Here is a 144,179-nt window from a genome sequence, read left to right on the forward strand (position 1 = left end):
TATTTGAACAGACCTTTCACCAAAGCAGACACAGAAATGGCCAGTGAGTACATAAAAAAACGCGTAATATTATTAGTGATAAGGTAAATTCAAACCAAACCATGAAATACATAGCTAGTAGAATGACCAAAATTAAAAAGACCGACTGCCAACCGAGTGTGTTGGCTATAATGTGGCAAAACCATTATGCAAAGCTGGTGGAAATGTATTACGGTACAGCCACCATGCAAAACAGTTTGGCAGAACCTTGAAAAGCAAAATAATATTTACCATACCACTCAGTAATTCTACTCCTAGGCATTTATTTGAGAGAAATGAATTCACACGTTCACATAAAATTCATATATAAATGTTCAGACATTTTATTCATAAAAGCCCCAAATTAGAAATAGCCCAGGTGTCCCCGAAAGCATGGGTAACAGATGGCAGTATACTCGTACAATGGAATTCTGCTCAGCAATAGAGAAGAACTGATTCAAGCAACAACAGTGATGCCTATTGCAGATCTGCTCAGCGAAACAGCCTCACACAAATGAAGTTCATTCACACTGAGTGTTTCCAGCTGCTCTCCAGCGAGACAAAGCAGGCCAATGGCTGCCCAGGGCTGAGGATGGCCGCCAGGGCGGGGGCGGGGTGGGTCTCACCAAGAGGGGGCTCTGGGTAATGTTGGAGGGTGACACAAACGTTCCCCAGCTAGGTCGTGGTGGGAGCTGCACCGGTGTCTGTGTGTCCAAGCTCACCAGGTGATCTCCTTGCGACAGATGTTTTTATTACATAGAAGTTAGAACTTATTCGAGTTACTTTTATTTTTTTAAAAGATTTATTTATTTATTTCTAGAGAAGGGAGGGAGGGAGGGGTAGAGAGAGAGAGAGACAGACAGACAGACAGACACATCAATGTGCGGTTGCTGGGGGCCATAGCCTGCAACCCAGGCATGTGCCCTGGCTGGGAATCGAACCTGCTGGTTCACAGCCTGAGCTCAATCTGCTGCGCTACGCCAGCCAGGGCCTCGAGTTACTTTTAAAAAGCTGTGAAGGAAACAGCACTCTCACTGAGGAAACAGGCCTCCAGAACCAAAGGCGAGTGCACAAGTCTCTGCCTGGCTGTCCCTGCTGCCACCCCGGCGTGTGCGGTACCTCCGTCCGTTCTCGCCTGCCCGGGACGCACGGACACACGCCCGTCCAATCGAGTGTTTCCCGGGGACTTGACGGATCTCACGCCTCGAAAAACCCCACACGGGTGCTCGTTCGGGCAGCAGGTTTCGCACGCCCATGCTGCTGTTCACACGGCGCCTGTGCCGCACACCCACCCCACTGCCCACGTTCGCTCGGAAAGTGGACCTGCGAGCTCCTTCCGGGCGGGAACTGTCTTCTCCCATGGGTGGGCATGCAGGGGCTCACCCAGCACCTTACGTCTGTTTAACACTCAACAAACTTGTGCAAAATCAACGAACCAACACTTCAAGTCACCCTGCGATCAAGTTCAAGTTAACTCCCACACCTCCTTGTTCAGGGCGAGTGCATGTTTGAAGATGAGCAACGCAACTCCCAGAATGAGACTCAGACGACAATCCCACCCAGCCCACACAGCCGCCCACGGTGTGTCGCCGGTGACCGATGGGAGAGCCACACGCAGGATGCTGTTTGGAGTGAACTCTGCGTGTCCTCATTCCGTGCGTTCTGGTGGGTTACGTCGGCGTGCCCAGTGACGACACTGGCAGCTGCCGCTCCAGGAGGGAGAAACGACGAGGATAAAACAAAGACATCATTGCTCAGCTTTGGGAAAGTCGAGTTTCTTAAAAGCAAAGCCAGCAGCAAGAGTTGGAAGGTCAAAGGGCTTTCTGCTTGGCAGAGCCACGTTCTGGAGGCAGAAAGGGTTCTTTTGTTTTCTTTTAAAGTAATCTACAAACTTAGCTGTGCACAGCAAGGACCTGGGCCTGGCCTCATCAGGCAGTCTCGAGTCTACGAACCAAACCGAAGAGCTGGGAGTGGTCTTCTCGTTCAAACAGAGCCAACGGTCCACCGAGCGGCGGAGAGAAGCAGAGAAGACGCAGCAAGAGCTAATCGCAGAGGTGTGAGACTTGGTTGGCACTCTCGCCCTCACGAGTGGGCTGTGAGAAAACCCGAGGTAAGGGTTGCACGCTGGCTATAGAACAGGATCACGCCAGAACAATGAACTCGGAATCTCTGGGGTAGGGGCAAGGCCTTGCCTGCCCGCCCGCCCGCCCGGAGCTGGTCTGATTTTAGCCAAGTGTTGAGAATCCCTGGCTCGGGAGGGTCCCCAAGCAGAAGACGGTGTGTCTTCCCCTGGGATAGTCCATCCTCGCAGACAAACCCCCCGGCAGCCCCACCCCCAGACTCGCCCCACAGGGCGTCTGGGCACAGAACTCCCACACCCACTAGGGAGCACATTCCGGGGGGCAGCTCGGGCTTGCCTGCCGGTGACTCTCAAGCTGGCTTTGCAGAGGCTCAGCTTTCGACTGGGGTCTGGCGGGCAAGGGCGGCAGCTTCAGCTTGAACGTGGTCAAGAGGCAGCTCCTGCTAGAAGGCCGGAAACTCATGGCACTGCCCCCGCAGAGCTCAACACGGGGACAGCTCAGAAGAGCTGTTCGTCAGCACTAGTCACAACCCCTGCTGGTCTCGACTGGAACCTCACAACCAGCTGACTCTTAACTGACCAGTTAGTTACTCAGCACCTGCACATTCCTCCCCCAAAACTGGGAAACACACCCAAAGCCAGTGGTATCTGTGAGAGTGCACAGAGAGGATTCACTAGACTAGCAGCCTTTTCGAGGTATTTCCAGCCCCTTTCACTGAAAAAATTAGGGACCAGCCTCGGTGTGGTAACAGCCCAGGGCCAGCTCTGCTCAGACACAATGGCTACAGTAACCTTGGGAGACACAGGCCTGCACGAAGTTGCAGTTGTGAGACCTTTCAAAACGTCCAGGTTGGGAGAGCCGGGAGTGGAAAGCCAGCCTCCCACAGCCATCATCGAGGCCTGCTGGTCACACACGGCTGCTGAGGGCTTACAACACGGCTAGTTCTGAACACAAATGTGCTGCAGAGATGAAACACGCCGAATTTCCAAGACTGGAACAAGAAAATGAATGTAAAACTATTCCCCTGCTGTAGCTGTTATACCGGTTGCATGCTACAATGGTGACAGTGTGGGTTTAAACACCCTGAGAAGGCCTGAGGCCCCCGCAGGGCCTGAGTCCCGACAGCGAAGAACTGTGAACAGTGAACCTTCTCTCCTGGGTGTCCTCTGACTGGCTGTGTGAGGAACGCCCCCAACGCTGGCAGAGTTAATACATTCCAATGGTTAAGGAGCTAGTTTGAAAGGTTCCTGACATACAGTGACTCGATGCTTTTCTGAAACAGGAATTTACCCTGTACACACTGCACCGTCTGCGTCAGTCACCCAGCGACTCACTAAAAGGTCGAGCCAATCAGCACGGAGGTCACAAACAGACTTTGTTGGGAAGGTATTTTTCGATTGTGTACTTTAAAAAAAAAACCTCACAAAGTAATGAATGCTGGATTTGCAAGCTCAGGGAAGAGAACCCCAGGAATACGGCACTGCGTGGTGGACCGAACAACTCTGTGCTGCAATTACAGCACCACTTGGTAATGCAGAACAATTATCTTTACTGTGTTTTAGTGGGAAATCGAATCTTAAATCATGCATATGTATGACTATAATGAGTTTTAAAAAGATTTTAGGGCCAGAAAAGCAATAAATAAAAAAACAAATAACAAAAAAAGAAAAAAAAAACTATCGGAGGGCCATTCCCTTCCTGCTGTTGAGTCTCTATTATTCTCACGGCCTCGCCTGGCAAGACTGCCCGGTCTACCAAGTTCCACATCGTCTCCAGGAGCACCTCCCAGCCGGTGTGGAGACACTGCTGAGAGCTGGAATGGCTGTTCCCGTGGACATGTTGTGTTCGACTGGGCAACCTGTGGGGACTTACCCTGGGCCTAAGCTAGTGTGAGGCCATCCCGAGGTTTCTGCTGCTTCTCCCGGGCAGGCCTACTGGTCCTCGTTTTCTGTCCTGGGCCAAAGGTGGTCCCGATGCAGCCAACAGCAGGCTGTAGTCTTGCGGGGACTGATGCGCCTTTCCCGGCCCTCCTCTCGCAAACCCAACCCACCCCTCCCAACAGCAGCACCCATGCAGAAGCAGGACTCACCCTGTCTCGCCTGTCTCCCCGCTGCTGCAGAGTCTCCGCTTCCAGCCCTAGCTGCCCCCTGCTGTGAATGTCTCAGCACACCGGTACAGAAGGGTGTGGGACCAAGGAACCAAGGAGAGACCCTGAGAACGCTTCAGAGTCCGTCTCAGCGTTTTGCTGCTCAAACCTGGGAACGCACAGCCCTGCTCCAACAGACACTGAGGTTAAGGGGGAGGGAGAGGTGCCAGGGAAGGTCCCACCAGGCAGCCTAGACCTGGAACCAGCTCAGTGTCCTTACCATGCACTCACCCGACTCGTCTGACAGCGTTGGCAACAACGGTGTCTCTATACTTCCCGAACCTGATTGTGTGTGTACACACACACACACACACACACGCTCTCTCACAACTTGCTCGGCATTCCTGTCTGGCCTCTCCCAAGGCTCTGCCTCCCACTAAAGACCCAACGCGCTCATGTCAGAGTTGGCGTCCTGCTCTCAGGGTGTCCAGCAGATGCTTCCGGCTAGTGAGCTTCCCTGGGGACAGAGAGTCTGTCCTTAAGACCTAACCCCTCAAGATGGGAAAGAAGTTCAGCCGGAGCTGTCCTGGTGTTGCCTCCCGCCCCTCACACCTGAGTGGCTACCAGGATGAGTTCACTCTACTCGAGAGCTTTAGGTTCCTCCCATCACTGTTCCTGGTGTGGTTGCTTCAGCTTTGCCCCTCATGATCGTGCCCGAATTACAAATTTCCTAACAGGGCATCTCTGCCTCTAGGCCCCCGCGCCCCTACTCTGAAGAGCTAATCTGATTTGTCTTTCTCCTGCTTAAGGTCATCGTTTGACCTCAGTCACAGTTTGGCACATACACCCGCTTACCTCTCTCCGTAGAGCCACTCTCCAAGCCCGTCGTGTGTGTCTGAGCTCTGCTTTCTGCCTTGGGAACACCCTCCCCAAGCTCCCCACTCCATACACCCATTTGTTCTCCATACCCCCCGGCGCCGTGATGTGCTTGTTCTTGGAGACTTAGTTTAGTCACACTCTTGCCCAGCCTGAGTCTAACGGCCCCCGTTCCTGCCTCCACAGCCCCCTGCGCATGTCTGTCACAGCGTTTACTGTCTTGATTACACGCTGGTCTACTTGTGGGTGTCACCCATTGAAGAGTTGCTCCCAGAGGCCAGCTGTCTTTGATGTCAATACTCTTGGTCCTTAACAGTCCGCAGAACCAAGCCGTGCTTCATATGTAATTGCCGAAATAGTAAATCTCTAGATTTTAGCAAGAGGGGAGATCAGAAGTCACAATGTCCTGTATTGCATTTAGGTTTCTTAAACAGCACTTAAGGTCTAAGGCATTACGTCTACACCTCATGGCTGGAGAGGGTAACAGGAAGTATTAATTCACGGATGGACACAAACACCTTTATTGTTTATAATAACCGCTGACATGATGAGGTGCTTACTAGGTGTCCGGCGCGTACGTGTACCTTGCCATTCAACCCTCGCGACAAGCTTGAGGGAGGCGGCAGCCTCATCTTTTTTTTACAGGTGGGGAGGCACAGGGAGGTTAGGCCATCTCGCCCAGGGTCACGGGAAGGGCGAACCCAGGCGGTCTGACTGCAGACGGAGCCCCGGTTCTGAGCCGCGGGCTGCAGACTCAGCACATCCCACACCACTAACACTGTGCTTCAGAAGATGAAGGGCTGAGCCCACTTTTTAAACCATAATGGAAGGTCAATAAATAAAATCTAAATTTTAAAAGTTATGATGATGTACTGACAGACCATCTCTCTGCAAAACTTAATGGTTCTCCAGTCATAGTTCAATGACAAAATTTACAAATAGTTTTACATGAGAAATTTCAAAGTAAAACTCTACATGTGGTTAATGTAATAAAGAAAGAGCTTTACCCATCACCACCACAAACAGTTGTTTCTTAAGCTACTGAAAGAGTAACTAATACTTTTGGATTCAATCTTGTGATAATGGTTATAACAAAAACAGATAACAAAACTGTGACATCAGTTAATTCATGGTCATCTTTCAGCATACAGGTAATTCTCAGTTTTATCGTAATGTACTGCCAACTTCTAGACGTAAGGGTAGAAGTGACAAATTTCCTTGAAAGCATTCTCTCATATTCTATTTCTAAATAACAGGATAATTTGGCAAGATCATTTGGAAGCCTTATTAAAAATATCAATAATGAATTGCTTCATTTTAATTAAGAACATACTAATACAAGTTGCTCCTAGTGCATTTTCTGTGTTTCTTGTGATTGATGCTTGTGATACCTCATGTAACAGAAGAACACTTTCTAATGGAGGAAATTAAGAGGTATTATTACAGGAGAGTTGTGAAGACCACGAACAAAGAGACAGAGGTAAGTATCTATCAGTACCTTGATTTTCAAACAATTTTCAAACATCTAGTCATAGCAAAGAAACGAAATGTAGTGGGCTACTGTAACAGTAAAGGCCAGTATATCCTCACAGAACCCCCAGGGTCTCGTGTGGCTCCCTATAGCGCCTGCTGGCTGTATTGCACCCCACTCAGTGCTCAAAATGTACTGATAGATAATGAAACCTTTCCAAGATGCGGGCGCCCGGTGTGCTGGTGACAGGGTGCCGGCAGAAACCTAAGTTTACAAACACGGATCATCAGTACCTACGAATCTCTGCGTGTCCCATCAAAAAGCAGGCATGCAAATCTGGCAATGGAAGAAATCAGTCACACTGAGTCGAAGACCTGGGGTCCTGAGAGGTGCCCCACCATCCAGGGCAGAGCTAAGTACAATGTTGGTTAATAGATAATACGATGCCATTTCTAAAAATATCATTTATTTCTGGGGCGTCAGTGTTTGACGCAACGCTCTTCGCCTCTCTGTAAATAAGCAACCAACAGTCTACCTTACTATTAGCTATTGTCCTACAACTAACGATGGCTTAAGTATCTGGAAACATACCGACTCCCCTAAGTATAGTATTGCTGCATTTTCATAAATACTAACATATCTGGTTTTCTTCGATGCCTTTTACTTTCCCCAGAGTAGTTCCCATGCAACACAGGAATCCTGTGGTTTAAAAAATAAAACAAGACATTCGGTTCCCTACCTAAAGCACAGCACTCACAGAACACGGTAGGTAGGTAGGTGCTCCCGGTATCATCTGGGTAAGTCATGCCCAGAGAAGTTCCACTGGCTATTCCTGCACGGGAATCCCGACCAGGAGCACAGCAAGGAGCAACTTCCCCTAAAGAAAACCAGTGGCAATTCGGTCTCAGAAGGAAAAGCTCCCAGTAGAGGTGACGAGTAGGCGGTAAAACAGACACCTACTGTTATTACAATGCAGCAAAGAAAGCAGCAGCAGTTACATAACTCAGAAGATAAGGGGCATGGGCCAAAGACAAAATAGTGGCTGGCCAGAATTTTTTTAAACTCACAGAATATGTACAAGAACAAGGGGCACTTCATATGTAACTGCCCACTGTTAACACGTACCACACTCAACTGAGGATGAACCAAATCGCAAGGAAACGGCCCAAGTGACCGAGAAGACTTCCCGCAACTAACAAACTGTCCTCATCCTTAAGAAGCGATATTTACCTCGTATGTAGTTTTATCAAGTTCCCGGTAACCGCATTTGTATGGAAACTTCCTCTGTGAGAGAGTGGGACGACTCTGATATTATCAGCACATAATGTGCATGTCAATCAGATGGCAAACTCAACTGTTCTTGAGTTTCAACAGAGAGGTTTCATGCTTTGTTAAAATGTAGCTTATTGTCAGGAAATCCCCCTTTCCACTCTCCTAGTAAAAAAACCCACAAAACTAGGTTATGTTTACATTGAATCTACAATCTTTTTCATTTAAAGGAACACCCCTAAATCTTGCTATAATTAGGTTAATGTAAATGGTTGCTCTTACTCATCACTATACTCAACTTCAGAAATTAAAATACGATTTGAAAAGGAATCTGCCATTTTCACTAACTCATTTGAACCGAAATCTTTTCCAAATACACACTGCAAATATGCTGAGGGTACCCCTCAGGCATTTTTGGGCTACGCTGCATTAATGTTTGGTGGGTAAAAATGGAAATAATTGTATAACTTATCAAATAAGTGTAAAACTTATACAGTATGCAACAGTTAACATGAATTTTTAAATGTCCTTTCAGCTACCACAAAAAGGCAGCTATAGAAACCATTATTTATATTTCAATCGTGAACACTGCTCTTAAAACACAATCTACATCTGATTTACAACTAGATCTGAAAAGCACAGATTAATGTGCTTCGTCTATTTCTCTAGGAAGGAGCCAAAGGACACACAATAATTTTGCTGGCTCTTACGCATTCTGGGGTGGGAGCGGGGTGGGGGAAGCCAGATCAGAGTAAGACGGAGTCAAAATTGGCAATAAATCCACCATGAAGAAAAGAGCGGCACTCAAGTGAAGTTTCAGAGACAGTGTTTTCTGTATTTGCAAGTGTGATCTTATCTGAAAACCAGTATTAACATTTACGAAGATGCTAGGAAGCTGTAACTAACTGGACGGCCTAGGCTTTCCGTCTTCCTGGTTTCCACAACGTTCAGCTGTCAGTACCTTCAGCTACGCACGTGCAACCCTAACACAGTTCCTTGTCCGACTCGCACTGTTTAGCGTCCGGACACACGACAAGGGACGTCGTGTAGAATGTCACTTACGGCAATTTCCAGAACAGCGACTTGGAGGAAAAACTGGAGCATCTGGGCTTGATGACCGTTTTCTTTTCGGTTTCTCAGTTCGGTTTAGGAAGTCATTCACTGATGGAGACCGAGTTTAAAGTGAGAAATGCTGACTTGTCAATTTCAATGAAAAAGGGGACGGCTATAAACACAGGTAAGTAAGTACTGTTCTAGACAAATGTAATAATGAAGTCGCACTTGACACCGACAGACACTGAACTTTCTTTGAAGCCACGGGAGCTTCCACTGTGGCAGCTGCAGCACGGACCTTGACGGACAGCGGCCGAGGCTGGAGAGGGCGGCGGAGGAGGAGGAGGGCGGAGAAGTGGACCTACTCAGGCTGTTACATTTTAAAGGTCGGCGAGTAATTCATATCAGAAGCTCAGCTCCCAGAAGAACATTAACAGTGAACTACCACAGCGGGAGTGCATCTTCTCCTTCGGAATGGAAGACGACAAAGCCACGCTACACAGGAAGTAGAAAAAAGGTGAACTGTTCACATTCTCAGAGGTTTTTTCTGGGTGGGGGGGGCTGTGTGTGTGTGTGTGTGTGTGTGTGTGTGTAAGCTTACAAACCTGAAAATGTGAAATAAAATGGATTTATATTAAGATCTCATGATTAATGGAAAAATTTTAAGAAAAGAATGTTTTCCTTGAGGGAAAAATATTTCCCAAAACTTGTTAAAAAGCACCTAAGAAACTGTGCTGTCAGCTGTCACACTGGAGGTTTGAGATTCTTTATATCAAATGCAGCATAACAAAAGGCATTTCACAGCGTAATTTTAGGGAAAATGTTATCTGCTCTGAATCACACAGAGAGCAATGAAAAACTCTTTTAATTGTTTATAATACACAAATGTTTCCGGGTAGCAGCAGTTGCTCCTGTACATGCCCTTAAAAAAATAAAACAGAGGCAACAGAGTAGAGAAAAATTTTGGGAGTAAAGAGTAGCAGCACTGAATAGAAAAGCAAATACTTAAACACATTAAAGAAGGCTTAAAACAAGAGAACAGTACTGAGCGACTTTCACTTATTCTGCGTAAAGTGCACCGCTTAAATGCTCACCGATAACATTTTCCCCTGTTGAACACAGAAATCTACTTATCGGTATTTCTGGTATTCAAAAAAAAGGACATTCATGGCTGTAACCCTAACAGCTCTCTTCCAGTATTCTTTAATCATTCAGATGTATTTTGTGGGAATATTTATTCACATAATTTTGCTTAATACATTTCTTTCTACACAAGACTGAAATTTAAAAGTTCTATAACATTTTCAATTACAGTAATAACACATTAATAAATTATAAGTTAACAAAATCTTCATATTTGCTTTAAAAATCATTTATCAAACACTAACCTCCAGATTATCTGGAAAACTAAAGATGCAAATTGCTATAAATCTGGCATCCTAATTAAATTCTGATTTTTAAAAGTATATAAAAGTCCCTCAAATTATTCCAAGTTCCACTCAAGAAAATTTTATTTTACCCTTTTCACAAGTTATTAAGCTTACAACCTGCTAAAGCATTTTACCCAAATGTGGGAAAACTGCCTGGAGATGCAAAGCACAATAAAATAATTACATGAAAAGAACAAACAAAAATACCCGTTAAAACAGAGTTATTGTAGCTGGCAGCACTCAAGACTCGTAACTGTGTTTTTTAAAAGTTGCATAGCTGCAGGACTTCGCCGATTAGCTGTCAGCAGTTTTGTTTAAGAAGAAACAATACACGTCATAAACTGTAATTCAGGAGACAATCTGAGATTTAATTAATTAAAAGTAATTATGTAACCTGATTACTCTTTGGACTGCATTCTGATAATGTTAAACTTTTAATTAATTTAACATGTTAAGGTATTTTTAGCTTTCCTATGTAGAAGTCTATTTTCCACCTTTGGGGAAAAATAATAGAACAACTTGAGATCATGGTCTACATTCAGAGAATGTTTTACTGCTTGATTACATTTCTTGGTTTCACATTTAAGACTTTAATTTATAGGAAATAAATTATGTGGTCTTCAATTTAAGAAGAGATGAATGCAGAAACATCATGTTGAGGAAAACAAAGAGACCCCCAAACTAAAAAACACAACAAATCAAAACACCAGTTGCGCAGCTCTAGAGAACTTAATAAAAAAAAAGTGAATCAACGTTTCAATCAGTTAACTTTGGCGTCTGAACACAAAACGTGTATCAGTGTTACCTACGCGGATGACTACTAAGGGGTGTGCAGCATTTGCAAAGTCCCTGGGAGTCCTCGGGTCATGTTTGGTACAGTGCGCCCTGTGGCCGATGTCCTCTCTCCGGCAGGACTCTTCCCTGTGCGATTGTCCAGCTCTGCACCCACCGAGTAGCACAGCGCTCCGATTTCTGGCTGAGTATGCCTGCGTTTCTTGTTTTTGCTTTTCCAGAGACAGATCCTCATATCCTCTTGGTCTTTCAAGCATCTTGAGAAAAGAAGAAAACCTGTGTAAAAGTAGATGCATCTTGGTTTAAGCTGTGGTCCACAACAGCAACAAAAATCAAAACACAGCATTCATTTTCCTGTGAATCTTGCTTTAGCCAACATAAATTTTCATACACTTAGCACTATGCTAAAAACTCATACAATCAGTGTTCTGCAAAAGCACAGATCAAGGACACAGAAGGATCAATTAAAGCTCAAAATATAACAAACAAACGAAAAAAAACCTCCCACTACTACATCAGTTATTCCCTTCTACAACAAAGGCTACACCAGAGTACAGAAAACATCCCCCCCCAGTGTACTAAATCTCTCCCTAAATAACCAGAAACCTCAAATTAAAAATAACAATTCCATAACTAATCAACACCTTCTAATCATGTAACTCTACTTTGGGCCATTACATTCTTACCCCGTAAGAAATGCTATCAGACGCTGCACCTGCTGCTACAAATTGCCTTAGAAACAACAAAACAAAAACCTTTTAACGTCATTGACTCCTCTTTCAACCCATAAACTATAGATCTGGGACAGCAAAGAGATAAGAAGAATTAGCATGACAAGCAAGGGCAGCCAGAACAGAAGCAAAATGTAAACAGTCAAGATATTTCACACCCATGTGTCTTCAAATGACACTTCCAGAACCACAGAGACGGACCCTACTGACCCGTACTTCTGAGGGCAGCAGCCACCGAACCTGTAACCTGATTACTCTTGGACTGCATTCTGATAATGTTAAACTTTTCATTAATTTAACATGTTAAGGTATTTTAGCTTTCCTATGTAGAAGTCTATTTTCCACCCTTGGGGAAAAATAATAGAACAACTTGAGATCATGGTCTATATTCAGAGAATGTTTCAGGCCCTATGTACAAAATACGGAAAAAGACGACACCGATACACGGGGCGAGGGAACCAAAATCCGTTCGAGACCAACAGACCCACGTGAGATGAGATGCGTGTGCGCCGTCCCGAGGCTCCCTGAGACATGGGAGGGAAGACTGAGCCCACCAGACCACGACATAAACAATTTCATTCCATCAAATTCCACTTCACACACAAAAGTTTGCTGACTCTAGAAGACAAATTTTACCTACAAGGTAAAAAGTCTTGATGTATTACTTTGGCATATAAAATACTAAGATAAAAATTTCATTTTATAAGCATTGGTTCTTAGCATCAATACTTCTCTTTAAAAATGCTTATATAGTTTTAGCCAGTTTTAACTTATTAGCCCAGACATAAGGTGACACTGAAGACATACCAGAGCATTCTCCTTTTCAAAACACCATTTCACAGTGACATAAAAACGCACGCACACCTGTACTCAAAGCACCCCCCGCCACGGCACTGCCCTTACACAGCAGCCTCACCCTAACGCACGCCCGTGCCTCCGTCTGATCCGACTCACCCCACAGAACAGGGTTCGAAAGCCTCGAGCCCCTCAGTACTGGCCAGTTTACCCAGGCGCTGGGACTGCACGTGCCTGACAGCTGCCTCACTGCAGGCCGCATTTCTTACTTCACTCGCTGCAGCTGCTATGAAGCTACAGGCACACCTCACTTGACTGTGCTTCCCTTTGGTCCACTCCAGGTAGCGTTTTTTTAGAAACCGAAGGTTGTGGCAACCCTGCATCAAGCAAAGTCTATTAACACCATTTTTCCAACAGCATTTGCTCACTTCGTGTCTCTGTCACATTTTGGTGATTCTTGCAATTATTTCGCACTTGTCGTTATTATCGCATTTGTTACGGTGATCTGAGATCAGTGACCTTTGCTGTTGCAGTGGCAGTTGTTTTGGGGCACCGCGCACCATGCCCATGTAGGACAGAGACCCTGACAGATGCTGCGTGTGTTCTGACTGCTCCAGCAGCTGCCCCTTCCCCAGTCTCCCTCCCTCTCCTCGGGCCTCCCTACTCCCCGAGACACAGCGATGTCGGAATCTGGCCCATCACTAACCCTCCAGAGGCCTCTCAGTGTTCAAGTGGAAGGAGGAGTCACACGTCTCTCACTTTAAATCAAAAGCTAGACATGAGGAAGCATAGGGAGGAAGACACGTTGAGAGCTGAGACAGGATGAAACCTAGCAAAACTGTGAATGCAACGGAAAAGTTCTTGAATGAAATGAAAAGTGCTACTCCAGTGAACGCACGGATGATGAGAAAGTGAAACAGCCTTATTGCTGACACGGGCAAAGTTCTGTTGGTCTGGGGAGAAGATCAAACCGGCCCAGTTCCCCGAAGCCAAAACCTAACACACAGCAAGGCCCCCACTCTCCTCAATTCTTAAAGGCTTAGAGAGTTGAGAGCGCTGCAGATGAAAAGTCTGAAGCTATCAAAGGTTGGTTCGTGAGGTTTAAGGAAAGAAGCCGCCTCCATCACATCCAAGCACCAGGCGAAGCAGCAAGTGCTGATGGAGGAGCTGCAGCAAGTTACCCAGAAGGTCCAGCTCAGAGGACTCCTGAAGGCGGCTACACTCGACCACAGTTTCCTTGTAGAAGGAACAGCCTCAGGTTTTAGACATCACCCAGGACTCTCCCAGAGGGGGAGGGGCCGTCAGCACCTGGCTTCAAAGCTGCAAAGGACAGGCTGACTCTCCCGTGAGGGGCTAATGCAGCTGGTCACTTTCGGTTGAAGCCACGCTCATCTACCATCCCGAAAATTCTACAATTTTCAGAATTACGTCTAAAGAATTCTGCTAAGTCTACTCTGTGCTCTGTAAAGAGAGAAACGAAGCCTGGACGACAGCACACCTGTCTGCAACACGGTTTACTGAGTAGTTTAAGGCCGCTGTTGAGACCAGCTGCTCAGAAAAGATTCCTTTTGAAATATTACAGCTCACTGACAACGGCCCCGGCCCCCCAAGAGCTCTGACGGACATGTGCAATGAGATGAATGTTGCTTTCATGCCTGTTAATGCAGCATCCGTTCTGCAGCCCAGGGATCAAGGAGTGACTTCAACTTCTAAGTCTTACTCAAGAAATACATTTCTGGGCTTTCTGGCCAATACAGAGGTTCCTGAAGGCTGGTGGAGGTGCTAGGGCACCAGGCAGAATTTCTTCCAGTCTTTAACATGCTTGTATGCATTAAGAATTTCCAATAAGGGGACATCCGCCCAAGATGGAGGTGTAGATATACACAGTGTGCCTCTTCACACAACCAAAATGACAACAAAAATTTAGAAACAAAAAACACAACCAGAACTGACAGAAAATTGAACTGTATGGAAGTCTGACAACCAAGGAGTTCAAGATGACATTCTCCAGACCGGGAGGAGGGGCAGAGTCGGGAAGCCGGGCAGAGAGGACTCAGCAAAGCTGCGGTAGGCGTACCCAGCGAGGTGGCGGATGGTGGAGGGGCGTGGCACACAAGGCAGCTGGCGGACCTGGTGGTCCCATGTTTGTATGCGGACAAACCAGGTGAAACTGGGGAGCGAGACAGACCCCACAACCCAACGTCCCAGCTCCGGGAAATAAAGCCTCAAAACACCAATTGAAAACACCTGTGGGGATTGAGGTGCAGGGAGAGACTCCCAGCCTCACAGGAGAGTTCGTTGGAGAGACCCACAGGGTCCTAGAACGTGCACAAACCTCTCTCTTAACCTCTCTGTACCTTAATTTCCTCATCTGCATAATGGAAATAGTAAGAGTACTGAGCTCTAAGATTTATTAAAGCAATTAGGTGAGTTACTAATAAATGCAAAATGCTTAGAACAATGCCTGGCATATCATAATGCAATATAAACACTAACTATTATGACCAGAATGATAACATTACATCGCATTACTTAAGAACATACTTGGGAAGAGTATGGAGTTTGATTCTGTTTGTTTGCTGCATGACCTTGGACTGCTGGTGCAACTTCCCAAGTCATGGAATTTAACGACTCTGACCCCCAGGTTTCTCACTGGTAAAATGGAGTCATGATATGTACTCCATGGTTTTTTTAGAAAGTATTAAACAAAAAATTAAATATGCCAATGTGTATTAAAGAACCAAGAATGTAGAAATTAACCAAGAAAGGTGTTTTTTATGTATCATTTAATGTCAGTTTTCTATACAGAAGCCTAACACAATGTCTAAACACACACACACCTGAGTGAATGAATGAACAAATGAATGGGAAGAAAGAAAATGGTGGCTGAAAATGTATAAATCAGATAACAATTTAAACAGCAATTTAAACAGGAAAAGGGAGAATTACCTATAAAACAGGAAGCTGATGCTTAATCTGAAGGGTGTTCAGGACAAGATCTATTTACTTCAAACCATTCATCTATGCAGCTAGAAAAGAATAAAACAGAAAAGTAAAACATTTATGTTTCATTATTTATATCATGACAGCCATAATAAAAATGCTTACTTCTTGACGTTGTTGTATCTTTGCAAAAGAAAAATTAAATATTTTAAGATATCATATTTAGCATATATATGTATATACATATATAAAAATAAAGATGTGTTTATGACATTTTGATTATTCTAAGCAGTTAAGGAAATAATCTTTGCAAAATTATGCTAGGAAGTACTTTAAAGTTTCAAAAATCATTATAAAAAAAGAATCTAAAGAACTACCATTTTACCAATATTCAAAATTAAATGACAAATCTAGAAAGCTATGCCTCTCTTCAAAATGTATTTATTTATGCAATTACCAACCTGTTCACATCACCTATCAATGTAATCAAAAACAGCTTTTAGTTCTAATTCTTGACAATGCTGCATCACATTGTAAAAGACCATATTTATATGTAGTATTATTTTAACTCTATTCCATCCTGCAATACATATACATACACACATTAAGTATATCATCATCCACTCACGGTTAAATAGTATTTTATGATTTTCTTAAATATCGTAAGGAAGTTAAATATTACGGTGCACACGATTATCCTCATGTGCAGCAGAGAGATACCACTTGTGGCTGTTTACGCTTACATTCACTAAGGTTAAATGGAAGGAAAACGCACTTCCCCAGTCACACTAGCCATGTGTCAAGTGCTAGACAGTAGACACGGAACACTCCCACCACTACAGAAAGCTCTGTCTTACTGTGGCAAATGATACATGCAAGGCCTTGAAAACATTAAGCAACTTGCCCAACAGCTCAGAAACTACCCAAGCAGGACTCAAGCTGCCCCAGGGTCTCACGGCTGACATACGCCACGTTTGCACATGCCACAGAGCAGGATGGCTTGGCTAATACATTGAAGGGAAAAATTAATAATTATCATTCTCGTGTCCTAACAGGATGGTATGGTAGGAAGAAATGATGGGAGAAATTAAAAGACAAAAAGTAAAGAATCCCAACCATGTGGTATTCTTTCAAATGTCTAAAACAACTGCTGTTGCTGTTAAGATGTCTGCTGTCAGCAGGGCACTCCAGCTCCGCTGACCGTCCACGGCACCTCTGAGCAATCCCCGTATGACCTACAATGGGTGCTTCGTATGTTGCAACTGTAATTTTGGCTCCTCTTGAGAAAGTGGTCACTTAAAACCCCAGGTTCTCCTCATATAAATTGCTATCAACACACATTATTTAATTATTACATTTGCTTCTCCCAACACCAGCAGGAAATCACTACCCTGAATTTGGTGCTTTTCATTCTTATGCATTTTCTTACTCTGTAACGATGTGCATATTTCAAAACACTACACATATAGTGCTGTTTCCATGTTTTTAATTTCATATAAATGCTTCCATAAAAATAACATTTTTCTGACTATAAGATGCACGCCTCCCCCCCTCCCCCCATTTGGGAGGAAATGAAGGTGCGCCTTATAGTCCGAATGTAGCTTTACATTTACATTGGTGAAATATTATGTTATTAAATATTTTACCATTTTTGCTTCAAAAAATTTCTTCCTATTTTCCTCCTCTAAAACCTAGGTGCATCTTATGGTTCAAAAATATGGTTTCTTCTAACCGCCTTTTTTTTTAAAGATTTTATTTATTTATTTTTAGAGAGGGAAGGGAGGGAGAAAGAGAGAGAGAGAGAGAGAGAAACATCAATGTGCGGTTGCTGGGGGCCATGGCCTGCAACCCAGGCATGTGCCCTGACTGGAATCGAACCTGCGACACTTCGGTTTGCAGCCCGCGCTCAATCCACTGAGCTATGCCAGCCAGGGCTCTTCTAACCGCTTTTAAAAATCAATTTGTTTGAGATTGGCAGCTGTTAATAAGCAAGGCTCCGGCTCTCCCATTTTCTCTGTGTACAGTGCCCATCACAGGAACATGCTGCAGTGTATGTGCTCATTCTTTTACTGGCAGACACGTGATGCTAAGAGCCTTCTCACACATGTCTCTTAACACAGTGTTGACTGAAGTGCTGTCCACAGACACAGTGCTAATCCACGAGCTGTGTGGTAGCCAGTCCTCAGTGAGACAAGGGGCTTGAGCCAAAATACACAATAATTCCACTAAATGCAAGGTTTTAATTAACTTTTAAAAAAAATAATTGTAGGACTTTTTCAATGAAGACAGCATCACACTGATTCACTTTCTGGTGTAAGCTCCTTATCTCACCCTGGCCCTGCACACTGAGTAGGAGCTCTGTCCTACAGCACGAAGTCAAGAACTCCCCCAGGGCATGTACCTAGGAGTGGAATTACTGAGCTGCAGGATAGGACACAGAATGCAGCTATGACCGAGCTATCTGCCAAGTACTCCACTTGTATTTGTTCCTGGCCACTTGGGGTTCCTTTTTTCTGGACTGACTGCTAACAGTTTCTGACAAATTTTCCGTTTTGACTTATCTTTTTAAGAAATAGATCTGTAGATAGTTACTATCCAGATATTTCAGCTAAAATATACATGTTTTTGACAATATTTGCTTTCCACAAAATCATGCACTAGAACAGGACTTCTGGGGAAAAACCACGGTCAAGGTTGACCACTGAAACAATGCAACCTTGTAACTAGAACAAAGATGTGTGTGTTCCAAATAAATAACATCCCATGTCAATATAGGAAGATAAAAGCAAAGGCACAACATTAGAGTAGAGCTATGGAGTAAACAAGCAGTTCCCAAATACAGCCCATGGCCTAACCGAACTGGCTGTCCAACGTTCCGTGAATGGGCGGGCATCCCTGCAGTGTCTTCCATGGCGGGCTCCGTACACACTTTCATCTGACGCAGCAAAATGTTAACGTGCCGACAGACAGCATCTGACCCAGGAGGGTCAGGCCATTCATCAGCTGTCACCATTTTCCCATGGCAATGAACTAACTGCGTTATAGAAAGTTGCAAAAAAGAGTATTTGTTCAGACACCAAGCCTTTGCTGTTATGTATATTTAAAAAACTCTCAGTCTGAACAGGGTCTAGTTTTTTACTTTTTCAAAACATGATACAAGAAAGTTTCAAATTTTAACATAGTCAAATTTATCAACTTTTCAATTGTTATTGGGGGAGGCTATCTTAGCACCCCCCACAGTTCCTGACCAAAAGGTCAAGAACATATTGCTTCATTCTTTTCAACACTTTAGATTTTGTTTTCAGTAGGCAGATGTGTAGTCCATCTGGAACTGATTCTTATTTCACATGTAAAGTATGAGGTCAACTGTTTTTCCTTATCAATCACCAATCAACCCCAGTACCATTCATTGAATAGTTCATTCTTTCCCTACTACCATTGTACTGACACCTCTGATCAATCCATTTTTTTCATTTATTTAACAAACACATAGCATCTGTCATGTCTTAGTACTTTCTAAAATTTAACTCATTTAAAACCTCTTAGTAACTCTCTGAGGTTGGTATTACTGCCCCATTTTACAGACTAAGGGAGAGAAAAACTAAGTAACCTGACCAAGACCACAGTGAATTGTGGAGGGCCTGGGACTTCTGTCTTGGGGGTCGTGACTCCCGCGCTGTGCTGTCTCATGCATGCGTGAGTGTTCGTGGACTCGCCTCTGTCCCGCTGGCCCGCCTACGTCCTTCCACTCTGTCTTAATGGTCTTATAATGAATGTGCATGCACCAAGTCCGCCCGGCACGGTTTTCTTCTTCATGAGTGCCTAAGACTGCTCTTGGTCCTTTCCTCTTTGATTGTAAATGTATTTCAGAATCCACCTGTCAAGCTACATGAACACACTAGTTGAGATCTGATTGGGATAGTATTTTTTTGTTGGTATAATACAACATATATTTCAAGTGGACAGAACATTAGTATGATTTACAGTATCTTAAACTGCCTTTGAATGAGAGCTTCCTTTCCAATACTCTGAGGTCTATAAGATATATTTAGAAAAGTTACTGTGGAAAATGAAGACGGCTTACATCGAACGGGGGGTGGGGAGGCGAGGAGGGAGAGGCCCCTAGTCTTTCTTTTTGATTAACTGCTGTGACGCTGTCCTTCGGGTGGCGGAGGGAGTTCGGTGTTGTCCCCAGACGTCGGCAGGTGCCGCAGCCCTTGCAGGCTGACTGTGCCACGCCGTGAACCGATGCCCATTGTGCCGGCACTGGCGGGCTCTCCGCCGCTCCTTCAGAACCACGAACCCTGTTCATGTTATTGCTGTTACGGATCTTACAGAGGGGGCTGCTCCTGGATATTTAGGTGCACACTCTATTTTCAGGCTATACATTCGGTTTTCATAAATTGTCCAAGCCCGTGGTGGCTGCCATCTTGCACCACTGTCACCCTAGGACAGTATCAAACTGTACAGATTGATTGGGGTAAGCTGTTACCTCCATGGCACTGAATCCCCCTACCCACAATATGGTACACCTCCACATCTACTGTAGGTCTTCTACAACATCTTCCCATCAAGTTTTAAAATCTTGAATATCTTTTGTAGGATTTACTCTCAATATACATTCCTGCTGTTGCAGTTTCTGTTGATGTTAATGTTTTCCCTCTTTAAGAAATGTTATATTTTTGTTTTTTCTTATTGGGACATGAATGATGTCCCAATTGATTTTATTCAGTTGAGCTCATATCTGGCAACCCAGCTAAAATCTTATTCATTTTAATAGTTTCTCTAGTATTTATCCTTTGTGTTTGTTTTAAAATCGTTACTACTGTAAGTACAGAATTTTACTGAAAGTTTTCCTACATTTAATGAGTTAACATGGTCTTTCTCCTCTGTTAACGTGAACTACATACAAATGTTGTAACCTTACAGTGTCTTTGCACAATCTAACTTGGTCATGAGGCCTTACGTTAGAAATATAGGGATGAATTTGGGTTTTATTTTTGTGTTTGTGTTCATAAGGTAAGTTTCACAAATGAAACTGCCTTTTAATTCCCTATCTTGTCTTTGTCTGATTTTGGCAATTTTATACTAGTCTCACAAAATAAGTGGGAGAACCTTCCATCTTTCCTACTTTTGGGGGAGTTTATAACTGTTAACAGGGTGTTCTTTGGATGTCTGGCAGAACCTCTGTCAAAGTGTCTCTCTAGGCCTGTTTTCAGGTTTCTGAGTTAAAAAAAAATTATTGTTTCAGGGTGAGTCTTAACCACTTGTAATAGTTATTAGTTGATTCAGGGTTTATAATTCTTTTTTGATAACATATTTTCAAGGAAATTGCTCATTCTGTTTAAATTTTTAAAGCATATAAACTTTTTCATAGAAATTTCCAATCAATTTTAATTTCTGCCCTGTCTCAAGTTATGTGTCCCCTTTCGTCCCTGTACTGCTTATTTTTTCCTTCTGGGGACAATCCTGCCACAGGCTTTTCTATTTCATTCTTTTCAAAAAACCAACCTTTGACATTGTTAGGCTCATCTCTAGTATATACTTTTTAAAATTTCATTATTTTCTTTTCTGATTTTTATTTTTTCCTTCCATTTTCATTGCGTTTATTCTGTGATTTTTCTAGTTTCTCAAGTAAGAACATGGCTTTTTTTTTTTTAAGATTTTATTTATTTTTAGAGAGAAAGGAAGGGAGGGAGAAAGAGAGGGAAACATCAGTGTGCGGTTGTCTCTTGCACGTGCCCCACTGGGGCCCTGGCCTGCAACCCAGGCATGTGCCCTGACTGGGAATCATACTGGCAACCCTATGGTTCGCAGGCCAGCACTCACACCACTGAGCCACACCAGCCAGGGCAGGACATGGCTGTCTTTCCACTCTAACACAGACCTTCTGAGGATCACTCTGGGAAAATGTCAAGAAGGTTTTCTTTACTATGCAGTTCCAACTATTTTCTAAGTTCCATTACGATTTCTCCTTTGATCTCCCTAAAAGTAGTATGTGTGAAGATTATCTTTCATTACTGATATGTAGCGGTAGTTAGATAACATCTCTCTGTGTGATAACAATTCTCTACAGTTTGCTAAGACCTCCTTGACGGCTGGTACACAACCCATGTTCGTAAGACTTCGTGCGTGCTTGAAAAGAAAACGCTCTCCCTGGCTGCTGGGCGCAGACACACACACACCCATCCAGCAGATCAAGCGTGTTAACTGTATTCCCTTTTTCTGGGTCTTGACATGTTTTGCGTGTCCGCTGGACTGAATAAGAAGTGTTGAAATGTCCCAATATCATGACGTATTTGTAATTTTTCTGACATTTCTATAAATATTTTACACTTTGAGACCATGTTCTTAGGTACACAAAAACTGGAATTTTTATATACTTTTATCACCACATCATACTAACAATACTTCTTGTCACCAAGTTTGTATTGTCTGATACTCATTTAACTTTGTCAGTTTTCTTCTAGTTAAAATTTGTCTGGATAGTTATCTATCCCTTCACTTTCCTGTTTTTCTGTATCTTTATGTTTAAGTATGTTGCTCATTAACAGTGTATCCCAATCTTTCAATTTGATTTCAGCTGGTGAGTATGTTCTATTTAGATTTATTATAACCACTGATACTGGATTTACTTTTGTTTATATATTTTTTTTACTATTTCCTGTTTTTCTCTATGCTTTCCCTACCCCCTACTTTAAAATCAAGTTCCACCTTACTTCTTTTGTTGGTTTGAAAGTTACTTTTCTATTCTTTTTGTGATTAACTTAAAAACTTTTTTAGTTAAAACTTTTCTGTGTTGCTCTGTGAAGCCAAAGACACTCTACGGGAAACCAGGTGGGCTCGGGAGCCGGACAGACGTGGCTGCAGCCTCGGCTCTTCCGTGCCCCACCCAGCTGGGTGACCACGGAGGGGTTCCTTGACCAGGGTCCCCCAGCTGCCTTCCCACTGTGAAATGAGGCTGTTACAAGGCTCACAGGAAATAACCTATTTAAGGAGCCGTGAACAACACCTGGGTCACAGTACATGCTGAACGAATGATAGACTCTTGGATACAAACGATATGGGCTTAAATCTTTGTTCCCACAGGGAAAAAAAGGACATTATTTTCTAAGAGATGAGGGAAGTTCTTGAAGACGAAGAAACCTTTTCAGCCCTCTCCACGATGTCTGAAACCTCGAGGGAGCTCTCTCACCCCGCCGTCAGCCCCGCCGGCGGGAGGGGAACTCACCCTTTGTGATAGATGCACAGGCAAGGCAGCCGCGCTATGGTGTCGCCCTGCTGCAAGTCCTCCAGGCAGATGGAACACTCCCCGGCGTCTTTACTCAGGACGTCCTCTGGGGGGAGAGAGAACCAGTTCAGGGCATAAAACGGAAAGAGCTACTACGCGAGAGCTCATTTACAGAGTGGCGACTGGCATCGTTTGTCTGAAATATGTGAGACTCGGCACCCGTATTTGAAATACTGTTCATAAATCAGTGAATAATGTTGACCTTTACTTACAGTCTCTCCCATTTCCATTTCACTGAGGCACACAGCAAAAGCCAGCACAGTACAGAATCTCCAACTTACAAAGGACTTTGCTATAAAACTGTATTAGTAAGTCAGTTATCTGTCACTTGGAACTCATTTTCCTTCTCCTACTAATCAATATTAATTTGATGCTCAAGACAGTTTTTTTAAAAGTTTAGGGTGCAATGTAGCTGAAAAGACATAAAAATACTTTTCTAATTTTTAAAATTCTAAAATAACACAATTAGATACATTAGAGAAATCACCCTGAATACAGGACTTTTTAAAATACCTGCTGAACTCAAGAAAATGCCAAGACAGAGCAGAGCTTCTGTGCAGGCTCTGAAAGGGACTGCGGAAACAGGAGGACCTCAGACGCTGGATGCAAAGACTGTTCTTCACTATTTCCCGCGACAAAGCCGACCCTCCCGGGCAGCAATCAGAACAGCCTCCAGAGGGAGGGCCCTGGCAGAGCGTTTCAGACAGTGTCCACATGGTGAACCTCTTTATAAAGCAAACATTGCTTTAAAAACAAAAATATTCTCTCAGTTTCCAAGTTTTGCACTGAACATTTAATCTAAATTATATTTTATTAATGTTAAATTTTAATTTTTACAAGTATCTTGCCTAAAACGGAGTACGTTAGCCAGTTAAGCTTTGCTGGCTCTTTTTGCGTGAGGAGGAAGACAGACATGGCGCTGCTGAAGAGGGGGAACCCGAGGAGTGCACATTCTCAGAAGGGTGACAGAAAGCTAAAGCAGGAACATGCAGTGTGAGTTTATACCATAAGTAAGTACATTCCTGTTTGGAGGAATAAAAATCAAGTTAAAGGGGGAAAGGGTGCACCAATGTCTACTTAAAGTGCTGAAAGACAGAGCAAAGTAAGGAAGTTTCCAGAAATCAAGTATTTGTACTATAAAAATGAACAAAGTTAACTGTGCACGTAACTGTAATAGCTCCTTCTAGAAAAATACGTTCTGTAAGTATTCCACCTTTAGGTACTCATTTGGAGACAGCACGTTAGGAGGAAACACGGCCTCTGGCTGGTCCAGGAGAGAGAAGGTGCCGGCGGATGGTGTACCCGTAAGGCCAGTGGGGTAATACAGGAGAGGAAAGGCCTCACTCAGCAAGGAGGGACTGTGCTTCTGGAATTTCGGAAGTACGGTTGTGGTGATTCTGGCCAACCACTAAGTGGTTCACAGGCTGATATGCCATAACCAGGGACTCAGCCAGAAAAGGACTTCTGGACAAGTAAAGCCGGGCACATGGGAAACGCTGTTTATTATCACCTCCCTCAAGTATCCTCCCCCCAGTTTCCTGTTCCTAACCCTGGAGGCCCCACCTGCCACCCCGACTCCAAACCCACCCCAGCCCCAAGTCTTCCCTCCTCTTGACCTCCAGTTTTCCTTTTGGACAGCTTTCCACAGACAGGGACCCAGTTTAAGGTAAAGCACCTACCCAGCGATAAAGGTAACTGGTACATGGGGACCCACAAAATGGAGGCCACCCTCCTGGCCCCGCCCGGGTCACACCCTAGGTCAGCCTGCAGGTGTGGGGAGCACCTCACCGTGGAGGACACCTAACGGCAGTCACAGGCCTGCCCCTCGGTGGCAGCCACCTCACTCCTCCTGGAACACAGGGCCCACCACCGACCGCCCGGCAGCCAAGTCCTTTCTTGTCGTGTCTCGTAACAACCCTCTGCAGAGCCCGCTCTCGCCCGCGACCCCTCAGGAAGTGCTGGGTAGGCGGTGGACACCCCCAACCCCCGGGGCTGATTTCCAGCGAATAAAAACGTGAAACTAATCATTAAATGGTTTCAGATTTGACACTAGGACAATAGCGGGGAAACCAAACAGAAGATGATCCAAAGGAAACACTGAAAGTCTGCAATGCCAAATAACATCATCTGTTCTCACCATTTAGATTGTTCTACTGCAGAGATATATACACTGCACTGCCAACTTCAAAAAAATCAACCATCACTTTTTTTTTAATCAAGCCTAAGACATTCAATGATTATCCATTAGTTTTATATACCACTGAATAAGGGGAAAAAAGCCTCCATTAAATTATGATAGAAATCAATTTTAAGACATCTCGTTTTTCAAAGTATGAAAAAGAAGCATGTCTTAGAATTGACGGAATAGGGTATCACATTTTCTGTGTTTGAAATACATGAACAGTGTGCCTAGGTTTAAGTCTAAATGAACTATAAAGTCTCAAATATCATAAATTAGGAAAATGAGATGGACCAGCTTTTATGAAAGAAAAAGTATTGCCACTTTTGCCATGTAAGTCCACATAAGAGATACCAACCGAAGAGACGCAGAAACCCACTGAACACAGGCCTCTCAGGCCACCATCTGACGCCACTTCTAAGCTGACCTGGGACTATCAAGTTTCATGTCTTTACTGCAATAGCTTTTTAGCAAATCTTTAAGTTGGAAAACTTTCATGTTAACAGGCCTTGATTTTATCCTGTTTACAAGATAATTTATTTACAGTAAAACAAAGATAAATCCAATTTGCATAAAATTCACAGTGATATCTATTTGAACAGTATATTTTGGAAAAAATATATAATGTTATACTTTGTAGGCATTAAGTTTTAAAAAAAGTCTTAGTTTAATCTAGAATGCCATATGAAAGTCAGTCATTTTAATCACAAGCTCCCTAAGCCTTAGTAATGAAAAATGATCAGAAACGTAGTTTCCGTGTTAAGAAAGGTATGCCTACATCCAAGAACATCCCAAACACATTAATTTCAACACAGAAGCAGCCCAACACTCACTGTGAGCAGTTTCTAGGGAAGTGCTCTTTGCTCAGGAAATCATCAGCCAATGGTAACACACTGCCCTGCTCAACTGCGTTCTGATTCGCAACTCTGAGTTAAAGGGCAGGCCACTCCCACTGCAAAGCCTCACAGTTTTTCTCACTGCCTCAAACAGCAAGTGCTGAATATTCAAATTCGAAAGTCTAATCTCCAACAGAATCTGTCTTTGCACTTTCAAAAATATTTTCTGCCTTTGAAAACTCACTCCGCAGTGTGATTCACTGTTGCCTACCTGGGGGGTTTGGAGCGCTCCCCTCTGCTAGCCCGTCAGGCCACTGTCTTTTCATTCAGTTTTGAGCTTAGTAATGTGGCACATTCAGAGTTAAATATGGCCTGGAAATACCACCGAATCCAGGACGCTGGAGCATCATCCAGACAGCTGAGGAAAGATCATTAAGAATCTTCAGCCAGTCGACTGGAGACGTTCACAGAGACATTGCCCACAGGTGACAGGGCCAAGGCCCGAGGACCCGGCACAGCGAGAGCAGACTACTCAGCCGCCCAAGCTGGTAGAGGGAAGCAGCAAGGGGCACGCTAACAGATTCCACTTCCACAGTTGGCCAGTCCGGACTTCCCCTCGCCACCAGCACCGACCAAATGGAGCGACGCTCAAAACTGTCAACAGGAAACGAAACTTGCTTTTTCAGAAGTGTGGATGATCTAGCTAAGTATCTGGAACAATAAAAGTTAAATCAGTATACCACTTATCAGTCTCATTCCTCGTCTTATTCGCATGGTCTACGCATTAATTTCGATACACTGCAACAGGAAAAGAAAAAGGAAACCTGGAAAAGAACAATGATTTTTAAACCAGAGGTGGGCACCAGAATCGCTCCGGTACGCACTGTGTCTCAGTGTAGGAAAGAAACATCACGTATACCGGGCCCATCCCTTAGAGATCCTGAAATACACACCTGCCTGACAAACACAACTGCTATCAAGGGAACAGCATACTGAAGTAGAAAGAACATAAGATTTAAAATTGAAAACGTAATATGAATTTCCATTCTCAATATCGGTTAGCTAGGCAACCTCAAAATGCTGGTTAACCTTGAGTTTCTTTTTACTCTTCTTTAACATAATAAAGGTACTTGAACATGATGGAGATGAAATTTTAAAGAATTATGTGAAATTTTTGTTTTAAAAAACCATATAAAAATTGTTAGTTTTTATCATCATTATTATCAGAAAACACTTTAAGGACTTCTCCAAAAGCAAAGCCGATCATGTCTTTTTCTCCTCACTCTGGTATTGCGTTTGTTTCAACTTTACAGATCGTCATCAACAATCCCCTGACCACCAGAAACTTCTACAGACTATTCCTGACCTGGCTATTTTCAGGGACCCGCTGAAGCTGACAGGCTAGAAACAACTCCAACCAAATGACACTGCCCAATCAGTCTGAATGCCTTGGCTTCATTCTGTATTTGTAACTATTATAAATGTCCACTTTGTTAATATGCTTTTTAGACAGATTTGAAGTCTTTTAAATTGTTTTAATTTATGAGGTAACTAATATTACCTCCATTTTACAGATAAGCATATTTGGGCTCAAAGAAGTAACTTACCAGAAGTTACTAAACTAGTTAAGTCCTGGGGTCAGAATTCAGATTTAGACTAACTACTTGGCTTTTTTATATTTCATGGGATTTCACTGTGAAATAACATAAATAGTGAAGAAAATGAACTGTTTCAGGCAACTTAAAGTTTGAAATACTCAAGATGGGGCTGACTACCGTACTTAGAGGCAACAGCTCAAGACTAGCCACGTGCTTCATCTGCTATCTGGGGTTATAACCCTGCTATAAAAACTGGTATGGGAAATCAGCTCACACAGTACTGCTGCCTTCCCTCCACTGAACAGGAGAGTTCTCAGAACTCTCCCCATCCAGCAGAACTTTCCATGGCGACAGTCTCTCGTCTTTGCTGTCCAAAATGGGAGCCACAAGCCCCAAAGGAGCTAGTGCAACTGAGGAACTAAACTTTAAATTTTATCTAATTTTAGCAAAATATAAAACCCTAAAATATAAAGAACATATATTTATAGACTCATTAAAAGCTTCTGTAAATGGATTATTTTACTTGTAGCCTCAAGCTCTTAATTTGCATTGCCCAAAGAAATTATTTAAAATTCAAGCAGCCAAATATGCAAAATGAAAACATGTAGCAAGTACAAGCACATATCCATCCAGGTATCGCAGATCGAGACACATGAAAAAAAGCAGACAGCCAAAAAATCCTTTTGGGCGGGGAGGGGGGAGGGGAAGAAAAACAACAAATAAAACCAAATTTGTTAGAGGCAGCCAAGAAAACTCCATGCGAAAATTTCATAGTCATCACAACTCTATTTTCAGATCAAGCATCCAAACAGGTATATAGTCTTTTCAGCAAAATACAATGCCAGGCACTGCTGTGGGTCAGGCATTTTACCTGAAGACTTATTTTTTGTTCTTGAACCCTCAATGATAGCAGTAGAAAACAAAAGCAGCTGAAATGAGAAATAATCCCTAGAAAAATCAAGAATTAAAAAAATTCACAACATTAGTAAGAAGCAATTACTCAAAGTATGAAAAATTGGGGCTTGCAAGGTTTACTAATAAATACTTTCAGATATAAAAGTTATCTCTAGTGAACTTAAAAGAAGTTAACATTAATATTCTAGATTATAGATCCATGAGCTGCCACTGTATTCAAATATAATCAGGAGAATCAGAAACGACAATTGAACAAAGGGAAATTGCCATTTTTACTGTAAGACATATATCAATAAAAACATGGGACGATCTTTCATTGAATTGTCTAAAACTCAAAGTCCTGGTCAGTGTCAGCTTTCATAACTTTCTGAGAAACTCGTTCTGGTTTCAGTAGGAATGACCAGCGCCCTCTGCCTAGATGCCATTTAACGATCACTGCACCAGCGTTTCCTTTAGTTTAAATACAACTGAGAACTGACAGAACTCAGAGCTACTTTCCATCTGCATCATTAGAAACTTAAAGAAACACTAACTCAACATTTACACATTTCGCTTTCTTGGGTTTTTGTTCCTAACTTACCCGAAAAAAAGCTAGCTCAGGATTAAGTATTTTATAAAATTAGGTACCTAACAAGCTGCAAAAAGTCATACAAAGCACCTAAGAAATTATTACATTATGAACTTATTCCCTGATTTCAAATCAAATTCAGTTCCCTACCTCCCCTCTGTCGCAAATCAACAATAAACCAAAATTTAAAACCAATTACGTACACTGATACTAAACCATAAAAAGTATTTTCTTAAATGAGCTGCACACATTAAAAAGAAAAAACATGGAATTGCTAAATATATAAGAAAATAGAGTAAAATATACATAGAACTAAACTTAAGTTTCAGGTCCATTTTCGTTTTGAATCACTGCAGAGAAAAACAGCAGCCAAAAAAAAAAAAAAAAAAGAAAAAGCTGAATGTGGGCTGCAATGACCACAGAAAAGGAACCAGGCAATCTGGATCATATATGTTGTAGTCCCCCCCCACCCCCCCCCCCCCAAAAAAAAAAAGGAAGGAAGGAAGGAAGAGAGAAGGAGGGAGGGAGAGGGAGAGGGGAGGGGGGACCGAAGAGGGAGGAAGGGAGGAAGGCAGGGGGGAAAAGAAAGGAGAAAAAAAGAAAGGAAAAGTGTTACGAGCAGTTCTAAGTTCAAATTTCAACTGTTCATGTTATTCAAAAATGTAATGGGAGTAACAATACGTACCTCATACGGCAGTGGTCAGAATTAAGTTAGATAATACCTGTTACATATCTAGCACTGTACCTGGCAAGGAGTAGGTTTGTTCTGAAGACTAGTTATGTGATTACTGGCAAGAACTCTTCCTCTGAGTGTGCTTTCTGCCATCTAAACACAGGGCGAAATCTGCAGGCTCCAACTGGCTCTCGCGATTGTGACGCTGCGCTGAGACACTACTGCACATGAAAGGCAGCCTGATGCAGAAAGGACAGGTCTGAACGCTGCACAAACCTCTGTGAGCCTCGTTTTCTTCAGATAAATCACAGGTCATAATACCTGTATCTCACAGGGTCTTTAATATTGATGAATAAAAATAAAAGAGCTAATGAATGTGAAAATACTTAAAGGTTCTGTTAGCTGAATATAAAAAATAATTTACCTACAGCATTACTGAAGCAAACTGAAAAATGTCAACTCAAACCATACAGACTCCAGCATGCCACAATGCACTACCATTATCATGGTATGTCAGAACTGTCACTGGATTTGTGAACCAGGAGTCTACCATTTTGTTAGAAAAAATTGGAGGAGCGTTACAATGTGTGTGTTTACTGCTGATTCAGGCTAAAGCATAATGGTCTTTCTCTTCTGCTGCCACCTGGTCTGTAAGAAAATCAGCAGGCTGAGTGATAAATATTGTACAAGGGTCACAAACTCAAGTGCATAAATGGGGGTTGCCAGGAAATAGTCAAGAAGTAGCTCATCTCTGAAAAACTATTTCATAAGAACAGCACAGTTGTGACAATAAATGCCACCTGAATTTGGCCTTGGTTTTAGGTAAGCATGGCAAACTGTCGCATGCAGTGGTATGAAAGGGCCATTATAAATTTAAAGGAGTTAGGTGCAGTTAGGTTTTTAGGTGAAATTTCTCATTTTCAAAATATAGTGACTCAAAAACCATTTGTGATACTGCATAAGCCAAACAAAAAAATGTGTGTGAGCTGGGGGCAGCCAATACTTTGCAATCTTTGTATTAAAGAGACAAGAGTAAATTCTCTGAGGGCAGGGGACCTGGTAGGTTTGGCTCATTCCAGAGTAGCACAGGGCATTACACACAGTCAGGGCTACACACATACTGTCTGAACAGCTAATGGAGCCAAAGAGCCCAGGGGACTAGAGAAAACACAGAACAATACATGAACAGCCAATGGACACAGAAAGTGCCCAAACGCCAGGGGGTGGCTGCTCCAGTGACTTAGGCACCTGTGCGCTGCCCGGTGACTCAGCTGAGCTCAGACCTACTTTTTAGTGTATTTACTTCTTTATCCAAGAGGTTCACACCAGCCAATCAACCAGAGAGCTCTGAATACATGCCAAGTTTGCCAACAAAAAATTATAGGTAGATTAGTATTAATGGATAACACATTAAAAGCATGTATGCATAGGAAAGAGATTTAAAATGTCCACTGCTGAAATAATAATGCAAAATATGAAACTCAACTCTGTCTGGAACAAGCAAGAAGCTGAGACAGTAGCTCCATACTAACAGAGCTCTCTCTCAATTCCCTGTACCCTGCTACTGGATTACTAACATAACCATGACTAATCCTAGATCCTGGAGACTAAATCCAGACTCATCCGAAACTCCATGTAATGAAACCATATGAAAATCAAGAAAGTGCAAGTGTGAAACGTTTTTTGTTTTTCCTAACTGTTGTAAGGAGAAAGAAAACAGACAGATTTGGAGAGAGGTGTCTTTCTTTTCGACGGGCCCGCTCCAAATCTCCCCATCCTTAAGCTGCCCAGGAGTCAGCAGGACCTGAGTGAATCCCACTGGGACGAGGGGAGAGAGCCCAGAGAGAAGCTCTGAGTTGGGCTGAGGACAGAACTCCCCTTGCATCCCGGAACCAGGCGACTCCTTTCCTCACACCTTAAAGAAAAAAAAAAAGCCCGAGTGTATGCCAAGCAAATGCCCACTGGGCTCACAAGAAATTATCTTGCATTCTATCTTCTTTTTGAGAAAGAAAGAACAGTATGATATACATGTATGTGGAGAGGTTCTACAACTGCTAACATTATGTAACAGAAAGGTTATAAGCTAAGTACTCTTGGCAATGTGAATAAAAGTAAACCATGCTGAAAAATTAAAATGACATCTACTATACATAAAGTCACAATGTATGGGAAAGGTGGGATGACTTTATAAGTAAAAGTTCCTAGAACCAAAATACATCATTTTAAATTTAATATTGCAGAGAAAGGTAAAAAGAAAGGTCATTGCAGAAAACGGTATTAATAATCTAGAATAAGTATCATGTAAGCAATTGCAAACAACCCCCCAAAATCACAGGACACAGGACAAATCCAAGAGCTCTAATACTGAAATTACAGGGAACACGCCTGCGTGCACGTGCACACACACACACACACACACACACACACACACACACACGCAAGGGAACAGGGACATAATAATCAAAGGGACACTAAAAAATAACCTCCGAACCGACTAAAGGACTTGAGCTTTGGACTGAAGGGGCTAATGAAGCCTCAAGCAGGACTAATCAGAGATGGGAGTGGGGTGGAGAAACACTGAAATAGATGCACCCTGGGAAAAACAGAATTTCTAATCTTCAAAAAAAATCAACCTCTAAGCTTCCAAATGGAAAGAACAGGTAACTTAAAATTTGAAAAAACAATGAGACCCGGCCAGACCGCTCATCTATAATACTGGGAAAGTCACAGAGTAGATGAGTTTTACAGACTCAAAGGAAAAAAAGTAACTCAAATAAAAATATCTTATATTCAGCCAAGATAATATTCATTTTGTCTGAAAACAGACAAAAGCATTTGAGTATCCAATAGCTCATTAAGCACACCATCCGTGAAGGCTTTCTAAGGAAATTATTCATGGAAATGCTTCTAAAAAAAGGAAATTAAAATAACAAAAATCACAATCCATAGAAAGAGATAAATGAAGAGTACAAAAAACGGCAGTGAGCAATAATACATGTATAAGCACAATTTAAATCTAAACAGATAATCCTGGGACTGAGGCTGCGACGTGACATAACTCTGGGTTCTGACACAGAAGCAGGGTGCTGCCGGTGCAAACCTAGTACTGTGGAGTGTCAGCCTAACTTACTAATCCTAACATCCAAGAGCTGGAGATAAAGGATGAGGGGACAGGAGAGGGAAATGAATGGGAACGATGTGTTAGGAAGGAGGGCACAAAGGAAACCTCTAATTTTAACTGAATAGAACAGAAATACATGTTTAAAGATGTATATTCATGTAAAGGAACCAATAGAGGAATAAAAAGATACACAGTAAAAGTTCCCAGTTAATTCTGAGGAAAGGGGAAGCAGCCGGACCCATTCGCAGACGGCGGGGCAAGAACCAAGCAAAATGAGTGCACATTAAGAGAAGGAAGAGCACCCAATCCACCAGCTATAATATAAATGTTGCCTGTGTATGTTGACCAGTGTAACAGAGCATATATCCTCTATCCAGACGCAACCAACAAACTTATTTGCCGTGAATTTAAAAAAAAATAAATAAGGAAACACTATTTTTATTTTTATTTCTTTTATCTAGGACAGGGAAGCAACTGTCCTGGAGCACATGCAAAGCAGTAAGAACTCCGGAGTGAAGATAAAAAAACAGAGCAGAAAAAAACCACCATAAAATAAAGGTGGACCTAGAGAAGCACAAGAAAGAACAGACATTCCTGAAATGAGGAGCACTGGGGTGTCAAAGTCAAGAAGAATAAGAATTAAAGACAAAATGTCATCTGTGGAAGACCAGAAAGTGAGAGCCAACTGGATTATCTCTAGTCAAAGATAAAATCAAGGAAATGCTACAGAAACAAAAGCAGATTAGATCTATATATTCAAAGGGCACAGGGAGTCCTAGAAAAAAACTAATCATGAAAGATCAACCCTCTTTAAAATACATCCTAGTACCCGACGGTCATTGAAAATAATTCTTTGGGCACCTGGGCACAAGGGCAGTCAGGTCTGAAAGGAAGGCAAACAAGGCTGGCCTCGACTTCTCCATAGTAGCATTTTACAGTAAAAGACTAGAATGATTTTAGTATCTTCAAGTAAAAAAAAAAGTATAGCCCAGAGATTTTATATGCAGTCAACTATTACTCAACACACGAACACACACACGTGCACACACACACGCACAGACAAGCAATAAGTACACATGCAAGAAATCTAAGGCACTATTATTTCCCATGAGCTGTTCTCAAAAGATTTACATAAGCATAATTTCAGCTAACTGAGAGATGCCTGGAAAAACTAAAGCTAAACGGGTTTGAAATTCAAATGGTAAAAACAAATGCCACTCATAACAGTAACAAAACTATAAAATATCAGACATAAACCTAACAAGTTTAACACTAAAGACATAGTTCTCAATGAATCAAAACAAATGCAGAGGCAAATCATGCTCTCTGACAGGCAAGCTGAAAACCTTAAATAAAAACAGCACTACGCAAAAAACAGTGGACCTCTTTCTCAGTGATTTATGATTCAATAAAGGGTAAAACACAGAGTCCAGCTGAGTTTTATGTTAATGAATAATAAACCACACATTACACGCACTCCCCTGTCCTCTGCATATAATGACCATAAAATGTCTGAGGTTAGAGAGTAGGACCACATAACAGGAGTCCTCACTAAGAGAATTCCACAATAAAATCTAATAAAATTAACTCACATTTCCTCTCTAAAACCTGGGGAAGAGAAAATTATAGTCTTTTGCTGCTGAGGCATACAAGAGTAGCTCTCACCACCCCAAATCCTTTCCATCCACTAATATAATTAATGTTGACAATAAATTAAGGTTATATATTGCAAATTAAACACCAGCCGCATGCAGTATGTTTCAGTATGACCTTGGGGGTATTTACAATCAGAAAGCACATATGGCACATGAGAAAATTTTGGAAGCAAATTCTTTTATATCACAACAGATGGGAGTGTTAATTTCCTTAAAGTTGAAGAAATAAATGGTTTGCCTCTTAGCATGAAATCTCCTGGCCAAACTTTCACTCTTCCGTATGATTTACTGATGGACGGATGCGCTGAGGTACATTTACTTCACACGTCAGGGTGCGACCCAGTACCATGCTGTATGAACTTGGTTGCTCAGAGTGTTCCCCTGGACCTCTGGGTCCCTTGGCACGATCCCGCCTCCCCGGGTCTGAGCCCCTCCCCGCCACCCGACCACACACCGCCGCAGGCTGTTTGTGTTCTCTGCCGCGGCCCTGGGATCGGCCCTCTCCCCCAGGAGCCCTGGTGCTACCAGACAACGGTACTTAAAAACCAAGAACTGGGTGTCGAAGATTTTTTCCAGGTATAAAAAGGTCTCCCATACTAAAAAAAAAGAATCTCAAGGAAAGGTCTAGGAATGGAGGTGAATGCTAAGGAGTATAGTTCAAAGGAATTAAGATAAAAGTAACTAATCCAGGAGGTGCTGAGGGATCAAGAACCTTGGAGACCCTAAAATCGATTTAGTGGAAAATGGAAGAAATCGAGTAAAACATAAATTCTAACTGTCTAGAATATTTTCCTGTTGGGAACCGCCCTGCCAGGTTTCAGAAGCTGTAATGCCCCCCATGGCTAAGGCTAAGTGGGCAACCTTCAGACCAGAGAAGCCACTAAGGAGACAAAGCTTATCTCTCTGGCAGGGGCGCCACTTCTGCTCCTTTTTCTTCACCCTGCCTGGCCCCCAATGCTTGATCAGTTAGCCAATGACAAGTAAGATTCCCCAAGGGGGGAACGACCTAAGACAGGCACAACCACATGGAGGCCCCAAGGAAGGACTTGGGGGGCTACAGCAAAAGGACATGATGGACCCTTGGCCCTTGGCTTTGACATAGCCTGAGTCCTCATTGTATCTGCAAGAAGTCCCCTAATCTCTTGGCTACCTTACTTCCCCTGCCTGACTTAAGCCTGAGACAATGACTTAAGCCTGAAACAATGCTGGTGGTGGGTACCACCCTGTGCTGGAAAGGATGGGTTCCCCAGGCAATCAGGCCTAAGAAAGAATATGTAAAATCCTGTGAAACCTGCTTGGTTTAGAATGCTCTCAATTAAATGATAAGGGTCCAAGCAAGAAGTGAGTTTGTTTCTCAAAGTTTTATGGCTCTTTAGCTATCTGACCCTGACTCAAAACAGGCCCTCAGAGTTCTTTGTTATCTATTGTTTGATCCGTACTGCCTGACAATGATTAATGAGCTTTACCTGTATTCTTGTGCAAACGAACCCAATAAAAGCCCATTGAGGAAAAGGCTCTTGGCCCTTCTCCTCTGAGAGACTGGCCACCTTTCCTCCCCAAGCAGATATTGTCTTCATAGACTTGTTCTCATCCGTGGCAGCCAGGGACAGGGGCCTGTGGGCGGAGCCCCCCTACATTTTCCTTTATTACATTTAACCTTACGTTACCTTACCACACTGTGAAACTGTTAAGGGTTAACTACAACTCCCCAAAAGGCAGAGCCTACCCTGACACCAAACCAGCCAGCAGGCTGGGAGAGTCTTCCCAAGGCCCACTCGGATCCAGGCAAATCCCGAGCAGTGCTGTAAACGATCAAGGCCAAGGCGACTGACAGGGGAGGGGCAAAGGCATTTAAAAAATTGTGCAAGAAATAAATCGTCCTTGAACATATATTCACAAGCCATTTCTTTAACGATCCTCTCTAAAATCTATCTTGAACTCAACAAAGTATTCGATGATCCTCTGCAAAATCCCTACTCCTCTCTGAGAAATATCCTTTAAAAAAATCGTATTTCATAGTTTCCACATCTGCAGAGATCAACATCCTTGAAATGTTGTTTAGAGCAGCCAGGCGCTCTCATACACTGTACCGCAAAGTGAGTCTCTCCACTGCTAACCCTCAAATCACAGGTGACCCCTCCCCCCACCCCAATTCCAGCAATCGCTAAACCCAGGTCTCCCCTTCTAATGCCCCCAGCGCCCCACCGTGAGAGCTGCTTCCTCCTCCCAGCACATCACGTAACCACATCACGTGAAGTGCCGCACCATTTGCCAAACTGGTCTGTAAAGAAGTTCTCCCCCTTACACACATTTCTGAACGTGAATCTAAGGCCAGTCTCCCAAGTCCCAGACAATCTATTAAAAACCTTCACCATAAAGCCCTACCTTACCTTTTCACCTTCCATTCTCTTACCAGTCTCCCCCGCCCCACACTATGCCTGCCTGCCTTGTTATTTCTGTACACCAGTTCTTTCCAAATGTTATTAATCCTTTTAAGGTCTAGATCAGATGTCTGAAAAGACTGAAAAGACTAGACATAAAATACTTTGTAAAAGGGCAAAACTGCTGACCGACGTGGGCTTTCCTAGGTTTCTTCCATAGAGAAACCATAAAAATGAGCTAATTTTAAAATGTATTTTATTGTTATCTGTATTAGAATTCCTTTAAAATGAGTTAGTCACTATCACATCTTAACCAAAAAAATAAGAACTGTGACCAGGGGGAAAATACCCTTTTCCCGTGGAGGAGAGCGAGGCTGGCTCACTTGGTTTCCTGCACCCCAAAAGTCCCTTTCGGTCTCTGTTTCATTTCTTCTGGTTTCTTAAAATCCAAAAAGCTTCCTTAGAATGTTGGGATAAGAAAAAGTTATTCAAAGTGATACAAGGATAAAAAGTGAATGTTTCTATAAAGATCTATGAAGTGTTGAGACAACTTAAGAATCCGTAAATAAAAAAGAAAACTTTCTTCTCAAATTTTATGAATGCAATCATAAGTGAAATCTGAAACCTACTTCATGTTTTAGAGATGTATCAGAACTTCCTTCTCATGGTGCTATGTCTTTCAATTTCGATTTCTATTCTATGTATCTTCTTCTATAATAAGCCACGAGAAAAACTGCACCTCAGCACAAACATTTATCTGTGTACAGTAAGCATTTTACAGTGCTTCTATTCCACTACAAAACATACAAGGGTCTAGCTTCTATAAAAATTAAGCAATCTGCCTATCATCAAATTTAAACTTCAGGCTTCAGCTGTGTAAGTAGGTCACTTGTTGCTTATAAAAAGTAGGAAAATATTTTTTCACTAAATTACAGCTTTAAATTGTCATATCATATGAGAGAACAGGTAGTTTTCTATTTCTCCATAATTTACAGGAACTATTATTATTGCCAGGTAAAACTTTTAGACACCTAATTTGGAATTAAACTATGAGCTTTTAAAATAAAATACCAAAAAAAAATTAGATGTGTTAGCATGTTGAACATGGCACCTACTATGTGTTTACCTTTCCAATCCAGAGGTCATAGTTCCTAATGGTTGCAACAGCTTTCATCAGTTAGTGCTCACTGCCTGCAGAAATGATGCACGATTTCCCGTGTGGTTCTCACAGTAACTTCTAGACGGGCACCGGTTCTAGCACTGAGGTTAGGTTATGGGAGAGGAAACCAGGACCAAGGCTACACAGCCATTAAGTGACAGAATAGAGAACTGAACCCAGCAGGCTGAATTCCAAGTCCATATTTTGTACAAAGTACTGTTGTTCTTTTAAAAAGTTCCAATGCAAATAGGTGTTTTTGAGGCGCTACATTAACAGAAGGGCAGTAAAATTGGCTTCAGTGCCGCAAGTGTGTAATTCTGGTAACTGGATAAGACTCTACAGTCAAGTTTCTTCTGATGACCATTTCTGATCCATTACCCTTGTAAACACAAACTCATTTTGTACTAATTTTTCTTAGTCTCCCTCTTATGATTTTAATGATTTGAAAATAAACATTATCTATGGCATTCATGTTCTTGGGGTGCTAATTCTAATCACATCTGCTAACTCTCATGCCTCATATATTTTTAAATTTTCATCACAAGTTCACTTTTAATAGAAATAACTATTTTTCTGTAGAAATCCATGTGGGTTTTAGAATAGTTTTGCTTTTGCTTTTGTTTTGCCAGCCTCTTCCAGGACACCATCTACTTTGAAATTTCCATAATACAGTGTAAGGCAGCGGCCCCAACCTTCTTGGTAGCAGGGGCTGGTTTTGTGGGGGAGAGTTTTTCCAAGGAAGGGGGGTTGTGGTTTTCGGGACGATTCAAGCTCACCTTCTGCTGTGCAGCCTGGTTCCTAACAGGCCTGGGCCAGTACTGGTCCGCTGCCCAAAAGTTGGGGACCCCTGGAAGTGTCCCCCTGGGACACTTTCTACTGCATTAATTTTTTTATTGCATGTCATGACAGCCACTTTAGAGTACAAAAAAATCACTTCGATTCAATGCCACCCCATACAGTAATCTTTATGAAGTCCTTTAAGACGGCAGTCAGGAATCACATTTAAGTTAAAACTCAACCACAGAAATCGCCAACGCAAATAAATGAACCAAGACATGAAATCAGGTAACAGAAATCTTCCACAGAAGGGCAAGTCCACAGAAACTCAGGTAATGATAACTGCCTCCTTGTTTTAAATCATGCTTGGTGGTTGTTGGCAACTTTTTTTTAAAACCTCAATTATAAGAGACGGGCCCATTCAGAAAGCATTCTGAATTCAGAAGAGTTAAAATGTGTGCACTGGTGTGTGGGGGGAGGGGATCAAATCTACAACTCCAAAGAAAAGCCCGAGAGTATCTAGAGCAGGAGAAAGTGCGTCCAGCCTGGCAAGCGCACTGCAGAGGGCCGGCCGCTCGCTCGGAGGCCACGTGTGCGCACGCACTGGAGTGCAGCGCCGGCTGCCTGCTGTCCTCACCCTTCAGGTAGGCGTGATAACAGGCATTCTCCCCACACAGCGCACGAGTTGGGATCCGCTCCACTCACTTTTGTTACAGAACAAGCTCCCTTCCAAATGACTCAATACAGGGGTGGGCAAAAGTAGGTTCATAGTTGTTAGTACAAAAAAAATATACTACGACCAGTTTGATTCCCAGCCAGGCCATGTGCCTGGGTTGCGTGCCAGATGCAACCACACATCCATGCTTTTCTCCCTCTCTTTCTCCTTCCCTTCCCCTCTTTCTGAAAATAAATAAAAAACATATTAAAAAAATACAAAAATTAATAATTGAAATGCAAAATAAACTGTTTCACATACTCATAGCTGTAAACCTACTTTTGCCCACTCCTGCATTTCTTTGAATAAGTTACTTTAACAGAGTTAAGAGTCACATCTACTTTGCCCATAGAGTTAGTTACTTCTTTCTGATGACTTTGAAAAGGTTCTGCTTTGATTCATTACATGAGTTTATAATGGATTCTGAGAAGACACACTTATTTCAATTCACACCTCTTCCAAGCATATATATGCATTTACACAAACAGCACCAACTATAAGTAACACGAAGATTTCTTAAATACAAATCTTACTGCCCTCAGTCACAGAAGTCTAACATACAAACATAACTTTACATCATGCAAAACATGCTATGATCCACTGAAGTTTAAAAATCAACAAAATCAAGACTAAGAATTTGCTGACACTATCTACCTCATTTTTGGTTTGTTCTAAAACATTTTAGAAGATGAGGAGCAAGGAAATGGAGGGACCGTGCTCATAAAATGTATCCCTTGTTCACGGACTGTACAATGAGTTACCTGGTCTGCACAATAAACAATGAGGTACGTGGCAGAGGGCAATGGATGGGAAGCAGGCAGTCCCTGACTTAAGGGCGATCTGCAGAGATGAACACTCACTGTGGCATTTTGAATTTTCTTCCATCCTGCCAATAACACCGCCTGCGGTAGGCAGTGACTCACAGCCCCCTGAATCATTCATTTCCTGCAACGGGCAGGTTGGGCCCCTACCTGAACCTCTGCTGAGCCAGCTGCCTGCACCCTAAGAGCTGCCCCCTAGTTGGTCCGTTTTCTTCCTCAGTTACTAGGACTTGGGCATTTAAATAAATTACAGGTCTGTTTGTTTTTTTAAAGGAAGTTGTGAGCTAGTTTGGAAACCAAACTGACACTTAGAATATCATCTCTGTGAGTATGAATTTGAAACTCCAAATTACCAATTTATATTCAAATTTCTACAATTCATCCTTTTCTGGAATTTGACTATAAATATATCCAGCCTGAAAAGTCTAGTTCTCCTTGTTAACTGTGAATATGTATACCATTAATTAATATAAATGTAACAAATAAAATTCAAAATTTCAGATCTAGCTACCTTAGATTAAGGTTGCAAAAGATATAAGTAAGCATTATGCTGAATAAAATTCTTGGTTCAGTTGTTTAAAAAAGAAGCAACAGACCAAAAATGGAGTCACTTGTATGAAGCCCCAAATCAGCAAACAAAGACTTAATGTCTCACCTAAATGCAGAATCAGTCTCTCCAAGGCACGGAGCCTATAGCCAGTCGATATGAGATTGGCTGATCAACACTAGTGAGCTGATCTGCAGGATACACGCCCCCCCACCTTCCCCAAAGGAAGATGACCTTGCTGGAAACTGCTCTGCTAAAGACTTCCTCGTTCAGCCCCGCCCCCACTGCCTATAGAAGCCTTGCATTGCGTACAGCTCTTGTATCTGCCAGAGAGAATGATGCCTGATTCCTGAATCTCTGAATGACACCAATTAGACCTTCAAACTTATTCAACTAAATTTTAACAATTAACACAATGTAGAGGCCCAGTCTCTATGACCATATCTCTCTATGGAATCAACTTCTAGGAATTCAAATTTAAAGTTGTGAGGAGTCTAAGTGACTATAAAGAGTCTGTCTCAAAGATTTTCTGACTCACCCTGTTCTAAACATTATAATAATCCTAGATGCCTTGCCTAGCTGTGAAAGAGACCAATATTCGCAGACTCATCATCTGTGACAGATGACACGTGGGGACTGAAGGTGAGAATATGCTATCCCAAATATGCCTCTTCGGCGTAAGGGATTATTTCAAGACAATTCAGAAAGCACAGACACAGGAGAGGCTCTGGAACAGAGCAGAAGTTCCCCTTGTAAGGGAAATTTACATTTGCGTGTTTCCCAGGCTGTACCAGAAAGAGAAGGAGGACTTCCAATCACAAGGGAATCTTACTCAATGGAGAAAGCATCGACTAAAAGCCACGTAACACACCCCCTATTTATTATGATTTCGCTGGCCAGCTCCCATAACTGGCCTCCCCACCCTCATTTTCTTCCTGTCTTCTGGTGGAGATGATATGTAAGCCTGCCTTCTAAACAATCTCAGAGATTTGCTCCTTTTCCCTGGTTATCCTGCGTGTATACTTGTTAATCTGTCCTCTATCCCAGGGGTCTCGGGGAGGCGGTGGCCCGTGAGCCACCTCCCTAACCCAGCTCAGAGCTCTCCCTCCTTTCACCTGCAGTTGGTCACTGTCCACTTTTGAAACTCCAAGAACCACGTGTAATTTTTACGAAAAGCTGTTTCTGCAGTATTTATAGACAGTTCATTTTTAACAAATTAAAAATTTCAGATCACCTACTTTAAAGGGTAGGTAGCCATTCTTAAAAAATGGCTGCAACTTCAGCTACTATTTGCATTAAATTTACTAACTTTTGAATTGGAATACTGTCAAATACTTAAATCCTTGGTTTACAGTATCCCCAAGCAGAAGGTTATATTTTGGCTAAGATCCCAAATAAGTGATACTGTAGAAAAACTTTCATGACTTTAGCACAGTTAAAGTAGGAAACTGGAAACTGCCAAATATTGACACATAAAAAGACTGTTTTCTCAATGTTACGCACAAAGTAAATGTACTTAGAAGACTAAGATTGTATGCAACTACATTACATGGTCAAAGGAAATACATCTGTACTTCAAAGTTCAAGGCCAGAGCATGAAGATTTAAGGATATTTATTTCAAAGACACCTGTAGCAAACATAATCATTATAAAGGCTAATGACAGGACAATGGAGCAAGTATAAGAAACCAGCCCAATCACTTTTACCTCAAATTTGAGGGAAAACGTGAAGACTTTTTAGTCCAGTGACTGCATTTCAGCCAGTCTATGCAAAGCAGCCCGCTCGATTTCATACCGTGGCATGGCTGGGATGGAACCCACAGGCCCCTCTCCGGAAAGGCTCTCTGCTCCCGCAGTGCAGCAGGAACGGGGCGTGCGCCCCATCGCCACCCCCGCAGGGGTGCGGCTGGAGCACCGCTCTGTCAGAGAGACGTTCCTTCATCAATTTGAAAAAACGTCACTCGAAGTAACAAGTTCCTTTCAGTGTTGAATTCTACCTCTCCCAACACTGTGTTTTAATTTGAGGAGAAATCGCAGATTAAGTAAGCGCTAGTATGCTGATTAACCTTTGGACGACCCTAGGCTGTGGGACCCGTCTCTGCGTTGGTCCCTGTTTCATCCCAAGGGCCGAACACCACGTCCCGTACCTGAGAGGCGCATCAAAACAGACGTCACATGGGAAAAAGCTGAAGTTTCTCATATGCTTTTGAAATTCGTCCTTCCAGTTACCACTTCTCTTTAATCTTCACCCATCCTCACCTGAGGACATTTTTTAAAATTGCTTCCAGAGAGCGAGAAAGGAAGAGAGGAGGGGAAAGAGAGAAGCGTTGGCTGGCAGCCTCCTGTACGCGCCTGGACTGAGCATCGAACCTGCAACCTAGGCGTGTGTGTGCCCTGACTGGGAATGCAAACCGCAACCTTTCAGCTACGGGGAAATGCTCCAACCAACGGAGCCACACCGGCCAGGGCTATTCATGAAGTTTTTTTTTTAAAAGGTCTCATTTTTCCTTTACTTTATTCCATTTATCTAAAGTCAAGAGTGAATGATCTGATTTTTTTTTTCAAGTCTGGTTCAAAATGTAGCAGAACTACCCTGAGAATGTCCCCCAGGTTTCTGGATACCTGGAGGCACTGCGGTCTCCAGGAAACGAGGGCAGGGCCAGAGCCCCGGGCCTGACTAAAACCCCGGCCGGCTTCCAGGGTCGCGGATGGTCCGCCTGGCCTTTCAAATTTACCCAAAACATGAAATTCATAACATCCAAGGTAATTCTAATTTAAAACATTATTTTAAAGCACAGGACTTACCATTATAGGTTATTCTTGGCTTTGTTAAACACATCACGAGATGTAAATCCATTTCATCTGAGGGTACAAATTTTGAGCATACAGGGCACTTAAATCCTAAAAAAGTAAAAGAAAGCCATGTTAACTGTTTGAATATCCAGCTATGATTTTTTTTAAAGCATGGAAGACGTAGAGCATTTCAAAATTCAGTATTACACTTATAGCAACATATTACTTACATCAAGTCACAACTTTAAGTTACGACTTAACGTTAGCTGAGTCTGTGACTGCAATATCCCATTTACATCAGTTTATAAAGATCATCCCATTTCTAATAAAACAAGTTCAAATGAGAATTTGGTTCACTACAAAACTCCCCTATCTATTTCTAATGAATGGGCCCAATCATTCTCGTTTCTAATTTGTTTCCATTACCCCGAACTTCTGAGTTTGTTGTAACGGCTCCCTGTTCTGACCACATGTGGGAGTCGCCTTCCCCGGCGCGGCCCAGTGTAGTCTGTGCCACAGGTTTTGAGCCTAGCCGGCACCGTAGGAACTGTTCCACCCCCCTGACCTCTGAAACATTTATCTGATGAAGAAAGGGAAGCCTTTCCGAACAGCAAAATCAGGTCTAGAATCTAAGACTGCCGACTTCCAGGATGGGGGCCTTGCTGCCGCACTGCGCCACGCTGCCAAAGTCACAACGCAAACAAAACAGGAGCGTCCCACAGGGCCGATTCCTCAATCCCGACACCAAAACATTGGCTAGCTTCCTGCAACATTCAACCCGCTCTACCAGGTGTGTGCCTGAAGTGCTCCATTCCAAACACACTGGCAGACCAACGGAGAGGATGTGTCACCGACCGTCCCACCCGGGGTTCCGCGCTGTTCCCTGCTGCTCTCCTGCTCCCTCCCTGGCCGTCCCCAAGGCGCTGAACCCCTGTCCAGGACCTTTCCAGTTTACCTAGGAACAACTCTCGGAAGGGGCACAGAGAGGCGGTCTGGGCCAATGGTTTTTCTTAGAAGTGTGACTAAATCAGGAAGAGAGGACACTGGTCAGCTATAAGGGCTGAGGCAAAGAAGTCACGTGTGGGTACGAGAAAGCCCGCAGCATCCATCCGGGCTCATGTATACGCCGAACTCATGTGAGAGCAGAAACTCCCGGCCACCAGGGGAAAGCGGTGCACACGCAGATCCTGGAGCCGATGTGCAGAGGCGGGAAGGGCCCTGGAGACAACAGTCTGCAAGAAGGGCGCTGAAAGAGGCCAGCCCCGCCAGCTGCCTCCAGCCCGCGGTCTCTCCAGGACTCCGAGCGGGGCTCACTCTTACAGACCCTCGTCTCCTCCTCATTGTGCTGTGGGACTCACGGCAACCAAGGGAGTCAGACTGGAGTGATTCGGAGGCAGAACTTTACACAAAGCAGGGGAAGCTTCTGGCATGGGTCCCTAATCCAGGTACACAATGTCCTAAGTAAAAGAAATGATTCTGAACACTGCTTTTCACACTGTATTAAAAGCATTTTAAAAAACTAAAAAGCAGGTGGCTCTTTGTATACTGACTTCTCTCTTTAGGCTTGGCTTTATTTCTACGTTAAGATATCACTAGTCATCCCAGATGGCAAAGACTCGAAAGCGTGACAATGCACACTGTTGGTGAGGCTGTGGGGAAGCAGGTACTTCACTCATTGTTAGTGGGAATGCAAAACCGCACAACTCCACAGAAAGGCATTTGGCAATACTGAACTAGATTACATATGTATTTATTTTAGCAACCCCATTACTAGGCTCTCACCCTGAAGGACCGCCCCCAACAGTACCAAATACAACGTGCAGATAGGGGGTCCCAAGAAGATGGCAGAGTAGGAAGCCCTGGAGGAATCTGTTTCCCACCTGGACCCCCACTGCACTGGCAGCCTCTGTGTGATCAGAACTCCGGAATCTACTGAAGGCGCGCAACTGCCAGAGGAAGCCCTCAGCTGTGTCTTGTGGCTAGTTTTAGCTCCTAGTGTGGCAGCGGTGCCTTTCCTCCTCCCCGGCCACGTGACAGGCAGCGGTGCCCTTGTTCCTGGGGCAGCTCTTGCACAGCCTGCAGGAGCCGGCCTGCAGGAGCCAGAGTGCACAAAGACACCCTGCCCTCCAGCACTGGGAACCTGTGCCCCGATGGCTGGCGGCTGCTCAGGATCCAGGAGGCGCAGAGAGAAGGCCCGTCACTGTCACCGGGCACTCTGCTGTTGTTTTAAGCTCTCCCCGCTCTGGCTGAACACAGTTCAGCCCTGACTTCCATCTACAGCTTCTTGGGGGACTCCAAGTAAGAACCCCCAAACCCTATCGCAACGGATCCCTGTCTACTCACAGAATCTTGAGAAATTTACGTTTTAACTAAAACACCCACAGTAATTTACTGTGGCACTCGGAAACAGCCCAAGATCAGAAACATATAACAGATCTGGTGAATGAACCATTATTCGTCTATACAACGGAGTCTCCACAGCTATGAACAAAGAAACAAGGAAGGTCTCCATAAACGGATATTGAGAGGTATCCGGACTTCACTAAGTGAAAAAAGCAATATGAAAAAGAACGTACATGGTATGCCAGCTATTGTGCAAAAAAGTGCAAACAATACGTATATATGTGTGTACCCACAGAGAGAAAAATAGAACAAGGAATGATAAACTCCAAAACTAAAGTTTACAAACGTTAGCTACGGGTGATGAGGATGTAGCGAAAAACAAAGGGAAGAAGGTACTCCTGAGCACACCTTTCAATGAAGTTTCTGACTTTTGAACAACGTTGATGATGTATGAATTCAAAAGTACAAAATAAGCAAGGACTAGGAGAAAATCCACATTAAAATTAAGTAAGCGGAAACAAATGAACTTAACTATGTATCAAATAGATACAAACAAAACTACGTGTGGTGTGCGCACACAGACAGAGCTCAGTCCACTAAGAAGGCCTAGAAACGTTAACACCTCGGCAGCAAAACTCCGACACAGCGCCCAGACCTCGGGTTTCTGAATGTCATCCCCCCATGGAAAGAAGCCAGGGCTCTTCGGAGAGACGGCCGGTTCCAGGTCTGGGGCAGGGAACACGCAGAGTAGCCGAGAATACCCTGTCGGGCCGGACAAAGGGAAATGCTCAAATCCTGGTAAGATCGGAAAAAGGCGCGGGAGCCAGCCTGAAAGGGCTCCCTCCCCCTGGGCAAATGCGGACGGTCTGAACATCAAAATGGGTCATGACTGATGCCACAGACTACTGGACTTTGAATTTAGGAAGAATGCAAAAGCACATAATAATAAGTACACGTACTTAAAGAATCAAGCCAAAATTACTTAATTAGCGAAGAATAAAATGGTACTTTTACAATGGAGGAACTGGCTGATACCACCTAAACAAATGTTCAAACTTAGTATCACCAACAAAAGGACAGGCTGACACTTGTCCTCCCGATGTAATCCACTGAAGGCATGATATTGAGGGTGTGTATATTTCTGCAAAATGTATTTTGAAGCTAATTATGAGGAAACTTAACAGTTTCCAACATAGAAGATAGATACCAAAACAAATGAACAGAGAAGGAAGCACCATGACAAAATAGTGCAGGAAACACAGAACTTCAGCACGGCCAGCCCTCAAAAACCTTGTAATTAATTACAAAATTTCTGTATCTTTCTATTTAGTTGCCTTTGTTTCTATTTATTTGTTTTTGTGTTTCATCTGATTAGTTGAAGGGCTCTTCCAAATTTTCTCACTTGTCCCAACAATTCAAAATCATACTGCCTCCATAAAACAAGAACAGGAAGCTATAAACTAAGAACAGAGAAGCAAACAAAAGCTCTTGATAATTAAACTTTTGATAGAAATTAAGAATTCAAATAGAAAAAATATTAACGAGGTAATAATGATACTAAATGAAAATAATAATTAACATTTACTGTGTAATAGGAAATTAAGCACACTGGACACATTAACTCATCTGTCCCCACATCCTCTGAGTTAAGTACTAATGTGAACCTAATGTATTTTAAAGATGAAAAACACAAAGGGTAAGTAATCCACATAAAGTCACAGGGCTCGAGATGGCAGTGTCAGAACGCAAACAGACCTGCTGGCTCCAGAGCCAAAGTCCTCCCCTCGGCGTTTTAATCTCCCAGGAAGTAGAACCAAAAGTCAAACAGGAGAGTAAACAATGAAATGAGAAGATTAACCCCAGTGATTTAACACCCAGCCAACTAGAAACTGACTTAAAAGGAAGAAACTATCAAGGACATATGTAATTTCCCAAACTGAAATTTATGATGAGTTCTGTGGAAAAAAAAAAAGGTTCTGTAATAAAATGACAAATCCAGTGATGAAAAGTAACCTCATAGGGTGACCCGATCATAAATTCCTACCTGCACAGGGCTTGGGGGCATGTAACTTCTTTAATAAAAGGTTTATCTTCGCCTTCAGCAAGCCCTGTCCATTGTCCATTGTCCATTGCATCTAGGTTCACAGCCTTTGCAATGCCAGACTAATCCTCTTTTTCCGGCCCTGAAGCGTAACCACCCCGGAGGGAGCACACAGTCTTAACTATCCTGCAATCCAACCTCCTCCTCGCTTTCTCCCACCTTCCTGTAATCTTCCTTACTTTCCCTCCTTAATTACAAATGTATAAAAGAAACTGCAAAATGGTTATACTCCAGAGCACAAGATCTTGCTTCCTGGCAATGTCATTGGTTTGGCTCAAGTAAACTTATAAAAGTTCTCTAAAGATTTGGACATTTTTTACATTGACAATATATAATCTGAGAGAATGCAGTGAAACAACAAACGAAAATAAACAGGCATACCAAGGTACATTACTATGAAATAACAAAGCATCAGAAATTTAAAAACAAACAAACAAGGTGTAGCGTTTTCAAGGAGAAAAACTGCTATTAAATATCTAGAACAGTCCCGGGCGGTGTGGCTCAGTTGGCTGGGCCCTGTCACAGACTAGAAGGTCCCTGGTTTGACTCCTGGCTGGGGCACACCCCCTTGGATCGCGGGTTCATCCCGGCTGGGGCGCCAGTGAGAGGAAACCAGTCAAAGTTTCTCTCTAACATCAATGTTTCTCTCCCTCCTGTTCCCCTCCTCTAAAACACATAAATCAAAAATAAAATAAATACATTTAAAAAATATCTAGAACTGTTTTCCCAGACTTTTAAATTTTTTTGTCTTTCATGATGTTAGTATTTTTGGAGAGTCTAGTTCAACTTTCAGAATCAGAATGGCACCAGTCTTCTCAACAGCAACACTTGGAAGGAGAAGACGAAGCAATAACTTCAAAATTATTAAAGAAAAGTATTTCATTTGGACGGACTATATATTCAAAGTACTACATATTCACACTCAATACTTTTTTCCCCCCAAAAGTAAAGCATTAAAAACTTTCCTTCTTGGGCACACTCTTTTTTTTTTTAGTTTGGATATCATTAGTTTATTATAAAAGAAACACAGAAATTATTTACATGATAAAAGACTTCAGAGCTTCCAGGGAACAGGCAGCCTCATGGGATGCCATTTCAACAGTGATTTCTTTCAGTCTACAGACTTCCCAAGAACAGCAGGTTCTCTAAGTAAGGAAGAATCCTTGTCATCTAGAACTACGTTGGTGTCTCCATATTCTGGAGGAACTCTAACTGGTTGAATCTGTCCGCCCTCTCCTTCGGAGCCCGACCCAGCAGCTACTATTGTTGCTTGCATTGCTTTTTTCCTCGAGGTTTTTCTGGAAGCACAGTGCCTCCTTTAGTGACAGCTTCCGCAGCACTCCTTCAACTAACGCTTGGTCAAAGAGGGGAAGAAACTCTCCCAACGTCTGTCTCGCTGGGGCTCCAGGGGCTTTCACGCCGCAGCCACAAGGAGAGCTGGGCATACTCTTGAGAAACCTCCAGAGCATGTGCTCCACTAATGTGCTCCACTAAAACAAGAGAGCAAGCAGAGAAGAGAAAAACAGAAAGACACCAGGACCCAGGAAACAAGATCTCTGATAGAGATCTAAAGGGAAGTCCTTGGGAGAGGAGAGGAGAGGGTTCAGGGAGAGAGGGGGGGAGGGAGGGGAAGGCAGGGGAGAGGAGAACAGAGGAGAAATGTTATCTTTTCAAAACATATGTATATATTGCCTTGGTTTAGGTTTAAAAACTATTCTAAAGCCAAGGACCCATCTGTCCAGTGAAAAGAATCCTGTGAGAACCCATCGCAGCCGAAGCTGCTGGTTGCCCAGGTCGCCTCTGCCCACGCCCCCAGACTCTCCCCCTGCAGCGCCCCAGCTGGAATGGGCTCTGCTCCCCCACGAACGGTAAGCGGTAAGAAAGAGTTCGTGCGGGACCCGAGCACTGGGCCTGCTATATAAGGAAGACAAAAGCATTACACAGGCAGATCAGTGAGACAATTTTAAAAACTAACCCAGAAACAGAGCTGTCATAGTTCAGCAAGTAAACTGGATATAACAGTAAGTTTATTGCCACAGAAATAAAATTTCTTTTTTTTTCAGATTTTTTTTATTATTTTTTTAATCATTGTTCAAATACAGTTTTCTCCTTTTTACTCCCAATCCAGTCCTCCCTCCCACCCTCCTCACTTCCCTCCCATTACCACCCTCCCCAGAAATAAAATTTCTGTAACAGAATTTATGTTACAGAAATAACACAGAAGACTCAGAAAGAAACAGACGAAGCGAGCGATAACATCCCCTACGTGAAAAGCACACACAGGAAAAACAAAACAAAGATGCTGCTGATTTGAGATGAAATTCATGGAAAATAAAAGGCTGTTCCCCTCAAAAATGGCATCAATAGAACAGAAAGAAATGATCGAAAATATCAAAAAAAATCTAATAAACGTCTAGACAGAAAATGTGTGTACAGGCGAGGGGTGAGGGCGGCAGAAGCCGTGCCGGACGCAGAATCGTCTTCCGAATATTAAATGCACCACTTGGGGCATTTTGTTGTATGTGCTGTGGAGGGAGTTGTCTTCAGAACTCTTAGAAGCAAAAAAGAGTGGACTCAAAAAATTTATATTCTCAAATATTCAGTCTCAAGATCCAAGCAAACCATTACTCAGAATAAAGACTTCCAGGGTGGACAGGCTGTGGTGTTACACACACACACACAGGCAGCACATTATGCATGGTATTATCCAACTACAGAAATGTGTACACGGCTGCAGAAACCACTGCTCCGGTGTAGTATACAGACACGTAATGCCCAACAATGTGAAAAGGGCAGAAGCAGTAAGAGTGGCATGACTGTACTTGTGTGCACAAGGAAGGGAGACAGCAACGAAGAGGACGAGGGGCAGAACTGAGCCAGTCACCCTGTCCTTGAACAGCAAAGGTCCCAGTTGCTCTCTCCCCCACCCTAAAGAACTCCCAAACGGTCCTCAAACCCTGCTCAGGCGTCACCCTTCTCGAGGAATCTTTCCCTAAAGGCCCACCTCACAGCTGAGTCAACCATTCTCCTCCCCTTTGCATGGACTCTGCTCGCTGGTGTAGCACGGGGCACGGTCGTTACTTATTTACGTGTCCGTCTTCTTCAGTAGCTCTAATGGTCCAGTGAAAACACGGACTCTGAAGTCTGACCTGGGTGCAAATCCGGGTCTACTCACACACACAGGTGTCCCCAGGGAAGGCTCGATCTCTTCCCGTAAAACACTGGTGACATCACTTACCTGCTGGTAATCTGGGGGGATTAGAGATTACACTAATGAGTGTAAAGCACATCTAACGTGTGTGCTTCCAAGAAAGTATTCTATGAACAGTAGCTATGATTTATGGAAATTGTCCCCTTTTCAATTTTCAGACAGTTCACTTATTCTTTGTAAATTCTTAAAATAGTACAGTCCTAAAAGATTCTTTCATGATAAAACCCAGACCCTTTAGACTAAAGGAAACCTTCCTGTAACAATTCAATGAGACACACCTGCTGTATCAAAGGCACTTTATATAGTAAAGATAAATACCATCAGCACCAGCATATGTGAATACCCTGTCCTTTTCCACTGTGATGACTAGCAAAAAAAATTTTGTATCTCCAGTGACCCAACCCTACTTTTACTCACTGTTTGTACATTGTTTCCCTCTATCACAATTGAGTCCAGTAAATACAACTAGTGGCAGGGAAAATTAGGATGAGCTTCTGTTTTGTTTTTTCAAAGGTGGAAACACGGCTCCTACCATCAGTCACAATTCACTGGGCAAAACAGAAGATGCAAGTTACCAGGCCCGGTGAGATTTTCCACAGCAAATCTTCACTCCACACCTGTCAACCAGTCGTCTACGTGCGCTTGCTTGGTTGGTGGCTATTAACAAAACACAGACCCCAGAAGCGTCCCACTGGAAAGCAACCCTTGCACCTGCTCTCAGAGTCCACAGAGAAAGAACAGAAGGACAACCGGAGCTGGCTGCTGGGGAGACAGTTCAGGACTCCAACGCCAGACTTTATTTAGGGCCCTTCCTCTTCCACCCACAGGATCCTCCAAATATTCCGCCCCTCTCTCTCCCAGGTGTCAGCCTGCCGTGCCCCACTGGCTGTGAACGGACTCAACCCAGAGCTGGCGCTCCCAGTTTCCCCAAATCACAGCTGTTTCTCTGCACTTTACGGTAAGCCAAGCTCTGTCCCTTCTGATCTCAATTAGGTAATTTAATTGACAAACATGCAAAATTTCTAGAAGGAAACCACCAAGAAGCTTAAAACCCCCTTAGGCACATGTGCACAGAATATGACAAAGGAAAGAGCCAACCACAGAAGCATGAGTTCAGGACATTTTCATAGCAGGTGACCCCCACCTGCTACCCCACACGCCGCCCCCAGGTGATACAAAGAAGCAGCTGCCACTTCCTATCTTCAATAGTGGAAATGAAACGAACAGTCTACAGACTTTCCTGGTTCAAACTGCTCACAGAGAACAGCAGTCTCAGCACAAGGACACCAAAAGTGACAGAACTCAGCGCTCCTGACTCCTAAGCAGCCTTCAAGCTTTCTAGCCCAGCACCCTGGCTCTGGAGCACCTGCCACACTGCTGCACACACAAACTTTACTTTCCCTACACTGAGCTTTTCACATGAGCTCCAACTTTTACCCCAAGGCATATTTGGTGTAGCCAATTTAATCTTTCCTCCAACAGAACACAGCCATTCACGCCTCTATGCCTTTGCTCTTACTTTGCTTCTCCCTTATTTTATTAAAAACTTATTCCCATCCCTTCAAACCCAGATCAAGTCTGCCCACCTCAAGGAAACCTTGTAAGAGAACTCAAACAAACATCATATGGTTTCAGTTATATGTGGAATCGTGTGAACAAAATAAACAAAACAGAAACAGACTCACAGATTCAGAAAACAGACTGACAGCTGTTAGGGGGAGGGGGATTAAGAGGGTGGGTGAAAAAGAACTGGACACTGGAAACCTATAATTTCATTAACCAATGGTACCCCAATAAATTCAATAAAATTTCTATAAATTCATTAATTTGACTTAAAAAAGAAGGAACTCAAACCCATGCACTTCCCTGCCCGACCACACTCCTTCCACTGACAGCACTCGTTAATGCACATCAACATGTCTTCCGTGCAGAGTTCATCTCCCAAACGTGATGGTATCTGCGGAGCAGACACCTGATACTCTCCTAAGTACTCAAGTCAATCACCTTGCCCCAGCACCCAGCAAGGCTCGATAAATAATCTAAATGTGCACGTGAATGAACTGTATCATTGGCCTGAGTTTTACAGAAGCAAGAGGGGCACACCTGAGATCGGATTAGGGAATTCCAATTACTGTTAACTCTAACTGCAATTAAGAGTTCTAAGCATTGCATGCAGAAATAACCTGCATTTAAAATAATTCAGTTTATCAAAAAACTATGGTACATTTACACAATGGAATTCTATGCAGCGGAGAGAAAGAAGGAGCTCCTACCCTTTGCAACAGTGTGGATGGAGCTGGAAAGCATTATGCTAAGCGAAACAAGCCAGGCAGTAAAAGACAAATACCACATGATCTCACCTTTAACAGGAACCTAAACAACAAAACAAAGAAACAAGCAAAATATAACCAAAGACACCGAAATAGAGGACAGGCTGACAGTGACCAGAAGGAAGAGAAAGGGAATTTCAGGGGAGAATGGGAAGGGTTTACAGGAACAAATTTAAAGGACACATGGACAAAAACTAAGGGGAGGGTGGTAATGGGAGGGAAGTGGGGAGGGATGGGTGGGTGGGCTGGAATGGGAATAAAAGGGAGAAAACTGTACTTGAACAATGATTAAAACAATAAGAAAAATTTAGTTTTAAGGATAAGATTTTTCTGAACATGTCAAAAGAAAGGTAAATAAGTCACCCCCCACAAGCGAAGCTCTATACTGCACAGCACACAACAGAGCGGGGGTCTAGAGTGCAAGCCGCGGACAGCCACGCCCCCTGTCCAGGAGGACCTGTTCCGAGTTTGGTCAGTGCAGGACCGTCTGTTCCGAAAAAGTGGTCTCAGGAAACTCAAGCCAATTTCTCTAAATATCCACTGGCAAGCTCAGCAGCAGATTACCTGTCTTCGCAGCACCACCACGGCTCTCTAGCAGGTGAAACTCCTGCTGTAACAGAGAAGATGCTCAAGAAGCCAAAGGGACACATTTATGTAAAACCAACGCTGTTTACTAAATGACAGCTACTTAATACAAAGGGACAAAAGTATCTCTAACAAAAATGACAGCAAAATACAGCAGAACACATTTTAACCTTGCTCAACATACATTTACCAGATTAGATGTTTAAACACCTAAGTCTACACGTCATCAAAAACAAGCCTGGATGACCCTGAACACCTAATTCTATAAATCATCAAAAGCAATCTTTGATGAGACCACGAATCATCAGTGTACATCAATTTGCATAATAAACACTCCTGAAAAGCTCAGTTTATGCCAAGATCATATTTTAAGTCCATTAGGGAAAGTCATTGTTTTCTATTATCTATGTATTTGTGACAATTCTGTCACTGCATTTGTTTCATACATTATCTTTTTAAGAAAACTATTGCTGATGGGAATAGAAAGAATAAAGCAATATTAAGTGAAAATTACAATCTTACTTTTTGTAGTCCCAAAGCAAAATATGTCTATGAGACACACAGGCATTCAAATATTAAATATCAATATTTCAATATTAAATATAAGCATACTAAAACAATTTGCAAAATGTCATACAAGGATTTTTAAAATATGCCCTGAAGATTTCTTTGTAGATTAGAGAAAGGTGTGTGGTGGGGTAATTTCTTTTTCCCTCTCTTGGTTCCTAATTAAAAAAACAAACAAAAATACTCAGGGAATGGCATTTCTACATGCCTTAGTCGAGGCGTTAACCTAACTGCACCCTCAGCGTCGTTCACAAAGAGCTGCTTCCCCGTGCTCACGGCGAACAGCTCCCACTCGGACTCAGCGCAGGCTCACCGGCGTGTGTATGGGGTGCACGGGGCCGCTGGGAGCTCTGATCCCCTCCTACAGGTCAGAGCGCGCAGCGCGGTGCAGTTTCTGCCGCGGCCGTGAAAAAAGGCAGCAGCGGAGCCAGGACTAGGGCTCCCTGCATTGCACTCTGTACCCACTTGTCTACCACATCTCTCGTGTGTAACCAATTAAACTAACAATTATAATATCTCATGCATAAAATGTTCTAACCATGCAACCATTGTGGGGGATCTATTCTGAGCTTGTTTTCAAGGACAGAGAATGTCCCCTGTGAACAGTGGCAAAATCCTACAAAATGAATGTGTGCAATTAAGAACATACACTAGGAACTACAAGCAAATCAGAATCCATACGGTTATTAAACCCTGGACATCTTAACAAATGTAATTCCAATATATGGGAAACTACTCAGAAACCCAGAGAGATTAAGTATTGGAGAATCAATAAACTATCTCCACCCAATTGAAAAAAAATTTTTCAGCCATTTTTTAGTCATGAAATGCAATAGTAACATGCATAAATGTTTACACCTTTAAAAACAACACTACAAAGATGCCCACTTTGGGCTTTCGTTTCCTACTTATTATTTCCATTATTTTGTTATTCCTTTTATTGTCTTCTAGCCTACTGATCAACTGTCAACTTTTTTTCCCCACCCCACTCCCCTCCACCTGCCCCACATACACACCAAATACCCCATTAGTGTTACTTCTCATTCTATATATTGGCTTTATTTTATTGTCTAGATTATTTAAATACACATAACCTACAAATATGATAGATTAAAGTAACTCTGAAAGATCTTAACAGTGGGCCACTCCGACAGCTCTAATGAAACACTGGATGGAGACTAGGTAACTCCCAAACAACAGAACTTTTTCTCCCCGTTCTGGCGGCCAGGGCTCCTGCACAGTCAAGCGAGGGCCCTCTTCTGGTGCAAGGAGCGTGGGGGCACCCAGAGCCTCTTTTATAAGAGCACCCCACCCACGAGGTTTCCACATTTGTGCTCCACTCACCCCCCAGAGGCCCCATTTCCTAGTAACGTGGGGCGCTGGGTTTTTCGCATGGATCTAGGGGTCGCACGCATTCACACCACTGCAGTAGGCAGGGCAGGCAGGCTACCTACGTTTGGAACTGAGCATGAGCTTCAACAGTCAAATTGTTTATTTTTATAAATAGGACAAAACTAGCTTCTGCTCTGAAATCTTCTCAGTTGGGGGAAGAGGGGAGGCCAAGGACAGGGGAGAAACACATCTCTGAGCCGCAGCTTTTCATCGGAGACACCGCAGAGCTGTGTAAGGCCCACTAGCCGCCAGGGCCCTAAGTTAACACAGAAGTCAATTGAAGAGCGAGCAAATTTTAACTACAAATTTTGGAATAACTACTACAATGAACTCTACAACAATGGTTAGTACCTATTTACACCCATTGGCTTAAAGCAAAACATGGGAAAATCAGTACAGGCCACAGCTAAAATTCTCGGTAAGCTCGAGGTCTCCAAACAGTCTGCTTCTAAACATTCATGTTTCCAGTCCCTTCCGTTGCAGGAAACATATGACCCAAGTTCGATGATTAGCTCCAGAAACAGAGTATCACCCTAGGCAGAGCCTACACGGCTAATTGTTACTTGTTTCATTTCTGGTTCCCTCTGTGAGATGCACATGTTGTTCCTACCACATCTGTATTTGTCGTCTTACCATGTATCTATTCCAAAAACTATTTTTAAAAAATCTTGTTATCCTCACCTGAGCACATGCTCACTGATTTAAGAGAAAGAGAAAGAGAGAGAGAGAGGATAAACACCGATGTGAGGGACAGCAGCTGCTGGCCTCCCACACGCACCCCAATGGGGGATACAACCTGCAACTTGGGATGTGCCCTGGCCGGGAATCGAACCCACAACTTCGGTGCACGGGAAGAAGCTCCACCCAACCAAGCCACCTGACCAGGGCCAAAAACTACTTACTAAATGTTCAGTGAATTTTACTAAAGCTCCAAGTCTCTTTAAAATGTAGGTAGAAACAAAATCACTGCTTTTAACGTGTAGTTACCAGACTTCATTAGACTTAAAATGTATTCAAGAAATACAGGCAGTTAACAGTCATAATGAAACCACTGCCAAACATCTTTATAACTTTCAAATATAAATACCAAATATATCAATGAACTCAAAAACAATGACTTAAAAATGTTTTTTTCACATCAAGATTATTTATCTACTTTACAGCACCATGCCAAAGCATAGTAAATGACTCAAAAAATACCAATTGAATGAACAACTATGTCCTCCCCCTAACTAACCCTCTCTCTCGCCCCGGTGTGAAGACCAGGTGCTCCGTTCTCCCCGCTCAACTCCCCCTTTAGTACTCAGGTAACGGGGCAGCTCGGACGGACAGCTGGCCTGCTAAAGGGCATGTCCTTCCTCCCCTCCTCTGCCTGCCTGCCTCCCTCCCACTCTCTCTTGCTCTCGTGCAGGAGCACTCACACCCAACATGGAGATTTTACCATGCTCTTAACTATCCAAATTAAATCTAAATCAAAGACAAGAAAACATGTAAAACCATTTCCCAGCAAGTAGGAAAAGAGGGGGCGGAGACCACAGGGTTGAAGAGACAGAAATTCAGATTTGTTACTTTCTCCAAGCAAATTTGGACTAGTTATTCCTATTGTTGTATCAGGTAAAACATACCTTTAAATGATTAACGTTCCACTCAGCCACAGAAGTACGAGGGAGAAGCCAACATAATGAGGCGTATCTTCTTCTGATAATCACTGTACAAATTCTCCATAATAGACCACAAATGTGTGTTGTTTTTTTTGAAGAACAGGGAACAGTATGTATTATAGTCTTAGAGGACTTACTTTTTAAAGAAATCCTAAAGTTTTTAGTGGCTGTTTTGTTTCTAAAGGAGACCATCTTTTACTACACGTCTTCATCAACTAATCTTAAAATGTCTATCAGTGATCAGTCTTAGTGCAGCACAGAGACAGAGTCAATCACATTGTAATAACTATGTGTGGTGTCAGATGGGTCGTCACTTATCACGGTGATCACAAGTCATATAAATGTCTGACCATTATATGGTACGCTTAAAACTAATACATTGCATGGCAACTGTATTTGAAAAATAAAAAATAATTAAAAAAAACTCCAGGCTAAACAAATACATATATCACTTAAATATTCTACTGTTTTCTATCAAAATTAATATGGCTCTGATGTTGCAGAGATATCAACAAATATTAACATAATAATTCACAAGTATGTGTATTTAACATAAATCTACTATCACAAACACTACATCTTTTACCAAGTAACTGTTTTAAGACACCTAATCAAATGCAAAATGTACCTAACAATATTTGGTAAGATTTTTAAAATGCTCTTTTGGCAACTCGGGCTTTAAAATCTTGAATATTTGGCTAAAAGTGTTTTCTGTTATTGTCAATAATCTAATTTTTTTTACAGCCACCGTGACAAATGAAGAGGTAACTATGAAGGCTAAACATACACTAGCAGTTCAGTATCACAATCAAAATGTTAACTGTATGCAGCAGGTGGGCACCTGACCGCAATCAGTATCGCTTTTAAGTGGAGAAAAATTGACCCACTATGTTTGTACTCAAATAATCAGACCCAATGTTGCCAGTAATTCCTACTGCCACGCGTACGTAATTTAATCCTTGTGACTTATCATGCCAAATTTGATTCAGGATTAAAAGATTGGTTCTGTAAGAGTTTTTACGTTTAGCAGAAGATGTACAATCACTAATATATGATGTTCCGGGAACAGCAAAGGCTAAAAGAAATGCCGACTCCCAAGGGCAAATCAAGTTCCCAGCTAGCACAATATAATCCAACTCTCCTTTTCAAAAACACATTTGTATTTAGTCTGACAAAAGTTATTGGCTTTCTTTTTCACAGGAGCTGACCTCTCGAAACTACTTCTCATTGGTATGGTGTTAATCACCTTCTTAAAGATACAGCTCTTCAGGGGGTTCACTCTAAATATTTCCCTGGCTATACTGAGCGTGCTGACGGTTCCTCATTTCCATGGGTGTTACTGTCTCTTGGGTTTCCCCAAACTCACAAACGGAAGGATCAAGTAACAGCATTCCAAACTTAATGATTTAGAACTCCTTAGGAATAAAAGGAATTATCTTGCAGCTTATTCGCTATTTATCTTGAACGTTTCTTGTAAAGAAACTGTACTTGGGGTAACTCTGGCATAGGATGGACCCATGGGCTAAATGCAGACTTCCACCTGCTTCTGTACAGCCCTTGAGTCAAAAATAGTTTTACATTTTTAAACAGCTGGGAAAAAAGAAAATAAACAGAAGAAGATGATTTCGTGGCACATGAAAATTCAATGAAAATCAAATCTGTGTCCACTAACAAAACCTTATGGGCACACAGCCATGTGAACATACGTACAAGTTTCCTATAGCTGGCTTCACGCCACGGAAGAGCTGACAGAGACCAAATGACCTGCGGAGCCTAAAACACTTACTCCCTGGCCCTTACTGAAAGTTTGCTGGTCCTGGAGTTTGAGTCATTAAAAATTATCCAAAATGTCTAAATATCTGTTTCAAAAGAGGGAAGTAGGAAAATCCCTTTGAAAAATCTTCATTATGAAAAAAAAAAAAACAAAAAAACTCTGTAAGCTGCCAGTAAACTTAATTTAAAAAACTGAGTCTACGAAAGCGCTGAGGAATAATTAACCAGTCGATGTGGGTGGTGATGATGTTCCAGTCAGGCCAGAATTGTCACTGCGTCCCCGAAGCCACACCTGTTTGTTCTGAATCTAGTACCAAGTACCAACCTGGTAGATTTCATCTCCGAAGTATCTGTCCCACTCAGCCACTTCTCGGGATATCCATCACCACCCTATTATCTAGCTACTGTGCTGTTTCTTGGACCTGTGTTACCTCTATCTAAACACATCTGCTCTAGCCCACCCCTCCCCAAACTGTTTTCACAGGCCATCTTCAAATAATACATCCGATTGTCACTCTTCTGAATGCACTCTCATGCGCACATACTCACACACACACAGTTTTTATGCGTTACATAAAGCCGTGCATCCGTTCCCTCTCACCTCCATCCGGCCTCATCTCTTTCAACCACTAATTGACATTCAAAAAAAAAATGTATCACATGCTACATGTCTGCAGTTTCCTGATCAGCACGATTTAGTATTTAATTGAATCAATATGATGTAAAAATCAATCCAAAATTACTGAGCACCTTTTGTGCTATATAATTACATGCAATGTTAGACTATTTAATTTTTGCCTTCCCATCTACCCTGAAAGTTACTTACACTTTCACAGGTACACAACAGCAGCCAACAAAGCAGACACTCAAAAAATACTCACTGCTTAATTCACTATAAAACCTCCACTGTGTTCTTCATTCTGCTGGAAATCCATTTAGACTGGGATGTGCTGATGCAGGGCCTTGAACTCAGAAAACTCAAAGGCAAGATATGAAAGGGAGGTGGGAAGTTTCAAAGGGCTGCGGCTCAGAGTGAAGCGTCAGAGCACAGTCTCTTTCAAAAGCTGTCTCCTTGCGTCATCGACTAGGGCGTCGTGACGTAACGTCCTAGTCAGAGAAGTAATGAATTTCGAGCACTCAGAACATTTTCTTGTCCCTAAATGTAACACCTAGGTTAATCGACCAGTTTCAGAAACCTAAATGTTCTACTCTGTTGGTGAAACAGAAAACACTCAGTATGATCACCTAAATGAGGACATTCGAAAGGTGCAGAGAATGCTGGGACTCTAAGTTCATTCAGAATCTCATTCACAAAGTCACAAATATGAACACTTTATAAACTGTGCTTTGTCATTTTACAATTTTTCATATTTTTAATATGATGTTGCTCTAGCTTTTTAAAATAGAAAAGGCATTCGGTAATAAAGACATCATCATCTAAAGAAAGTAGTATCTATCTCAGATATGCACACTTAATTACATGTGGTGAAATGGTAAGGTGTCTGGGATCTGGCTTAAAATATTTCAGACAAAAGAGACAAATGAAGCAAATATGGCAAAGTATCATGAACTAGAAATATGGGTGATAAGTATATGAAGTTGATTAGTTCACTGAACTATTTCTACTTCTGAATATATTTGAAAACTTTCCTAACAATATTCTTTAAAGGGCTTCAGTAATTCTAAGAAGTCTTTTTTTTTTTCGTTCAGTAAATCTGAAAAAGGCAAAATCCAGCTACAATGATAGGTGAATTCAGGAAATACTGAATTATAATTTTAAAAAAGTCTGACAGTACTATTTGGCATAGAAGATGCTGACCCACCACAGAATCCCAACACCACCAGCCTGAGTAAAAGTTGATATGACACTTTTTAAAATTGTTTAAAATTTAAAATTGTTTTAAATTGTTTAAAAGCAAGCTGAAGGCATGTAGAAAGTGGGATCTGGCAACTCCACTTCAAGCTACAGGCGCTGGAGGGGTGCCTTTCCCACTTCCATGCGCATGAGAGTCACCGGACAGCTTGTTTGCGTGCCCAGGACCCCAGGCCCGCATTCGGCCGCGGAGGGCGGGGCCCACGATCCTGCAGGTCTGGCCAGCTCGCAGCGACACCTCTGGCGCTGCGAGTCGGAGGACCGCACTGGGAGCTCACCCGCACCAGAACACACGTTCACGAAATAGTCCCATCAGTCTCGTTCTTCATAGTGAAATGGGAGCAAACGTCCAACGGTGGGGCGGTTCAATAAACTGGGGTGTATTCCTGGAGTGCAATGACGAGCATTAGCCACCACCACGGAAGGGTGGTGACTGACAGAAGACGACACCCCGAGTGTGCCGCGCTGGGACGTTATTGTGAGCTGTAAGGCACTTAAGAAACAACAGATGCTCAGAGAGGCTTTTTCTCCGAGCTCCTCTCCCCTGCCTACACGGAGACAGACCCTCCCCACGGCCGTCTACGGCCCCAAACGGGTGTTCAGGAGCAGGGAGGACGGACTCTTACCCCTGCTGGGGAGCCCAGAGGCCAAAGTCACGCGCACACAGACCTGGGCCCAAACCGTCCTTCATTCCTCCCATCTAGTCTTGTAAGGGCCCACTTCCTAAAAATCACTTCCTCTCCCCTGAGAGGCTTACTGCCCCTCTCCCCCTTCCCTCTGACGACCATATTTGAGTGCGAATTCTAAAGCATCTTGGAGCTACACATATTTTCCGGTGTATCTCCCACGTATACATGTCAGTCAACTTCTGCCTGGTTTTCTCTGGCTAATCTTTTATTACAGGAGCCGCTAAATGATAACTGTCAATGATAATACAAGGAAGAGCAAGGCAATGATTAGCATAAAATATTGTGATTATTCCAAGAGAAAGAAAAGGTTTCACCATCAGGAGGAGCCGGGTGGGTGTCGGAGGCCCTGGCAATGCCCCACCTACCTCTGGGCATGCATGGCAGTGGTAGTTAGTCCTCAAAACTGTGTTCAGTTTTGTGCATTTTTCTTATGAGTAACAAAAAAAGTTTAAGATACATTCTTTGACGATAGGGTTTTATGAAAATGACTTCCCAGAGTTTACTAATTAAATCTTACTGCTCTAAATCTAGCCTCATCCTTTTAATCAATTAAATTATAATCTAAGTTCAAAGAGTTAAATATTAGTCACAGCAGTGAATGGAAATTTTATTAAATTGAAGTACAAAGTTTTGAGGCAACAGCATGACAAATAGATATTACTATGATAAATCCTAAAAAACATATTTCTACATCTTTTAAAAAGGCTCAACTATTTTAAAATTTGAAACAAGAAATGAAACAACACAGAACTTAATAGAAAATTTAGCAGTTACAAGACAATGGATGAAAAAAATATTTAATGAACTTGGACTCAATCTATAATTCTGACCGAAAATAACAGTAATTACGTTTTTAATGCATATAGAACAAACGTCTTACAGATAGCTAACTGGCAAAATTCGGAAAGATTCCAAATACTGGAGGAAAAATAAAAATGCAGGTTATGAGGAAGATTTTTCTCCTTCCCACTCCAGTGAACCTCTCCCTCCTCTACCACCCCTCCCCCCAAAAAAAAACAGCAGAAAGAAGGGGCAAAGGAGAGTGCAAGCTCCGAGAACAACACCACTGTGAAACACACAAATGACGGATGCCATCCGACACAGCATGCAAGGACAGGGCCGCCTCCCGCTGAAGCTGTATCCGTCTGTACACACACAAGGCGACAGGGGAACCCTGGGAAGCCACAGGGATCCAGCTGAGGTCGACAAAGTTTTCACCAGAACAGGTGAGGGCAAAAAGTTCCTCACTAGGTCAAAAACTTTGTAAATTTGATTTATATACTTACCATTAAACTACTGGTTCCGGAAGAAATAGAGGTAGCAGAGTAGAGAAAAGAGGGAAAACCAATCAATACTAAGAATAAAAAGTGGCAATACAGTATCAACTCTAGGCACCAAGATTAAAATAGAAAATAAGCATAAAGTAAGAGGTTGGGCAGCCGACTGTCCAGCAGCACGAGAGGTGGATTATCGACACCCCTTCTGCTCTCACTCCTGTCTTATTATTTGGGCACAGAGCTTATTCTTAACAAAAGGCGCACTTGAGAAGGCAAAGAAAGCAAAATCCGTAGTTTTTATAACAGACAACAGTCACTATGCAACTTAAATTACCTAGGGAACCCAGAATCCTTTCCTGACTTAATTCTGCAGCAACTGGAGTACCCAGTACCTTAGGGAAATCACCTATTTTTATCCAAATACATTTATACAACTAACGGGGCCCTTCACTGTTCCTGTGACTAAAACAGATGGCTTTACTACTCGCCGGCTCGGCAGGCACCTACCCATTTTCCTGAACAACTGAAAGGCGACAACACGCAGAACCACCCTGCTCACCTGCACCTACCGTACCGTCAAAGCCTGGACTTCCCTCTCCATGGCTTTGTTTCAATAGCTTTTCTTCTTTTGAGTACTTCATGACATCCTGTACTTACTGCATGCAAGCTTTCATACCCACCACTGAATGGGTAGATAGGAGAACCTATGATGTTTACGATAAGGATGTGAGTTCACACTTGCAGAGCATTTTACTATGAGTCGGGCCATCGGCTACATGCTACATTATCTCAGCCAATCTTCACAACCGCTACACGAGCAAGGTACCACTGCCATCAGCACTTTTGTTTTGAGAAATAGAGGTTTAAAGTTTAAATGGTTTGGCCAAAGTCACAAACACCCAACTACAGACCCCAAATTTTAAGCCACTATATGAATAAGCAACTTAGAATAATGATCTTCACAAGGTTTCCATCTCGTCCTTATTTCCTGTAAGTGCTGAAAATATGTATGACAGATAAACGTAACATGCATCCCAAGTCTTATAAAAAATTTCCCAAGTTATTGATTTTCTAACGTACCAGAACACAAGACACCAAATATAAAACACTTTACTCTCACACAAAATCAAATTCTAGTCACAAGTAAAAATACTAGGGAAGTAATGACACTTAGTGGTGAGTGGCCAACCTCATCTACATACACCAGTGCTGTAAGGACTAAATGACACCCACATGTCCCCATTAAAAAGGACAAAAAGTATCTTCCTGCATGCCTTGTCGGTGCAAGGAACTCAGTAAATGAAATCAATGGCTTACGAGAAAGATAAATTGTGTGGTTATTTGTTATAAAGAGCGATTTTTCAAGGATGCCTTTAAATCAAAATGTTTTAAAAGACTAGGAGAGCAAATTTGCAAAAATACAGTCTAACATACAAGTAAAAGCTAAATAAAAGGCATATCTTCCTTTAAACTTCAGATATCTTTAAAAACATGTGAGTAGAACTAGTATCTCCCCATTTCCCTAAGAACAATAAAAGCTTTATCAGATTAAAGGCCCACAGCTTCAGTAATTAAGTACACTTACAGAGATGAAAGGCAATGGGCCCCTCAAACAGCAAAAGGTGACACCCAGGGGTGTCCTGGTGGATGCTTAACAACTGCTCTCCAGAGGAGGACAAACCCTGCCTTTCCCACGTCCGCTGACTTGCATGGTGTACACCGTCTATGTCCGGTTTCTAGCTGCCCAAGCGTCATCCCTGAACACAGGACCGGGAAGAAATGAGCGCATCATTACCAACAGCCTCCACCATAAAGGTACAGTAGGTGTCAGTAACCTCAAGAACACAGGTAACAAGAAGATGTAAGGAAAGAACTCAAAAGTGATGTGAGTTTTGAGTACTTATCAGCTTTGTTTCAAATACAAATTCCTTAACTGTAAGCTCACATAACTGAACTTTAACGATGGTCACCAAAATCCTGAACGTAACAATGGGCTCCGGAAGGGCCACCTCCGGCACACCGCCGGCGCGGAGCCCTCTGGCTAACTCACCGGCCGTCCAGCTCTCTCATGTTCTTCCTCCACCTTCGGGTGGATCAGCAAGGAAGAAAGTTGTGGCGTTTTAATCAACCAGCTCTGCCAATCATTGCACCTATGTCTACGGGAATGTCCCTTAAGTCCACTCTGCTCCTCAGTGCGGCGAGGCCAACCGCGCACGTCCGCCTACACAGGAGGCTGGTGACCGTCACTCACTCTGCTCCAGTCCTCACCGCAGAAAAATGAAAGCCACGGCCACCTGCACTGGCTGCAAACAGACTCCCCCAACATGCTCCTCTGACACGCCAGTTTTTGCCTGACACAGGCTGTTCCCGAGTTTCCTAAAAAGACCAGAACAATTTACATGTACACCAATATCGCTTACAACCCCATCACCTGAAATGGTGTGTTATTACTGTACTTCCTGCCAATCGGACACGCATAAAGCACTATCACGTTACTCCTTCGGCTTGCATTTCCCGCAGAGCAATCCGGCAGAGCCTGCTGAACTCAGGGCCGCGGGACGCAGTGCCAGGAGTGGGGCGCAACAGGTGCTCAGACCAACCCTTCCGGTGGAAACAACTCAGAATCCAGGGTTGAGAAAAAAAAAAAACTTACAAAAAATGAGCTGGCAAGCAAGCTGCACATTCTTGGGCCAGAAAACGGGAGAAGGCTGGAAACCCGAAGCTGCGAAGAGCAGCAGCAGCACTCTGCCTCGAGCGAGGATGCCCTGCAAGGGCTACAATTTCACTGTTCGGATAAATCAGGAACAACCCTCCTCCTTTCACCACCACTCCCCCAGGCAACTTCAAGGACGATCCGGTGACCCCTGACACTGGGTGGGGAGGACATGGGAACACCGCCACGGAGAGGACGAACATGCTACTTCCGCCATCCCAAGCCTTCACTCTCAGGGGGCCAAAACCCCGCTGGCTGGAATTCTCACACGCCAGCGTGCATCGGAATCAGCCGGGAGGCACAGGGCCCTGTACTAGGTGCTTTTGCAAACGCTGGTTCATATAACCCATCATAACCTTGTGGGGTAGGGTTAATCACTTCCCTCTTACGATGACTAAATTGAAGCTCACAGGCTAGCAGAAAATACTGATGACAGAAGGGAAGTAATGCCCCCCAGGGAATTTAGTTACTACAGCCCCCTTTCGAGTCTCTTTCCATTGCAAAGCAAGTATGTCCTACTTTTAAGACACTCTCTCTTAGGCAGGAAACCACTGACATCACAGTCTGACGGACGAGCTCTACGAGTTTCCGTCCCAAGGTGGCATGGGACCGCAAATCGCTCGACTGAGGGCGTACAGGTGTGGTTCCTGGACCAGCAGCGTTGCAGCAGCTGTTAACACATTAGCAATGCACGTTCTCAGGCCTCACCCCAAACTTAATCACCACTGTGAAGGTGGGGGTGATTCTCACGCCCACTGAAGTTTGAGAGCTAGAACACCAACAAAAGATTAATAAAGAAAAAAGTCAAGTCACTGTGAAATTAATTTGGAATATGCTGAATTAACCAGGTTTCTTCACTGTAGAAACTGAATGGGTTACAACAAACTTGCTTGGTTACAGAACACTGCCTTTTAGGAGACTCTTATGGGGCCAGAATAAACTCAAAGATGCTATCCGATGTCAATTTTGCTCCTTAGACCCTGAGAGCTAAGAGCAACGCCACCCCCCCTCCCCCGCCAAGTCAGACAGACTTGAGCTGAATCCGAGCTCTGAAAGTATGAGTAATGACAACACAGCAACAGTGAGGGCAGCGATACTCACGATGCCACCACCAATTCTTCTGTTTATAAAAGTTTATAAAATACAAGAATTACTATAAAAAAATGGCAATACATGAAGAAAATGGAAGTGTTCCCACTGGCCAGAAATAAGCAAATTTGAGTGTATGGATATTACTGCTGGTCTTTTGCCTTTACATACTCATATGCACACTAATTTGTTAAGAAAATTATGAAAGCAAAACCCATACTACACTGATATTGAGTCATTTATTTCTAAGCTATCTATCTGCCAGACTTCTTGAGGACAAAAGTGTTCTTCACCACCGCATCACCAGCACCAGAAAGCCTGCCTGGCCTACTGCAGCAGGTACTGAGCATTTTCTCATTTTTATAGAGGGGAAAGGAGGGAGAAAGGGAGGGAGAGAAACACGGACCTGTGAGAGAGACATCTACCGGCTGCCGCTCACACACGCCCCAGCCGAGGACTGGGCCTGCCAGCCGGGCGTGTGCCGTGCCCTGACCGGGAATCAAACCTGCCACCTTTCACACTTTGCGGGACGATGCTCAGGGCCACGCCAGCCAGGGCGGCACTGAGCAGTTTTTGACTGAGTAAATAAGTAGCGCAAAACAAATAAAAATCAGATCCACAGGCTGTGATAAGAGAACAGTTCAAGTTTCCTCAATGCTTCACCTTAGAGCCAGCTAAAACGCAAAAGAGCACCTAAGCCTGTGCTGCTTCTGCGTGTGCAAGTCCACTATCACACTTTCACACAGAGTACACAGAATATGTTTCTCTAAGTCTTTGCTACATGTAACACTATGTTGGAAAAAAAAAGTCTTAAGACACCAAGTTCGTGAATACACAGCACAGGCAAGAATAACGTCAGTGGGGCGGTAGACAATTTGATCCCAACCGACCTCAACTTTTTGTGAAGTCTGTCAGTTTCTTCCAATTCCTCCCCAGAGCCCCTGACTCTCAGGAAGACCGTTTTCAGAGCAGCAAAGAGTGATCTGGCAGAACTAGCTCACAACACCCGCACCCCTGAAAAAGTAAAACCACATCCGTCTCTGAACAGGGAACAGCACGTCCCTTCCTACAGGCCTCGCCACAGCCCCCTGAGCACACCAGCCCACAAGGGGACACTCCTCCAGGCTGGCGGCCTGGCTAGGCATTTGTTCTCACATGCAAATTCAATTACCTTCTGGAGTTTGTTGCGAATGGGGTTTGCTTATACTAGTATGTCAAATCCAAGACATGGACACAGCTTAAAAAAAAAAAAAAAAAACCTTTATTACTCTTTAGCTCAGAAACCGAAGCCCAAGGAAAAGACAAAGAGCATAAAGCTAGTTGCATTTCCCTCAAAGCAGAACTAATGCTCACCTGTCCAGCGACCCTTCCAAAAACGTTAACTACATCAAAAGTGAATGCGGCTCATCCCGCCCCAGTCTGCTCTCACAAGTCTAGTAAAGCCCATCTCCCGGCTTCTGATAAACGCTCTTCCCCGTGGGTATCAACGGAATCCCCAGACCGAGGTGCTGCCATCCCAGTCACCTTTCTCAGTCCACGCGGCCTGATGGGGAGGCACGGAGGCCATGGAGCCGAGCAGCCCCCTCTTCTGCTCTCGTCTTAGGGGACCAAGGATCCCCAGACAAGACCTGGTACAGTCTCGTCTCACTGTCACAATGGCCGGCAAGCACTCCCTTTCCTGGTTCCTCCCACACAAGGCTGGAGTTTCTGATGCAGGAGGAAGAATCCCAGCTGTTATTCTGGATTTCAGTTCAGTTGTGCACAAGGCCCAGTATGATCTTTGACTCATTTTTAAGAATAAACCAAAAACAGAATAGGATCAATTCTCAACTCTTTGAAATCCTGTTCAACCACTTCTCTACATTTTTTGCATAAGTGAGATTTCTCCCACATTTGGAAATACTGATCCAAAAAACCCAAAAGTTCCCTGAACTTTGTCCTTTTCCTGAGAATGGACAACATGCAAATAAATCAACTATATCCCACTTTGCCATGGTGCATATTATCTAAAACATAGTATCATCCCAAAACTTTGCCAGACAGTTTAAAATTAAACTGTGCGTAAAGTAGGGATACACTGAAGCGTTAATTTTTAAATTAAGTTATTTTTGAGGCATTTACCCACTCAAGCCTTCTACTACATAGTTCAACACTGGGTATTCTTAGCCTTTTTTTTTTTTTAAGGCTTTATTTGTAGGGAAAGGGGAAGGGAGGCGAGAGGGAGAGAAACACCGACGGGTGGCTTCTCACAAGGGCCCAGACAAGGTACCAAACCTTCAAGTGCCCTGACAGGGAGTCAAACCGGTTGGTCACCTTTGGCTTTGCAAGCAATGCCCAGCCCACTGGGTTGCACTCTTAGTCTCAGCTGCCCAACACAGCAGAGTAATTGATGGGGAGGGCGTGGCCTGGGGGGGGTGGTGAGAACAAAATTCACTCAAATTGATTTAGAGAGAAAACGGAAAGGGAAGAGGGAGGAAGAGGGAGGAAGAGGGAGGAAGAGGGAGGAAGAGGGAGGAAGAGGGAGGAAGAGGGAGGAAGAGGGAGGAAGAGGGAGGGAAGGAGGGAGGGAGACTCAGATTTGTTGTTCCACTTTCACGTACTCATTGGTTGATTACTGCAAGTGCCCTGACCAGCGATCAAACCTGGTACATTGGGATGACACTCTAACCAACTGAGCTACCCAGCCGGGGCCAGTGTCCCCCATTTCTAACTTACCTTCAACGTGAAGGCGTACATGTTACATGATGCCATTTACACAAAGTTCGAGAACAGGCAGAACAAAACCCATCCGTGATAGCGACGGGTGACAGTAATCGGCCCCTCTAGAACAGGGTGGGGATGACTGGGTGGGAGCGTAAGGGAGCTTTTCGGGGTGTTCTGTTTTGACTGTGTTGGTGACAGGGTACTGTCAGAAGTATTTGTCAAAACTCTTCAAACTGCACACTTAAGTTCTGTGCGTTCCAACAAATGAAATTAACTGTAAATTTAAAAATATGGGGAAAGTGGGTGCTTCCTTTCCACAGAGGCCCGTTCCCAATGATGATAAAATTGAAGGCTCAGGGGAAAAAAAATTAAGAGTTAAAAAAACTGAGAAGAACGTGACATCACCCAGCACAGCAAAACAGGGTTCGTGTGCCTCATTCAGTGCGATCAGCACCCAGCTTACAGCAGAGTTTAACCCTCTGTTCTGTACGTAAAACTTCAAGTGTAAAAGAACTACAGAAAACAGAGAGAACTGCAACCAGAAGTGTTAAGAATTTAATTAGACATGAAAAAAAAATCCACAGACCAACAACCAATGAATCTTAATCATTTTAGGGTCCTACACACCTTTGAAAATCTGGTGAAAACTATGGATTACTCCTCTAGAAAAATAAACCACAAAATTTTGTATGTAATTTCAAAAGCTTTATGAAACACTTCAAGTTTATCCATAAACTCCATAAACTCCATAAACAGGGGCCTAGTAACTGAAGTTCATCCATAAACTCCACAAACAGGGGTCTAGCAACTGAAGTTCATCCATAAACTGCGCAGGGGCCTAGTAACTGTATATGAAGAACCTCTTTCCATTACTAGGTGTAATTTTAACATTTAATTTACTATGGATAAAAATTAGACAACTCTGCTTTCAATCATTCGGGACTACACAAGATAATCATTGCATTTTTTTTCTTTCGTTTTTTTTTTTTTTTTTATCCTACCAGTCCACTCATTTTTCTTGTTCCATACAAGATTTGAAAAACACTCATGTAACCAGCTTTTAGATGGATAGTGTCAACAATAAAAAGGAAAAGAAAAGAATTATTTAAGGTTCAACAGCGAACAGCTAACTAAAGCTGAGACAATGAGACCGTCCGAGGGTGGATGCCACCACAGTGTGCGGGGCAGAATGGAGGCTCTCCAGAGACGTCTCCGACCCAGTCCCGGAGCCCGGGGTGGCATAGCAAAGCGGTGAATTAAAGTTGCTAATCACTGGTCTTAAAATAGGGAGATTATCCTAGATTGTCAACCTGGTAGACCCAACTTAATCACGGGGCTTCTTAAAAAACGTGGGGGAGTGAGGCGGCAGAGTCAAAGCCAGAGAGACGGCGGTCTGAGAAAGGCCCAGCTGGTGCTGCTCCCTGCGAAGACCACGGAGAAGCCGTAACAAGCCAAGAAATGCAGGTTGTCTCTAGAACGCAGAGAAGGCAAGGAAACAGTCCCCCTCCCCGGCCCAGAACCTCCAGAAGCCTTCCACACCTTGACTTTATAGTCCACTGGGACCTGTCGTGTACCTCTGATCCCCACACCTGTAAAATAATGTGTGTACATATCCATAGTGATGTTTATAATAAATTGGGTCTGAATTGCCTAAATTTCATCAAAAATGAATTATTTCTTCTGCAATTAAAAATTGGACTTGCACTGAAAGATGACTGCCTGATCAAATTGATCAGTTATCTGCTCAGACCATTCTCCTAAAATCATTAAAAATGCCACTGTTGAAAGGAATAAGCCTGTAACAGGATAGAGAAAACAAATGAATGGTAACTTGAATTGCAGAACCAGGAGAGCAGAGAAGCAACCCGATTTACACCGAACACAAGAACTTACAGACACAAAGAGAGGCCTAAAACCCAGAGACAGTCACCAGGCCTTGTGCAATGAGCAGTCGGAGCTCCCCGGTGGTTCCCCCCCACCCCCCAACCCCCGACTGCAGGCAGGTAGGCAGCGGTGCCTGCACCTGGGGACAACAGGAATCTCTAAAGGCAGAGGGACCTACTGACCACGACGACTAAATGAAAGGGCCGTACGGAGTGTGTGAGACTCTCAACCTCCTTCCGACTCTGCCCCCAGAACCCTGGTATAAAAAAGTATGTCCTCCAGGGGAAAAAAGGGGAAGAGCCATTCTTGAAAATATGACCAGACCAAGAGAAAAGACAGTAATTTAAGATTCCTAAGAAAAGGGCCCACAGAGATGACCCCACTACGTACACGGAGAGCTTCCAATCAGCTTTTTCAGTGCCTTCCTTTGTTCAAAGTACGAGGAACCGGCCAACAATCACCAAACATTCGAAGAAGAAAACCTAACCAATGAATGAAACCGAACAATGAGAAAAGGGAACTGGGAGGAAATTGAGTCAAAAGGGAGAGAAAAAAATTTATGCACGGGTAAGTACATATCATTAAGTCCTAGAAAACACAAAACGAGAGTGTATAAAAAGAACGTAATTTAAAATAAACTAAAAAAGATTACAGAAGCAAACAAATCAACTAAAGGACGTGAAGATAAGAGTTCAGGGGAAAGCCCCCCCCAAAAGAACAAAAAGCAGAGATACTTTAAAAAGAAGGAAACGAAAAAGCGAAGGAGCTCTCCAGGAGTCGACACTGAAATGAGGAGGAAGAAAATGGTAGAGGAAATAATTTAAAACCCAAACGCGCACTGCAATAGATGAACACACCACAAGATACATAATGTAATTTTATAACGCTAGGAATTCACGGCTTTCTAGGGCAGTTAAGTTTTTATGCATGATTTAAATAAACAGTAATTTGGGATCAATAACCTTGTTACCAAACACATTTTGAGGAACAGTGAGTATCTACCAAGTTTTCTGCCACGTGACTAACACAGTGAATGTGCTCTAAAACTGAATTCAGCCCTGGTCGGGTAACTTGGCTGGTGGACCCTCCTGTACATCAAAAGGGTTGCAGGTTCAATGCCCAGTCGGGGCGTGTACAGGAGGCAACTGACTGCTGTCTCTCTCCCTGCCGGCCTGCCCCTCTCTAAAACCAATAAGCACATCACTGAGTGGGGATTTAAAAGAAAAAACTTAATTCAAATATTCAGGGGAGACTCCTAGAAATAGAAGATACAAAAATAATAAAAACTAAAACGAAAACTTTGTGCTATTTTTGCAAAATCTGAGAGAAGGAAAGTGCATGGTCTTCCCGATGAGGGTGAGAATAGGGAGTAGAGTATGAGTCTCAAATGCTATCATTTTTTATAGAGGTTCAAATGTCAGCTAAAAATATACAGGTATAATGTACCTTATGTAAATTACATTTAATCCCCATAATACTACAAAGCAAGTATTCTTTCTGTCCTGATTTCAGAGACGAGAAAACTGAGGCATGAGGTACAGAGAGGTTAAGTAACTCGCGTAGCAAGGCTGCACAGCATGAACGGACGCAACCCAGGAAGCCGGACTGGAAGACCCAAGCAAGCTCTTCCCCGCGCCCAGGCAGTGCAGCCTGCACACACACAGAGCATTCCACCTCCCGTGCTTCAGTGACTGATCTGTGCACAGGCGCAGGACTCCGACTGGGCAGAGCAGAGTCCTCCTGTTGGGGGTGGAGCAAGCGACCTCTCGGAGCGCAGGTGGAGGCCTCTCAGGTCGCAGGTGGCTGGAAGCAGCAGTGCGCCTGCAGGCCGCCAAATCGAAACAGGCCTGTGCCCAACAGGAGGGATAAAACTGGGGAGGACGCAGAAGGGGCCCGAGGGGCCCGGGCAGACCAGGCAGCGGGCAGGGGTGTGGGGCTGCACGCGGGCACAAGGGCCAAATTTTGGCTCCGGGGACCCTGGCTCCCCCACTCGTGAGCTACCCTTGGATCCTTTCTCATCCTGTGAGACGATATACTGCGTGTCCCCTTAAGACTATTTTAAGCTGTGTTTCCATCATTTGTAACTGAAATAGTCTTAACATTCTCTGACCACATGAAATATTTCTAGGTAACACTAGAAATTAAAAAAAGAACAGCAAACTTACCACCTAAAAACATTAAAACCACACCTAAAAGAATAAATGAAAAAATAAATGAAAAGGCTAGGGGGGAAAAAAACAAAATTAACTTTACAAATGAGAAAGAAACTAGGGGATAACAGCAAAGCGAATGAAATAAAAATAATAAAACCAGTAAATTTATTGTTCAAACCAACAGTTGGCTCTTTGAAACAAATTACATTCCAACAAAAATCAGGATATACAAAATGATCACAATATTAAATTCAAATGATGGAATGTACTTATCCTTCTTTGATACACTAGATTCCTTTACTGTTGGAAAAAAAGAACGCCGAACAGGATGATTCTGACAGACATTACCCAAAGTACAGCCACCACAAAGGCAGGGATGTGCACCTTGTTTCTCCCGGCAGGGCTTGGCAAAGCGGTGCTCATTAGACAGGCGCTGAGTGACTTCTGGAATACTGGGAAGCCATCTGAAGTATCACGTTATAAAAAAACAAAGTATGACAGAAGAAACTGGGGAAGGGGAAAAGAGCGTGTTGTCAAAGAATATGTAGCCCACGGGTCCGAGAAGAAATCGAGAGAGATATCTAACTGATGTTAACAACAACAACAACAACAACAAAACTTCAAAATTTGTGGACTTTAGTTAATGCAATTTTGGAGGAAAACCTGTAGCTTTAAAATCTTATATCAGAACATCAAAAATGTATAAAATCAAAAGGATGTACAGGAGGAATGCCCCAAATTTTCCATCTAAAACAAGTGTGTGTGTGTGTGTGTGTGTGAGAGAGAGAGAGAGAGAGAGAGAGAGAGAGAAAGCACACACACAAGGTGGGGTGAGAGCAGGTTTACACTTCACAGTTACGAGTACGTGAACAGTTCGTTCTCGTGTTATTATGTATCAATTATTGCACCGTTTTCCACATGAACAACAGTAAAGCTGCTGTCGCCTCACCCTGCATGGCTGTATCTATAATACACATAAAACAGACATCAACATTTCCCTCTGGTTATTTCCAGTGGTCAGGTTACAAGTGATTTTCAATTACTTATGTGTGTTTTCTGTATTTTAATTTTCTCTAATGAGCACACATTTTTATAATGCACAGTATTCTGAACAATTTTTTTCCCTTGTGCTTCCATTCCAACTGCTGGCCCCCCAATCTGCCTGTCTCTTCAAGTTCCTGCTCCCCAGAATTTCACACTTGCTCCTCCTCAATTTATATCCATCCCTTAGTAACCTTATCCACTTTCTGGCTTCACTGACAATCTACAGACTGACAATTTCTCATTTTTCTGCAATGTCCTAAATTAGAGCTTCGTACTTCCTACTGCTTCAAGGATGCTTCTAGGTGGGAATCTCACAGCCACTCAGTTCAACAGGCCTAGGAGAACTCACTGTCATTTCTACAACTTGTTCTTTCCTTCTTTGCTGTTAATTTTGGCTAACGGCACCACTATGCACCCCAGGTTTGCAATTCTATCAATGCTACTTGAGAAATCGCAACAAATCCAACTTTTCCTCTCCCTCACCAATGCCGAGACTTCAGTGGAAGCATCCACCAACTATACTCTAAAGAAGTCCTGGCTTACCTTCCTGCTGCCACTCTGGCCCCCCAAGGTGCAATGTAACCGTGTTGCACGCAGCGCCCATGGCTGAGCCCTGCACTCCTCAGGAAGCTTTCCATCCACATGAACTACGATCGTAACGGTGCCCTCTGGCCCGGTCATGGCACTTACCCTGCTTTAAAACTCAGGTTAAACACATTAGAACACTATAAAATTCTTCAACAACTGGTCCACACCTATTTTTCTAGCTTTATGTTCTCGTCATTCCTCCTTGCTCCCTATAATCCAGATACACTTAACTTTTTTTAGTACACCCTATCAACATCTGAAGTGTTTGCCGGTGCTGCTTTGAGTCTGTAGTGTCCTCCCTGCATAAAACTTCTAAATGCTTAAAAAGATTAAATGTCACTGTCCTCTGCCAAGTACTCTCTGACTGCCCTAGACAGAGACACCCTGCAAAGCATTGTTAACAGTCCTATTATAGCACTTGCTACAGTGTATACCAGTCTCCACTGAGAGCTGGGCGCAAACAGGAAGAAGCCCCAAGTCTGTACTCCTAACAACCCCGATACTCAGAGACCAGAAGGGGCTGTTTACTAAGTCAACACTTATTGCATACATTATTACTTTTTCAAAGTAAATAAAAACTGAGTTTAAAGTTAGAACAGTTGCACGTTTAGCTGGTCAACCTAAGCCTATAATCCACACGGCAGGCAGACAGACCGAAGTTACCCGCACTGATGCTGCCTGCGGACATTTACACCTTTCCGTCTGGAGTGTGAACAGGACCCGTGACTGGCTGCTAACCACAGGGCTGTACGTGATCACAGGCACATATTTACAGAAGACGGCGGCAGCAGCCCACGCTGCTGGGCTCCCTCCTCTGCTGGCTCTGAAGAAGCAGTGTGTCCCAAGCCTAACCATGAGGAAATGAATTTCACCAACACCGTGCCGGAGGAAGGCTGCTCGCAAGTGGACCCCTGACCCCCCCGAGTCTCCGGGTAACAACCCAGTTACTCGAGTTAAGCTGCTCCCAGACTCCTGACTCACAGCAACTGTGAGATAATAAATACATGCTATTTTAGGAAGGTAATTTTGTAGTCATTTGTTAATAAGCAGCACACAAACCAACATAAATCAGAATCTAAAGTTATTTCTGAACCTTTTGTTCACACAAACAGCATGTTTTCCCCAATTCTAAACAGTTCAATTAGTATAAAACCAACTTAATTCATTAGTTAATACCAGTCAAGTACTTGCAAAATTAAAACATTTAGGAAGTACTTTGCTACATAAAGCAGTTCCTATACTTCTCTTTTAACCCATTTGCTAAGAGTCAACTATACATATACCCTGTATATGAAATAAGTATAACATTAAAGCAATTCTCCTTATAGATACTAGATAAATGATGAATATGAAAAAGCCGGTGACTAATTAATGGTACTGGTAACCAGAAAATCAGTAAGAACCTACTCACTGGTTACCAGGCAAAACAATCAAATTGGAGGGGACGGAGGCCTTGCTGGCGCCACTACCTGTTGGCACAACGGCCGAGCTTCCTGGCTTAGCAGCCAGCACAGCACCCAAAGTCCCGGGCTCAGGCGGCTCTCGGAGCAGATGACGCCCAGGGCAACACAAACCGCTCCAGCCCACTGTCCACCTTGCACAGTCAAGAGAACTCTCAAAACATTCCCCAAGCAGAAACTGCCACGACAGAGCCCACACTTTATTTGTGTGCCTGACAAACATACAACGGAAGGCGTCTCCTACAGTGTCCAAGTCTATGGGCTCACAAGTGAGAAACAACTCCAGAGTTCTTGTTTTGTGGGGGGTAAGAGGAGTTGTGGTTGGAAGTGTCATTTTCTTCTGCCACACCCCACAGAAGTCCTCAACTGAATAAAAGAACACTCAGGAATAGGAAGTAGATCACAATAAATCTACATCTGCCTTGAAAACTAAGAAAAATAAACCTGCCTAGAAATACAGATGCTATTTAACACTCTCAGTTATAAGTGCTAACCCACACTCCTTCGATACAGGGAAGCATGTTTCTTAAGGAACGAGAGGCACCTGAGTGAATTGCCATCAGCCTACTGGAATACTCAGGGGCGCACCACACCCAAACCAACTCTGGCCAATCGGGAGGAGGTCAACAGCAATCCAGTACCACCGGTTAATTGTCTAGATAAATTAATTCACTTTACGTTTTCACTCCCAGACTCATGGAGACTGCCTCAGCCCACACAATTTCTCTAGATGTACACTCCGCTCACGGGTGCACTTTTATAGTCTAACTTACCTCCCCCATCCTTGCTGGATCATTGAAGAGTGGGTCATGACCATCCATATTAATGACTTTTATGAACATTAACAACTTGACAGGGGAGAAAATGCAGACCCAAGTCCAAGAAAATCCTCTGTGAGATACCACTGCACTTTTAAACATTAAACTCTACCCCCCTTAAGACCTGTTTCCAAACAAAAGTGACAGGCAAGGCTTTTGTTTCCTTTAATAGTATTACACTCAGCTGCCTGAAAGTAACAAAAACAAGAAAATCCCACCTCACCTAAGAACTCCTGCATTATTGCAATGGCATTCTGTTACCCAACAACGTGGTTCTGGGAACTTCCTGCAAACTGAAACACCCGGAGCGCGCGCCTCCGTGTGGGTTCTCTCTGGAGAGAGGAGCGCATACAGCCACAGTGCGTGTCCCAGAGAGAGCAAAGCACAGCAGCACGGAAATGTCATTCCGTTTGGGAATTCATTCTGAGAGAACTAGCAACAATTCACCTTGCTAGGCTCCTTCAAAAAAAAAAAAAAAGTGGTACTAGGTTAGGTTTTCCTTTCCTATAAATTACATGACAGCCCATAAGAGGATAATTTTGAATCTTATGAGTACCCTATTTTCTTATTAGGAGATATCAATAAAATCTATTTTTACAAAATTACAGTAATAAATTTCCACTAATTCAGAAATATCCCTTTTCTCTTGATTCAGATGGAGTTACATTTGTACAATTTATAACTGAATAAACACATTAATACTATAATACATACTAAAAATTAAGTCAATGAAGTGTAGGTAAGTCTAATTTCTAAAATAATTAAGAATCATCATCTGGGTCCCTAAATCTCAAGTGGTGAGAAGCATACTTCTGTAAAGTTTCCCTAAGAAAGCATTCACTGAAGTGCACGCCACTAGAAAGATGTGTTTTTACACGTGTTTTCTATCTTCCTGTCTCAACGAGGATTTCAGGTACAGGCACTTTGATCTACGCCCACTGTGTAACAGAACAGGTAACTTCTCTGATCCTCTTCCAGCCTTTCTCACCTGGGGTCCCTCATCTGAACCACTGAACACAGATCACTCCAATTTTCCAAGACTCCTTCTAAACTGGAGAAGACACAGGAGAACACGTGAACTGCACACAACAGATGCCTCGGGCCACCAGGGCCCAGGGCTCTGCAGAGCTCCGGTTGAGAAACACTGCGCCAAGTTAGTTCCTCACGGTCACTGTCCTGCTGCTCGGCCCCAGCACCCCAACCCCGAAAGGACTAAAGAACCTAGTGCACAAATCCAGGAACCCGGGTAAAAGAAGAGATGAGTGCTCTCCCTCCCTAACTTGCAGCAACCAGGTCCTTTCCATTTGCTGTTTACTGCGAATTAACAGCATGGGTGTCAACTATGTTTGTCCTCTGTTCTGAATGGAACTGTATTTATTTTAAGAAAACAAACTCATAGAGATATTGTTACAGAATAGCAACTCTTTACGAAAAGAATAAAGACAGTCAGATATACTAAGGATGTAAGAACTATTACTTTGACAAGCCTTTGTCTATTTCCCTTTCTTTAGCAAGCTTTCAAACACACTATCTTTTGATGACCATAACTGCTAAACGTAAATTTTTATTCCAAAAAGTATTTTTTAAAAACCAGCTTATCTTGTATTATTACACCGATTTCCCATTCTCAAGAAACTGTCTTTTGTTATTCCTCAATGTGGTGACTACAGCACCTGTAACTGTGTTAATTATAATCAATTCACAGGAAGGTAAACACTAGGAAAAAACTCTTTTTCTCAAAAACCAAGGATTTTTTTAATGGCCCAGTTTTAAGAAACGTTAATTTTATTTACATAGCAAAATGACTTTATAAAAAGTAATTAAGAATTGTTCTATAGTGAATGTGCAAGCAGTATTACAAAGATGGAAAAAACCTAGACATTCCCATTTTTAATTTATGCTAACATGAAGGTTGATAGTACAGAACATCAACACAGAAAAACTGCATTATTGAACATCCCACTTTACCAACTTCCTCAAATTTCTCACGTCTATAAACACTGAGTAAAGGGGGGCACAGAAATGGAGGGGATGTTGTGTGCTGTTTACCTGTGCTCAACTGTGAATGTATATCAAGATACATATGCAATGATATGAAAATGTTTATCTTCAGTCAGTATCTCTAACCACATTTAACTTCTATTTTTCCCCCATGAACTTGGAAGAGAGGGCGTCTTGATTCATCTACTGTAACTGTTTTTTGAGGGTAGAGATCACTATAAAACATAACTAAAGAGGTCAAATTCATTTTCCTCAAATCGAGTGCACCCTTCCTCCTGTTTCTACATAAAAGCACATCACTTTGCTACCAAAAATTTCCATTCCTCACAAGTGACTTTTCCTGAACGCAAGTCGACACTGCTTTCTAAATGCTCCTAGGCTTTCAATTGCACCTTGTAGGAGGAGTTGTGACAATTACTAGTTCGTCTCCTTAAACTGTTTTCAATGTTTCAAACGCTGTCCAAATTAAGCAGGACTCATATTAACCATTATCTAAGGTAGCAGTTTACTGGGGTTAAAAATACACTTTCCATTAACGCATTCATCCGATTAAGTGTGCGTAGTAGGTGGGACTATTTGCACAGACTTACCAATTAGTTATACATTAACAATCAGTCCAAAGGAGATCACTCCCTCCGTTTTCAGACACTCATTGTTTGAGACCCTCCGACTTGTGGCCTTTAAACACTGCTCACCACTCATTCGAGTCCCAAGATAGAACTCCATTTAGCAACGGGTCTCCTGACTTCCTGATACTAAAAGCCACAAAGCACCAGGGCTGCTGCGTCAGTTTGTTTTAAAATAATATTTGCTCTTCTCATCTCGCGGGGAAAACAAGGGCTTTCTGTCCTGGGGAGACGCTCAGAGATAAGGGTGCACACGTTTAAGAAAAACAAACACTAGGTTCTGGCCGCAGCGGCGTCCCGGGGGTTAAGTGGCGATTTTCCTCCCGGGAGGGGTGACTGAGCCGGGCAGCGCGGCCAAGCCCCGGCGCTCAGACTGAAGGAGAAAAGGAGAAGGGTAAAAATAAATGCAGCTGCGGCCCACGTGCCGCCCGTGGGAGCCAGGGAGCTAGGAAGCCAGGGAGGGAGGGGGCCGTACCTCCAAACAAGTGCGGCGAGAGGTGAGCTGGTAAGGAGCCGATCACCAGGCGAGGCCCGCCCGGGCCCCCTCCGGCCGGCCGGTCCCTGCCGCCGCCGCCGCCGCCGCCGCCACTGCCGTCCTCCGGGCTGCTGTGCACCGAGTCCTGCGAGCCGTACTGGCCGCTGCTGCTATTGGGGATGCTGAAAGAGGACTGCGCGGCCCGGGCCCCCGACGCCACGGTCCCCACGGCGCCGCCGAGGGAGCGGCTGCGAGGGGCGGCCGAGGCCGCCGCGGCTCCGCCCGAGGAACTAGGCTGGTGCGCCCCGGGCACCTGAGCAGGAAACCTTCCGGCGGCCGCGGCCCGTGCCCCGCCGCCGCCGCCGCCGCCCGCGGTCCCATTGGCCCCTCCGCTGCTGCTGGAAGGTAAATCCGAGCCCGAGTACGCGCGGGTGCGGCCGTTAGCAGCGGCCGGGCCGCTCTGCTTGGCGCCCATGTCCGACCTGCCCCGGGCCGGGCCCACGCGCGGCGCCCGGAGGGCGGGAGAGAGCGCGGGAGCTAGAGGGCAGGGCCGAGGCGCCGCGGCCGGCCCAGGGGGAAACCCGTACGTCCAGGGCCGCCGCCCGGCGCCCCGAGGGGCGGTCGACACCCGGCGCGCTCTTCTTCTGGGGTCGAGGGGCGCGAGAGACGCGGAGAGGCGGTAGGAAGGAGGTCCGGGCTCCGGCGGGCGCCCCTCACTGGCTCCGGCGGGAGGGGCGGCTCAGGTGGCCGTGCGGCAGCCGCTGGTTTCGGTTCTGCGGCGCCGCGACGGGCTGCTGCCGCTCTCTGCCGCCACCGCCGCGCTCTGCGCCCCGGGCCTCGGCACCGCCTCCTCCCGGGCGGCCGCTGCTACCGCCGCCATCCTCCTGCTCCCACGGCGGCTCGCGAGTGAGTGGGAGGTGCCCGCCCAGACTCCGCCGGGGCCACCTTCCCTCCTCCCCCAGCCACCCAGCTGTTATTAACGGAGAAAAAGGAAAAACGAGTGGCACGTGAGGGGAGGACGAAGAAGGGGAGGGAGGAGGTGCGCGCGCTTCCCGGCAACCGCCGGCGCTCTGCCCCCGCGAAGGAGGGGCGGGGGGCAGACTGGACCGCGAAGGTGGGGGTGGTCCAGTAGGAGAGGAGGTTGCTGGGCCCTGGCACCGGAAGGCCGAGGGGCAGCGGTGCTCCAGGGTGAGCCCGGGCCCTGGTGTTTGGGTCGCGCGCGGTGACCCCGCCCCCGTCTCCTCGTGCGACCCAGCGGATTGGCTCCTGCCGGCGTGGCCCCACCTCCCCCAGCCGTGGCTTTCCCGCCCCGGTCCCGTCTTTTCTAGGTACCGCCGTTTGGTAGGTGCAACCTCCCGCGGACTCGGTGATAGACAGGTGGCTGGTCCCGCCCTCCCCCAGGGTGCTCTCCCTCCTCCATCGCGGGGCCCACGCCGATTGGATGGACTTACCCCCACCAGGCACCAACCAAAAGGCGGCCCCTCCTCCTGCACGTGGCCAGCGGACGCAGGGTGTCCCCTTCACATTTTCCTGGCTGGAAAAGGCTGTGTCCTGTATCCCGAACCTATCAGTTTTGGTGTGAGTTAAATTTCTTGCTAGTGTTATTAAATGAGTGTGTCTTTTATATGAAACAGAAACTCATCGATGCTGATAATAAAAGAACAGTGAAAACAAAAGAATCAGGAATGCAACAGAAGCCAACTTGATCTGAATTAGCCCTATCGCATCCAGACACTCCAACCCTGGAGGAAGAGCAGAGTGGGAAGCCCTAAAGACAATCCAGCCTAATCTTCAGTTGCGGGGCACAAACTGGTGCAGAGAAAGCGGACCCAGTGTAGGAGACCTGGGTTGTAGGTCTGGGACCAGAACTAAGTAATTGTAGTGGGCAAAATTATTTTACCTTTTTTGACTTTAGTTTCCTTCCTGGGACGTTTGTATTAAATTTCTAGGGTGTGTGCAGGTTTAAAATCTGATAATTTCTCTAAGATGGACTGTATTAAATAAATTATCAGCCTATTCCTGTGACTTAGTATTTTGGTAGCAGAGCATGGTCTGGTCTGTATGTCCAGTGGCCAGCCTGCTGGGACCCCCACATTTTGAAAACGCCTAAGTGTGCTGTATGTAAAAAATAATAGCAGCTGGTGTTTTTTGTACAAACTACAGAAACAAATACTTTGTCTTCATTTCATATGTCTAATGTCATTTATGTAATGATTTTCATCACTCTATGAAGTATGAGAATCAAGCTTTTAAACAGAAACGAAGAATATGGGATGAGGGTCTGTCCAGAAAAAGTCCAGCCATTGTGAATATAACGACAACAATTTGGGAGACATTGATGTAACCTGGCAGCCAAGGAGACTGGACTGGAATGCATATGCGTGAATAATGAGAACTTGACTGTACTAGTCAGTGGGAGGGTAGAAGCTATTGAGTGTACTGTGTGGCCAGCAAATTCAAAATGAAGTAGAGCAATGAATCTGCATCGAATTGTGCATTAAGCTTTAACATTCCTCTGCAGAAATTATTCAGATGATTCAGAAGGCCTCAGCTATGGGCAACTGGTGATTGGCAGCTTCACCAACAACATTTCTGCTCATGTGTCATGTCTAGTGCAGAGTTTTGGGTGAAACATCAGGTCACCCAGGTGACTCAGCCCCCCTACAGCCCAGATTTGGTGCCCTGTGACTTTTGGCTTTTCCTAAAACTAAAATCACCTTTGAAAGGAAAGAGATTTCAGACCATCAGTGAGATTCAGGCAAATGCGATGGGGCAGCTGATGGCGCCTGGGAGAACTGTGTGAGGTCCCAAGATGCCTACTTTGAAAGGGACTGAGATGTCATTGTCCTATGTACAGTATTTCTTGTATCTTCAATAAATGTCTCTGTTTTTCATATTACATGACTGGAGACCTTCTGGACAGACCTCATTGTATAGATGTACAGGGGTGGGAAATAATGCAATAATTAATAAATAATATAAGAATAAACTTTGTGTTTTGCCTACTTATAACTGCAAATGTACTTTGGTCCATCCCTGTGTATACATCATGTGTATGTGGGGATATAATATATATATATGAGATATACCAGTGAAATATATATAGGTATATATTTATAGATGTGTGTATATACGTATATGTATATGTGTATACATATATATGTATACATATATATAGACACACACACATATATGTGAGAATGGAAAGACAAAGCAATTGATACAAGTCTAAAATTCTTGCATCCTGTGTATAAGCTTACTGAAACCAACAGTTACTTGGTAAGCAGAGAATGGTTTGAAAGACCATAATGGTTACCAGCATAACAAGTTCCAATTAAAGAAGGTATTTAGTGATTTGATTTGATTTGCCTTGTATTGAATGAGTGTAAAACTCTGGTCCAGCAGGAAAGTTTTACCAATACCCTAAGAACCTACTGCTAATAGAGAAAATTACAAAGAGATTTTTTTAAAAAAAAGGAGTAAAAGACTTTTGCAAGTCCCTGGGGAGCTAATAACTGGTTAGTAAGTTGAAGAGTTTCATACTCATCTTTACACATGCATTTTAAAAGTTTAGATAACTATCGCTCTGGCCAAGTGGCTCAGCTGGTTGGAGCATCATCCCATACACCAAAATGTGGGTTTGATCCCTGATCAGGGCACACATGGGAGGCAACCAGTCAACGTTTTTCTTTCTCCCTCTTTCTCTCCCCTTCTCTCTCAAATCAATAAACAGCCCCGGCTGGTGTGGTTCAGTGGATTCAGTGCCTGCCTGAGAACCAAAGTGTCGCTGGTTGAATTCCCACTAAGGGCTCATGCCTGGGTTGCAGGCCAGATCCCCAGTTGGGGGCACGCAGGAGGCAACCACACATTGATGCTTCTCTCCCTCTCTTTCTCCCTTCCCTTCTCTCTAAAAATGAATAAAATATTTTTTAAAAAATAAAATCAATAAACATATCCTTGGGTAAGGATTAAAAATTTTTTAAAGATTTTATTTATTTATTTTTAGAGAGGGAAGGGAGGGAGAAAGAGAGAAACATCAATGTGCGGTTGTTGGGGGCCGTGGTCCTGCAACCCAGGCATGTGCCCTGACTGGGAATTGAACCTGCGACACTTTGGTTCGCAGCCTGAGCTCAATCCACTGACCTACGCCAGCCAGGGTGCAAATTTTTTTTTTAAAGTTTAGATAACTCGAATATGGAACAAATCCCATTTGGTAGTTAAAACTATTCAATGAAAAGATTTAAAAATAAAACCCACTGACTCTTAGTTGTATTCAGATTTGTATTATGCTTCATCACATCCAAAGTTGGTTGTATTTTTAATTCATTTTAACCCTGATGGTAATTATACCTTTAAAGCCCTCCACAAGTATTCCTAACTAGTAAAAACAAAACAAAACAAAAAGTCTCCTAGTGCCAGGTTTCACGTGTGCACACCATTCACAATAGTTGGAATTTTACATTTGTTTGATTTATATCTGTTCCTAACAAGACTGTAAATTTCACGAGGGCACAGAAAGCATTCTTTTGCTTGGCACGCAATAGCCTATAGGTAAGTATTTGTTGCAGAAATGAGTGTCGTCGAGAAGACCATTTACAGGCCGAGTGTTAGACATAGAGGATAAAAGTTGTATTTGTAACGATCATTCGTTCAACTCACAAATACGTGTTTTGTGTTACTCAGTGCCATATCAGGGCACACTAAGCTACACAGAAGAAACAAACCCGCAAACCTCAGGGCCGTGGTGCGATGAAAGCACCGCGCGAGACCCCCTGGCACACTCTCTCACCTCTCTCTAAACGGTTCCCCACCTGAGGGGCAATCCTGGGTGTCCCTTCTCCAAGTGACTCGGACCCAGGCTGTGGTCTAGTGGCTAAGCAGGCCCCTCCACCTCTCAGGGTCCTTCACTAGATCCTGTGCACCTAAGAAAAAAGGCAGTTCTTGAAAGGAGATTTGGCCAAGCCTGAAACGGTTTGCAACCCTCCTACCCACTATCCATGTTAGGAGAAATCAGTCACACGGTCTAACCTAACTGCGAAGGGGTCAGGAAATGTGGTTTTATGAACGCATCCGGGAAGAAAAGGAAATAATTTTGGCAAGCACATAGCAAACATGCCTTTGTCACACACAGGAACTGTTGTCTGACTGTCAAATACCTAAGCTAAATATTAACTCTTAGTAATAAAAATTGATAGATGAAAAATTTGTACTGAGAGCATACCATCAAAATGTAATAAAAAAAACAAACTCTGATTTGTCTGTGTGTGTGTGTGTGTGTGTGTGTGTGTGTGTTTGTGGACCAGCTAAATTCTCTATGCTTTACATTGTATTTCTAGAAACACCATCTAGCACAACTCTTACTTCAGACGCTCGGATCAGTGACCCTCAAAATAGGGCCCCCACATCAGCAGTGTCTGCATTGCCAAAGAACTTGTCAGAAAGGCAGGTTTCCAGCCCCACCCCACGCCCCAATCAACCGTGCTCGAACAAGCCCTCTAAGAGCTTCTGACGCACGCTAATGTTTGAGAACCGCTGAGCTAGGCAATCACTGATTCGTTTCAAAATGGAATACCATGTTAAGACATTTTGAGTAAATGCCCTCTTCATGTAGAAGTCCCTGTCACCCCACTCCCAACCCATGGTCACAGACGGGCCTCAGTATTCTCACTCTGTGCTGTGTTAACCTTTCCTTTACAGCACTGATCATGTGATTATGTGGTTATTATTGATCTTGCTCGTCACTAAGCAATCTGGGCCATGGTGGGCCTCGCATCTGAGCTCCCCAGCATCCACCACCACGCCTGGCGCCTGTGAGGGTATAAAAAATGATCTGTGAGTGAAGGAACATTTCTACTTAAATAACTGTTTCTTGAAGGTCAGACTTGACCTCACTTTGTCCTTGTCCCCCTTCATATCTCCTCAGTGGTAGATGCCCCTTCCATTTCCACTCTGGGAGGGCCCTTTGGGGTTTTTCCCCCACGAGGATTCTGCAGTTATAAAACTTCAGCCTGCAGAGTTCTTTCCTTGGCCCTCTTCCATCTCTGCTCCATCTCTCTCCAAACAGGAGTCCACATTAAGCTGTCAGTATGTTTTACAGTCAACCAAACCGTTCTGACTTCATTTCAAATATGGAGCTTCTGTATTGTAGCACTCCAGTTCTTTAATAATTAAAGGGCTGCCTCTCCCGAATCAGTGCACACGGGTGTACACACATGTGCAGCACAGACATGGATTTGATGAGGTCCTGCCTGTGCCTTGTGGGCTGCGCTGCCTCTGGCATTCCATCTCACTTTCGTGAAATACTGGCCCCTGCCTACTGTATTGGCTTCTTGCTGTTTAACTGTTTAAATTGGTGCTGTGCAAACTTGGGTGCACAAGAAGAATCATGTGGAGGCCTCGTTAAAACAAACTGCTGGGCCCCACCCTCAATGGTCCTCATTCCATAGATCAGCACTGGGCCTGGAGACTTTGCCTCCTAACGAGCAGCCCAAGGATGCTGATGCCGCGAGATCTCGGGCCACACCTGAAGAAGCGCTGGTCTAAATGACACTTTCCTGCACGTAGTCGGAGCTGTTGTTTCAATAGCTCAGTCACTCTTTAAGAAACCAGAGCCCCGGCTCTTTAAAATTCCTAGTATTTGAAGCATTTTCGTATGCTCTATTTGGCTTCCTCCTTACATGGTTCAATGATGATATTCTGGCCAACGACTTTTAGGGTTCAGATTTAGATTGTATTGTTAAAGCTCTTTGTGTTGACAAACTTGGTGGCCAGAAACCCACACTGAAACAGATAAGCTAGTTGTGGGCTTATCGATAAAAATACCTGACTGGTCATTTTGCTATTGTCTGGTTTGAATTTCAGCCGGGGTGAGTCTTCTCCTTTCAGCAGTTACTCTTTTTTCGTGCTTCTCTCTCCTCTCTTGACCACTCTTTTAAAGCTGTGCTGGATCAGACCCTGGATGTGTAGGATGACAGATTCGCCAGGGCAGAGACCTCTCGCGCCCGCCCTTTCAGCTGGCCCCGGGCTCTCCTGCAGCCTGAAGCAGCCCCGTCCCCTGCACTGAAGTCTCTGCATCCCACTTCGCCTCTGCAAGATGGTCATGGCTTTGCATTTCATTTACAGTTCAGTGTTATACCCTGCCCCGTCTCTTTCCCACACTCTAAGTCTATGTGTATAATAATCTATCCTTAAATAGGCCTCTTTCCTACTATTATATTTCTTTCATCTTTTAAAGAAAGAAGTGGACCATCTAAAGATTAAAGTTTATCTTAATGCAGCCCACAGAAAATGCTGGTTAGGATTTTCGTAGTAATGAGAAGCTTGTCTCTTAAAGTCTAACACTAAAGTTAGTGTAGAGGAATGCTTAGGAATCACATCGTTGGCTAATTTTTCAGAGAACATCAATAGTTTATTTAATGTATGTAACAGACTTTTGTTCTTCGGTCATGAGTAAGCCAAACCCGTCCTTCCCTTTATGCTCATTGATTCGTTAATCAGCCGCGCCCGTCTCCCACAGGATGGAGCCAATCATGGCAGAATTGTGCGCACACCCCACAGAGCGGGGGAGCTCAGGCCAGGGGGAGGGCCGGGCTCTGTCTAGCACTGGCTGCAGGATTTAGGGCAAGCCACTCACCCTGGCCAGACCCGTTTCCTCTGTAAAATGCAGATGATCTTCAGGCCAGTCCCACGGCGCAGAGGAGTCTCAAAAGTGCCAGCCTCTCTCTGAAAATACTTTGAAATGTGTTAACAGATACACAGATTTTCATCTCAATGTTGTTATCCCTAGCAGGTTGTAGTCGTTTGCATGTTACCTCTGGCAGTTTGTGAATTGTGCACGTTAATATATACTGGTACTCACTGGAACTGATTTTATCACATCATGTAATTTTGATATATTACTCACACTTAAGGATTTATTGTTAATAATTATTTAGCAGTGATTTGCTAATAAATATGTACATCCTTAATCTTGATGATAATATGACATGATGACAAACCAACATGTTTCTACCATAGGATATATATATGTATATATACATATATTTGAAATTTAATTGTCATTAAGAGACCAAGGACTTGCTATTTGAAGTCTGTAATACTTAAAGCTTTTAAAAATGTTCTCTTGATTAAAAAGGGTAGTTAAGGAAACCTGAAGAACACTGAAGAGAGAAATTGAGGAAGATTCAAATAAATGGAAGCATATACCGTGTTCATGGATTAGAAGAATTAGCATCATTAAAATGTCCATGCTACCCAAAACAATCTATAAATACAACACATTAAATTCCTATTAAAATACCAAAGGCATAGTTCACAGATCTAGAACAAATACTCCAAAAATTTGTATGGAACCAAAAAAGACCACGAATAGTCTCAGCAATCCTGAGAAAAAAGGACAAAGTTGGAGGGATCACAATACCTGATATCAAACTATACTACAAGGCCACTGTAATCAAAACAGGCTGGTACTGGCATAAGAACAGACACATAGCTCAATGGACAGCCCAGAATAAAGAGCCCAGAAATAAACCCAAGTCTCTATGGTCAATTAATATTTGACAAAGGGGGCATGAGCAAACAGTGGGGTAAAAATGGCCTCTTCAATAAATAGTGTTGGGAGAACTGGACTGGTACCTGCAAAAAAATGAAACTAGACCACCAACTAACACCATACACCAGAATAAACTAAAAATGGAAAAAGGTCTTAAATATAAGTCATGATACCATAAAAATCCTAGTGGAAAACATAGGCAGGAGAATTTCAGATATCCCACGTAACAGTATTTTTGCTGATATATCTCCTAGGGCAAGGGAAGTAAAGAAAAAAATAAACAAATGGGACTGCACCAAATTAAAAAGCTTCTGCACAGCTAAAGAAACCATCATCAAAACGAAAAGGGAACTCACTGTGTGGGAGAACATATTTGCCAATGATACATTGGGCAAGGGTTCAATCTCCAAAATTTGTAAAGAACTCATAAAACTCAACACCAGGAAGACATCAACCCAATTAAAAAATGGACAAAGGACTTGAACAGACACACTTCTCCAATGGGGCCACACAGAGGGCCCATAAACATATGAAAAAAATGCTCAGCATTTCTAACCACCAGAGAAATGCAAATTAAACCACCGTGAGATATCATCTCACAGCTGTCAGAAGGGCGATCATTAATAAATTAACAAACAACAAGTTCTGGCGAGGTTGTGGAGAAAAGGGGACCTTCACGCACTGGTGTGGGAATGCAAACTAGTGCAGCCACTGTGGAAAACAGTATGGAATTTCCTCAAAAAGTTAAAATGGAACTGCCTTTTGACGCAGCAATCCCACTGCTGGGATTATACCCTAAGAACCCTGAAACACCAATGCAAAAGAACTTATGCATCCCTACCTATGTTCATAGCAGCACTATTTACAATAGCCAAGTGTTGGAAACAGCCCAAGTGGCCCTCAGGAGATGAGTGGATTAAAAAACTGTGGTGCATACCACACAGCAGAAAGAAAAAAGGAATTTCTACCTTTTGCGACAGCGTGGATGAAACTGGAGACTATTATGCTAAGTGAAATAAGCCAGTCAACAAAAAACAAATCCTATATGACCTCGCATATGACTGGAATCTAATGAACAAAATAAACTAAGGCGAAAAATAGAATCAGAGACATGGGAACATGGAGCAGACTGACAGCTGCAGGAGGGGAGGAGGTAATGGTGAAAGGAAGGGAAGGGACGAAAGAACACAGAACACGTATGAATGACCCTCGGACACGGACGACACTGGGATGGACTGCGGGAGCAGGGGGTGGGCTGGGTAGACGAGAGCAAACGAGAAAAAGTTGGGATAACTGTAATGGGATAAGCAATAAAAAACAAAAAATAACATTATAGAACCCTTAAAAATAAATGGTAGTTAAATTACACTTTCACTAAATTACACTTTGGTGACCTGAATAGGATTCAATGTGTAACAAAAGTATTTTATGGTAACTGGTGACCAGGTCCCTAAGCTGTGTCACTCTGGAATCCTTTTCCTTTCTGAAAACAGTTTAACACACTATGTCAGCACCTGCTGATAAAAAAAAAAACAACTTAATTCTGGCTTATCAGAGAGATATGGAGTATTAATAAGAGCTTAAGTATTTATATTATGCTCTATTCTCAATCCACTTTGACTTGCAAACAATGTTTTGAAAAAATAATCTTTAAAAACCCTTGTTTTAAACCCTTAATACACACACAAAAAAAACCCCCACAACCCATGATGCTTTTCCCTGATTATGAAGAAATCTCTTGGATTCCGTGCATAGCAGAATAAAGGAATCCTGGATATTTATTAGGGTCATACTGTTGAAGAGACACAAAATTTAGTGGAAAGGTGTGTCATGGGGTCAATACTGAGGGGATTTTCCCAGCATACAGAACTGAATAGCTTGGAGGAAAAAAATCACTTCCTGCTACATGGTATTGGGTTGGCCAAAATTTTCTTTCTTTTTTTTTTCCATAAGATGGTTCTAGTAGCACTTTGTTGCCTTGAACTTCATTTGAAACAATTTTGTTAAATGGTATTGTGACAGCTGTCATATCAGCGAGCATTTTTTAAAAAACATATCGAAATTGGTGAATTTTTGCAGTCATTTTAATACTGAAGATGGAAGAAAATATGCAACATTTTTGGTGTATGAGGCTTTACCATTTCAGGAAAGGCTAAAACACACAAAAAGATCTGTGCCGTGTGTGGAGAAGGCGCTGTGACTGATTGAATGTGTCAAAAGTGGTTTGTGAAGTTTCGTGCTGGAGATTTCTTGCTGGAAGACGCTCCATAGTCAGGTAGACCAGCTGAAGCCAACAACAATCAAATCGAGACTTGAACGGAGAACAATAATGTTATACCACGTGGGAGATAGCTGACATACTCAAAATATCCAAATCAATAAAGTTTTTGGTGAAAATGAAAAATGTATCTTGTATTTTGCAGAAAAAAACTAAATGGACTTTTTGGCCAGCCCGATGCATGTGGTCGCATAAGCACTCCCCTCCCTGCTTCCTGTCACTCATTTAAGTCACTGTGGCGACGACGCATGAACGATGAAAAGGTACGGTAAGACGTTTTCCCTGCCCACCGCCTCCCCCAAATCTAAGGAAAAGCCCCAATTGAAGTAAGCCCCTTACGTTAAGCCTAGATTGCAAATGTCTCCCAAGTACAGGAACTCTGTTCCCTGTTTTGTCTTTAACTCTGTAACGTGTCTGCTTCCAGAGGCCCGAGACAATCGCACATTCAGGAACTGCTGTGGAACTCTCGGGGCAGCGGTGACAATACAGGTCCTGAGCTACTGCTGACTTCCCGGGCTGTCATTACCACACTCGGTCTGTGTTTCAAAAGGGCTGTTTTCGTCACTTCTCAGCCAGGACCGTTCCGCTCCTTAGGGAGCCAGTTCCCTTCTCTTTTAGTTGCTGCTGCTCAGTAGGTGCCCCCAGGTGAGGCCAGGTTGGGAATGGTTAGCCCCGAGCCGCAGGACTACCCTTCCCTGGCACCAAGAGAGTGTTGAGCCATAAGAGCTACTGCTCGACTTGCTCCACCCTCTGTTTCCCAGAATTTAGCTGGGTGCTGGCTGCATTCTAGGCATGTGGGTCTAAACCCGGTAGGTTCCATAACACAGCCCTGAACTGGGTCATCCCCAATGCGCGGAAACATCAGGACACCTTGGGACCCACACTGGAGATGTTCTGTCCTCCCTTAAAGAACAAGTGACTGAGCATTTTGTCATGTGCCAGGCCCTGTGCTTAGCTCTGGGAATACTAAGTTAAACCAAACTGGGCCCCTGCCTTCAAAAACCTTCTTGCTGGTAGTCAAGGGACACAGACATAAAGAATGAGATGACTCCAGTGCAGCATGGTAAAGAAGGCAGCAGCCGGGTGCAAGGATGGGGGCAGGGGGCAGGAGGAAGACACATTCCCAGAAGTGACACTGAGCTGCATGCTGAGAAAGTTGGCCTAAGCAGCCACAGGCATTCCAGGCTGAGGGCACATGAAGCAAGAGAGAGCTCTGAGCGTTCGCAGAGCTGCGGGCAGTTCATTGCAGCTGGAATGGAGGGTGGGAGACGCTGAGGTGAGCAGATAGCCTGGAAAAGTAGGTCGAGGCACAGTCCAACTGGCTCGGCGTGCTGGGCTACGAGGCTGGAATCAATCCAGAAGGCAGAAGGGAACCACTTTCATAAACAGGAAGTTGAGAAGGATCACAGGCAGGATTTTGGGAAATGTATTGATTGGGGGGGAGGAAAGCACAGTGAAGTAGAAGAATGGGGGGGCTGATGGAGGGCAGATTCAAAAGCTGTTAAGGCAGTCGCCTCCACAGGTCTCGAAGACCAATCGGATGTTGCCATTGGCTGAGAAGAAACACTCAAAGGGTAACAGGAAAGCTTTCCAGTACTGGTAGCACTGGGTAGGAAAGATCAAGTTTGAGAAGTGGGGAGATGAATCCAGCTTCACAAAGCAGAACGAAACCAGCTGTTAGGCGTGGCAGGGCACAGGCCAAGTTCTGTTGGCTTTAGGCATCCAATGCAGCGCTGAATTAACATGCAGGTATCAACAGGTCACCCTAGCCAGGTTCCGCAGAGCACTGGATTTCATTTTGCACCACGCTTCTCGGTGCTGGAACCGGGACTCCTGCTCTGCATGTGCATCTGTTGGTGCTGTTCCTGGGACAGACACCCTGAAAATGGGGAGGCACTGGGTGGGCAGAGTTAGTGCTGTCAGTCCCTGGAGGGCAACCAAATGCCCCTGCTGGGTGGGGCACATTTCTTTTCCTCCATTGTTAGCATTCCACATGCAAAGGAAATCTGGGCCTTGTTATCTTCCAGCACGGTCCACTGTCTAAACAACATCTTCCTACTATACCGAACTGGCTTATTAAAAAGGTCACTACCTCAAAAATTGCATCAGACATTATTTTTAAAATAATGACTGTGATAGGCAGAAATACGCCCACCCAAAGATGGCCACACCCTGGAATGTGTGATTAAGCCACCTTACCAGGCAAGAGGCACTTTGCAGATATAAATTAAGCATCTTGAGATAAGGTGGTGGTTCTAGATTATCTCAGTGGGCCCAATGAACAATAATTACAAATCCCCTTATCGGGAAAGAGTGAGGAGGAGAGTCGGAGGCAGAGTGGCACCTGGGACAGAGTCTATGAGCTACTGTCGGCTTTGGAGACAGAAGGAGCCACGAGGCAAGGAATGCCGGTGGCTTCTAGAAGCTACAAAGGCAAGGAAACGGACGCTTCTTGACAGCCCCTGCGAGGAGCACAGCCCTGCTGACGTCTTTATTTTAGCCCGGTGAGGCCCATTTCTGACCTCCGACCTCTGGACCTGTGAGATAATCAGTTTGTATTGTTGTAAGCACCTAAATTGATGGCAATTAGTCCCAGCTGCAATAGGAAACTAATACGCTGACTGTTCTTTAGGATTTCAAAAGCCCCCTGGTTACAAGCTGCCTCAAAATCAAAACTAGTAAACATGGCCACAAAACCCTCCCGTGGCTGACCGCACATACTATTTTCCTTGGCTTCTGGCCCACCCTGAAGCCCGGAGCACAGGACACCGTGGGTTCCTGAAGGTGGACATTACAGGTAGCTGAGGTGGCGTTCTGCTTTTAAAAACCCTAAGTGCCAGCAGGGCCTTCCCATCACCTGCCCAAACAGAGCGCTGTGGGCCGCCTCCCCAGTGCCAGCACTGAGGCTATTAGAAAGTCGCAGGATTGAAAGGGGAAGCCTTTGGTTCAGGGTTTCCATGTTCCGAGAGAACTCTGGAGAGTCAGAATCTGTAAGCACAGGATCTATTTGGTGAAATTACGGTTCTGAAAATAGCCGTGTGTTTGCCAGGACCTGCAGAAGGACCTGCAGAAGGACCCAGGTGAGGGTGTCCTCCTCAGAGAGAAGGCAGCTGCTGGGAAAGTCCACACTGACACCTAGTGATACAAAACCGCACTGCCAAAGGCTCGGACCGAAGCGGTTCACTTCGCTGGGCTCCTCCTTTGTGATGGACGGGCCTCCCCTTTCCCTCCCCCCGCCTTGCCCCCTTCTGCTGTCCGGGCCAAGAGGGCTGAAGGCTCAGTGCAGACCAGGTGACTTCAGCTGCCCCAGCGCAGCCTTGGAGGTCACGCTTCTTTATGCTTGTGTGCACCGGTGCAAAGTTTAACCATCTAAGCCTCTTGCCTCCTAATTTTTTAAAATGATGATTTCTGCACATTTTAAAGCTAAAGATGGTACTTCTAAAAGCCCTTTTATGCTCCTGGTGGCCAGATACTTGAGTGCCAAATGAGTTTAAGAGCATTTCTATTTTCTAGGTTCACAGGACAATCACTGCGGCTGTGAGGTCCTGAGCAAGGAACACCCCCCACCAGGGACAGGCCAGGTGCCGCAGGTCCTGGCCCTTCTGTGCCCCTCGAGCTCTCCCTGCCTCCTGTTCTCCCCAACTATGATGCCTGAAGCACAGGGGAGATGGCAAAGAATGCCCTTCCATTGTTCCCCTTTCCCCCAACGCACGTGGTGAAAATAAGTCAACGGAGGTGAGATTTTTATTTCCTTCCTGAATGGGGACAGAATTAGAAGCAAGACAGGATTTCAGAGGCTGCTGCAGCGCCCAGGTGAAAAATGACGAGGGGTCGCAGAGCCGTGTGCGTGCACTTAAGGCCACTAAGCTGTGCACTTAACAATTCTTAAAATGGTAAATTCTATGTTATATATGTTATACCACAATTAAACCAATGAGAGGCGACCCGCAGGAGTAGCAGTAGGACTGGGAGAGGATTCCAGCCTTATCAAACGACTGGATGCAGACACATTTTAATATTCATTTGGGCAAAACGTGCGGAGTAAGAGCCAGTGAACAAATACAAAACTCTCCAGAAACACTCGTACAACCTTCTTATTGAAACAAGCGGATCTAAACGTCGTGAAATACCCAGATTTTCCCACGAAGTGTGGTTTTCTCCATACACTTAGGACATTTTCTTCCATGACACGTAAATATCAGGCTTCAAGGAAATCACACAGACGGATGGGAAAGCAAAACATGCTGAACTAAAAGCACCCGGATTTTGTAAAGAAAGGGGACTCATGCCCCGCTGTGAGGCATGCCTTACTCAGTTCTGACTGTCAGAAGCACAAGAGAGGCAAAAACATGGCCGGAACTCGGCTGCCTCTGTGCGCTGAGCACAAGAGAAAAGGAGAAGTAGGAACGGGCGTCAGACGTAACATGTACAAACAGCAGATTCATAGGTTTTGGTGATGATGGATTGTTGTTTTTTAGAATTTGTAATTCGTTGAAATAGTGATTCATTGAATTCCCAGGGAGAAATGAAAAGAACTCTGCAATTTCTTCAGTGAAACGTAGCATTTCAATTAAGTGTTCAGACGTACATCCATATGGCTTCTCCAGTGTATCTTTTAACAGATGGCTTACTAATAATAAGTTTGTGCTGTTCCTTCATCTCCCCACCAACCAAGGATTGGGGAAGGAAGGGAAATACATTGTCAAGACCAAGATTAATGAGGAGTATGACAGCAGCAATTAGAATTTCATTTTAATACAGCAGGATTTTTTTTTTTTTCTACTGAGTTAAAGTTATTTGATAATGGCTCAGGAGTTCCAATAACAAAAGAGTTTCTTCTGGTGTCCACAAAGAACTTCAAACGTACACCTTAAAAAAATTTTTAAGCCCCACCAAGCAGAAAATTTACCTAGCTCAGTGCACAGGGCCTTTGGAGAGACAAGAGTTTTGGGAGCCAGGCCGTCTCCTCTAGGATTTCCGTCAACTCGGCCACCACCCAGGGGAAACCCATGTCTGTCATTGTACCCTCAGTTCACAATCCTGCAGCGAGAGTGACCCACGGCCACACTCGAAACGGCAATGGCTTGATGATTCGAATAACAGAAGCTGTCTTGTTTTTCCTGTTTGGTGCAATCAAGCTAATGGCTTTTGTATGATTTTCCAAACTGCTTAATGAATATTTTATGATTTAAAATAATTATCTTTCTTAGCAGGCAACATTATAAAGAATCCAGACTTCCTCGTGTGAAGAGTGGAGAGCCTCAAGACGAAGTTTCTATCTGCCGGGACCGTAATTCCAGGCGCCGGTCTGCCGACCCACGGCAGTCAGTGCGGAGGTGTTCCCAGTGACATCAGAAAAGTGAGGACGAGGCAGTCATAGCTTTCTGATCCGTGAAAACCTAAATGTCTGTTAATAGCATGATGGTTCCTCAAAAAATTAAGCCCAAAACTACCATGGCATCCAGCAACCCCACCTCTGATACGGACCCAAGAGAATCGAAAGCAGGGACTCAAACAGACATGCGCACACCCATGTTCCCAGCAGCGTTATTCACACGGTCAAAAGGTGGAAGCCACCTGCGTCCGTGAACAGGTGAGTGGGTAAACAGGACGTGGCCTGTGCATACACTGGAATGTTATCCAGACTCAAAAAGGAAGGAGATTCTGACATACTAAAACATGGGTGAATCTTGAAGACAGTAGGCTAAGTGAAATAAGCCAGCCACAAAAAGACAAACACCGTCCGCGGTTCTACTTACGGAGGGACCTAGAGAAGTCAAATTCGTACAGACAGGAAGCAGGGTGGTGGGGGCCAGGCGCCGGGGGCAGTGGGAACCGGCGAGTAGTTGTTAATGGGGACCGAGTTTCAGCTGTGCGGGGTGGGAGGCGGTCTAGAGATTGATTGCACAGCGGTAGAATGCAATGAACGCTGAAAACCTTAAAAATGGTTAAGATAATTTTATGTGATGTGTATTTACCAGAATTAAAAATTTCTTTACAATTTCTTAAAGCTAAATGTATTCCATTTATAAGACTTCCCTTCAGTTCAAGGTTATGTCCTTTCTGCTCTTTTGATAGATTTGGGGAGATTTGTTTTTCTGTTTATTTGGAGTTCTTTGGTTTTGTCATTTCAGACAATGAAAGATTCGCACTCTGCTATTGAACCCTGAGCTCATTTTGAATTTTTCTTGGCCTCCAGAACCTACCAGAGGGGAACTGCAGCTCCAGAGATCAGTGGTCCCCTCCTTTGATTTCCCTGCCTGGAGTGGTAGGAGACACCCCCAGAAACCAGAGCAATAGGGCTTATTGTCAGCTGGAATTTTGGCCCTAATAGGGGGAGGGTGCATATCAGAATGGCTGGGAATCTAGACACAGGTGTAAACGTTTCTACAAGGGACCTCTCCCCGCCTCCCAGGTGGCATTGACCCCGTCCCCAAACTTAGCTAAACTGAGAATCCCTGCCTCGTAGTACCGATACAGCCAACATATTTCAGCGGGGCCAGAAGGGACCTGGCCACCTCATCAAGTCGCCCTGCTGCCTTCTGTACAAGGCTGTGCCTTCGCCTCCTAGCAAGTGGGCGGGGCTTCCAGGGGAGGCACGTCCTTCTGAAACACCCAACAACCAATACCGCAGGAAGGCTTCCTTTATTTCTGACACCAGCCCTTCACCCCGGAATTTGAACACATTTTTCTTTCCTCTCCAGGACAAGTCCTTTAGTTATTCTGGGCTATTGTTTCCTCAGGGGAAGAAATTGAAGGAATTAAGTCAGGACTTCCACAGCGTGGCTTGTGGTCCATCAGTGGGTCAGTAAAGCGTGGCCAGCATTTTTTTTTTCTAAAGAAAGAATTGGGAGACTAGGAAAATCAAAACATATCCCATGTAGAAAAGGTATTGTTTCATGAAACTTTATCTATATTCTGGGCTGACACACAAAATGTGTCTTTGAATGTGGGCAATCATCAAAGAAGTTAGAAAACCATTTGGATTCATTAAATAACCTCTGTCATATGCTGCAGCCCACCACTGTGTGAATCTCACTTTTATAGTAAACAAGAAGTCATCTGCACCAGCTCACCGTCCCTCTAACAAATCTAAGGAGCTCCTATCCATCCCAGAGATGAATGTGGTTTCCTGTGAGCAAGCTGCCCTGATTCCTTCCTGCAGACTCAGCCATCAGGCCCACCCCTGGATCGCCCCTGGCCCTCGGGATAAAGAGTTTCACAGTGCTTACTCTGCTATATTGGCATTGTTAGTCCCTCTCCCCAGCAAGGCGTGCTTTGTACCTCAGTGAGGTGGGGTGCACAGAAGGAAAACGAGCCAGGGAAAGAAGGAAGGAACCAACGGCTGTATTTGCTTAAAGCAGCGGTTTTCAGGCAGCTGTCACATCAGACTCCCCTAGGGAAGCTTTTAAAACCGCACTCAGACAATTCAAGTAGAATGCTGACAATGGAAGCCAGGCACCAGGAATCTTTAAAGCTCCCCAGGGGAGTTCAATGTGCAGACAAGGTTGAGACCCACTGGACAGATCAGGACCTGGTCTCTTACAAAACAGATTCTGATCCCCTGGGGCTGGAGTGGAGCTCAGGATTCTTTGTAACATACTTCCAGGTGATACTGAGGCCCTGGGTCTACAGACTAGACTTCGAGGAGCAAAGGAAGAGTGTCCGATGGACACTGGCAACAGAAAATGAGCTGAGAGAGCAACCTCAAATAGGCCTGCAAGACAGAGGAGGTAATACCAGCCATGCAGTTTCTGGAATTGGCTGACTGGCATAGTCTTTTACTAGCTACCTGAGCTAGGGCTGGTTACTAAAGGGATTTCCCATGTGATGATGGAGATACAACAGTAACTTAACTCAGAGGGTGCTCGTGAGGACCAAGCAGCATACTTTATGGAGACCCCAGCACATACGTGTTCATTTTGCTGTTCTGGTCATGTGTCCCAACCCGCTTCACTGGCTTCGTGCCCTTGGTCAATTACCTGAACTCCCTGAGCTTCAGTTTCCTCAAATGTGAAATGGGAAATCGCAAAATTCATCTTCCAAGTTTGGCTTTACGGAAGGAAGTGGTATGTAACATTCTTAGCACGGTATTTGACCCGTGTGCTTGTTCAAAAAATGGTTAATCTTCTAATTAGTTTTGTTTGTATCGGAATAATGCACTGTGACCTCCCGTCGGGACATTCTCTCTATAACCATCTGTCAGATCTCCGAATCTCCTGCCCCCGCCCTCCACAGGCCCTAGGCTGCGGGGACAGATGACAGGAGGTGGGGGGGGGATATGTCACTCTCTATGTCAACATGTTACACTTCAACAGCAGGATTCGGTTTTTTATCACCCTCCTGAGCTCGCATGGGTAGGTCTGGGCAGCAGCCATTACCCTCCTTATTACTTTACAGATGAAGAAGAAATCAACCTGGCTAGGACACGTTGGATTTTCTCAAGCAATCCCATATGGAGGATAAAAGCTCTTGCTTCTAATCAGAGCCAGAGAAAATACTTGTGGTTTCATGCTTCTCTACAACCCCTTTTTCTAAACGCTCGGAAGGCCTGCCGTGTGCCAGGTGTTGTGCCAGATTCAAAGCAGAACCCGTAACAGCGATTTGAACAAATTGCCATAGGATTTCAACGGGGGTCTAGGGGTTGGGGGCGGCAGGCTGTGATGTTTCACAGAAGAAGCGCTAGTTCGGCTGGGTGGCGCAAGTTGAGGAGAGGCTGAGAAGTGGGCAACAGGGCAACGGTGTTCCAGAAGGGGGGCAGCTCAGGCAGGGATGACAAGGTGGGACGGGGCTCGGTGTGACTGGGGAAGGGTGGGCAGCCAGAGTGAAGATGATGGAGCTAGAAAGTTAGCCTGGGGCAGATGGCGAGCCAGATCAGAGAGTCTGGATTTCATTGTGTTAGCTGGGGTAGGATGACCGCATAATTCATCATCGAAATGCGTGGCTTTTAAGAGGAAAAGGACATGCTAACCAGATGGAATAACAGAACACCCAACATTAAACTGCACTGTTCCGGGCTAACAGGGGCCTCCCCTTGGGAGACCTCCAAGGCCTGACAGTGATCAGATCTGTGTGTTATGGAGGAAATTCCAGTAGCAGTGAGGATTGGAGAGAGGGGGGCTCCTGCAGTCAGGGAGACAGCTAGGAATGCGGTGGGGGTGGAGAGGAGAGACATCTGGTGATGCTTTTGTCAGAAATATAATGGATTGAATATAAAGAGAGAGAGAGAGAGATAATATTTCATGGCTCAGCAACTCCAGGCCAGGGGGGTGTGGGGACTAAAGAAGATAAGAAGAGAAACAGGTTTGGGGAAACGGTTTGTGCAGTCTGAGGCACAAGGAGTCAGAGATACTTGCCGCATACCGGTGTTGACATCAGTGTCCTGCAGGCCACTGCAGCTCAGGGCATGGAAGTCACAGGTGGAGATTGGGGATATACATGTTGTTGTTATAGGAGGTAATACGAGAAGGAAGAAGAGGAAGCAGGGAAGTTAGGGGGAGTCAGAGCAACAGGAGGAAAGCAGGAGGGAGGATAGCCCAGAAGGTGATAGAAGGAGGGGAAGGTCTTGGGTGCCGGAGACCAATTCATCCACTGAGCGAGCACTCTCAGGCAGGAAGAGAATGACGAACACTAGCATCCCACTTGACAGGGAGGCATCATCATCTCCCATCTTCTCAGGGCGGTGGAGGTTGAAGGCTGCGTGGGAATGCTGACCGGGAGGCAACCGCGGACCACTCTTTCCAGGAGGCTAGTGACGGCGAGCAGGAGAGAGAGTTCCAGCAGCCGGATGGGGAAGCAGTTTCCCCGCCTCGTTTTCCTAATGCTGCTTAAGTCTGGTGTAAACATGTGATCAGAAAGTTAAGACAAAGCAGCTGAATTTACCCTCGGTCCCCTGAGTTTCACTTTCAGTCCTGAGAGCTGAACTGGAAGTGCTCTTCCTCGTCCAGAGGGATGGAGGCTTTGAGCACTTAGGTTGAGAGTGTGTTTTCCAGCCACCAATCTTGACGCCTTGGCTCGGATTCAGAGGCAACTGGGTAACGGTCCCGTTAGAACGTTTCAGTGTCTAATGCTTTTGCACATTAGCATTGCGGGGCACTATCACTTAGCTATGATAAACAGTGAAAAGATCAATTAAAAGACTTTTACCTGATGAATATTCGTGATTCTGTGTAAGATCAAAGATGGCTGAATCAGTGCCCTCAGAGCCTGCAGAAAGGCAAAGATGGTGTCGGGCTTCCCAGAATTCTCAAGGCCTTGACCAACCTTGGTCTAAAGGTATGCAGGTCACCAACCTGGTCCTCGTGGTAGGTCATCTCCAGCAACAGAGACCTGTGGGCTCCACTCTAATCTAAAGCTGGAGAGAAAACCAGGTAATATAAAGTTCAGAGAAAGGAGATTCCCTTGAAGAATAAATAGAGAGGGCAACACCTTGAGAAGTTGCAGCTACCAAGGGCTGCAATTCTTGCTTTCACCTTCTGGTGCATGAAGGGATAAGTGGAAATAATTTGCTGGGATTCAGAAATGTTCCTGCAGATAGAACATGTGAGTTGTATTGGTAACAGCTCTCCTCTTTAATCTCTTACCATAATTCTCATTTAAAATTTCTCAGTCACCTTGTGCCTTCATTATAGCTCTACCATTGCTTTATCACACAGGCTGTGCGCGTGATAACTTTTGTTTCTCAAATTGCAAACACCCACACTGCCACCATCCATCAGTCTCAGGCAAGTCTGCCCCAGCCATGGGGGATTCAAGCACCTGGTCAATCTCCTTCTCCCCCAGGTAGTGTCATCCTCATGGAAGATTTCAAAACCGATTTGGATACTATCTGTCTTAGTCTGCTCATGCTGCTGAAACAAAACACCATCAACTGGGAAGCTTTGAAACAATAAATTGATTCCTCACAATTCTGAAGCTGGGAAGTCCAAGATCAAGGCATCAGTAGATTTGGTCCCTGATAAAGTTCTGCTTTCTAGAAGGCCAATTTTCACTGCAACTGCACCTGGTAGAAGGGGCTTGGGAACTCTCTGGAGCCTCTTTTAAGAAGGCACTAATCCCATTCATAAGAATACCACCCTCCCTGGCTGGCGTAGCTCAGTGGATTGAGCGCAGGCTGCGAACCAAAGCATCGCAGGTTCGATTCCCAGTCAGGGCACATGCCTGGGTTGCAGACCACGGCCCCCAGCAACCGCACATTGATGTTTCTCTCTTTCTCCCTCCCTTCCCTCTCTAAAAATAAATAAATTTTAAAAATCTTAAAAAAAAAAACTTCCTTTCATAAAAAAAAAAAAGAATACCACCCTCATGACCTAATCATCTCCCAAATTCAAAAATTCAACATAAGAATTTGGAAGGGGAATGTAAACATTCAAACCATGGTATCCTCTCATCAGCCTGGCCTCAAAATCCATTACCTGCTCCCCTCCCCACAGCAGTGACATTCACTTACACTTCACCCCAAATGTCCGTCCGTTCCCGTGACCTTACCCTGGACATTGTCATTACTTGAAAGCATGCCACCCCTGAGAGTGTATGACTTCAGCACTATTCTTTCAAAACACTCACTCCTTTTTTAAAAAAAGATTTCATTTATTTATTTATTATTTTTAGAGGGGGGGAAGGGAGGGAGAAAGAGAAGGAGAGAAACATCAGTAAGTTGGCTCTCTCATACCCCCAGTGGGGGACCTGGCCTGCAACCCAGCCATGTGCCCTGATGAAGAAATCAAGCTGGAAACCTTTCACTTTGCCAAACAACACCCAACCCACTGAGCCACGCTGGTCGCGGCCAGAACACTCACTCTTTGTCCCAATTAAGAACGAACTCACTGGAGTAATGTCAGTGAGAATTGCAGAGTAAGAATCTCCAAAAATTCTCTGCTCCACAAAGTAGTGAGAAAACTGACAAAAAAATGGTCAGAATCAACTTTTCCAGAACTGGAAGTTAATCAAAGACTTGTGACAATCCAGTGAGTGTTTATTCAAGTAAAACCATTGAATCTCATTAAGAACTGTGAGCTCAATTCGACCTGCACCCATCACCCACCAGCCTCAGCTCTGCGGTAGTCTTGAAAATCACCAGCCCACAACCACAGTGCAAACCCGTGGCCTGCAGCCACTGGAGGGGGCACAGTAGGACTAGAGCGCCTTCAAGCCTCATCTTGGAGCACCGTCATGATCTATCTGGTAGTTCCCTGAGATTCCGGTGGCAAGGCAGTCTTTATTTGACTCGATTTGAAGCTCACCCAGTGTGAAAAGCCTTTTTTCCCTGGGGACTTTGGTTGAGAACACACAGAGGCAATTGTTTAGGCAGTGGATAACAGTCCTCGAAAAATGGGCTAACCAAAAAGCTTAGAAGGAAGAGCTGGGGAATGAGATGCCCAGAGTCCTGAGAAACTAGAAGGCATGGGCATGCATGGAGCTTTGCAAGTGCCCGGGGCTGTGAGAATACTCAGGAAGAACCAGAGAAGGCTCTAAATTCTCATTTCTATGCACCCTAACCTCGAAATTGTGAGCAAACAGGAAGGGAAGGATAAGACGGAGTTGTCGATTGTCCGGCTGCATGTTGAAAGCACGCCCCACCATGCACACAGAGCCCCTCTGCAGAGCTGGGAGGATTATTGGTTTCCAGCATTTAAGAAAATCTCAATTTTTGTGGTACTGTGGTACTACAAAGATCAACCAGGTGCCACATGCTGATGGATATCTAATCATTACCTGACCCCTGAGCAGACTTAGTATCAGAAATAAACAAAACCCATCAGAAATGAAGGAAGAAAGAGACAATTCAACAGTAACAGTTGGAGACTTCAATCTGACACTTTCAATAATGAATAGAATTACTGAACAGAAGATCAACAAGGAAACACTATAAACTAACTAGACTTAATAGACATCTACCAAACACTCCACTGAACATAATGCACATTTTTCTCCAGTGCAGGGGAAATACTCTGCAGCACAGTCAGAATGCTAAGCTATCTTAAACATTTTAAAAGATTGAAGTTGCAAAGTGTTTTCTTGGACTGCTATGAAATGAAATTGAAATTGATGAACAGAAGAAAATTTAGACAACTCTCAAATAAGATGGAAATTAAACAACACATTCCCAAATAAACTATAAGTCAAAGAAAATCACAAAAGAAATTAGAAAACACTTTGAGAGGAATGAGAATAAAAACACGGCATACTAAAGTTTATGAGATACAGTGAAAGCAATGATTAGAGAGAAATTTATAGCTGTGAACACCTATATAAAAAAAGAAAAAGATATCAAATCAACAACACAACTACTAGAAAAAGAAGAGCATGCTAAATTCAAAGAGCATAGGAGGAAGGAAACAATACAGATTAGCGTAAAAAAATAAATGAAATAGAGAAAAGAAAAACAACAGAAAAAAATCCATGAAAATAAAAGTTGATTCTTTGTAAACACAACACTTATTTCTTCTGTTTTACAACTGGCAAAACTGAGGCTTAGAGAGATTAAATCATTAGCTCAAGGTCACACTGCTAATAAGTGGTGGGTTAGGATTTGAGCTCAGATGTGGCTCTTAAACTTCTGAGTTGTGTTGACAACTTCACAAGCAGAACTGTCAAACATTGACAGGAAACAGGTTAAACGGCCAAAGGCTACCTTCCCTTCATCCCACTGCTGTTTCCTCCATATTTCCCCACACAAATCCCCAGTGGCATTTTTCTACAATTAGCATTAGCAATCAAATCACTCACTACTCCTTTTAAAACTAAAAAAAAAAAACCATTATTTCTCTAAATCATAATGATTTTTAAGGCCCTATGCCCTCAACCCATGTGATGATTAATTTTTATGTATTAGCTTGACTGGGCTCGGGGACGCCCAGACAGCTGGTGAAACATCATTTCTAGGTGTGTGTGTGAGGACGTCTCAGGGAGAGATCAGCATGTGAACCAGTAAGCTGAGTAAAGTAGACGGCCCCACCTGGGCAGGTGAGTAGCATCTAGTGCACATGGGTCTGAGTAGGACAAAAAGGTGGAGGAAGGGAGAATTCCCTCTCTGCTTGGGCTGGGACATCATCTTCTCCTGCCCTTGGACGTCACCGCCTAGTTCTTTAGCTTTCAGACTCAGACTGAATTCTACCACCAGATTATCTGGTCCTCAGGCGGCAGATTCTGGCACCTCTTGATGTATATGAATATGTATATGTATATGTATATGTATATATATGTATATGTACACACACACACATCTATTTATCTGGAGAACCCAACTGAAACAGCCCAGCACCACAAGTACAACAACCGCTGGAAAGCCCAAAGCATGAAACTTTTAAGACCACTGCAAAGGAAGCGCTTTGGTGTTGGAAAATTCGTTGGTGTTTTCCAGTGAAAACCCACCTCCTAGAAAGGAGGGTGTCCCTGAAGACAAGATGATTTCATACCGAAGAAAGCTTGATCTTATCTTTTAAAGAAAGGCCAAAGCCAGGCAGAGGGACGATAAGGAAGCAAGGTGAGTGCCCAGTCTGTGCCGTTTCCCATCCATTCAGCCGGGCGCAGTGGAAACATCGGCACCAACGACCAGTACAGACATTTCTAGGAAGCTCAGTTACAATGGAAAGCGCTGCTGACCTCACAGTCATAATCCGTATTAGTCTGCCATTGTTCTGTGTGAAGCCCAGGGACAGATGTGGTAAACCCAACCACAGTCACCATCCACTTCAGGGGATGCGAGGGTGACAGCGGTTGCAGGGCGCGGGAGAACCTGCAGCGTTGGGCCGAGGATGAGGGACTGACTACACAGGGAAGGCTGACTTGCAGTGATTTCCCTGTTCATAGCTTTTCGAGGCGTGTGCTGAGTGGCATTCACTGTTCATTAGCCCAGATACCTCTGAGAGAGTTTGCCTCGACTGCTGTAAATCTCTTACTCAAGCAGCATGTAGATAAGCCATGCATATTCATGAGGACAGAGAAAAAGCTGGTGTGCTCTTGAAAAAGAAAGGTCAGCAAAGGCTAAAAAATTTAAAATGTAACTCCACGTCGACTGGAGCAGGGCTAAGGAGTATAACACACACAACACACACACACACACACACACACACACTCACATGCTCACTCACACCCCGAACTGAGCCCTTGGCCGACATCGGCCATCGATCACGGCGGGTGATCACGCTGAGATTGACCTCTGACCCTGTTTCAGCTCAGGGCTCCTGGGGGCCACGACTGGTCCTTCAGCCTCGACTCTCAAGAAAATTCGCCGTCCCTGGCCTAGCTTCCCCAGTGGGTTGGGGACAGCATCTCTTGTGTTTTTAGCTGCACCCGCCCTGCTCTTCCTCCTGCCGCCTTGCCCCAGGTTCTAGCTCTCCTTGCTCAAGGCGCCCTTATCGTCCTTCACTCTCTGTGACCTTCCATGGTCACAGCTTGCCCAAGGGACACGGGCACAGTTAGGGACAACATTCGGTGTATTTAACAACTGGCTCAGCCCAGGTGCCGGTCAAGGAGAAAGGCTCCCTGCCACGAGCACCGTGGAGACGGCTCTGCTCACGGTGAGAGTTACCCTGGAGAGGCGTGGCAGCCGGCCAGGGTGTCAGCACTTTCCTGCAGCATGTGCACGATGGGCTGACTCGCACCCTCGGTGAAAAACAGAACCCTTGGAAATTCCAAGGGACTTTTGAATTAGGCTGGCTGCTCAGCCCAGACGTGTGGCCTTCACGTTGGTGGGCCCAGCGTGCTCCTTGTCCTTATGAATGGCAGTGTGAGGTGTCCTCTCCGGGGTCTTTGACATTCCTTGGTTAGTGCCCACCCCCACCTCGACCTTCTAGAATTCTCCACAGCTAAGGCTTCTTCTTTTTGTGCCATTTTTTTAAAAAATATAGAAACATACGCAGAAAAGGCATTGTTATTTGGAGGCTTATGCAGTTTCCTTTCAGCATTAGGGTCAAAAAGCCCTTGTCCTTTATCTCTGTCAGTTGAAAAGAAATGTAATAAAGGATAGACCTCTATCTAGCCAGTGAATGATTACATCCCCCTGGATGAAAGGCGTGTTAGAACCGTGCCTCAGTGTGTGTTCCTTAGCGCTTCTGCCCGCACGAAAGCCCTGATGTGTTTGTCACACATCAATGCCAGAAGCGCCCCCGAGACCTGAGGGATGGGCAGCGCTGGGCAGGAGGGCCAGGGCTCTGCATTTCTAACTCAGGTGAGCACACCTGGGGCTTAGAGACCTTCGGTCATTCTGCCCAAAGGGTTGGCCTTCCCTTGAACTGATTTCTTAACAATAAAATCTTGAAAATTCAGAACATCAGCTTTTCCTGGTTATCTTCACAGTAGACTCTAACCACAGATAGAACAAGGTATCGGCTGTAGAAATAAACACGGGCTCGTGCATCATTAAATACAAGCGCAAGTCCTGGACGTGGCCCCAGAGAGCAGATGAACTGTTTCTGCGTCATTAAATCCGGTCAATACCGATTATTCTCGTGGACAGAGGGAGAATCAAGAATAGGTGACGCCCGAAAGAGATAATCCAGAATATTTTCTGTTTAGCTCTGGAGAGTACTCAGGGCCACAGTGTGACTTGGGCACCTGGTCTCACTTGGTCCCTGGCCTTGGGACCCCTTTAGGCTCACTCATACGCTCCACCGACAGGAGGAGGTCCTGGTGTCGTGGATCGTGCAATAGAGGCTTGGGCAAGCCAGGATTGTCTCTGTTGGCAGTGACAGTGAGTCCCTGGGCCCCTGAAGTTCTTTCATGATGTCCTCTTAGGTCTCAGGATTACAGCGCCAGTCCCCAGATAGCCCTCTGCTGACGTCAAAAGTATACCCCAGACTAACATATGTGTCTTGTCGTTTTATCTGGGGAATAGGCCAGTGAGGTTAAAACACTGTGGACTTTGGGCTCAAACTCAAGTCAACCTCAGACTTTACTGGTTAACAGCTCAGCGGCTTGATCAAGTGACTCATCTTCTCTGAGCTTCAGATTGCTCTTATTTTAAATGGGCGTAATATTCCCAACCTCCTTAGTAACTAAGCAAGAAGATTTTAATGCAACCGTGGATATAAGAGCACCAACGTGTTCCTGGCACAAGGATAAATAATGCTCAGTAAACATTAGTGTCCCTTCACTTAAGAAACTGGGTAAAGTTCCAACCTTGGCAGTATCTCTCCTAGCCAAGGTAAGTTAATCATTGACTGACAAAACCAGGTCACAGAAGATCTGGGAAACAAAAACAGGGTGTCCTTCAGCTCAGCGTTTTCAAGCAGACTTTGGAAATGCATGGATGAGTGCACTTTATGTATGTTTAATGCCCCAAACAGGAAGGACACCATCTCAGAGGAAAGAACAGCTGACAACACGCATGCTCACATGCTCACGCGCTCAAACACAGACGGACATGCACCACATTTACCTTTATTTTTCTGATGGCTGCATAGATCAGACCTGATTGGACTTGGCCCTTTGGGGAGCCACTGTCCTAGAATTAACACCCTGTCTGTCCTCTCAGGCCACAGAAGTCCATAAATCAGTGCCTCGCTCTAGAAACCTTCAGTGGGACCCAGCCACAGAGGTGCCCCAAGTCCCTGGCCAGCCTGCATCTGTGTGCTGGCCTGGGGTCGGACCTCTGCATCGAATTGGCATGGCCACAGCCACTAGTGCCAACAGCCTGTGCCAAATTCCCCCAGACAGAAGTAGAGACATTCTTTTCATTTCACATATAAAAACTCCAAGGCAGCAAGAGGTTGCACGATCTTCCTCATTCACATTGATTTAGTGGTGAAAATACGATTAGAACCCATCTTTTAGAGCTGGAACCAACGTTCCGAGATGTGAGGGCGATCCGCCAGCCACCTGGCCAGGCTGCAGGCAAGACGAGCAGACCAGCAGGGCAGTTGGAAGTTGCCTGCACCACTCTGGACAGGGACAATGGCATTAGTGCCCGTTCTGGTTTCCAAGATGTGTACCCTCTAAGCCAGTTATGGAAAGAAAAGTTCACAGGTGAATGATTTTCTTAAGATATAAACATAGATATCTACTTAGAGGATATAACAAAATTTTAAAAGCTGATAAAATCACAAATGTCACAAAATCTAAAAAATATTATATGTGTATTAGTGAAATGCCTGCATACTTTTTTTTTTAACATGCGAGGGAGGGGGTGGGCACTTGCAGGGATCCCTGCCTTGCTCCCGATCTTCAGGGAAACACGTTTAGCTTTTGGCCATCGAGTATGATGCTAGTTGTGGGTTTGTCCTGTATGGCTTTATTAGGTTGAAGTATGACTTTTCTATTCCCACCTTGTTGATAGTTTTTATCATAAATAGGTGCCAGATTTTATCAAATGCTTTGTCTGCTTCTATTGATATGATCGTGTGATTTGTATCTTTTTTTATGTGGTGTATCACATTTACTGATTTGCAGGTATTGTACCAACCTTGCATCCCCTTAATAAATCCCACTTGATCATGGTGTATGATCTTTTTAATGTATTGCTGGATTTGGTTTGTTAATATTTTGTTAAGGATTTTAGCATCTATGTTCATCAGGGATATTGGCCTATAATTTTATTTTTTTGTGGTGTCTTTATCTGGTTTTGGAATTAGGATAATGATGGCCTCATAAAATGAGTTTGGGAGGCTTCCCTTCTCTTGAGATTTTTTGAATAGTTTGAGAAGGATTGGTGTTAGTTCTTCTTTGAATGAATCCAGCCAATTCAGGGCTTTTGTTTGTGGGGAGTTTTTTGATTACTGCTTCAATTTCACTAGCTGTAATCTGTCTATTCAGATTTTCTGGTTCCTTCTGATTCAGTTTTGGAAGATTGTATGTTTCTAGGAATTTATCCATTTCATTCAGATTGTGCAACTTGTTCACATACAGTTGTTTGTAATATTTTCTTATAATCCTTTATATTTCTTTGCTGTCAATTGTTACTTCTCTTTCATTTCTGATTTTATTTATTTAGGTCCTTTCTCTTTTTTTCTTGATGAATCTGGTTAAAGTTTTGTCAATCCTCTTTATCTTTTCAAAGAATCAGCTCCTCATTTCTTTGATTTTTTTTGCATTGTGTTTTTTAGATTCTATCTTGTTTAGATTCTATTTGGTTTATTTCTGCTCTGATCCTTACTATTTTTTCTTCTGCTCACTTTGAGATTTGTTTGTTCTTTTTTTAGTTTTTTTTTTTAAAGTGTAAAGTTAGAATGTTGAGATTTTTTCTTGTTTCTGGAGATAGGCTTGTAATGCTAGGAATTTCCCTCTTAGGATTGCTTTTGCTATGTCCCATAGATTTGAGGTTTTCTCATTTTCATTTGTTTCAAGGTGCATTTTGATTTCTTCCTGATCTCATCGTTAACCCATTCATTGTTTAGTAACATGTTATTTAGCCTCCATGTCTTTGTGTGTTTCTTTAGTTTTTTTCCTTGTGATTGGCTTATAGTTTCATACCATTATGGTCAGGAAAAATGCTTGATGTGATTTTAGTCTTCTTAAATTTATTGAAACTTGTTTAGTGCCCTAACATGTGGTCTACCCTAAAAAATGTTCCACGTGCACTTGAAAAGAATGTATATTCCATTGCTATTGGGTGAAATGTTTTGAAGATACCACTTAAGTCCTTTTTATGTCTCTGCCCTACCAGTCTCAATGTAGCTTCTTTTGAAAATCTTTGATGATAAGACTTTTCTTTATCTAGCCTTCAGTTGGTTATTCAGGTGGATTGCTTTATATTTTAGTTGTAATTCCACTTTGGCCTTGGGAGGAGGTGAGGACAGCTTCCATCTACTCCGCTGCCATCATGGATCCTTGAAGAGTTGCATTTAGGAGGAGAGTTCCAGTGTCCGCTGAGGAGTGAAGTGGGAAGAGGAAGTGAATCTGCAGGAAGTCTGAGGCCCACGCAGGCGAAGTGACTTGACCAGCAAAAACCGGATTCTTGTTCTCATTCTGCCAAAGTTTCACTGTGAGATGGAATCATTATTCAACTTTTCTATCTCAGCCTAACATCCCCACCACCATGCTTTCATACTCTTTTCTTTTTAATCCTCACCCTAGGGCATTTTTTTTCATTGCTTTCAGAGAGAGAGGAAGAGAGAGAAATGTTGATGCAAGAGAGAAGCATCAATTGGTTGCCCCCCATTCATTCCTGGACTGGGGATCATAGGTGCCCAGCCTGGGGACCAACCTAGGTATGTGCCCTGACCAGCAATTGAACCTGCAACCTTGCATTACTAGATGACCCTCCAACCAAGTGAGCCACACCAGCTGGGGCCCGTCATGCTTCCGATGCTCAGGGCTGCGGTCACCAATACGCTGGCACAAATGTAAAGTGAAATGCTTTGAAAGTTTCATAGGGAGTCAAAGCCTTACTGTTGACATTTAGCTGTAGGCCATGCTGGTGCATTTGGGAACAAGGATGTTGTCTCCTGCTGGTGTCTGTCCTTTAAGAACCAGGTGAGCACTGTAGATAGGAGTGAGATACATGTTTTACCTGCTCAGAAGGGTCTCTCCCCCATCGGCAAGTGCCAGGGTCTGAAACTCCCACCACTTGTTTGGTCTTTGGGCTAAGACAGTGCTTTCATCCGTCTGTTCACCCGTGTATTTACCCGACAGTCGTGAACTGAGCCCCAGTGTGGCCCAGGCACTGGGGATGCAGGGGCCCAGTGTTGCCATGGATTTTATCACCTCCTGGGGGAGATGGACGTTAAGTAAGTATGGTTTTGTTATAGTTGGTGGTAAACTCTAACAACGGAAAGGGCAGAGCAAGAGTCCAGTGGGAGAAAGGACTCGAAGCCGACTGAGGGGTGGGAAGGAGTTAGGAGAGGGCTGAGTGGAGGAGGGGTTCTTCTGGGCTGTGGCAGCAGCACTGGTGTCGTCCAAGCCCTGGGAGCAGATGAGAGAACATGGAGAGTTCCAGAAACTGCTCTTGAGGCCAAAGCAGAGCGTGTGAGAGGGAACGAGGTAGGAAATACAGGAGACTTTACCAGGGTCTGGTATCTCCAAAAAGTAAGTAAGCTTACAGTTCAAGGCTTTGCTTTGACTGTAACAAATGCAGCCACCAGATAGCTTATGTGACTGACGAAGGATGGCCAGACCTGACAGAGACGAAAGAAGGTATGGTGGGAAGGGATACTTGGGTAGGAGCTCCGTCCCAGACTATGGGCCAAGGCACTGGGTAGGGACAGGTACAGCAAGGGGTGGGAAAAACGATGGGGTGTCAGAACTCACCCAATGCACGACGGAGTCACTGCCTGAATCGTGGGCCTTACTGAGGCTGTCGAATCAGCCACACATCTCTACGGGGCCCTGGTATGAAGCTGAAGTACAGCTACAGCATCTTGGAGCTGGGTGATGGTCTAGCTCAAGTTGCTTATTTTACAGGTTAGGATTCTATGGCCTAATTCAGTTGAGCTGACAGCCCACAGCTCGCGGTGAAATCCAAGGCCAGTTTCCTGCCTCTCATGCACCACGTGCATCCACCAGCCGTGTGGTTGGTCAGGAACTCCTCCACACAATCAGAATCAGCTCTCAAGGAAACTGGGTCATATACAGTCAGTTGTAGGTACCCCCAAATCCCTTTTGAAATAAATTCACTTTCTGCCTCAGATTTTTCTTAGTTTCAAGTTTATGCAGGCGACTGTAGTCTTCTACTCACGCAAACTTGTGATTCATCGATGTTCTTCCAAAGAATTGCTCTTTCGCCAGTTAAAAACAATATTTTGGATAGAGAGTATTTGAGGAAATGAAATACATGCAATGAGTCACTATAACTGTCAAAGAAATTCAGTACCATCTGAAATAGGTTTCTTTCTTAATTAATACACTAAATGTATTGAGATATACAGTATGTTCCTTTAAGGAGTGGGAAAAAGCTGGGATCAGTGAAGGGGCAAATAATAGGATATTTTACTTCCAGGAGAGACTATGTTGAAGAAAAACCTAAAATCGGAATTTTTAAAGTCAACCAAGGAGATGATAGATAACAATTAGATGGCAGGAATTAGTACACTTGGGGCTCCGAACGTCTTTCTTAGAAGTATAAAGAATACCAGAAGGGGAAGGCGTGAAAGGTACTTCCCTGAGAATATGTAAATATACAGCATGCATGTGTGTATAAGAGAGCTCCTGACACACGAGCACAGCACGGTTCCCATGGCAACAGGGGAAACCATGTGCCTTGCCATGAAGCAATCTTCTTAGATTCGGATGCTCTTGCAAAGGTCCATGTACTGGAAGCTATGAGGGACGTGTTTTGAAACCAAGAGGAAAGTCATTCTGACATTCTTTGAGGCGACCCTCCACGAGCTGAGGCTATCACCCCACCTCCCCAGCCTTTCCCGTGTGCTGCACCTGTCTGTACCACCAAGATGAGTTTCGGGTGCACTTTGAACCCAGGACATTGTTTCCAGCCCAGTGGCAACCTCAGTCACGGCTGGGGTTTCTCCAACCTGGCCGTAGGACAGGATGGATCTTATCGTCATTGCTCCTGAAAACAAACTCAGAGGCTCTTTTTTGTTAAAGTTTTACCACGAATCTGTGTGTGTGTGTGTGTGTGTGTTTAGTAAGAGGGAAAGGGAGGGATACAAAGAATCACCAGAGTGTCAAAGATGTGAGAAATGTAATTGCATCCAAGGTTCTTATCGCCATGGTCCTGGGTCTGGAGTATCTGATTTCCTTCAGAGCTCGTTAAAAATAAGGAACCTTTAGTTTTCAGCTGGCCATGTTTATTCTTGGACATGGGGTTCACAGGCTTTTCCCTTTCTTCTGCTCCCGCCTTGGAGTGTAGACAAAGTTCTGTGTGGGAATTAACGTCCCTTTTCCCTCCAGCGAGCAAGCTGACGCCTGAGACCCTGCCGGGGCAGGGGTGATCTTCTCTGAGCTGTCCCTCAGAGACGGAGAATGTGATTTTTAGCAGTGCCTCCTTATTGAACTCTTGTTATTTCTAGTTGATCCTCACAAATAATAACAGCATTGTTTATTGATTTCATTTTCTTATCTTTTAATAGCTAGAACTTCCAGAAACCGTGATCCCAATGAGTAAGAATGCCATGAGGGTTTAAACATGTTTTCAAGAAAATAAACCGAGACATTTTTGCACAGCAGTTTCCTGAAGGGAAGCTAGCACTGTGTTCTCCCGAGCTGCTGTCCGACATCAGCCGCTCGGTCTGCCGCCGGCGAGCAGGCGTGTACCGACCTCCCCCCGCTAGCTCATCACGATGCTCAGCGCTGAACCAGCGTCCGAGTCCATGTTTGAGAGCAAGCTCCACTGAGAATACCGTCCCCTCAATACAAGACCATGAAGCGTGGGGCTGAGCAGAAAGCAAGCTTGTCCCTCAGCTGCGAACACCAAAGACGGCGTGCCCCTCGATAACGAGCGCTGTCGGGCTGAATTCGAAGCCCGTGAACCTGGGTGTGAAGGCGAATCGGACCGCAGACTGCCGGCACGACTGCCGGCACGCAGGGGCCGATCAGTAAACATTCAAGATGCTCACCCCCCTCCCTGTCCCACACTCACCTGTCATAAGAGACCCAATGGCCATCCGGTCCGTCTCAGCAGCAAACCACTCCCACTGCGGCCCTTGGAGAGGATGAACACAGCTCGCCAGGGACGACGGCCTTCCCCACCGGGTACTCACCCCCATCTCATGAGTGAGGGCTGTGAACCCAGCCCATCGGGCCACTGTTTTGTTCCAGCTCAGTTTCCTGGTCAGGGGCGTCCAAACTTTTGGCCTCTCTGGGCCACACTGGAAGAAGAAGAGTGGTCTTTGGCCACACGTTAAATGCACAAACACGAACAAAAACAGATGAGCAAAGAAAAAGTTTTGAGTAAATTTATGATTTTGTGTTGAGCTGCATTCACAGCTGTCCTGGGCTGGGTGCAGCCTGGGGGGGCGGCGGATTGGGCACCCCTGCGTGAAGTCTATCAGAGAAGAAGAAAACCAAGTGCCTCTGAATTTTCGTCATCACAGGGTGTCCACGCTCACAGGGATCAGGAACAGTGAGGTAATACATGCATTCTTGTGCTTCCTGTCCTCGTTTTCTTTGCATTCCCCAGAGGATTAAAGTAATTCCAGTTCAGCTCGGGAAACAAAGACGCATTGGTTCCTAAAATACTGTTACTCTCTCAACAGGCTGCACGCAGCACTGTCACGAGGACACAGTCGTAAAGGAAGGGGCTTTGCTAGCCAGTTTTGCGTATTTGTATGAACACATTGCGTTTAATGATATAAGTAATAAAATACTTTATTATGTGTGCTAGTTTTACAGTTGCTGTGCTTTCTGTTGGGTCGTTAGAAGTATAATTCATTCCTAGCTGGCACCATGTCTCAGTTTTAAAAATCACCATTCACAAGTTCCTATGTGAGGTTCCTCTTTTGCACAAATAGCTCTCTTTTCAGCCGGTTTCCGTTGGCCTAACGTTTGGCAAACTTGCAGAGCCTGACCGCTTCTCGCACCGCAGGCCCGCTGAGCATCACTGGTTGGTTGTCTGGGCCTCCTCCACGGCCTCCCGGCCGGCCTCCCTGCCTCCCCCGTCAGGGTTCCTTCTCAGTCAGCAGCCAGGGCCGTCCTTAGGGCAGAGGTCAGCATGTGCTGCTCCTCTGCTCGGCGCCTGGCAGGGCGCTGCGTCTGCCTCAGGGCGCAAGTCAAAGTCTGTACAATGGCCCACCAGGCCCGCCGTGGCCTGGATCCCACATGTGACACTGTCGCTCCCCGCTGAGGTCACTGTTCTGGCCACACCGCCTTCCTGCTGTTCTTTGAACACAGCCCACATTTCCTGTCCCTTCTGTTGTGAGTACTGTTTCCTACGGAGTGGCACTGTGACTTCTCTCATCTCCTTCAGTGTTCGTCCTTGAGTGTCACCTTCTCAAAGAGACCTCCCCTGTCCACCTTAATTACAAGTGTGTTCTGTCCCCTTGTCCCCACTCCAGCTGGTTCCTTTCACTGTGCCCCAAGCTCTCTATTTTCCATAGCGCTAATCACTTTCTAAAAATGCAACATTATTTCCTTAAACATAGTTTGCATTTGCACGTTGACTGTCTGCCTCAGTAGAACACAATCTCTGGGAGGGCAGAGAGCTTTGCTCACTGAGGAACTCCAGGCACCAAGCAGTGCCTGTCACATAGTGAGCGTGCAGGAAATACTTGTTGAATGCATGAATGCATCCCCAGGGTCTAGAGCTATTCTTGGCACACAGTAGGCTCTTAATGCCTGCTGAATGTCTCTCCCTGGGGCAGAAACAGGACTAAGTGTCAAAATGGGACCAGGCAGCGTATCATAGGGGCTCAGAGGACCTCGGGCTCTGCCTCAGCTGGTTGGAGGCCACGTCCTAGTGGTGTGACCTGGGCCATTCGCCCGACCTCCGTGAGCCTCTGTTCCATCATCTGCAAACTGGGGACGAGAGTCGTACCTCCCTTGTAAAGCAGTCAGGAGAATTCAGTATGGGAATTCAAGGAGTAAGTCTGGTCAATGATTGATACCTTGAATTATTGTGGTTATTATTGTTATCATCATCATCATTTTACTCCTCTTCCCAGAAAAATTACTCCCACATTCTTTCTGACCCCTCAGGGAGGCAAAAATACACAACATTTACGTGAAAACACAGTGTATGCCGCACAGCATTCTACAGATGCTCAGGATCATGATGGGGAGGCTTCCCAATCCCCCCGAAGACCCAGCCCCATGCTGGACATGCAAGAGGTGGCCAGAGAACACTATCGACTCTGAAGTCAACTGGGGAACGGTCTCAAGTCCGAAGAAGAGTGGCACTGGCTGCAGTTGACAGCGAGGACCCCCTCCACGGGAGGGCCCCTTCACGCGGTACTACAGAGGTGGTGGAGGGCCCGGCTGTGTTTCCACGTCCTCCCCGTCTCATCTCTCCCTCCGCATCCCCAGGCTCCCAGAACGTTTGCCTGAATGTCTGCCCTGTTTCCTGCTTACTGCTCACGGGCTGTAATTATTGTTCAAAGCATCAAACTGCCTGCAAGGGGAGTATTTACAGAGCTTTTCTCTTCCCAGAACCTCTCACATGCAGCAACTCCGTACCTATCTGCCCTAATGCGCACTTTCTCTCACCCTTCGACCAAGAGCCTCGGTTGGCCGACAGCATGTGGCCATCCGCGGCAGGTACCTCCCCTGGCACAACCCTCTCCGACCCCGAGGAGATCAGCCCTCCCCCGCACACTGGGGAGGGAGTAAGGCATCTGCTCCAAACTGGCAACCTTTCTCTGAGGTGATGTCACACCGAGACAGAAAAACAAACGCACTGTTTCTCCCTTTAAATGGCGGTGGACGAGAAGTGAGCCTTTCAGACAGGCTTTGGAGACGTGGCGGAGTCAGGTGTGACTGCCTTGGAGTGTTCCTCGCAGGAAAAATAGCTCCTAATTGCACAAAAGAGAGAAAGGAGCCAGCTGCTGCTTTCATGACTATTTAAACACCCATCTACCGTCAAAACACGCCTCATTGTTTCATTACCATTGAGATGTGATTGCCGCTACACTTTCCACTGGCCTCTTCTCTATGCAAATTGGGGAGAAGAAAGAAATTCATCAGACACCCATTTGGTTTCTAAATGCATTGTTTGCACATAGACATCAGCAGCCTGGAAATACTCTAGCCCGGGAGTGTCAAACTGACAACACTGTCTGCTTTTCCGTTGTTCTCTCCGAAAATAGAGTTTCTAACGTATCCATCAAGGCCAGCCAGCCTGGGTTTTATCGGTGTTTTTTTTTCTGTAAGAGACAAGAGGCCTGGTGTTGCAACTGTGGGCCTTGGACATTAATGAAAACCATTTCCGGAAGAGTACAGTTTATAGGAGATTAAAAGAATTCATCAACTTGCAAAAAAAATTTGTTCTCACCCCCTCTGCTGACAGCTGCTGTTTGTGCTGGGGGCTGAGTCCTAGATAATGAACCTTTGTAGTTTTCAAACATCGCTGCCTCCGCTGTGTTGTGTGACATTCCCAGGGACCCCCGGGGGGGAGGCAAGGGCAGCTCCCTCGTCCTCCTTCTGCAGACGAGCAAAACAGGTCACGGGAAGATGGGGGCGCTTAACCCACCATCAGATGCCATGCCCAGTCGCCAGCACTTGCCTAGCTGTGCCTGTTTCTGTCCTGCCCTACTGACAGATTTCTTCTTATCCACTGAAGCCCAAATAAAATGTCTCCTCTTCTCTGTAGCTTTCCCCCACACACAACCGTTCATTGATTTAACCACTATCAGTCTGTTTGACCCTAGGTCCCACGCAGCAAGGAGTTGCGGTGTGTCTCGTGATATATAATGTTTCACTCTCGGGATCCCTGAGAATGCCAGGAGATAGAACCCCTCTTCCTTGACCAAATTCCAAACTTATTGAGAAATCAATCAAAGGGTATCCGGCTGATGGTGGTGAAAACGTATCATTGTTTGTTACTGATATGGGGGAAGTAAGAGAACATGGCTCAGTGGTTGGCCGAAAAGGCCTGGGCACCGACACCCCAAACTAGCTGAACCCCACCAGCGTGCAGGCAGGGCTGGCCCAGGAGGGCCTCCCCTGCAGGACCCGGGAGCTCGGTGCAGAGGGAGCGGGAGTCAGGATGGCCCCCGACAACTTGCTTTCGGAGAGCTGCAAAGAGAGGGCCTTGGGCTACATTCTCTCTACGGTCTAGCAAACGTGTTTGCTAGGGAGCAAGTCTTTTTTTTAAAGATTTTAAAAATTTTGTATTTTTTTGAAGGAGCATCCTTATCCATACTCATGTATCTTCTATCGGTCTTTTACATTCATGCATCAAAAAATAAATAAACAAAATGAACTGGTTCACGTGTTCCCAAGGCCTCCTATTCAAAGTCTGACATTCCTAGGTCACCCCTGGCCTCGCGGTGTCTTGCCCACCCACCCAGCCCAGGGCACTGTGTTCTTGCAGGATTTCTTAAAGAGATGCTCTGCCATTGACCCCAAGAGTTCTTCCAAGCTGCTGCCGGCTTGGCTTTGATGCACAGGCTCCGGAAGCGGTGGTACATCGTGACTGCTAGCTGGCCAGTGCTAATACTCACGGTGTATCATCACACTGACTGAGATAGCTTAAAATGTGAATCAACACGCACATTTCAGGGCTGATGAAACATGGCTGTTTGCTCACGTTCCTCTGCCTTCTCCCGCCTTCGCTAAAACGGCGGCACCAGGGCAGCAAAACAGCTAATCAGAACAAATCAATTTTAACGTCCTTCTCCATATAATGGAATTATTTTTTAGCAACAATCACGTAGTGATCAGAAATGAGCACAATTGCCTTGATTTGTTAATTCTAAAACCAAATCATTTTAAATTATTTGCATTATTTAAATTAAATGCACAACTGCATTATTTTAAAAGACCACCACTGTGGTACAATATATCATGTGGGAACTAGAATTTCTGTCTGCGAAACAAAGATACCCCACGAAGGAGTATAGCCCAAAGTTAACTGCTTCAACTCTGAGTCCCGCTAAGGAGTCCCAGGAGTCACACGTCACGGAAGTGACTCAAGTTTGTTTCTCTGTGTTTGCGGGTCCTGAGCGCTCTTTGTGGGTTCTGGGTCTCTTGTTTACAGGCAGAAGTGCAAGGGGCTGCAGGCTTAGGGACGAACTGAAGGAAGCCCCAAGCCCTTAGGACCTGTGCCTGCAGGTGTTGGAGGCTGACTGTGGACGGACGGATGGACGGATGGACAGACAGATGAATGGACAGGAGCTCTCCAGAGCAGCACCGTGTCCACTGTGGGATAGGGGGTCAAAGGTGCTCACCCGAAGCTCACGCCGCTGTGATTGAGACGCGCCTGCAGCGATCCTCCCCACACAGCAAACAGCACCAGAAGGGGGCGTTTCATCACCTACATTGTTTAGCAATGTGGTCCCAAGGGGATCCTAGAAAACAGATACTTTTAAAAATTTTACTTGGTCTTTAAAAAGTAGTAAACATCTTTCTTTTCTACAATGTTGTCTGTTATTGCTTAAATCCAGGGCAGACCACCCCACTCCAACGCTTTACTCTTGTATGGGGCTGCTTCCGCTTATAATAACTGTGAATTGTAAAGGATTGGAGACCACTCGGATTTAAAGGGTTTCAACAGCAAGGCACTTGCTCGTCTGGGTCAACAGGCTTTAGCCCTGGGCCAAGCGAGGAGCAAAGCGATGGATACTAGTAATAGCCAACTCTCACCCTCGTGTGCTTCGTGCCGAGCAGAGCACCCAGGGCTCTGTGTGCACTGCCTCTTTCCTTCCAATGCACCCCTCCGACATGTGCTCTATTGTTGTCTCCAGTTTACAGAGAGGAGGGCTGCAGCTCAAAGAGGCTGAGTAACTTCTCTGTGGTCCCACTGCTAATAAATGGTAGAGGTCTGGGCCCAGCAGCCTGGCTTGGAAGCCTGTGCTTTTGACCTTCAGGCTATACTGCCTGCTACTTTGTGTTCACCTACCACGTGCCCATCACACAGAAGACAGCACAACACAATAGAACGGTAACCACTTGGGGGTATCTCTATAGAACCAGGAGCTATAAATACATGGTCCCATTTAATCCTCACAACAGCCCTGCCAGGGAGGTATGTAGCATCCCTTTTTGCCTAGCAGGAGAAGGACATTCAGCAAGGTTGATTGCTTTTATGTTGCGCAGTCAGTAAATGATAGAGTTGGTATTTAAACCTACACTTTTTTTTCTCTGGGCTCTTTTTCTGGGCTCACACTCCCTAACCTAACACACCCAATGCTGTATGGTACATTGGGCCAGAAGTATGTAGGTGTGTACACGACATGAGAAAATCCCTATGCGTCAGAAGCACGATGCTGTCGATGAAGTTGGACTGCTAGGTATTTTATTTCCTTTCCCAGCCTGCCTTGCAGCTAGGCTGGCACTATCCCGACCAAAGAGATGGTAAAGGGGATGCCTACTGGTGGACGTGGGTGGGTTCTTACAAAGCTTTTGCTCTCCGGATAAAAGGGGACGATCTCAGCTGTCAAGCACCTCTCCCGTTCTTTCTTCCTTGAACTGAGATGGCAATGTTGGATCTGCAGAGGCAAGCTTGTAACCATGAGGCATAAACCAAAGGAATCTCAGAGACGGCTGCCCTAGTATCACAGAGCTGCTGAACAAACACCAAAAACCACCCACCTCTCTACGGCTTCTGGGAGAAGAGTCCATATTCACTGAAGCTACTCCTAGTTGGGTGTTCTGTTACCTGCAAACAAATACAACCTTAACGGATGCAGAAAGAATATAAGTTTAGCCTTACTTTTCTTATACCTGCCAGTTAAGCCTTTAATCCTTATGCCTATTTCATTGGATTTTTCCCTGCCTTCATAAAGAGAGCACCCTGAATATGATGGGAAATATCTTGGTGGCAAAGACATGACCCTCTAAGTATCTGCTATGCACCTAGCCCCTTCTGAGAAAAAGCACTATTGGTTCTTTGCAAGTGAGTCCCATGCTTTGTGCTGGGTGACTGTGATTGTCAGGCCAAAGTGAAGCTGACTTTGACACTTGGAACTTCACCCAAAGCACCTGCCCACACAGGTCAGTGAGTAGCCGAGGGGGTGGTTTGGCCAGACTGCTCTGCCAGCAAAGGACCATGTAGCTGTTCCTTGGCTCACCCTGAGGTAGAAGGGGAACACTATAAGAAGGCAGAAACCACTGGGAAAGACAAGTCGTGAACCAGCAGCTGCTGTGAACCAGCGTAAGTCAGGAATGGGCAGAAGCCGAGAGGCAGAGAGAAGGAAAGTCAAAGAGGGACAGGGTAGTGACAGGAAAATCATAGCTGTGGCTCAGCCTTTAAGGCAGGAAGCCACCAAGGCTGCTATTAAGGGAACACTGAGACGGCCGGGCCCCTCCTGCATTGACCTTCTAGGGTTCTGTGGGGCCACAGGAGCCGCTGTGGCTCCTGACTGGTCACTGGTCGTGCTCTGTGGTGGGGAGCCGCCCAGCTTACTTCCCCAGAATGCCCACCATTGCTGCACAGGATCACATCGGTCCTGGTCGTCTGAAAGGGCTTAACCACCAAGACGGCAACGCAGGGTCACCATTCCCATCAGCGGCGGGCCCTCCTGGCCGGTTGCACACATGCCCTCGGAGCCCAGAGGTTATAGGCAGGGTGCCTGCGGGCCATATCTGGCCCCAATACACGTCTTATTTAACTGACACGGTATCCTAAGAAAAACATACATTGGATGACTTTCAAGGGGATATGCTGTCTTCAATTTGTCATGGTCCCTGGCCCTCTCTGTGCCTCGCACCTGCCCTACTTTGTACCTTTATATTACCTGCTGGGTCCCTGCAGGCACTTGAAATGCAGCTTCTGGCAGAAACGTGCAGAAACGGTCAGGTCACATATGCTGCCCATGTGCTGCACTTGGCTCACGTCCCCTGGCAGCTGCAGACCCATGCCCTCAGGGCAGGCCAGGCCGAGGCCTTCCCCAGGGTCTTCCCTGTTTCTAAGGAAGGTTGCATGGAGAGAGAGGGGGATGGGGAAGAGTAATGGAGAGAGAGAGAGGGAGGGAAGGGGGGAGAGAGAAACTGCTGCCACCCCACAGACCTCAGAGCTGGTCTCCTCTGTCCCTCCAGCACCCACTCGCTTCTCCACCGTGGAGTGCCTGCTGCACGTCCAGCACCATTTTCCGCCACGGCTTTTCTGTCTCCCGTCCTCTGTTGTTTTGCCTGTTTTACCGCTTGTGTGCTTGACCTTTGTGGTCATAGCCAATTAGCGGGTGTTTTCCTTCTGCCCAGCAAACCATAAATCTCAGCACAGTGTGGTCCCGGGGACCACAGTGTTTGTGAGCTGGGCCCTCAGGGGCTGTGCTTCCCCACCCCCCACCCCCACAGTCCATTCTCTTTTGTTTTTTGAAGACTTTCCACTACAGAGGGATTCTGGAAGCCCAAGGGATCTGGATGATGGGGCTAGCGCAGAGATGTGAGCTGTCTCAGAAAACAGCAGCTGGTGCAGAGCATGACAGGACAGACGGCCAGGGACTGCCGTCAGATGGGGGGACAAGTTTTCCTTGGCGAACAAGGATGGTGGAAACAGACAAAGAAAGGATTACAGAGACCATTGAAAACCGCAGAGCAGGCAGCCCCAGCAAAAGCTGGGTGGTGGCACGGGGCTTGGTGGACACACACAGGAGTGTGAGTAGGTGCCCGAGTGCATGCACACACACACATGTGCACCTGTGCACGCCTGTGGGTAGAAGGATTAGCACTGGGGAACTGTGAGAAATAAATGAGGTAGGGACAAAGTGTGCAGGATCTTGAAAGGTAGGTGAATAAATTTATAGCCATTTCGGTAGGCAGTCTAGAGCTGTTAAAGGGGAAGAGGTGTGGGCCCAGGCACCCATCTTGGTGATGCACCAATGGTACAACAGAAATGGAGAGGAAATAGTCCTCGGGTGTCTGGAAGGCATGTCAGCAAGTCTCGCTGACTGGCTCAGTCTCATAGGCTGGGTGGAGGGCCCGTCAACGTTGATTCTAAAGCTTTGAGCTCAGGGGCAGAGTGGCAGGAGCCTAGAATGGAAAGCTCAAGAGAGCTACAAGATTGAGTTCTCTTTCAGACATGAAATTTCTTTCTTCAAAAAGGGACCCACCTTCCGCACATTTACACAGCTGCCTGTGCAGCTGCCAGAACAGATCCTCATCTGGGGTGCGTCGGGGAAACCTGGGGAAGCCTCCCTCCTACCCACGTCCCTGGGGTTCTTAGCTAACGAGGGCAACAGGACGAAAAGCTTCTACAGGCATCACAGGGCTGCTCCTGTCTCTGTGAGGGCTCTGGCCAGAATGGCGCAGAGGCAGATGAGTTAGTCCCAGACAAGAGCTCAGAAGCCCATTCTTTGTTGTGACATCAGAAGAATGCTAATGTTCTTTGGCTGACAAGCAGGTACTGGCCAAATTCGGCCCCATCAGCACACTGGCAAGCAGCCAGCCAAGTTTTTAAATGGAAACTGACCCATCGCAGGAAAAAAGTGACGGGCAAATGATCATTCCACTCCACGTCCTTGCCGCAGACCACACCCCTGCTCTCGGTGTTCAGACAGCCTTGTGTATCAGCAGCCCCCAGACTACTTCGGGTGGTAAGGCCCCAATAAAGGCAGTTGTTCGGGGGCTGTTCAAACGTCTGCTGTGAGTTTGAGACCCTTTCTGTCTCCCAAGGACCTACATGGGGCTCCCTGGGCAGGCAGTCCTGGCGTAAACAGGCTGATTTTCACAACGTATCATGTGCTTCAGTTTTAAACTGGCCGTGGAGTTCTGAGCACAGATCCACAGCTACCTCTAGGGCCTGTGTAATCCCAGATGCCAGCAGCTAAGCCTCACTGTAACTAGACTACTCAGTGCAGTTAGGGACATTTGCCTTTGCCCTGCATCCAGGCATTCTGGAAATGGCAGGTGGGCCCGCACACATGCAGCAGAGTGAACAGGTGTTCAGTGCACAGGTTTGTGTGTGAAAAGCTAAGCGGGAGTCCCAGCTTTGCTTCTACCAGCTGCTCTGACCCTGGGAACATTAGCTAACCTTGCTACACCTTGGTTTCCTTATCTGTAAAATGGGGATAACAATACCTAGTTCAGAGTGCTGTTGGGATGAACAAATTATATGCAAAAACTGTGTTAGTTGTCTAGTGCTGGATAACAAATTCCCCCAAAACATAGTGGCTTAAAGCAGCAAGAGGCATTCACTGTCTCAGTGCGTGAGGGTCGGGAACTTAGGAGCAGCTTAGCTGGCTGGTTCTGACTTGGGATTTCTCATAAATTCAGTCGGACGTCAGCTGGGGCTACAGTTATCTGAAGGCTAGTCTGGGGCTGAAAAACCCACTTCTAAGGGTGCTCACTGCCTGGCTGATAAGTTGGGGAAGGGCTCAGTTCCCCTCCACATGGGCCTCTCTCTTGTAAGACTGTTTGAGGGTCCTCAGAACGGTGACTGGCTCCCTCCAGAGCAATCAAGCCAAGAGACCAGGGCAGAAGCTGCAATGCCTTTTATGACATAGCCTCAGAAGTCCCATGTCACCACTTCCACTATATTCTATTGGTCCTATTGGTCAGCCCTGATTCCATGTGGGAGGGGACCATACAAGGATGTGAGTACCAGGAAGCATGGGTCATTGAGAACTGCCTTGGATGCTGGCAACCACGCGCTGGCACAGCACCTAAGTAAGTGGGAGCTGCTGACAGGACTATTATTTACTTCTAATCATCCACACACACATGAACCAGTGCTTTCCCTTCGCTCTAAAGTGTCCAATCATTGCGCTTCTTCTCCTAAACCCATGGCCTGCCAGTCCCGTGGTGATGTCGGAAAGAACAGTCATGAGGGTGACTCACACACTCATACTCGGACACTGTCCCCTCACTAATATAATTAGAATCCTCCCCAGCATGTCCTGATTCCTCTGATGACCTGAGTGCCGCCGCCGGCCAGGATCTGCAGGCTCTGAGCAGTCACTGTGGCAGCGAAGATGCTGACTCACCATTTGTGGTCCAGCGCAGCAGGGCAGAGAGTAGTGACCCAGGTCCCCCCGGTCAATGAAAGAGTGGACATTAGCAGAGACTGTGCTGGAAGTGGGAATGTCCACTAAGGGGCAACTAAAGAAGTATGTCCTCTCTTGGGCGGTGTTCGCAGGCAGCAAGCACCAGGTTCCCTGTAAGCCACTCTCACGGTGACTTCCCCTGTGTTGTCAGAGCAGATGCTGCACATCCAGTGAGGCTCAGGTTGGCTGCTCATAGGATGGGGAGGACATGCGAGTGGCAGAAGTTGCCAGTTGTTTCCCGGTGTCACTTCCTCCCTTCTTCCACAGGAGCAAGACCCCTATCGTTAGCTGAGAACAAGGCACCCCAAAATAGAAACTGTATTTGTCAGGCTCCCTTAACAAAATCCTGGCCAATGGGATGCACTGGAGGTCCTATGGGCAACTTGTGGAGAGGGGCCATGCCTTTCTTTCCTCTCACTCCTCCCTGCTGGCTGGAATGCCCGTCAAATGACCGCAACCCCGGGAGGCGTTTGGAGCATGAAGTGGCCTGGGGAACGGAAGCCACTTGTAGCAAAGCGAAAGGATAGAGGGAACCTGGGTCCCTTGCAGCAGCGGGCTGCCTTCCGACTCTGGGCTGCCTGCCTCTAGATTTCTTGAACATTAGAAAAAGATCAACGTTTATTTTTTAAAAAGCCATTCTTGCTTCGTTTTATTTCTTTTTCTTTATGACAAACCTAACCCCAACTCACTGAGCTTCCCACTGCAGTGGCTATTGTTGTTGCAGTTGTTGCACGCGGCCTGTCGTCGGGGTGTGCATCTGCCTGCTGCGGGAAAGTCCATAGAAGGTTCCCAATGGGAAGGGGGAAGCATCATTTAAGTCTGATGTAGCATTGGCTGAGCTCCCCCACTACGCCCAAGGCCCTGTGGGGGAGGTCAAGCAGGTGTGTAAGCAGGTGTGTACAGGGTTTCTCCATCGTCTTGGGCCCTCTGTCGCCACCACTCCATTCCTCCGTTTCTTCTTTCATTTATTCATTCATTTGTTCGACAAATATTTATGAAGACCTCCCACACGTCAGGCCTTATGCAAAAGTGGAATCACAATGGTACAATGAGAGAGTGGCGGCTCCCGTCCTGGGGAAGTTATCAGCATAGAATGATGCAGTGTAGGGAGGGTCTACTTTGGGTTTCTATGCCTTAAAAAATAAAATTGTAATAACATTACATATTTCTTCTTTCAAAAGTGACATATTCAATAAGCAAAGAGAAGGAAAAATTCACCTACAGCTCCAGGAACAAATAGTAACATTTTGCCATTTTTCAAAAGTCTTAATATAAATATACACTGGGTGTTTTTTTTTAAGATTTTATTTATTTATTTTTAAAGAGGGAAGGGAGGGAGAAAGAGAAAGAGAAACATCAGTGTGCGGTTGCTGGGGGTCATGGCCTGCAACCCAGGCATGTACCCTGACTGGGAATCAAACCTGCGACACTTTGGTCACAGCCCGCACTCAATCCACTGAGCTATGCCAGCCAGGGGTCGGGTTTTTTTTTTTATATTAGGATTATTTTATTTTGGGACTTGCTTTTTTCACTTAATATTGTATTGTGACCATTTCACCATGACCATAAATGCAGGCCCTCAACAGCATTCTTGGAAGGAATCCTGTCTTGCATTCAATGGAACTGATGTCACTTATACAACCGATCCTCTATTGTTGGACATGTGAGCGGGTCTTCATTTGCACAAGTGTAAAGAGCTACAATAGTGAATATTCACATAGCTGAGCATTTTGTATAGTTATGATTATTTCTTTGGAATACATTCTCAAAGGTAGAGTTGCTAGGTCAATGGCAGGTCTAATTCTGAGAGTTCGGGTACAAATCTAAATTAACTGTAAGTGGTTAGACAAATTTAGTCTCCCTCCAGAGGGCCAAGAGTTTCATTGAATGATTTTATTTTAACATAAAAACTTAGTGAGGACTCCCATCACTTGATGAGTCACTTACACCTTTGTAAGAGTCATCTTTTGGCCCTGGCTGGCGTAGCTCAGTGGACTGAGCTCAGGCTGCGAACCAAAGCATCGCAGGTTCGATTCCCAGTCAGGGTACATGCCTGGGTTGCAGGCCATGACCCTCAGCAACCGCACATTGATACATTGATGTTTCTCTCTCTCTCTCTCTCCCTCTCCCTTCCCTCTCTAAAAAAATAAATAAACAAAATCTTAAAAAAAAAAGAGAGAGTCATCTTTTCAGACTCCTTCCCTCCCCGGGAGCTCCCAGAGAAGGCAGGGATCTGGCAAAGGGCAAGAAGACGTGCCAGGCCTGGCGGTGGGAGCGCTGCCCTGGCGAAGCCCTGCTCCGGGGTGAGACTGCCCTGACTCCCCAAGAAGGTTCTCCCGCTGGGGAAGGGGCACGCCCCGCTCACCCGCAGGGCGGAGCGCTCTCCTTGGGCCCCGGGGCCTGCCAGGGGGAGTCAGCTCCCGTCACCGTGACGGCACACGGCCTTCTCCGGCTTGGCCTTCTCTCCCATTCCCTCCTTGTCCTCATGCTTGTTCCTCTGACTATTGCTTTTTCCAAAATCAAAAGAGCTTTACTGCATTTTCTGTTTACAAAGTGATATAAACCCTTTGAAGTAATCTTAAAGAAATACAGAAAGGGAGAAAAGGTGAAAAATCACTCCAGAATTTTGCTCCCCAGTGATAGGACCACTGTCAAGACGCAGGTGAACATCCTTCTAGATGTCTCTCTGCATGTGCGACAGCTCATTTATCACTCGGCCTGACAGCGAATGCCTGAGATAGGCACCATTGCCTCTCTTTTGTAGTTATGAAGACTGAAGTGTTAGAGGCGCCCAGTGACTTGCCCCAGGTTGTAGAACTAGTAAGTGAGGAGGTGGGATTTGAACTCTTTGACTCTTTTACACCGAAGCCTGCGAATCCGAACCGTGGCAGGATTTCCCCAACTCTCCTGCTTTCCTCTCTGTGTGTATCTCTTTGTGTAGATAGAGCCCTTTTACTTCCTTTGCTGGGTTGTTTCATTTGAAAAAGAACTGTGGACATTTTCACAGAGGGGTTCAGATATTTGGGCCTAAAGTTTAAATCTTGAGTGACTGCTTACTAAATATGTGACCTTGGGCCTTCCTAACCTCCAGCCCTTTTCCTCACCTGTAAAATGAGGATTATAATGCCTAGCTTAAGGAAAGGTTGTGGGCATGAAATCAGACACATATGTGAAGCACCTGGTACACACGCTCAACTCTCATTAACTATCAGCTCTCATTACCTTCCCAGGCAGGAATATGGGTCTGCGTCACCCCTTGAACGGCAGCCCATTATTCTTGGGCATGGATGTGGTATGACCTATATAACAGACATTGAATAATGTCTAACCTTGACTTGACATTGTCTCCAGTTCTCCAGTTTGTCACTAACACACATCCCAACACTTCCGTCTTTCCACCCCTGGCGAACACAAATTCCTAGAAGAGGAATTGGGTCACAGGGGACACATATCACACACATACCCTGCAAAAAGGTTCACACCAGCTTGCCTCACAAGGGGAGTTCCTAACAGTGTAGGTACTGGGGGCTGGAGAGTCCTCCCTCCGGTTTCTATGTCTTCCATCCCCATTCGCTGGGAGAGGCTAGTCTTTTTATGGAGAACCCTACTGCCCAATTAACTGTTAAAAATTCTTTCTTCCTCTGTCAGTTAAAAACACAATTCAACGGAATACATTGTAAAGATCTCCTTGGCTCTGTGGAATGATTTCTGAATCGGGCAGCGTCCCCTCTAGCAAAAAGGAAGGAGCTCTGAGGAGCTGCACCAAATGGGAGAGTTTTATAGGCAGAAGGGAGCAGGCAAAGAAGTCAGCAGCAAAAGAGCGGGTTGTTTCAGGCAGGGTCACCTTCCTTTAGGGGAAGGGGGGGCCTATCAGGCAGGCCACCTCTCTAGTGCTGACCAGGCTGTTCCACGTGGACTGTGGAGGTCACGTTCCCGGGAGGGGCAGAAAGTGTTGGTGACACGTGCTTACCACGAGTGCCTCCATCTTGGGCCTGTCGCCTCTTTTGAACACGTCCGTTCTCAGATTACAACAAACGGAAGCCCACGTCTGTTACAAAAGGGTAAAAGTTAAAGGTGCCATAATTCAGCTGAAAACAAAAGTTGCTGAAACGCAGTTCTGCTGAGTCCTCATATGTTAAAGCCTGTGTGTGCGTTTAATCTCTGTGGTGTATTCACACACAGGCGTACACAGATTTATTTATAAGGGGAGGGTGTCTGTCTAAGGGATTTACACATGCACACACACACACACACAAATATGTGTATTTTTTAAACAGAAAAATATAACCCCTTCTTCTTGAGTTCCAGACTGACATTTCCTACAAACACAGTAAATATACCACCAGTGCCCTCAGTGGTCCCGGGATCTGTCTCCAGCTTCAACGGGGTTTGCACAGAACAGACCCAGGGCCACCCCTTCTTCCAGCCCCTGACCACCCTCCAGCCTCTTTTCCAGCCACTGCCTTCGGAACCGCCTCAGCCATCCTCAGTGGTCGACACCAGATAACACTGTTCATTTTAACCTTAACTCCTCCTTGCCGAACAACCATGAGCTCCCAAGTTTGCCAGAATCACTCCACTGAGGCGGAGGCTGCCGTCGACCGCCTGGCCCCCCTGCGTCTGCGGGCCTCCCACACCCACCTCTCTCAGGGCTCCCACTGTGACCCCGATGATGACGTGACTCTGTAGGGCGTGAGCTGCTTCTTCCCCAAGGTGGCCGAGAAGAAGCTCGAGGTACCAAGTGTCTTCTAAATCTGCAAAACCAGCACAGTGGCCGCATTCTCTTCTAGGACGTGCTGAAGCCTTGTCACCCACCATGAGAGGGGTGACACTCAGGATGCCAGGGAAGCCGCCATGGTCCTGGAGAAGGACCTGACCCAGGCCCTGGTACCTGCACAACCCCTCAGCTCTGTGACCCCCGGTGAACCACTTTCTGGATGAGCAGGTGAAACTCATCCAGCACATGGGCAACCACCTGACCAACATCCGCAGGCTGGCTGGCCCCCGGGCTGGGCTGAACAAGCATCTCTAGGAAAGGCTCACCCTCAAGCACGACTAGGAGCCTCTGGAGCCCCAAGGCCTTTGAGGGGTCCCTCTGCCTTTCCCTGGGGTCTGGCTTTTGCCTGAGCCTCTTCCTGCAACCACTAGGGATCATTTTAACCACCCCGGAGCCCTCCTCTCCTATGCATTGGACCAAATGGAAACAATAAAACTTTCTGCAGGAAAAAAATTAAATATACCTTGGTGCTTTCATCTTGATACATCTTATGGAATACTACATACTTCTTTTCCTGATTTTCACAGACATTGCTGATCTGTACAGGGGCTCTCTGAAACGAGCCTGTACCCCGAGACGAGAAGGGGAGAGGCCACCGTCAGGAATCCCGGGGAGCCCGCGGAGCACGGACAATGGATTAGAAGGAGAGCACGGGCAGCTGATGCCCGTGCTAAGCCTCCCTCCGCCCTCCACTCCCCTGGGCTGAAAACAACCCTCACTACGGAGACTCGGCTACTCCCTCCTTTGACTTCATATCCAGAGGAGAGCTATAAAGAGGTTCCAGTTATGTTTTAAAAATTCCATTTTACTCCACATTTCTTAAGGCGAGGAGGAGTCACACAGGGCTCCAGCTGGACGATGAAGTTGTAATCAGATCATCTGGTTGGTTTGCCTCCAGCGAGGCTGGGCACGTCCCAACAACAGGTCCCCCGGAGTTGGCTGGTTTCGAGTCAAGCCCCTGGGACGCTGCCTCCCTGTTAAGCAGACCATGAAACGAAGCAGAGGAGAGCTCTCTCGCTCTGTTTCCCTCCCACCCTGCCCCCCAACGTAATTGCATTTGCCGCTTGTGTCAGTTCTAATCAGGGTGGTTAGAGGTCAAACCATCCCGCCCTCCAGGCAAATCTTAACAAAGTGGGGAAGGTGGTAAGTCCATATTAGTTCTATTTTTATACACAACGAACATTTCCAGAAATGTCATTTCAATGGTAGTGGGATCCCCACCGTCCCTAATACTTCGCCCAATTCAGCATTTTCAGACACCAGTGGAGAAGAGCAGGGCGTCAGGAGACTCGCACAAGCCCCGCCCCGATGCTAACTAACTACAGAGGCTGGGAGAGCAGTTCACTTTACACCACACTCGGTCTCTTCCCGCGACAATAGTAATACACGCACTTCCCACCTAACTCATGGGTGTTGCCGCTGCAAGTAACATGAGAGTATTTGGGAAATACGCAGTGCAAGGAATTTATTTCTGCTGAGCACACGCAGGCTAATTCTCTCTCCACGCACGTCTGTGGGCCCTAAGTCCTGCTTGGCTCATACTCCAGCTTCTAAACACCTCAAGGGAAGAAGATTGTGTCCCACCCAGGTCATTTATTCCCCGGTTTAGAAATCCTCATTATCTGAGAGTTCTTTCAACGTCTACCCAACACCCCTGGCACAGCCAAGTCAATTAATTGCCTCTTATTTAGATCCCAGAGGAGAAGAGATTACCACCTTCACCCGGGCCTGACCTGGAAGGCTGTTTATTTAGGTCCTTCCTCGGCTGCTGTGTTTTCTTCGTCCTCTATACGTGGAGGAAAGGCAAACATCTATTTTATGCACAGTTAAGAGAAATGCCAACAATTTATCTTATGCGCAGTTCAAACGATAATCCCGCAAGCAGGGATGACTCCGAATGAGGCTGAGGATAGGCCTCTACATGAGTTGAGTGCTTCATTGTGGCTGATGTAGCAACCACAGCGGCACCTCCTGCAGCTGATCAGGGAGTTCCCTGCTGAGGCCAGGGGAGAACCCTGAGGAGGGCAGAGAAAAGAAAAATAAGACTTCGCAATGACAGTTACAGAGTCATTAGCCCGGAGCTCTGAAAGTCATGGGCTTGTCATTGGCCCAGCCAGGGGAGGGGCCCAGCAATGCTCTGTTTTCCAGAATCTTCCTTTGTAAGCCTTGAGAATGCTCTGAAGGCACTCATGCAATGAGACTCAGGGGCATATACTCCTATCAGCCTCACTGAACAGAAAAAGCTCTAGACTCTCGCTGCTCAGAGGGAACCTGCTAACCAGCTGTTACCTGCACCAGCCTGGGGCTCGTTAGAAATGCAGAATCTCAAGCCCCAGCTAGACCTCCTGAACCAGAACCTGCATTTCGGCAAGACCCCCGGGTGATCTGCGTGAACATTAAAATCTGAGCAGCATTCCTGGCGGGAAGCAAACTTGCAGCTTGTAGGAAGCAGAAAGGACCTTTCTCCCTCCCGTTCCTTCTCTGTGCCTCCTTCCCCGTGGCTTTCCAGAGGGCGCCGTCCTGGCTGCATTCGAGAGCCCTCCAGAAAGCTTTCCAAATGTGACACCTGGACTGTCTCCAGAGATCTCGATTTAATTGGTCCAGGGAGGGACCTGGGCAGTAGACATTTTTAAAGATGCTCCAGGAGAGATATAAACAAACACCCATCACTGTGGCCTCATTTGGTCCTTTCATGAGACAGGATAAGTGCACCTGAACTTGGGCTTTTGAGAGCTTTGGAGGAGGTCAGATTGAGCAATGCAGATGGTATAAGCAGTCAAATCTCTGCAAAATTGTACAAATAGTCCTAATTGTCTCACAAACTCCCAGAAACTGTGAAAATAGTATCCCTTTGAGAAATGAAGGCATTCCTGGCTGCTGTTATCTATTCCTGGCTGCTTGTTTGCTAGCTGAGCTAATTCTCTGGGATGACAAAAGTTGGAGGAATATAGGATTCACACATTTATTAAACAAGTAATTGTCCTAGTGGAAGTGTCCGTGTTCAACACATTACTATTGTTGGTTCTTTCCAGGAAACAGTGGTTTATTAAATAAATAAACAGATATTTATTGAATCCCTACTGTGTGTTTGACCCAGTGGGGCTGCAAAGATGTTTCAAAACGATAGACTCTAGCCCTGGCTGCATAGCTCAGTTGGTTAGAGTGTTGTCCCTATACACCAAGGTTGCAGGTTTGATCCCCAGTCAGGGCACATACAAGAATCAACCTATGGTCCAATGTTGTTGAATGAGTGCAACAACAAATCAATCTCTCTCCCTCTCTCTCTCTCTCTTTCTCTTTTTCAAATCAATAAATTAAAATGTTTTATTTTATTTTATTTTTTATTTTTTAAAAGATTTTATTTATTTATTTTTAGAGAGGGAAGGGAGGGAGAAAGAGAGAGAGAGAGAGAAACAATCAATGTGCAGTTGCTGGGGGCTGTGGCCTGCAACCCAGGCATGTGCCCTGACTGGGAATCGAACCTGTGATGCTTTGGTTCGCAGCCCGTGCTCAATCCACTGAGCTACGCCAGCCAGGGCTAAAAAAATTTTTTTAATGACAGACTCTACCTTCAAGGACCTCACCGCCTCGTGGGGACCCGCGCAGGGCTGGAACCTGGAAGAGCTGAGTTCTATCTGTCCTTCAGCTCCTGGCTCTGTGACCAGGGAAACAAATCTTTGTTTCCAGTGCTGAGGATGTATTGAGGGATTTCAAGCACCATCATGTTCTTACATTATAGACGAGCATTTTTTAACCTTAGGAAAGTCACCTTGATGTATAAAGCTAGCTCCCTCAGGTCACCCCACTTCTTCTTGCGAAGAAAGCTTTCTGGATGAGGTAGAAATGTGACTATACATCCCCGAGGGTTCAACCTCAGGACCTCCCCCCACTGTTCGGAAAGGCTGTGTACAGTCCGCCCCCCTGCCAGTGCGTTACACGCCCAGGGGTTCGACCGACCTCTGACCGAAAGTGTTTGAGAGCGAGTTACGTCGACGCTGATGTGCATGCTATGCAGCTAGGCCTGCACTGGCTGTGTCTGTGCTACACATTTTTTTCTTGTCATTATTCCCTAAACCATACAGTGTGACACTTATTTCTACAGCATTTACATTGTGTTGGGTATTGTAAGTAATCTAGAGATGATTTAAAATACATGGAAGGATGTATCCGCTTATATGCAAATACTGTGCCATTTTAGATGAGGGACTTAGGCCCCCTCACATTCTGGTATCCTTGGGCCTCCTGCAACCAATCCCCTGTCTATAGGGAGCACTGGCTGTATTTAGCATAATCACAAAGCAGGCAGAGATAGGCAACATTTTTTATTACGCAAATCACGAACACTGAAAAGGAAGACTTTTGTGGTATCCCGCTTCCTTCCAGAACGTGTTGGGGACCCGACTGTGCACCTGTGCCCCTGCCTGCGTTCCTGCCTGATGGGGACCAGGGAGAGAGAAGAGGACAGAGAAAGGGCGGGGGACCCCGCTGCCGCCCAGCAGATCATCACCTGTGTGCCTTGGCATCTCCCGCTCAGACTGCGCCCCAGCACTGGAACTGTCCAATGACAAGTGCCACGTGCAAAATGTGTTTCTGCAAAAAGCTTTGTGCAAACTTAAAGCAGAGCATCAACAAGACAGGGAGAGAGGCAGAGGGCAAGCAGGGACCTGTGAGCGAAAAGGCCTTCTGTTGAAAAAAAGAAATCCCATTTGAAGAACAGATTAGGTCCACAGCATGCTGGCCATTCTGTGGCATCGAGGTGAGATCAGCCCCGCCACCTTGGGGAGCAGTTCCACAGACGCCAGGCCGCCTGCTTACAGCCAAAGCCTCCCCGACAGAACACATGGCCCGGGCTGGATGCCGATGTTGTGCCCCTCACTGCCCCCCTCAGCCACCCCGCACCCTCGGCACACTCCCTCTCCACCCCATCCCTGTGTCGCCCCCCATGCAGGCAGGTGACCGGGACTTGGCAGGCACCACTCCGTCTCTGGCTTGAACTCCTTCCTCGCGGACCTGCTTCCCACGCTGCATTCCGGCCCACCAGACTGTGAAGGGCGGCCCGCCACGGCCCGTCTGCCTGTCCACGCTCACCATCCGGAGGGGCAGACCTGACCCGAAGCTGACAGCGAGCGCCCTCGTGGCGGGTAAAAATGGGGCTCGGAGCCTATAAGGAGTGAGGGAAAGACCTAACTCCCTCCTCTCCCCCATCCTGGGCGCTGGCCTGCCGAGCCCATGTCCCTGGGAACTTGCCTCTATGATTGCGTGACACCGGGGGAAGAATAATAGCATGTTTCCCCAAGCAGCTTCTCTATGAAAAGAGAATGCCAGGAAGGAGGGGGGGGGGGCAGGAGGGGAACGTCGCAGCTGACACCAGCAGTGGCCGTCCTGCTGTCTTTGGATGCCGCTGGGGCAAAGGAAGCCTGGGGCGCTTCTGCTCCGTGGGGGGTGAGCCGCTGGGCAGACAGTCAGGGAGCTGGACGCTGGCGGTGGTTCAGACACGCAGCCTGGCTGAGTCCTGTGCTTTATAAGAAGGTGTGGCAAAGGTGGGGGGGGGAGGGAGTGGCGAATAAGGAAGTAATTGTGAAACAGAACCTGTTTGGGTGGCTGACGGCTCCTGGTGGGAGAGGGAGCATGCCTGTTACTAGAGCCAGTGAGGACAGAAGTCTGCGTCACTTCACGGCGGCACTGACGGCCGCCGTCTAAAGAAGTGGCCCTGTGTCAGGAACAAGGTGCTTTAGACAGATGCAGGATTTGCGTGGCCGGAGCGTGAGCCGAGGAGGGCTGACAGGGGGACAGCTGAGTGGGTGCAGAATGGAAGGACCGGGAGATGAATTACAAAGAAAATACAACAACAGAGCAGAAAATTCAGACAATTCAAGGGGAAAATGCATGGTGTTCTACCTCCCTAATGAAGATATGTTCATCTGGCACATGCTTTTCTAGCCTTGCCCACACGTACATGTTTTCACAAAACTTCGAGTGCACCCAGAATTTCATACTGCTTTTTTCCCTTGTCCTATGTCGTCAGAATTCCCCAGTGCAACTCTTATCACTGAGACTAGCTATGAAAGTTTCCACCTGATGGATATATCATACTTTACTAAAATATTTCTCTATTCTGTAAGTAGATTGCTTTCTTTTCAGAAAGAGCTTTATTGAGGTGTGACTGGTACACAGTAAGTGGCACACATTTATTTGATAAGTTTGATATATGTATCACCTGTGAAACCATCCCCACAATCAAGATAAGAACATACCTTTCACCCCCGAAAAGTTTCCTCCTGCCCTTGGTAACCTCTCCCTCCCCTCAGGGTCCTTTCCCTGTGATTGCGGTGGCCCCCAATGTCTCCTTGTATCCATGGGCTTAAACAGTGCCGTCCCTTTGAACTTGGGCTGCCCTGGCATCTATCTGTTCTCAGCCACAGAAGGTGGTGGAAGTGACACCGTGCTGGGTTCAGGCCAAAGCCTTAGAAGGTCCTGGCAGCTTACGATCTTGCACCCTTGAACACTTGCTTCTTGGAACCTAGCAGCCATGCCATGAGGAAGCTCCAGCAGCCACGGGGAGAGGACCCTGGGTCCACCAATAACGAGTCATCTGGGTCTTGCCGGCCTCCCAGTGCCTGATCTCACACCACACGAGCCACAGTAGCCCAGTCATCCCATGGAATCCTGAGAAGTCATAAATCATGGTGGTTTAAGCCACTCAGTTTTGGGGTGACTGGTTACACAATCATCGATAAGTAAAACAGGCTGTGAACATAAGCAATTACTGTTAAAATAGGTTCCCACTCTTTGGGAATCTCATAAAACAGTGCAAGAGAGGTGAGGCAGGAATTCTCCCCAATCTATGTCGCTCTCCAGTTGTCACCTCGCTCTCGCGTCCTTGAAGGCGCCACTGGGTCATACTTCCACCTGCCTCTTGGGCAGAGGAAGCAGGAATGAACTGAAGGGAGGGTCTGCAGCAAGTTTTGGGGCCCGGAAAAGAAGCAAGTGACCTGCTCCGGGTCTGTCCCAATGTTGCACTTAAGGGCACTCCCTGGGGGTGAGGAGCCAGCCCAAAGCAGTGTGCAGGGCACCCCTATACCCCTACTGACCCTCCCCAGTCAACAGCAGTCACAGGATAATCACGCCAGGGATCCTTCCTCTTAGAGCACCGAGAGGCTTGGGGAAATCATCATTCCCTTTAATACCCATCACGCATGCGTATCCTGGAAAAATGCCCCGTTTTGCCCATCCACTCACCCATGGAGGGGCATTCGAGTTGTTCCCAGTGTTTGTGCATGCGAATGAAGCTGCTCTGAGCTTTCGTGTGCTTGTCTTTGGGTGGGCACGTGTTTTCATGCTTCTGCATACATACCCATGAATGGAATGACAGGAGCATGTAGTAGTGACTATTGAATTATTTAAAATATTTACTTATTAAACAGACTTCTTTTAAAGAGCAGTTTTAGGTTCGCAGTGAAGTTGAGCAGCACATATAGAGTTTTCCCATGTACCCACGCCCTGCACCCGAGGGGTAGCATTAACAATGGGCTAACCTATTGTTCTTTGGCGCATTATTATCCACCAAAGTCCATAAGTACCAGAGGGTGTAGGGAAGGGAAAAAGTTTTCCTTGAGCCCCTTAGAGTCCTGTGCTGGGCCTGAAAATTAAGCTGACGAAGAAAGATGGGCAGGAGAAAAGCACACACATGTATTTGATCTGAGTGTTATGTCACCTGGGAGCTTTCAGAAAGAAGGGGGAGCCAAAGGAACAGTCAGACCTGAGTATTTTTACGGGGGGAGTGGCGAAGAGTGGGCCGTTGAGGAGCAGTGTGGTCGGTTACTGTGACGATGTGAGCGTGGTGGTCAGGGGCAAAGCATGCTGGGCTCCTCCGGAATACAAAGGGCGCCTCCCTCATGAGGGTTTTATGACCTGTGTCGTCGTCAGGGGTGGAGGAGGGAGTCAGCGTGACCTTCTTGCTTGGGCTGTTTGCTCAAACTTTTCCAGCTTAAAATACTCAATACACCAAGGTGCCATATTTTGGGTTTAGCACGTGCTGACCCCCATCGAAGGCAAGAAAGAGAAAGAGGAAGGAAAAGGAAGGAATTAAAAGGAAAAAGGCAGGCGAACATCTGGGAATGTTCCTGCTTCCCACCCCAGCAGCAACACTTGGTGTTAGAAAAGTCTATTAAAAAACATACCAGCCCGTCTCCAGCCCCAGAACTGTGAATTCTCAACTGAGTAAGGAAGTGTTTGTTCGTTTCGCTTCATTTGCATGTTAATGCAATGCAAGCACCAGAATGCCGGGAAGTGAATGGGGAGGGAAGCGCCACCAGCTGTAAACACCACTTGGTTGAAGAGTTGAACACAGGCACGTGGATCTGTGTCAGGGCACCGAGACAGCAGGTAAGGGGACACCGGGTCCGATGAAAGACAGAGTCAGCGTCTCCCACAGATCCGCGGACAGGCCGGCGTGTTGCCACGGAGAGAAGAGCAGCGGGCTACGTGGGCGTTAGAGACCAGACACGTCTTTGTTTTAAAGTTCACTGCAGATCAATGTCAGTGCAGGGAGGGGGCCCAGGAAAGGCGGGGACGCATTGGCAGGGAAAGCGCCCCGCCCGCCGACACGGTTGCCCACACGCCGCACAGAAAAGAGCTGGAGGGAACACGAGTTCATACACCAATGCCAGCCTGCTGGAGAGCGAAGCCCAGCCTTAAACTCTCCCACTGTGCGAATCGTTTGTTTCTGCAGCTTTGCTGAAGATCGGAGTGCTGCTTAGGTTCCTTTTTTTCTTAAAAGGGGGAAAAAACAGCTTTGCTTTGAATTGGCCAAGTAAGAACAGGACGTCACTGTTAGGGACGGATGGCACTGTGTTTGCACGCTGTCCGTCGCCGTCTGCCAGGCCCCGCTCTCGGGCGGAACGCGTGGAAGGCTGTGTGTTTCCCAGCCATGCTGGCTCTCCCTTCTCGGAGCAGCCGCCTCCCACTCCCGGGCTGGACCCCGCTCCTCCTCCGGCTCTGCCAGCCAGGCAGTTGTCCGGAGGGTTCCCTTTACCTGGTGTTCGCTAAAATCTAGAGGAAGCGTGGACAGTGGGTCAAGGGGGCGCAAGGGTGTTGAAGGTAAGCAGAAGGCAGGGGTGTCTGACGTGAGCGGCAGCCTGGAGCGTGGCGTCGGGAGATTCTAGGAGGTCGGGTGACAATCACATCCATTCCATTCTGCTCTGAGGTCCAATTCTATGCAAAGTGACAACATTGGGTACCTAAGGCTGTCTTTTTTTTTTAAAGATTTTATTTATTTATTTTTAGAGAGGGAAGGGAGAGAGAAAGAGAGAGAGAGAAACAACAATGTGCGGTTGCTGGGAGCTGTGGCCTGCAACCTAGGCATGTGCCCTGACTGGGAATCGAACCTGCAACACTTTGGTTCGCAGCCCGCGCTCAATCCACTGAGCTATGCCAGCCAGGAGGCTGTCTTAATAATGACTACGAAGTGGATGGCTTTAAACAACAGAATTTTTTCTCTCCCCATTCTGGAGGCCAGAAGTCCAGAACCAAGGTGTTAGCAGGGTCGGTTCATCCCGAGAGCTCAGAGGAAGACTAGGTCCTTTGCCTCTCTCCCTGCTTCTGGTGTCGCCAGCAGTTCCTGGCATTCCTTGCAGCTGCGTCCCTCCATTGCTGCCCCCAGCATCACATGGCCTCCTCCCCTCGTAATGTCACATCACCCTTTCACACGGACGCCAGGCACCCTGGGTTCAGGCCCCCCCTAGTCCGGTGCGACCACATCTGAATTACTTATACCTGTGGGTTCCGGGGGTTAGGACTTCAACGTGTCCTTGTAGGGAACACAATTCAACACATTAGAGTCACTGAATTGTTTTTAAAAAAATCTTCACCCAAGTGTTGCAGAATGGACCCGTCATGGGAATAAGACACTGTTACCAAATGGACCCGCTTCTCCCGGGGCCCCCCTGTACTAAGTTCACCTGCCTGCTGCAGGGAATGACGTCTCTCAATGCCAGAGTTTGGTGAAAAGGAATTATTTATTTAAAAGTTACACAGACTTAGAGTAATAACTTAATGTCATTGTTAAAATCCCCAAGTCCCTTAAAATACCTACAAACACACAGTCCTTCCTTACCCCCTTTGCCCAGTCAAGGGTGCTATATTTTAGGAAGAGAAATAGAAGTCCATGGCTCAGGTAGCCCCCGGTCCTTCCCGGTAATCCATGCTTGCGTGGCAGGCCTCCCGCGGTTCCCAGCACCATCGGCTGTGTTGCCACCGTGATCTCCAGTTATTAACCCAAACCCGCGTGACACCTCCTCATGGCCCACCAGCAAGAGTCCTTTCACTCCTTTCCTTCCTGCAGCGTCTCCCCTGCATTCTTCCAAACTGCTAGGAGAGAGCTCTGTATCGCTGCTACATCTTGCCTTCCTGCTTCCTAAACCACGTGGTTAAGGGAGCTCCAAAACCACAGGGTTAGCTCCCAAAACCGCATGGTTCCACACCTCGCCAAAACTGTGTGGTTTCAACCTGCACGGTTGCCACTCCTGGGTTTAAATCCCAGCGTGAATCTTCCTCTGTATCCCCATTTCCGACTCCTCCCACAATTGGCTACACCTGCCAGCATTCCCATATTTTTCCAGCTTTTCTGGGCTGCCATGGTAAGTCGGGCAGGCGTGGCCCCGTGGTGTGACTGGTCACCATGGAGTATGCTGCTTGTTTTGACCTGGAGGAACGCACTCCCAGGTGTAAGCCAGGGGCTCTGCGTACCATCCTGCCTTCGAGCAGTCTCCCCTCGCCATGCTGGGGCCCCACGAGCCTGTGGGGAGGAACATCCTCAGTGCGGCTTTGGGAGGCTCGCCAGCTCTAAGAAAAGTGTTTCAAGGCCTCTCACCTGTTCCCCGCACCAGCCCCTCCAGGCCTCCTCCTGCAGCCTGTGCCCAGCACGGACACCACGTCGTCCCCGTCTGTTCCCCTTTAACTCCCCGTCCTCACCACGGCCCGTTCGCGCTACGCTAACAAAGGAAAGCTGAAGGGGTATGTGCCCCATGGTAGCTGCTATAAACTACAAGCCTCAAACAATAAAAAGCTTGGGTTATGCCTCCTCTGGAGCCTTCATTTGATCCACAAAGGGGAAATGGATTTCTTTGTTCTACAGTTACGTGTAATTTTTCCATTTACTTCAAAACAGTATCCAGGCAAAGGGCTCATCTTTCGATGATGATCAATTTGATTTTGATTATTGGACATTTAGGGTGTAGAAATGTTTCCTTACTCTACATACTATTTGGTGATAGCCTTTCACTCCCACGTGTAATCAATCTCCAGACTGATACTCCTACCTTTCTTTCATATTATTGCCTTTTCTAAGAACATTCAAATCAAATAAGCAGAGCATCCCTCTTTTTTTTTTGGTAAAGAGCCATGAAAAATAATCAGCAAATGCCTTGTACTTTTTTCCCCCAGAATTTCTTGACTTCGTTTTTGCATATGAGCCTCTGCTTCCCTGAGCCGTGTTGGTTAACCCCCTGAGCACAGCAGATCCTAGAAGCCAAGAGTGTGACGTGTTTTCAGAGGAAGGGGCAGAGGTGTCTGTCCGATATGCTGGCCCCTGCAGTTAAGACCTGTTAGAAGTCTCTGGGGAGGAGCTCTCAGAGTGGGTGGACAACTCGGGGTGTACCTCCCAAAGTAGGAGCTCTGCAGGTGACGGCCCACCACAAGCCAAATGTCAATGAGCGTACCCCACTGGCTCAGCGTGAAGCGGGCATTCAGTAGGACTCTTCGGACACCTTTCCCGTTGTCGGCCTTGTCAGTGAAATCCAGATCCCTGCCCTTCTATTTGTCTTTTTTCTGTGCCAGACACCACGCTAAGTGCCTGCCACCCTCATCTCAGAGGTGCTGAAACTGGAGTTCAAGGGTCCCAGAGGGACCCAGAGAATCCTGGGGTATTCCCTTCCATATGCTCTCCAAGCACATTTACACAAGCCTGTTTGGCTGGGTCGTCTGGACGGCCACCTTATAACTGAGCACTATTCATACTATCGGGACCTTTTTTGTACTTGGGTTTCTCACCTTTTGTTGGCATTTGAAGTGCTGCTTCATTGTCACTGACTACTGAAGAAAGAAGAGATGCTTTTCAGTAAGTTGCATAGGAAGGGGTCACAGACCCAGAACCGCAGGGGCTAGCAGCTTACACATCTGAGTACAGCAAGTGGGGGTAGGGTTGGGAGCAAACTGGAAACCACCGTTCAGGCCAGAGGGGGCTGCCACTCAGCTCCAGACTCTGTGGCATTGTGGGAATGTGGGTCTCATAGGGCTAGAGTGCCCAGCTGTTTAAGAGCAGTTGGAAAGGCAGATTTACTATGAAATTTCTTACTTCTCCTCTAAAGCCACTAACTGGGGGAAAATGAGTACCGTGAGGGGCGAACGGAGCATGCCACGGGCTGCAGGCAGCCTCCGGCTCTCCCGTTTGCAGGGTCTGGAGGAAACTGCTGCGCGTGTCGAACTGTGGCTCGGCATATGGTGGGCTCGGGGCGCCAAGAAGCCGTCCTGGCAGGCACTAGAAACCGACGTTTAAAGAAGCCGAATTAATCTCAGCAAAATAACATCAGCCATCACATCGATCCATTTTAATTTTGTTGGCTTGTTGTTTGGTTTTTACTTATCCGTAAGCTCGCCTTTGGCTTTATAGTAGTAGTACAAGGGTATTTGTTGATGTTTAAGAAATATCCTTATTTAAATCAACAGGGGGAATCTGGAAGGTATCATGCTCAAGTCTGACAAGTAATGCCTTATCTCATCTTTACATAAATCCCTAGGGATATGTATTATTATTAACATGTTTAGCCATATTGAATATTGAAGCTCAAAGAGGTTCAGCGATCTGCCCAAATTCACCCAACTATGAAAAGGCAGAGCTGGGATTTGAACTTGGGTCAACACTGACTCCCAAACCAGCAGCCAGAACCTGTGAATGATCCCGTGCATCTCCCATCTGAGTTCTCTCACTGTGCTTTTGAGCACAGCCATCTGCCCAGCCAAAGCCTCAGGATTTAAAGAGATCCAAGGCAAGGGGGTGGGGGGGGGGTGATAAGACTTGGAAGAGTAGGATTTGGGTCTCAGGCGAACCTGGATTTCAGCAGCCTCAGGAGGAATGTGCGATCAGAACCGCCGTCAATGATCTCTTAGATACATTGCT

The 144,179-nt window shown here is 45.4% G+C and overlaps 1 protein-coding gene and 1 long non-coding RNA gene across 2 annotated transcripts; one reads left to right on the forward strand and one right to left on the reverse strand.

Moving 5' to 3' along the window:
• Positions 1-9,702: 9,702 nt before the first annotated feature.
• Positions 9,703-82,217, reverse strand: ZNRF2 (zinc and ring finger 2). The gene is made up of 5 exons (XM_045827168.1): positions 80,931-82,217; positions 43,587-43,682; positions 22,777-22,882; positions 15,552-15,631; positions 9,703-11,352 (listed from the first exon to the last, which is right to left on the reverse strand). Exons 1-4 carry the CDS (start codon positions 81,403-81,405, stop codon positions 15,574-15,576), a joined length of 735 nt encoding a protein of 244 aa, XP_045683124.1. The 5' UTR covers positions 81,406-82,217; the 3' UTR covers positions 9,703-11,352; positions 15,552-15,573.
• Positions 81,196-97,731, forward strand: LOC123811157. The gene is made up of 4 exons (XR_006784360.1): positions 81,196-81,335; positions 91,905-92,022; positions 95,273-95,494; positions 96,970-97,731. It is a non-coding gene; the product is annotated as an uncharacterized LOC123811157 (long non-coding RNA).
• The last annotated feature ends 46,448 nt before the right edge of the window (positions 97,732-144,179 follow it).

Source organism: Phyllostomus hastatus, unplaced genomic scaffold (genome assembly GCF_019186645.2).
Source record: "Phyllostomus hastatus isolate PE091 unplaced genomic scaffold, TTU_PhHast_1.1 phas_scaffold_78, whole genome shotgun sequence".
NCBI lineage: Eukaryota > Metazoa > Chordata > Mammalia > Chiroptera > Phyllostomidae > Phyllostomus > Phyllostomus hastatus.

Bases quoted from the DNA above. Each gene is read 5' to 3' on its own strand.
- ZNRF2 (XM_045827168.1), bottom strand. From the start codon at position 81,405: ATGGGCGCCAAGCAGAGCGGCCCGGCCGCTGCTAACGGCCGCACCCGC. The intron at 22,883-43,586 runs GTAAGTCCTGTG...CTCTCCCCCCAG, and splicing joins GCCAAGAATAACCTATAATG to AGGACGTCCTGAGTAAAGAC. The intron at 15,632-22,776 runs GTGAGTTCCCCT...ATTCTTTTCTAG, and splicing joins CTGTGCATCTATCACAAAGG to CTGCATAGATGAATGGTTTG.